Consider the following 144,179-nt stretch of genomic DNA (forward strand, 5'->3'; position numbering starts at 1 on the left):
TGAAATAAGAATGATGGAATAACAAATTGGAAGAAAAATATGAATTTTATTTCATTTAAATTTGAATGGTACAAATTACAAATACAATGATTGGATCATTGGATACTTGGATGAATGAAATATGAAAATGGAATAAATTAATAAAATATAAAAAATACAATATAGTTATAAATTGAAAATACAAAATTTCATTGTTAAAAATTTTAAAAATATCAAATAAATTAAATTAAATTAAAATTTTTACAATAATTTTAAAAAATAAAAAATTCTATACAAGTAGTCAAATTCATGAATCATGATTCATGACTTTCATCATCTGCTTCGGGTGAAATACTCGGTGTAGTATCATGCCCTCCTTTGTCTTATAATCTAATCTTCCGCATTTAGCTAATCTTTGAAACAGATGCACATCTCTATGCTTTTGGGGCTGTTTGGCATCGTTGCCATTTCCTAGAGCAATGGTGCCACATCAAAACCACATCGAAAAAAATGGTGCTCCAGGAAACGGGCATTTGTTTGGAACCATTTTTCCATAAAAAATGGTGCTTCAAACCACGCCTCAGAAATCGAGAAGCCATGGCTTGGAGCAATGGCTGATGTGGCACTGGATCATGGCTTGGAACCATTTTTCCTGGAGCTGCAGCTTGTTGCTGCTAACAGGGCAGTGATGTGGCACTGGATAATGGGTACTAATGCTGAAAATGTTTCCTGGAGCAATGGTACCAAATAGAAAAATTTGTTGTTGCTCCAAGAAATGTCCTACCTGGCAACAATGATTCCAAACAAAAATAAAGGCACCTGATGAATCAATTTTTTGTGATGTATCAATTTTTTGTGCTAAGTATCTCGTCATTTGGTTTGAGCTGGGGGCAGATTAGGTGTCGAGTTAACTAGGCCGAGTTGGGTAGGTTAGGTGCCGAACTGATTGGGCCGAGCTAGGCAGGTTAGGTGATGAGTTGACTGAGCCGAGCTAAGCAGGTTAGATGACGAGCAGACCAGAGTGTCGAGCTGCCTATTAGGTGCCAAGCCGACCAGGGTGTCGAGTTGCCTATTAGGTGACGAGCTGACCAGAGGGCCGAGCTGCCTGGTGGCGAGCTGGATTGATTGTTGAGCTTCGTCGTTCTTTAGAGACCTACAATGAATCAATGTTAGAGGACCCGGCGAGGTCGCTCCGATGCTTAAGTCAGTACTCTCATAATAGACTACGAGCTAAAAATCACAAAGTATGAGAGCTAGAATATGCTTACTTGCCCCCCTCATGTCATTGGGGTTGATGCCTTTATATAGGCATTGTTTGGCGTGGGCTTCACGCACCGCATCCGAGATTTCCTCGAGGTCGTCTAAGTGGTCTGAGATTCCCGGAGGTAACTGTTATGCACGTTGACCACCCTCCGAATCGTTTGGTACGTGGGCCAACTTCCAAGGATAGTGGGAGTGTTAGGATATGCATGCCTAATTTGTCGACGAGCACATCTCGTAGGCCGCCAGGTGGGACACCATCAACTTGGCTAAGGCAAGTTGTTGCCTAAGTGGTTCCGGGTGTCACCTAGTTGTTTCGAGGTGCCATGTGTCACAATATCATTGGAGGGCCAAATCCGCCCTCATCATTTGCCCCCCACTCCCGAGCTGAAAGTAACTCGGCGAAGGGAGTAGATTGCTCCTTTTGGCTTGAAATGACTAATTCGATGAGCTCGTAAGCATCGATTCGATTCCTTAGGCTCTGGGAGCGACTCATAGTCCACTCTCCTTGATCTTTGATTTTGCCCATGCCGAAGAGGTGACTGGGTCTTATGTGGTGCCGAAGTCTTTGCCAGTTCGACACTTTAGCCCTTAGGCTCTGGGAGCGACTCGTAGTCTACTCTCTTTGATCTTTGATTTTGCCTATACCGAAGAGGCGACTGGGTCTTATGTGGTGTCGAGGTCTTTCATCAGCTTGACACCTTAGAGCTACGACTGCGCTGCATCAGCCTCGTTAGTGACATCGGTTACCCACTCCTACAAGAAGCTACTAGGAGCTCGACCTATGGGGGCAGCACTACTGACTTTAGGTCACCAGATCACACGGGAGCCTTGGAAGGCTTGACCGGCAAGGGTGTCCATGCAGTCTGTTGATCGCCTACTCTTGCGGAAGCCACGAAGAGCTCATCTTTGTAGAGAGTACCTCGCGAAGAGGACTGATGAGGCTTTATCCGAGTTGAAACAAAGTTGGTAGAGATGCTTAGTCTATTGGCCATCAACTTCCTGCATAGTCTTTGAGTTCATAAAAAATGGAAACTAGAAAGTGAGAGCTTTTAGTTTTTAAAATGTGAGAACTTAGCTTTCTAGGAGAAGAGGACTAAGCCTTTCGGAGGATGAGAACTTAGCTTTCTAGAAGAAGACTTAGCCTTTTCGGAGGATGAGAACTTAGCTTTTTGTAGCGTTTCCCACAGACGACGCCAATTGATGAATCAATTTTTTGTGATGTATCAAATTTACCTCGTCATTTGGTCTGAGCTGGGGGCAAATTAGGTGTCAAGTTAACTGGGCCGAGCTGGGCATGTTAGGTGCCAAATTGACTGGGCCGAGCTATGCAGGTTAGGTGACGAGCTGACCACAGTGTCGAGCTGCCTATTAGGTGTTGAGCTGACCAGGGTGCCAAGCTGCCTATTAGGTGACGAGCTGACCAGGGTGTCGAGTTGCCTATTAGGTGACGAGCTGCCTGGTGGCGAGCTGGATTGATTGTTGAGCTTCGCCGTTCTTTAGAGACCTGCAAGGAATCAATGTCAGAGGACCCGGGGTGGCTAACCCGGCGAGGTCGCTCCGATGCTTAAGTCAGTACTCTCATAGTAGACTGTGAGCTAAAAATCACAAAGTATGAGAGCTAGAATATGCTTACTTGCCCCCCTCATGTCATTGGGGTTGGTGCCTTTATATAGGCATTGTTTGGCGTGGGCTTCACGCACCGCATCTGAGATTTCCGTAAGGTCGTCTAAGTGGTCCGAGATTCCCGGAGGTAACCGTCATGCACGTTGAGCACCCTTCGGATTGTTCGGCACGTGGGCCAACTTCCAAAGATCGTGGGAGTGTTAGGATATACATGTCGAATTCGTCAGCTAGCACGTCTCACAGGCCGCCAGGTCGGTGCCTGTGCTAGGCCACCAGTTCACGCCTGGGCCAAGCCGCCAGGTCGGTGCCCGGGCCAAGCTGCCAGGTCGGTGCCTGGGCCAGGCCGCCAGGTGGGACACCATCAACTTGGCTAAGGCAAGTTGTTGCCTAAGTGGTTCTGGGTGTCACCTAGTTGTTCCGAGGTGCCATGTGTCATAATATCATTAGAGGGCCAAATCCGCCCTCATTAGCACTGTTTTCTGAAAACGGTGCTCCAAGCCACACATCAACAAACCACAGCATCGATGCCAAACATATACTTCATCGTTCATGTAGTTTCTTTTGTCATCCAACACCCTGGTACCTACACTAAAACAAGACTCCGATGGAACTGTAGACATCGAAGGGGTTAGTAGATCACGTGCCATGGCAGTGAAAACTGAATAATTTTTCGAATGTTCACTCCACCAGGCTAAAATATCAAAATTATTTGATCCTTCACCTAAATTAGAAAATTTTGCTTGTAAATAAAAATTAAGTTTAGTAAATGAATTTGTTGTAGAAGTAGCAGATTTCCACCTTCTACTTATTAAATAAAAAGGTTTTTCTCTTCTACTATTTGGCTCAAGGTCAGAAGTAGAAGATGTTGTACAAATTGTATGAATATTTCGTATAACCTCAAATTCCTACAAATTGTACATTTCAAATAATAAATTATTAATTTCTTCTTTTTTTATTTCCTATATCAGTATTCATATTTTCACAATATGATTCAAGTAAAATATCTAAACCATCTTCCCTAATCCTAGGGTCTAATATTGTAGCTAAACAATAAAGAGGAGAAATGTTCTCCCAATATCTTTTAAATTTATTTTCCATTATTTCAACAATACATTGAAATTGTGGATTATTGCTATATTTTGCAAAACAATCACTAATTACCATTAATTAATAAGGTAAATTACAACTAGTTGGATAATAAACTCCAGATAATCCATTAGTTGCATCATAAAAATGTTTTAAAAAATCTCTTATACAGCCTGCCATTTCCCAGTCTTCCTCAAATATCATATCATTAGGCATTTTTGAATTATAAAAATCAATAAAAACTTGTTTATGAGAAATACAACTTTCTAACATAGCATATGTAGAATTCCACCTATGCTTTACATCTAATATAAAATGTTTATATTTTAAACCATAATTTTGACATAAATATTTAAATTCTTGTTTTTTTTCCCCTGAACTTTTTCATATATATAAAACAATTTCTAATTTTTGAAATATGAGTAGAAATAATATTCAAGGCATCTTGAATACATAAATTTAAGATGTGACATGCACATCTAATATGAAATAATTTTCCATTTAAGTATGATCTTAATTGAGATTTTAAAATATTTATTGCAAAATCATTATTACTGGCATTATCAAAACTAATAGAAAATAATTTATTTTTTATTCCATAAACATACAAAGTATTTAAAATACTTAAAGCAATAACTAGGTCAATATGTGGCCATTCAAGTCTAGTAAAACTTAAAATTATTTTATTCAAATGCTAATTTTCATCAATGAAATGGCCTGTAACACAAATATAACTTATACTAAATTTGGATGTCCAAACATCCAAAGTAATTGAAACTTTAGAATTAAGATTTGTTAACAAAGAAATTAAATTTTGTTTATATGAATAAAAACTTTTAAAGCATCTGACCTAATAGTATTCCTATAAACTTTTTTATATTGTGGGTTTACAAAATTATGCAATCATTTTTCAAGCTTTGGATTTTCAGCTAATATAAATGGTTGTTCTCTATGTACAATATACTTAGCAAGTTCTTATCTCATTTTTTCTTGTGAATATTTAAAAGTACCAAAACTACTCCTCCTCCCAATTTGTGTTTGAGTTGTTTCTCTCCCTTCATTTTCTTCTTTCTCATATGTGAGCATATGTCTGCTCAAATGACTCGTACCACCCTTGCTACAATAACTAAAGTCCTTCCTACATTTTTGGCAAACGACTATTTTCCCTTTCCACTCAATATCTTCTACTTTGAAAAATCTTCAAACCTTGCTACTCAACATAGAGGCCCTCCTTTTTTCCTTAGCATCAGTACCGGGGGTGAAAGTTCCACTTCCATCGACATCAATCACATTAGTGCTAACACTATCATGATGCGATTGAATATTACCAATGGTGAACATGTTGGGGAATCGGTTTTCAAAAGAGCGGCCATTTTTTTAATTCTAAAAAGATAAAAATTAATCTAATTCGACTTGCCCAGATTATCGGTTCAAAATTCCAACTTGATTTCAAAGGTTGAAGCTTTTCAATGTTCAAGCCTCCCAAATTGAGATACTTGAGCTGGTTGAGCAAGCCTTCTTCTTGTTGAAAGTTGAAACTTCAATAAAGTTGAGACTTGAGAATTGGAGAATGCAGAATCAGACAATTAGAATTACTTAGATTGTAGAGAATTGAGAATGTATAAGTATGAGAGAGAGAGAGAGAGAAGGGATTAAGAGAATTGTTGAATTGGTGTGATGAGAATGGTGGAGGATAGGGATATTTATAGGAATTGAACATAATTTAATTGCCCAAAATACCCAAAAAACTAGCTGTTATTTAGTTATTGGGAGGGGTATTTTGGTTATTGTAAAGTTATTTATAACTTTACCCAAAAAGGCCCCCTAAACTATTTGTTATATAGCTATTGGGGGCATTTATATCATTTTTTCAACCCTCCATAAGCAAAATACACAAATACCCCCCTAATATGGTTGTTTATAGTTGTTGGTGGGGTATTTTTGTAAAAAAAAATCCCAAAAACCTGAAACTACGGCTATATTTTGGGTGGGGAAGAGAGAGAGAAAGAGAGAAATGTGAAGGATCTGAGGTAGACGGGATTACCACCGCTGATGTTCGTGTATCATGAGGTCGGGGAAGATGAACAATGTTTTTCTCCCAATTGTCTAAATAGTTATTACAAGGGCAGTATGGGGGTTAAAAAATATTGTAACGGTGGATTTCAATGGAAAACTAATGGAAGGGGGTCTTTGTCTCATGGTCATAGTATAGGGGGGATCTTTGTCATAAAATAAAGTACAGGGGGCCTTTATAATTTACCCTTTAAAATACTTAGTTATTTAACTAAATATTTAAAATCTTAATCTATTTATTATAATTGAAAGTTATCCAATAACTATTTAAAATATATTATTAATTGATTTAAAATATTAATTTTAATATTTTGTTATTTAAGATATTTAGTTATTGAAATATTTAAATAATATTTTATTTTTAATGTTATATTTTCATTATTTGAATAACATTTAAATTGAATAGTCCAGAAAATCATAATTTATATTGTTTGTACATAATTTTGTGATGAATTTTGTAAAAATATATAATTATTAATAATATGAATATTATTAAATCAATTATAATTATTTTTTGTCTTTTTAATAAATATTTTAAAAGTTATTATATAATTTTGTTAGAATATTTAAATAATTATTTTTAATAAATATTTTTAATTTAATAAATATTTTAAAAGTTATTATATAATTTTGTTATTATATATAGATGTAGATAAAAAGTGGGGGAGAAGATAAATAAGAATTAGAGATAATTTGGGAGAGAAACTCTCTACTAAATTAAAGATAACTTAGGAGAAAGTTGGGGAGGTTGTTTTTGAGAAATTTTAGGATGTTAGACTATTTAGGTTATTGGAATGTGTGTGGGAGAGAGAGAGAGAGAGATTTTAGTAAGATTTTTTTGGGGAAAGTAGAGATTCTAATTGGTAGTTTCGAAAATGACATGGACTAAAAAAATTAAAAAATTCAAAAAAAAAAAATTTCTAGACTTCCTTGTTTTAATATATACTAGCGGGGACTCGTGCAATGTACAAGATTTATTAAGCAAAAACTAAATAATAGAAAGGATCATTTATTAAAATGCCCTTATAGTTTTATGGATTTACTAAAATCTACCCTATAGTAATATTTTTTATCCAATAGATTCCAAATTGTTTGAGTCAAGTACTTACCACGTGACCTTGTGTTGGTGGATCAATTGGAACCACTGTGGTGCATAAGAAACCTTATTGTGAAATGTAAAAGTCTATCTTATCTCATCGATTCACTAATTGCCCTTATGCTTATACATAGATCGTGCAATTTGGACAGGCTTGGTTGGGCTTTTGTCAAAATTTGAATGAGCCTAGATAAAGTAAAAGAACAATGCTGTCCATGCTTTGCCAAATTTGATACTTTCTATATCTATATAATATCTTGGTCTTCTATTCCTAAACTTGTTAGTAATATTATTAATGGGGAGATGTAATTTGGTGATTTATTGAAATGGAATCAGCCTTAAAGCTTAAAAAAAGTAGTCACCACATAATCACATATATATAGTTTATGCATAGAAAATTAAAGAAAGAGGTGAAAATGTTGCATTGGTTGTTTAAGCTAAATCGTTAGTGATGTAGCGCAATCCGGCTGCTCCCTCCTAGAGGTGACCTGGCTACCAACAACGACAAGATCGCTCCGATACTTAAGTTAGCACTTGGTTGCAAGCTAGAGAGCAGAGATTATGCGTACCCCTCCTCTCGCCCCTAGGGGGGGGGGTGAGGCCTTTATATACTGGAGTCCTCGTGGGTTTGGTGGAGTAGTTCCTGGATTTCCGTTGTGATAGGATCTGTTTTCGTGTTAGTTGGGGATAACGCCACCAACCGATAAGGTTGCCTATTTCTGCCTGAATCGGGGAGTGGGTGAGCTAATATAGCCGTTATAGGGTACGACCCCGTAAGACGCGGGGTACGATGGTGAGATCCTTGGAATTACCACGCGGCGGTCGGTCTGACTAGGAGGTGAGCTGCCTGTGAGGTGCCAAGCTGCTTGGTGACGAGTTGCCTGTGAAGTGTCAGGCTGCTTAGTGGCGAGTTGCTTGGTTGTCATGAGGTGCCACGTGTCATAATGTCATTAGAGGGCCAAATCCACCCCCATCAATTAGCTTTGTTGGTTAAACTTTCAACCTATTTATTTTTTTCTTTTTGAAATGGTTAACTTCAAGATAGCATATTAAACTTGCACTAAGATTAGAAAAGAGAAGGGGCATAAAAAAGTCACAACTTGCAATCCTTATTATTCCCTATGGCAACAACATCTAAAACAACTTTGTTAAGTTGTTGAAGTGAGAATCGAACATAAGTCTAGGGTACCAAATTATTCTCAAGGATTGCTACAGTGTAGTTCATCACTAGGTCTTCAATTATTCAACATTGATCAAATTGAACTGAGCTATAGGGCTCTATAAAACTTATTTGGATTTTGATAATTTATTGCCAAAAGAAGGAAAGGAAGAAATGAAGAACTACACATAAAGAACACATGATGAAATTTTTTAGTTTTATATTCTTCTTGTTACCAGGTATCAAGCTTGCCTACTCCTATAATGCCTTTGTTAATTTATTAGTAATATTTTCATGGAAAAGTTAGAAATTTGTAAGATTTTTTGTTAAATTTTATTGTTATATAGGGCTAAAGTTGTAAAATTGCATGTCCTAAATGAGTATAAATAGTTAAACATGGATTTAAAATTAATATTGGGTTTAGAATGATTATGGAAATCCTTTTTAAAACACGTAAGCTAATGTTGAATGAGTAAAGAGATGCCTATAAAAGTTGTTTATCAAGGTTGGAAACAAAAGTTATAATTTAGAAAATGAAAAGGTGATGGGAGGTGAGAGCGTATGATGAAAAATCAAGGCTGAAAACTTGAAATATAGAGGCTAGATTAAGAAGTAAGAAAATTGAAACTAAAATTTTGTGAAAACTACAATATTATAAAATTAAAGAGAGGAAAAAGAAAAGGAGATGAAATAATCAGAGCTTACAAGAAAATTAAGAATTGGCACTACACCTAAGGTTGAAGGAGTATAAAGATCACATGGATCCAATGTAACTTGAAACTGCCATCAAGTTATTAGTGGCTAGGTGATTGATAAAATAAGTGTAAAAGCTAAATATCAAAATGATTCCAACTAAAAACTCCCATAAACAAGGGGTAGTATTGGTAAATAACAAAAACTTGAGGGCTAAAATAAAGATCTTAGCATTATGATCCTTCCAAGATTTAGTTGTGATGAGGATAATGCTGAAAACCCAATTTTTATATTTGACTATTTTCAGTATTGAGCCCCTAGTTCAATAGTAACTAGGCCCAAGGATGACTTGGGAATGGGAGGAGAAAAATAAAACCCTCCACTCTTCAACATTTGTTTTCAAGAGTAATTGATCATAGCTTTTGTATAGCTCAATATCAAATGTGTAGTTGCATTCTATATTAATGGGTTGTTATTTTATCTTTGAATGTTGTAAAATAAATAGGAAAATGCTAATGGAACTCAGACTGCCTATTTAATCTTTTCTTGGGGGAATTTATGGTTTGAACTATTCCCAATTGTGTGAACTCATAAAACCCCGTTTCCGTCAATACATATATGGTAACAACAATATGTTAAGGCAATTTGGTCAATGCAAACACAAGTTCAATTATGGTGCATTCACGAATATTGGCTATACGTCACACCTAGGTCTCAACCAATCACGTTAAAGATGTCTTATTTTTCATTGATTTGTGTTTCACAATGTACTTTCATGTTTAGCACAAAACTCTTTGATGTTTGACAAACATGAACTAGAGATATCATTGGTTTATGTCTTTTTATGCATGGTGCAATGGATGCACCATAGACTTTGCCTAAAAACATTATTTTGAGATTTCCAACATGCTTTAGGCACATTCTTTTTCAATAAATGGAGGGGGGAAGAGCGGGTCATCCCATGGCAAATGAAGTTTTTTATGGGTTCATCTCCTAAGTGGGTAAGTAACTTTCCCACCTTTGAGGAAGGGGAGAAATATGCTAAAACAAGCTCAACAAAAGTAAACAAGCTTTAACAACAAGAAGCTACAAGGGTAAAAGTGGTAATACAAAAACTTATTTGGGCAAAAAATAGCATAGGTAAATGCGCTTACCTAGGAAACACTTAAGGTTGAGTTTGGAAGGAGTACAAATGCAAATATGTAGAGTGCAAAACCTTATATTTTGTATTATTTTGTATGTATTTTACGCTGTACATATTTGCATTTGTACTCTTTCCAAACTAAGCCTAAATGGATAAATGCATTTATCCAAGTAAATAGCTTGATAACAAACATGGCCTTTCAAAATTGTAACCCCATATCTTCCCTTGTAAGACACCGAAGAGCAAGTTGATCGATTTGGATTATGTTTTTATAATTTAGGATGTCTTTAATTTTTGTGATAGGTTATGTATCAAGAAGCGAATAATCTCAAACTAATGTATTGGAAAACTTCATTTTTAGGCAAAAGTGTTTCGGGAAGTGAATCAATTAGCTGATTGGTTAGCTCGTAAAGCTCTTAATAATCGAGAGGGCAGTAATGAGTTTAGGTCTTATGATTTTAATTTTATTTGTGAAGCAGATGTAAGGGGAAGAACTACCCCCAGGCTTGTGTAGCTCGCATTTTTTCCATAAAAAAAAGATTGGTAGAAGATAGATAAGCAATACCATAGCAAAAAAAGACATGAAAATAATATATTTCACTACCATGGCCAATTGGTTAAGTATGAACAATGACAAATTAAGAAAAAGACCTAAGGCCAATGAATGGGTATTTCAGTTGATCGCGGAGCATCCCTCCCTTTATGAAGGCACATGTTAAAAGCCATATAGTGTAAGCTATCTATTTAGTGAATGCCAATAGGCCTCCACATGTATCTTGCTACCACCAACCTATTAACCAACTAAGTTGGTTTAGTGTATAAACACTCTATCACTTTGGGGGAAAAAGCCACATCACATGCAAAAACAGGGTAAATTGTTGAAACCTTTCCCTAAAGTTTCTGATAAACCTCCCCTAAAGTTTGATAATTGCAATCACCTCTACTGAGTTTTTTGACATAGTTGCAAGTAGACCCCTTTGTTAGAATCTGCTAACAAGAGGCATGAAAATTCCCAAAATACCCATGCCTTCTTTTAGAGGATTTTGACAAAGGGGGTCTACTTGCAACTATGTTAGAAAGTTCGAGGAAGGTGATTGCAATTACCAAACTTTAGGAGGTTTTTTCAGCAACAACTAGAAACTTCAGGTTAGATTTCAGTAATTTACCAAAAGCAAATAAACGTTTTTTGAATAAAGCCCAATAAAATTGAATTTATGAAAGTCCATTATATGAAGTTAGATGCGGTTCAAGTTAAAGCTATCAATAGGCCTAGTGTGGTTAGCGACATGATAGATCAATAAGTAATGGGATATTGTCTATAACTCACCATGACTTTTTTACATTTCTCTTAGTCAAAACATCCACAACACCCCAATTCATTGAGTTTTATTGTCTAAAATCCACATTCAATTAAGATTTCCATTAAATGACCATTAGTGATTATTAATAAATAAAAGCTATCCATGAGAACATTTAAGTATTTTACAAGACTAAACTACCTCTAAAATAGTTAGTCAACCTTATTGAATATTTTTATGACAAAATTACCCCTAAAATGGCTAATCAACCTTATTAACTACGATAGACCTAAGCTAGGTTTGAAGTATTGGGCCCAAGTCTAACTTTAAAATTTGTGGGCCTAGTGTGGGTCAAAGCCTAGGACTAGGGTAATTTTGTCATAAAAATATTTAATAAGCTTGATTGGCCATTTAGAGATATTTTGGTCATGTAAAATACTTAAAACTCAATGACCGGGGGTTGTGTAGATGTTTTGAAAAGTAATTATGAATTTAAGAGAAGTGGAAAAAAGTCATGGTAAGTTTTAGATAATATTCTATTATTAATTAGTTTTATATGACAAACCCATAATTGAATCAATTATTAATTGGGATAATAATTTAAATTATATTATTGATAATATAGCCTTAATAAAAATGACAGTAAACTATTTATATGTTTTTTTAACCAAAATTAGATTACGTACTATTTACGAAAAATGCCAGGGAATCTTGGTATATAGTATGTGTTTGGTATACCTTTCATTTATTAAATAAACATTTGTACTTAATTTGTCTTCAAAACTGAGAAAAGTACTCAATAAACCGTTTATAGACAATTAGGTGCCATTATCTGCCACAACAATGGAATAGTGAATAGTTGCTCAACTGTAAGGGAAAATGTTAAAATGAAGCTTCCCATAACGATTGATGCAAATATAAATCAAAATTCACTTTTGTGAATGTCAATGCGTATAGATGAATATAATGAAAAAAAACGTTAATTTGATGACGATACAGCAACGTTTTGATAAACGTGTATCACGTAATATCCATAGAACAAAACACACACATAATCAATTCACATTAATGGAACAACAACAGATCCCGATCCAGTTATTAATTGGGTCAGATGGATCCGATCCATCGACAAATTTTTTAATAACAGATAAAAAGCTTTAAATGCTACCCCCGGTGTGTAGCCCCATAAAGCAAGAAAGAAGAAAAGAGCCATGTAAAGGGATATACTTCCTTCATTTAGAAGCTATCGAGGCCGGGTCATTGGGCATGGGCCTACGAGGCCCACACCTCGTCGCCTTTTCAACACCATAGGTTCATTCTCGTACCCAAAAAAAAAAAGAAATTTTAAAACTTTATGTCAAAATAAAAGCATCCCATCAAATAATTATGGTACAAACAATCATACGAACTCCAAAGTTCCAATCCAACGGCAACCACGGCTGTAAGTTGGTATCACGATCCCCTGTTCTCTATACGTATCAGCTTTTTTGGTCCGGATGACAATGATTTCTAGGGTTTCACTAATCGCATGGTTGGACCGTACACGTGTACCTTTCACAATGGCCTGTGGCTGTCCGACCCGACAGCTCGAAGCAGGCACCACTATTGGTCGAACTCGTTAGGCAACTGGCTCTTCTGCTACTTATTAATAAAGGAAAGAGTGGAAGACTTCCGCTTGACTTTCGTCTCAGCCAGAGCGCGTTTAGTTACCCGCCCACCACTCCATGAGACCAAGTCGTAAACCTTCAGAAACCCTAGAATGAAATCCTGAAGCCCCTTCCTCTTCTCTTCCTCCTCCCGAAACCCTAAACAATCTCCCGAAGCTCTCCATCTATTTATATCTCCGGAGGACCCACGGAGTTTCGTGATATCTGCCTCTCGTCGTTCGTCTGTTTCTTTGTTGCGCGTCTTTGTCCTCTCTCCGCACTTCTTTTCGAAACCCTAGAACAATTTCTCGTATTTATTGCCTTGGATCACGAAAGGTTGTAGCTTTAGAGTTTGAAAAATAAGGATTTTCAAGTTTTCGCCTTTCCCTCACTGTTCTTGGTGAGCTGCCGCTGCAGATCTTCTTCAGGTACTTGCTGTTATGTTGAATGATTGATAAATGCGGTATGAAGAGCTCAAAGTTGTTATTTTTTCTTTGGTTTTTCGTTTATAGCTTGTGACTTTGGTTTTGCGAGTTCGGCATTGTTCAATCTGGGATAAAGTTTTCTGTTGAGAGATTTAGGGTTTTGTTTGTTGAGGCAGCTGTTTTATTTTCAAATGGTGTTCATATGCGTGGTTATGAATGCAGAAGTTGGAACTTTTAGGTGACGATTTTCCTGTTTCTTTGGTGGTCTCATTTGGTAGGGTTTACGTCCGCCTGGGTTGGATTTTCACAACTTTCTATTTGCGCTTTTGATGAACTTAGCTTCTTTTCAAATATTTTCTTTTCGTTTTTTTTTTCTTTTGCCGTCTGCCTACCGCAACTTGCATTTTTCCCAATTTGTCATTTTTTTTTTCATTTGCAAGCTGTTTTTGACTGGATGTGACAAAATTTTATGACCTAACTTTTGTTTTGTTTGTTTTATCTTCTGGAACTCGTTTCTTATGACTTTATTGGGTATTTGGTCCAGGTTTTTTTGGCAGGTGCTGGTGTACTTACATTTTTGGCAAAAGGTTTACTGAATCTTCTAGTTCAATGGCAAATACTCTAGATATGGCACTGGATGACATTATAAAGAACAGGAATAATAGTGAGAGAGGTAGAGGACGAGGCAGGCCCCGGCGAGGCCGAGGGCAAGGAGGAGGGAGCTTTGGCCGTGGAAGAACAACAGGGACAGGGCCTCTCAGGGTCAATGCTCGGCCATCGTCTTACGCAATTGCCAAGGCAAGCTCAAAACTATTGCTGTTTTTTGCATATGTACAAGAACCTCACTTGCTTTAGGAACTGAAACACAAAAGAGAGGATTAAGGTGATTTTGTGTACATGGAGATTCTCAAATTTGAAGTACCCACTAAAGCAATCTTGGTCTCTGGTGCATCTATAGCATGCCTTCACAGATTATCCATATTTAGTGGGTTATTAAAGTGGGGATTGTGATAGATCCTCTTGATATATGTGGAACTGCGACACTGCGGGCCTTCAATAATAATGCTAGTTCATGGAGTTCAATGCGGAGGAGCTATCCTGGTTGAATTTCGGAACTGGAGCTCTCACCAGTAACATATCATCGGTTTATTTGTTGTGGGTGGAATTCTCTATGCCCATTTCCATCCGTATGCTTTAGTTATAATCATTTTAGGGACTGACTTTCTGGATTTTGTCAGAATTTCAATATTAGTGGCTACTACATTGTTAGCAGTTTCTCTTTCATTTTATGGAACTTTGCTGGTCTCCAATTGACTATTGACGAGGACCAGATTGTTCCATTTCTTGGTCATGTGCTGACACCTTCTTCTGCCAATCTGAATTGTTGTTCGCGTACTTTCATCAGTCTTACAGCAGAACCAAGGATTTTTCATGGAAGCATGATTTGTTTGAAGATAGCCTGATAGCTGCAGGGTTATCAGGAATTGACAATGGCACAAAGTTATATGTTTCCAACTTGGATTATGGAGTTACCAATGAAGATATCAAGGTACAATATGAGCATACCTATGCTGATTCAGTTGTTTTGGGTGTAGGAAATTTTCATCAAGACTTGGCTGAAATTTGACTTGTAATTCAGGAACTTTTCTCTGAGATTGGAGAGCTGAAGAGATATGCCCTGCATTATGACAGAAATGGTCACCCAAGCGTATGTGTTAATGTTCACTAGTTCCTCCGCCCGTTGTTTTTCTTCTACCATTCTGGTAGCTGTATCGTGTGGTTGAAGTTCTATCATTTTTATTATAACAATATTTTTTTGTTCATATATGCCATATTTAAAGCTTGTTAGTATGTATTTTAGAAAGTAAATAGATGTGGCGGCACTAGCTTTGGAAGTTCAATGATCAGCCTGATACTTTTGACTTCTTTAGTTGGTAAGAACTGTATTTAGTAATTAAAAGAAGTGTATGTATGTATACAAGTGTAATCCGTGTGCAATGAGATGCTACACAACAGTGATACCTCTGGTCATCCCATGTATCATACATTGCAGCACATTGTTTACAAAAATGAAGATGTTTTTTTTTCCCCACAAGTAAAGGTTTTGGTTCTGATTTCTGAACTAGATTTGACCTCACTCCAAAATTTGAGAAATTTTCTGGGAAAAAGTTATGAAGTCTAAGAAATAGCATTGATTTATAGAAGGAAAATCAATTATCTAAAAAGGGAGAAGGAAAATCTAATAAAGAAATTACATTTCAAAAACAGGAACAAATTAATGTTTTAATAAAACCATATGCATTCCTAGTATCTCTTTTTTTTTCCTTATTATTTTTTGGCTTAATATTCTATATTTATGCTATGTATTTCTGTTTTGCACTGAAAATGAAAAAGAAAAACTCTGTTTGAATTAATTGTAGTATCTCTAAAATCTTTCTGGAATTTCAATCCCTGGAATAATTGCTTTTTCCTGTATTTGGTGAGATTAGTCAAAGTGTTTATGTGAAACTTGTATACACTCCATGTAATAACTGGTGAATGCTTTGCATCATATGGGAGAAAGGCTCCATCATTGTAAAATGCCATTTTCTAGGGCCATCCTAGATGCTGCCAGTTGCAAATGATTGGAATTTGGAAGATAAATGTGGGGAAGGGATTCTATGTTTTCAGATTGAATCCCATAATTGAAAGGCAAATTTGGAATAGAATCCCGAGGTCCATTTTTTATTCAAGTTGGATGGTATGATCTGTATGTGGGTAAATACTCCAAGGATGATGAGTAAAGTTTCAATATCAAGATGCTTATAATTTGATTAAGTTGCTTTTGAACATGCTACTTGTGTTAGTAATGTAATACTATTTTAGTAATTGTATATGTAATATGTGTTTCAGAGGGAGGAGGGTGTATGGAGTGAGGGAGGTTGATATATGCAAGGCATGTAGAACATGTTGGGTATGTGTTTTGGAGTGGACAAGTATGTATGCATGTCTGAACATGGTATTTGAAAAAAAATTATTGAGGATTCTGTCTGATTATTTGTAGATTATACTGATTCACTACATCTTAGGTTCCTCACATTGGCCAACTACATACCTTTGAAGTTTGAACTTTTCTTTTTTTTGATGAATAAGTTTGAACTTTCCTTGGCATTGTTATAATGGAACTTGTCAATGTTGTAAGGTTAGCTCATTGATATACTGTGTAGTATGGATAAATTTGGTCTGTGGTTTTAAAAGATGGCACTCAATACTTGCTTACAGGGATCAGCAGAAGTGGTGTTTCTCAGAAGAAGTGATGCATTGGCTGCTCTTAAGCGATATAATAATGTTATACTGGATGGAAAACCTATGAAGATAGAAATTATAGGCACCAATTTAGAGCTGCCTGTTTCAGCTCGTGTCAATGTAATTGGAGGAGCAAATGGTCGAGGAAAGAGAACTGTTGTTATGACGTATGTGAATTAATTTTTACTCTCTTTGATGTTATCTAGCTTGTTGTTCTGATATTTATTTATTTTTTATTTGGATTTACTAGTCTTCAATCTGCTAAAATGACCTACCAATGTTGGAGTTATTTGCCCATCTAAGTATATATCTACTGATTAAGATTTTAACATTTCATTGATACTTTTGGCTATTTTTGTTTGTGCAAATTTAGAGGATAAAAAGGCCTCTGTTAGAGACCGATTTTTTTGCTGGATTTTAGGGGATGGTGAATGCTGGAAGTTCTTGCTCTTCATTAATTTCTTTTCTTTTCATCAGTAACAATTTTTTTCATTAATATTATGTTTAACAGTTACAATAAGATGATACGAAGGCCTCTGTTAGAGACCGACTTATAAATTAGATTGATTCATATCCATTCATTTCTTTTTCTATCCTTGTTTGTTAGAGATCTGGCTAGAAATTCAGGTATTCTAGGTGGTTGGTTACAGATCCTGAGATTTGTTTATGACGGTTGAATAGGAAGTTCTTGAAGGTGTAATACTTGAATAAATAAAATCCTCAGTTTTTTAATTTCTGCTTTAGTGCCCATTTATTAATTATAGAAATATTATCCCATTTGTTTTTTGGTTTATGAGATAAGTTTGTGTATATTCTTTCAAAGCGGTAGGGATATGGGGTGGTTAAAGAGGTGTTACTACAAGAGAGACTGCTTTGGGTGGATGTTAAAAAATTTAAGATGGCGAACTCTCAATTGTTTAAGATTTCAGACATTAAACATGGATTAATGTTTGTATTGAATCCAACTTTAGCTGGGAATGCAGGTTTGAAGCTTTGGGTCCCAATTTGGGATGGACAACTCCAATTAGAATCTAGTTAATCAATCTGGAATGATTGTTAATTTGGAATCCTATTTTCACTCCCTATCCACTTGCCTCTCCCTTAAAGAAAATGGATTGATGCCCCAATATGAACCTGCTGAGCCAATCATTAATTTAGTAGTGTTTGTTCTGCTTACTTGTATACTCCAAATTGTTAAAGTCCAACTGCTGGCTCCCATTTTGGTCTTAGACATTTTATTTCTCAGCTATAGCTAAGGTGATACATTTTATTTCTCAGCTATAGCTAAGGCGACCTGAGTGACCAGGGTTCAATTCTTGTAAACACCTTCTCTGTATGGGCAAGTGTAAGGCTGCATATATTGTCCTTCCCCAGACCCTGCATTGGTGGGAGCCTTGTGCACCGGGCTGCCCCTTTTGTTAGATCAGACCACCAACTGCCATAGTGTTTTGTTGCGAGGGGCTGTTATTTTGGCCAGCTACGCCCAAGAGGGTATGAGAAACCAACTTCCACATCAACTCTCAAATGCCCAATGGGGCTAGGGAGGGAGGGGCAGCAATTAATGATGCCTAACTAAGCAGGCATGCCCTCAGTCCGGGGGACTTGGGCACAACTTGCGTTCAAAGACTCAATGGTTCACAGGAATCTGCAATTCGCCCCAAGTTCACTGGGCTTCCCTTCTTGTAACTGGGGCAACACAAACTGCATGGACATGTCAAAATAAAACTACACAATCATAAACTTCATAGTTCATATTTTTATATAAAAAAACTTAATAGTTCATATCGATTTTCTAACAACTCAAAACAACATTTTATTAGCAGAATACAATGTTTCTCCAAGTTGAAATAACCAGTAAAATTACCATGTTTATATAATGATGGCGGACACAGATATAATCTTGAATGCTGAATGCTCTTAGTTCAAAGACTCAACCTTTCAGTCTAGCAACCTTTCAATCATAAACTTCATAGTTCATATTTTTATATATAAAAACTTAATAGTTCATATTGATTTTCTAACAACTCAAAACAACCTTTTATTAGCAGAATACAATGTTTCTCCAAGTTGAAATAACCAGTAAAATTACCATGTTTATATAATGATGGCGGACACAGATATAATCTTGAATGCTGAATGCTCTTAGTTCAAAGACTCAAAGACTCAACCTTTCAGTCTAGCAAACTTGATTAGGGCAATGCTGAATGCTCTTCAATATTTTTTTTTATGAGAGGGACTGATTGAGCTGCGTGGATAAACAGACTTTAGACAGAATTGTAATAGGTGGGCTATACCCAGGCTAATATAATCGCCTCCTTTTTTTTACAGTAGTTCCTGAAAAGTTACTTGAGTTCCTGAATCTATTTGGGCACTCCCTCGTTGCTGTGTCAAAGTGGGGATATTAAGGATACAGTGATATTGTAGAGATAATTTTTTTTATCTCTTTTTTAATTCCAAATGATCAGTAGTAACCAAGTCTGCAGTAGTTCAAAGCTAAGATACAGTGGAAGTTTCCATTGGTGTGCCCCTTCTATTTGAAGTTCAGTATTCAGTACAATGCTATATATAATGCTGGAAAGTGATATTGTTTCTTGCTATTCTTGTTTACAAAGTTTCGAGTATTTCCCCATATTTGAAAACTAACCCCATAGTCGGGACGGGGGGGGGGGGTAGTACACTTCCTGAACCATTTTGCTAGCAGGAAAGCTATTGTATAAAATAGAAACTTATTTGTTTAATATTTTTTAGTTCTTTGATTATTTATATTTTTTCTTTTGACCTTTGAGACTAATCTGACATTTGGAAGTTCTACAGGCCTGGTGTAGGTCGGGGCAGAGGTTCTATTGCAGGCAGTCGTGGTTCTGGGTAAGTTGCTTCATGCAGATGCTGCCATCTTATGGCTTAGAAACAATTTTGCTGTGAACTTTGTTTTCAGTTGAATTACTATCTTCTTGTCATTGATTGAAAAAATCTTGTATTCTGAATCCATTTAGAAGCCTGCCTGTGCTTTGAGTCTTTATGTTGTGTGATATTGTAGCATGTACCATACACGAGTTATTAATTCACATGAAATCTCATGAAATCATGTCAAGCTCGATTCCCATCATGTTTCAAATTTGTGGACCCAAATTAAGCCTAATTATAATTGGGTGCACAAGATGGAAAGGAATGCAGTGTTGACCAAGATGGAGAACTGAAGTTTTGTTTGCCAAGAACTATGGGAAGTGAAAAATAGGCATTGCTTTATTTCCATTTTATGATTGTTAGGTTTCATTTCCCCTTTCTTTTCTGAATGAAAAGAAATGTTAGCAATGATGATCAAGGTATATAAAACATTTCTAGTCTGGGGAATATGACTAAAATTTGAATTAATTTTAACTGGATCGGTCATTGGAGCCATAGTCAATCTGGTTTGACTGGCTGATCAATTTGGATGAGTCTGCAGTATTAATATAAAACTACCTTGCATGTGCATGCTGATCTACACATTGGCTTGACAAATTCTTTTTAACTGTTACTGAAATGGATTTGTGATGTCAGGTCAATCCAACTGTCTGGACATGAACTTTTCCTCTATGTGTACAAACACTTCCTCTCTTTTGCCACTACCATAAAAAATTAAGAAAATAACCATGTTGCGTATTTGCTATTTTGGTTGTCATAAGGATGGTTTCATATGAACTTTTCTAGTTAGCAGGGATTCTATGAAGTGATAAACAAGTTATTACGGTTTTATTGCATTCTCTGACTAGTTTTAGGGCCATTTTCCTGGTTTTTGTAACTAAAGTTGTAGTTCGAATTTCTGCATTTCCTTCTATTTTTTTACCAAGTGTTGATTAGTTGATTTCTCCATGCTGGTTTGTTTGTTCAAAGGAGTGTTTGTTTAGAATGGTATGGATTACTCCCAGGAATATAATTCCTTGTGCTCTTATAGAAGATCGTTAGTTTGCCTATTTATTTTGGATCTTTTATTCCATATCTTAAGTACTGATTGGGGGTTTTTGTTTAATGTGCATCAGTAATAACCTAAATGAACCTTTAGGCAATGAATGAGATATCCGAAACATGAAATAAACCATCACAAGTGAAACCATACCATCCAACAAGGTTCAAAATGTCTATTTTGCCTGACAGCCTCAAGTGGGTTTTGGTGTATATAGGGTGATACTCTTTCGTTTTTTTTTTTTTTTTTTTTAATTGTAAAAATTTTAGAGGGATGCTATTAAAATCCTCTTAACTATTTTTTTTGTTATCAATGTATCCATTTACAGGGTGTATTGTATTGATATTTTGATGATTTGATCCTTGCTATCCAATCTCCTGTGACCACAGATCCATTACTCTTTGAGATTGTTGAATATCTCATGACTCTTTGATCTGTATTGCCTGCTGTAGGAGCAATCCTTGCCATTACAGTGAACTAATGAATGCTTTTGTTTAACCATTATAGCAGGTGGAGCCGCCGCAGGGGAGCAGGCCGTGGTGGCCGTGGCCGTGGCCGTGGTCGTGGCCGTGGCCGGGGAAGGAAGCAAACTACAGAGAAATCTGCTGAGGAACTGGACAAAGAATTGGAGAACTATCATGCTGAAGCTATGCAGACATCCTAGTGATTTGCAGCTACTAGAGTTGAAGAATTTAGTGGTTGTTAAGGCTGGCTGATTTAGCTGTACAAAAGTGAAAAAGGGATCCAGCTGCAGTGGGATATTTTTGGTTCTTGGCTCTTGCTTTGCTCCCAGTAGACTAAAAGCTGTGATATCTAGAACTGCGAGTTTCTTTAGATAAATATTGGTGTATAATCCCTTAGATGTTGATTAGCTTTATTCTGAAATTTGACTCCTGCACCTGCCTTGGTCGTTCCTTGGGCATCGACTCCAGTGTTTTTGGTAGATATTTTGTTAATCCTTAAATCTGTTTTGTTAAGGAAAGAAAAAATTCAAAAAAATGTTTTTGGAGTCATCAATGTCTGATTAGTGTATAATAGATGAGGCAGACTCTCCCCCTGTTGCAGGCTGACCATGTGACCATGCACGACTGTGAATCTGATGCTGCCAATGGCATGCTATGATGTGGAGGCGCACTTGACATCACGATTCTACCTTTTGGTGATTGGTGAAAGCAATCAGGGGACGCAGGACTTGTTTGTGGGTCTAGATCCCCCCGGTATGGTCATGTTTGTTCATTGTTGACTATTTTCTTGTTACTTTGTGTATTTCCTTCTTTAAGTTGATTGCATCAAGAAAACATCCAGTTGGTAAGCGATTGTAGCCCCAAAACCATGTCTGCCGTCTGGTCTGTCTCGTTACAGAAACTCTGGTAGCATATTTCTGATGGACAGTGCCTAAACATTCTCCCGGAACTTGAATATATCCTAAAAGAAAAAATTACAGGTGTTGACTCCTGAGAACTATCGTTGTCTATTCAAAGGGAAGCTGTAAAACGGATACGCATTGCACATCGAAAGTAAAAAGCCTCCATCGGCCTTATCCCTTGGAAGAGAATGATTCGTTCTTTTGTTTTTCGTATGGCTTGGCATTTGCATTAAAACTTTAAAATAGGACGACGTGATGCTTTTAAAAAATAATCAATAGCGTCAAAGAGTTCGGTTAATTTTTAGGTTGAATTGTGCGCGTGTGCGATTATGGTCCATGAAAAAGCTGTTCTCCCATGGACCATAAACGTTCTTCCGGTTAGGAAGCACAGCGCCTCAGTATTTATACTCGGGGAACTTTGTCACAACACAAGCCAATTCAGTTGATGGTTGGTTTGGTACATAAAAGGTAATGTCAACAAGATTCTGTCGTCTGCTATTAGCTTTTGCAATTTCTATTTTCTAAGCGTTCATTCAACCCTGATTCCTAGTATTACCATCTCAGTGCTTAGAATTCCAAGATAATCTTGTTTCTAGGAAATATGGAAATCAAAATCTGAATGCATGGGTCTGCAATAACAGTCGTACAAGTAGGAATGCCGTTTTAACACAATGGTTGAGTATCTTCAAGACGTCAACAAGCGACAAATGTGACACCTAGAGGATAGTCTGAAGACTAGTAGTTCATTAATGATATGCAGTACTACTCTACTGGAATAAAAAAAGAAAAAGCCATCAAAATCTCTTGTTCTTTTACAAACCATGCATGCTACACAGATAAACTTGTTTTGTTACAGAACAATGCATATGCTACACAGAAATAATAACTGCAGCACTCCGACAGATTGAACATTGAAGGTACCCTTCCATTTTAGCAAATTCATTTATTAGATTCTCCTTTCTCTTGATCTTACTTTCTTGACAGTTCTATTTATATGAGAAGGTAGTTTACAAATTCCAGTATACAAAAAAAAAAAAACCTGTATGAACAGAGTGAAAAATGAAGCAGCAAGGCAAATTAAGTAGCCTGATGATGCATGTGACCACATGGAAAGAATTGGCTGTCATTTTGGGACATCATCTTTCTTCAGATGAAGTTCTCCTGATTCCTTCTTGCTGTAAAGCTTCTTGACCACTTCATTCCAGTTAGTTCTTCCTTCGTTGGATTTTGATGTCCCATTTGAGGTTTCTTCAGCTTGGTTCTGGGAAGCCCCCATATCTGGTTCCCCAGAGCCAATGGCTTCTTCCTCTGGTTTCACAGCATGAGGAACGTTCAAACTAACAGCTCTTTCCAGTGCATCTTTGTGTTCTTTTTGAATGGTTTGCAACCTCTCGAGCTTCTTCACTGTGGGAGGAGTTGTCATAGTTCCGGTACTGCTTTCCCTCGTTCTCTGTGTAAGTAAATAATATCATCAAATTTAAGGAGCAATTTATTCCCTCCAGGAGAAAAAGAACTGAAGGATTCTATGGCAGAGAATGAGAGAATAGAGGGACATAAAAATTAGGTCCCAGTAGGTCTAACCAGCAAATAGAAAGAAGGAAACAAATATAATCTGCAAGAGAATCTTCCAACATAAACAAAGCCATCATAAAATGCAATGGCAATATAAAAGAAGATCCTGTTCCTGTGGTTAAGCATGAAGCATTTAAATTTTCTTTTGAACCATGTAATGGACCTAGTCTGAAATGAAAGTTTTGCTGAAACTTATTGATTGAAATTTCAAAGAAAAAAATAAGATTACCAGTTATGAAAAATAACTTACCTTTTTATGTATTATTAAAAATGAATTACTTGTTCAAATTATTATTATTTCCTGCTTTTTCTGGTACTTCCTATTTCTTATCCATTTAGGTATCTCTTATTCTATTTTTTTTCTCTGCATGTGCTAGCCCTCCTATTTCTTTGTAATTTCATTCTTAAATTGTGGGAACTTATATTCCATATACATCTTATCACAACCTTCAAAACCAAAACGTAACATTGAAATTTCAAGCATTCTAACAAAATGTATATCCTTGCCTGGCACCCCAAAACAACTCGCCACTCCCCAGTGGGAGAATTAGCCAAACCTAGGAGGGGTCCCTTAGACTACTCATCCACCAAATTACAATCTGAAAGTCTCCCTCCACTTACAATCATATCCCAACTCAATGCACACATCAACCTCAGGCTTGTGCTAGTGCTATACGGTATTTGACAATTATTACATCCATAAAATACTATTCCTGCTGCAGTTCCATATTGTTCTTATTTACTTCTGTTAGCTTGTTTATTCCTTGCGATTACAAACTAAGACTGACATGTATGATTTGCTGTTGGGAGGGGGATGCTGGGCTTGCTGGAGAAGAACCATACAGAAGAAAGTTAACGAGGAAATCCATGCAAAGCTAATAGAAGTAGATTTAATGAAGATGATATAGTGCCATGAAGTAGTCTGTATCCCTGATATCTGATGTAATATTAACTTGTTATGTGCCACAAGGGGCACTTTTGCCTTTTCCCTTTATTTTATTATGTTCGGCTACCCTAGAATATAAATACAAAGCTGGCGCCACCAGCCAACACTTTTGCCTCTCTAATCTTCTTCTCTTTTCCTCTCTTCTTCTCCTTCTTCTCTGAAATCATGGTATCAGAGCAGGGTAAGGCTCTGTAAACCTATCTTCTTCTGGCCGAAGCTTCCTCACCACTTCACTGGACTGAGAATGGAAGAAACCTGGTTGGACTTGCACTGAGAACACATCGACTGCTTCCTCACTTACACAGGTTGATCAGAACCTTGAAGGACTGACTCCAGAAATCAGCGGATGGTGATTTGAATCTCCTCTAAGAGGGACTGGAGCCTCCAGAAACCTACTCGAACTGAACAAGAACAAGAACTAAGCCCTCCTTTTTGGTTCTTGGTCTGGTTACCAAGAACAGGCAGTGGACTGCCTTGGCCGAATGGTATAAGGGAAGTCCGAACCCTATTTTGTGGATCTGTAGATCCAGAACTGTGTGAGTGTTGAACCTCTGTAGGTCATGAATGACCTGGTTCAGTTTTCTGAAGTACTACAGCAGCCCTATTGATGCTTTGTGTCTTGTACTAGCATTGGTGAGTCTGGTAGACCTGTTAATGTGTGTAACAGAAAGTGTTGTGCTTTCTGGAACTCTTTTTTGATTCAAAAATTACTCTAAGAAGTGTGGGCTGCTGTCCTCTGTGTTTGGACTGTAATAACAGATTTGGGTTTCACTGATAAGTGATTACTTATAGCTTATGAAGACTCTGCAACTTCAGGAACCACCTCTAATCAGAGTGGTTTAAACAGTGATCATGATACAACAAACTCCCCAATGATTATTACCCCCTTAGATGGCAGAAATTACTTGGGGTGGTCCAAGGAGATGAGATTGTACATTACAGCCAGGGATAAAGCATGATATATAAATGGAAAAGTGAAAAAACCTAGGGCTGGTACTGCTGAATATGACAAATGGGACCAAGAAAAGTGCATGATTATGTCATGCCTTTTGACATCCATGTTACCTTCTGTTAAGCAGAACCTTATGTGGGCTGAAATAGCAAAAGAAATATGGGAACAAGAAAAGGCCACTTACTCAGAATAGAGACATTATGCTAGAATTTATCAGCTTCTGTCAGAGTCAAGTCGAATGTTTAGAAAGAGAAATAAAGAGACAACAGATTTGGTGGGTGTGACACAATGTGTAAGTTGACACCCTAAAAGTTATATTTATATTAAAAAGGTAAAAGGACAAATCTGCCCTTAGTGTACAAAAGAAAGAGAGCACAAAGAATAGTTGTACAACAAAGAAGAGTAAAAGTACAAAAATAGCCCTGTGGCTAGATCTTCTCACTGTCTCTACACTCCCCCTCAAACTGCTAGGAATAAACATCAGTTTGTCCATGAGAAATAGATGCCGAGCCTGAGTCATTGCTTTAGTTAACAAGTCTGCTAGTTGGAGCCTGGAGGAGACATGAGGAAGAGATATGGTACCCTCAAGAAGGAGGTCGCGGATGAAGTGGCAATCAACTTCTATGTTTTTGGTGCTCTCATGGAAGACGGGGTTGGAAGCAAATTTAATTGCACTGACATTGTCTACATAGAGAGAAACATACGATGATGGTTCGTTAAGTATTTCAAATAGAAGAAATCGAAGCCATATGATCTCACTACACGCGGAAGACATAGCCCTATATTCATCTTCAGTGGAAGATTTGGACACAGTGGGTTGTTTTTTTTTTATCAATAACAAAAACTTTATTAAGATTTATGAAACTTTAGGTACAATAAGGGGGAGATAAAAAGTCTTAGCTCCCCATCAACAAATTACAATGAAAGAAGATTAAAATTAGCCCAAAAAATAGCCTCCCTATTCACCCCTTGCTTGGCCAACCCATCTGCAAAAGAATTAGCAGTCCTTTTCACCCAGCTGTATTGTATCTCAATGCCCCTACATAGCCATAAAAATTTTTTCTTTTCATTATTGTAACTCCACAAGCCACTGTCCTCTTTCTTCAACCAGCTAATCACCACCTTTGAATCACCTTCCAAAATCAGCCAACTGATATTTAGTTCCCTTGCTCTTTGAACCCCTTCCATAGCTGCAAGGATCTCAGCCCTAAGAGAGTCTCCTCCAATAGGGCCTGAGAACAGAGCAATAACAATCCTTTCCTCATTCCTGAAAACTCCCCCAATTCCAGAGGGCCCTGGATTCCTTATGCTACTACCATCAAAATTCACTTTTATAAATCTGGAGGGAGGAGGGGACCACAAGGGACTAAGAATCCTCTTACACAGAGTAGAGGTTGCTATCTCTTTCCATTTTCTTAACAGGTCAGCTATAGGCAAGTTTGAGAATAGTTTCGTAGTTTTTAGCCAGTGGGCAGCCCTTAAAAGTATTAGGTCTAATAGGTCTTCCAGAGATCTTTCCTTTTTTGAAAATGTTCGAGAGTTTCTTTCCTCCCACAGTAACCAACACACGGCTGCCCTAATACTCCTCCACATCATCTTCCCTCGCTTCTTAGGCCATCTGAAAAACGAAGGGGAGAACAAACCTTGCCCCAAATCCATTTACACCACCTTTCTCCAAAGCCATAGCTTCTCAACACCTCCACTAAAAAAGACCAATCCACTAAGTGATAAGCCTTCTCCAAGTCCAATTTGCATACCACTCCCTTCTTAGATTTCCTGAAGCTCTCCAGACTCTCATTTGCAATGAGGATTTGATCAGTGATCTGTCTTCCCTCTACAAAAGGCTCCTTGGTTGAGTGCAAATAGAGGGGAGGACCTTCTTTATCCTGAGAGATAACAGTTTTTCAATTATTTTATACAAGCTATTCACCAAACTGATAGGTGTGAAATCCTTAGGTTGTGATACCTCTTTCTTCTTTGGGACCAAAGCAATGAAAGTTGAGTTCAGGCCCGGATTAATTATTCCCCTACTGTGAAACTCCTCGAAGATTGAACTAAGATCCTTCTCCACTATATCCCAACAATCCTGATAGAAAGCTATTGTGAAGCCATTTGGGCCTGGAGCTTTTGTCCTATCCATTGAGAATATTGCTGCCTTTATCTCTTCCGGATCAAACCTCTTTTCCAACAACTCTCTGTTCTTTGCACTTAGAGTCGGCCACTCCAAACCCTCCAACCACACCCTCTCATTCAAAGGCCTTCTGAATATAGATTTGAAATGAGTTACTAAGGCCTCTAGTGTTTCTATCTCCCTCCTTTAGCCACTTACACCTAGATTTTTGCCTCCAACTTATTTCCTCCTTAATCAGAATATCCTCCATCCGCCTCCTCAAATCCCATCTCATTTTCCTGTCTTCCTCTCCAAAGGATCCCCTCTCTTCCTTCATATCCAAATCCTCAATCTGCTCCAATAGGACTTGTTTCCTTTCCTCTATTTTTCCAAACTCTAACGTATTCCACTCCTTTAATTGTGATTTTAGAAATTGAAGTTTCTTGTGCAACCTCATTCCCTCCCTCTACTACCGGATTAGATTGTTCCCACCACTCCCTGATCTTCTCATTGAACCCCAGATGGGTCAACCACATATTTTCAAACTTGAATGGAGTGGGTCCATCACCTCTCAATTCCTCCTTACACATCACTATAGGCCAATGGTCTGAAGTAATTCTTGGGAGTGCCCTAGATACTAGGTTACCCCAATGTTCCTCCCAGTTTGTTGAGAACAAGAATCTGTCCAGCTTGGAGCATACTGGCCTCGATTGAAGGTTGGACCAAGTGAAATTATTATTTAGGAGTGGAATTTCTTTAAGCTCACAAGTATCCACAAAATGGTTGAACTTTCTCATACTAGTTGTCACTCTTTGTTCGGGGTTGTTGGTTTCCTCTGTAAACCGCACTACATTAAAATCCCCTCCCACACCACAGTCCCTCCCAAAGGCCCCTAACACCACTCAATTCCTCCTACAATTTCTTCCTCTACCTATAGTCATTGGGGCCATAAACGTTTGTTAGTACCCATTCGAAAAATCTTCCACCTGTCTGAACTTCAGGAAAACAGAGTAATCACCTATTAGCTCCTAAGCCGATTAATATATCTTCTTTCCACAATGTTACAATCCCGCCCGAGGATCCCCATTATGGAGCAGCCACCCACTTAATTCCCCTATCTCTCCACACACTCATTGCCCATCTGCAATCAAAATCCATTCTTTTAGACTCCTGGATCATTACCACATCCGGGTTAAACTTCTTAATCACCTCTTTAATTGTTGCTCTCTTCCTAACACTGCCCAAGCCCCTCACATTCCAACTTAGAATTCTCATTTTAACTTCTCAAGCTCAACTCCAACTCCTCCATCCTCTACTTAACCCCTTTCCTTCTATCCCCTCTCACCTCAAACTTCTTGTCCCCCTCAATATCTCTTTTCAACCTCTCTACTTCACTCAACTTTATTTTCTTTAACTTACTATCCTCTTTTTTATGCAGATAAACTTTTAGATCATTTGGATTCTTCAGTTTACACCCCAGCTTTTGCACAAATTTTGCAACTGATTCTTCCTTGCTAGTTTCCTCCTTATCTAATGTTCCTCTCTTCTCACTCCTAGGGATCTTCTCAATCCTTTCCTTATTTCCTCCATCATTTGTCCTTTCTACCCCTTTTGTAAACCCCCTTTGCATATCCTTCCTATCCACTTCACCCATTAGACCCTCAATGATTTCCCAAATCTTTGTCTCCCTACAAGTTTTCTCCACCACTTCCTCCCCTTCCTTATCCTTGTACCCTCACTATGGCTTTCTAACCATGGACCTTGGACACTTGGTTGAGAAAGGAATCTGGAACAAGGAACATAGAGCACTCATCAGTAGAAAAAACTGAATTGACAGAGTTAACAGAAATACCTGAGGTCAACTGAGGGTGGAGAGGGGTATTCAAACGAGGAAGATTGGTTGCCACTCCCTGCTCAAAGAATTTGGAGCTCTCTATCTCCTCAGAATGGAGGAAATTAATCCCCATCACTTGGTTTGCACAAAGACCTCTTCCTGTACCCAATTGTTTATTGAGACAGGGTGCCTCGCACATATCTAATGATCCGATGAACTGTAGATAAATGAGGTTGTCTTGGGGAAGACACAGACTAACTCACTATTTGAATTGCATAAGATATATCCGGCCGAGTCATGGTGAGATAGATTAAATTGCCCACTAGTTGACGATAAAGGGTACGACCTTCTAGAAGAGAACCATCATCTTTGTTGAGTTTTAAATTCAGTTCTAGTGGGGTGTCCACAATCTTAGAGTCACTTAGATTACCAGTTTAACGAGATCAACCACATACTTTTGTTGGTTAACAAAATAGCCCTAAGAGTTTCTGCTAACTTCAAGTCCCAAGAAATATGTCAGAGGCCCCAAGTCCTTCATCTTAAAGAACTCACTAAGTAACTGTTGTAGCCTAGCAATTCCTTCTGTATCATCCCATGTAATGAGCATATCATCAACATAGAGGAGTAAAATCGCTACTCCCTGCTTCCGCCTTAAGATGAATAAAGAATAATCAGAAGAACTCTAGATAAAGCCAACATCAGTGATGACAAATCTGAATTTCTCAAACCAAGCCCTAGGAGCTTGCTTCAGGCCATAAAGTGACTTCTTTAGACGGTAAATAAGGTGTGTCTGTACAATATCCAGGAGGGGGCTTCATATAGATTGTCTCTTTCAACTCCCCATGAAGAAAAGCATTATTGACATCTATTTGATAGATTGTCCATTGTTTGGCTACAGATACAACCATCAGAAATCGTACAGTGGTCATTTTAGCCACAGGAGCAAATGTCTCCTCATAGTCTATCCCATATTTTTCTTTGTAACCTTGTACAACCAACTTAGCCTTATATCTGTCTAGGCTTTCATCAAATTTCAATTTCACAAAGTAGACCCATTGACTTCCTATGAGAGATGTCTCAAGTGAAGCTTTGACCAAGTCCCAGGTGTCATTCTCAAGAAGGGTTCGAATCTCAAAATCCATGGCATCTTTCCAGTGTAGTTCTACTACAGCCTGCTGGTAAGATCTAGGAATGTCTGTGGTAGATAAAACAACAAAAAATGAGCTATGATTTGGTGAAAACATAATGGTCAGGTGGGCGAGAAATTCTAGAGGAACAATGTAAAGTGGGTGCAATAGGTTCAGGGTAAGGTCAGGTACACTTACTGAGGCAGCTGGAGTGACTGGATCAACAACTAATGGCGAAGCAGAGGGGGCATTGAAACTGAAGAAGGTCGCTGCTTCTTGAAGTAGGTTTGAAGTTGTTGTGGAAGTGACAATGGAATATTTGAGGTACCTATAGAATCAAAACTGTGCAACAAGGAAATGGAAGGAGTTGGGAATTTTATAATATGTTCAAAAAAGGACTTACTTTCAAGAAAAACTACATTATGAGAGATTCTAATACGACGAACCGAATGATCATAGCAAAGGAACCCTTTATGTTCAGAGTTGTATCCCATAAAGGCACACAAAGCTGCTTGTGTAGTAAATTTTGTGTGTTCATGAGGTGGAAGGTGGACAAAACAAGCACAACCAAAAACCCTGAGCATAGATAGATCTGGGGGTTTGTGAAAGAGAGACTGAAAAAGAAAAGAGTTATTCAAAACAGATGACGGAAGACGATTTATGAGATACACAACAGTGTTGGCCGCCTCCACCCAAAACCAAGAGGGTACATAAAAATCTTGTAGAAGTGTTTTGACTACACTCAAGATATGCCCATTCTTCCTTTTTGTTACCCCGTTTTGTTGTGGGGTACCTGGATAAGATTTTTGGGGTTGAACTCCATGTTGTTTTAAGTAAATTTGGAAGTCCCCATCAATGTACTCTCCCCCTGAATCTGATCATAACACACATCCGAGCATCAAATTGGGTAGTAACAAAGGTGTGAAAGTGTTTAAATACAATGTACACTTCAGATTTTTTTCGAAGAAAATAAACCCAAGTGAAATAGGTGCAGTCATCAATAAAAGTTGCAAAGTACTTATATCCCAACCGTGGGACAACTAGAGACGACCAAACATCACTATGTATTAAATAAAAAGGAACTGTTGCATGCTCATAGTGAGAAGGAAAAGGTAAAATATGACTCTTACATAAACCACAAGAAATGCAATCTTTATTCACATTCTTAAAGGAAACAGTATAAATAGGTAAACTACCAGAAGCAAATAACTGATCAAGTTTCTTAGAAAACGGATGGCCAAGGCGTTTATGCCACAAATGCTTAAAAGATTCAAAGGCAAAAATAGTAGAAAGCAAATAGTATTCTTCTCAAATTCCAAAGCAAATAGTCTTCCCAATCTATGCCCTTCCCCTTCACCTCCCCAGTTTGCCAGTCTTGTATTAAACAACCATCAGAAATGAATGAGACATTGTTTCCTTCTACAAGTTGGACAACAGAAATTAGATTGGTGGTAAGCTTAGGTACAAATATAGTTTTGGATAAATGAAACGGAGATGACTTAGAAGTAGATAAATATAAATCATCGCAGCCAAGTATATCCAGTTTTTTACCATTTGCAATGATAATATGTTTACTGGGAATATGGGGTTTGGGATATTGACCAAGAGTACCCCCTGTCATATGGTTAAAGGCTCTTGAGTCAATATAACAGAGGTGGTTCGGTGAAGGGCAATAGGTCAGTGAATTACCAGACAGACTAATAGCAGAGAAGGCTGAGGAGATGACCAAGGACATGAGCTGTCGAATCCATTCTTCAGACATGCCACCGGAGATGTTTGGGCCAGCTACAGAAATAATAGAGGAGGCATCTAAACCATCTACAGCAGTCTGATAGGCTTTGTGGCTTCCTTTCTTCTGATTTGATCCACTACCTTTTTGAGGCCGAGTAGGGCATTTAGTAATAATATGGCCGACTTGCTTGCAATATGTGCATGTGTTCTTACAATGGGAGACAACGTGCCCATACTCCTTACACTTATAACACTGTACAAGGTGCCCTTAGAGGCTCACCTCACCCAGTCGCCTAGCAGTTTTGTATGCTGTCTTATAAAATACTTTTATATTGTTACTTTTTTGAGATTATAATTATAAAATAGACATTATTAAACAAAAACATTCATCTTTTGTGTTTACAAACTAATTTCTTTTTATTATTTTCTTATTTGTTAGGGTTTAATCAACATAAACATTGCTAACTGCTGTATTGAACCCTCAAAGACTTCAGAATTTGAACCAATAAGGAGAAAACTTAAAGTTTTGTTAATCAACACATTTCTTCCTCCACATCTTCTTCTTCTTCTTCTTCCACCTTTTCTTTTCTTCTTTTCCTATAACAAAAATAGGGGTTCAATCCCCATATTTTTTGAAATTTCTTTTCTTTCTTCATTTTCTTCTCATAAATATGTTGATTTTCTAGACATAAACATGAAGTTTATAATTTCTTACGAAAATTATGGATAGTTATTAAGGAAATATGGTTATGGAACCTAGGAAACTACCTAGGATATGTATTTTTCACTTAAAAAAATCCATTGCCTAGTCAATGCCTAGGCACCCGCCTTGGCGACTAGGCGACAAGGCGCCCCCCTGTCGCCTAGCCTCGCCTTGGCTCCTTGAAAACTATGGTGTAGCCAATCTGGTTTCCGCTCTCAAAATTTCCCCAATGATAGTATCTAAATTAGGAAGTGTTCCTCGGCTAGGGATATTAGATCTGATGACTTCAAACTCAGGCTTTAAATGCATTAGGAAATGCATAATCTTCCTCCTGTCAAAGTGTTCATGTACTTCATAGTAGTCTGAAGGATCCATTCCCATGTGAACTAACTCATATTCTGTCTAGAAGTTGATGAATCCTACATAATATTCTTGGACCTTTGTGTCTCTCTAATAGTATGAGATGTCAACCTCTATCTGGCACTATCTAGAGGTGTTCAATTGCTGATAAACTTTCTTGAGATACTGGTACATCTCATAGGCTGTCCTATACCCTTTCATAGGAATAGCAATACCAGTTTCAACTGAACCTAGAATCCATGACGCAATTTTTGCGTTGTCGATCTTCCACTGATTAAGTCCCTTAATATCAAAGTCATCAGGTTTAGATACAGAGCCATCTAGATATCCCCAGAGACCCTTAGCTTCGATATGGAATTGAAAGTTAAACTTCCATAATGCGTAGTTTGTACCATTGAATTTAATAGGAAGAATCTCCATCCTTTTTTATGCCATTGGGAGATGAAAGGCAACAACACACACTTCCATAAAACCAATAGGAATCAAACCAGAGGAAGAAAAAGATAATACCTTTCAGCTGATGTCCAAAAAAGGTAACTGTAATGTTTTGCCGAATTGAAGAGTGGATCAAAACCCCTCAAAATCAAGACCAATCCAAACCAAACCAAAGGCATTCAGTAGATCTGCTTTGGGCGACACCAGATCTAAGATTTCAGGCTGATCCGATGTCTCTACAAGGAGATCTGAGAAGAAAGGTGAATCCGGTGGCGCAACAGTCCAGGAAAATGATATGTAAAGTTCAGATCTGTAGCTGATCTAGGAAGAGGAATAAAGGACACTCAAGAACCTCTCAAATACTGTTAGAGAGTTCTTGAACCAGTAGTAACAGAGATGATCAATGAGATGTTATGTGTAGATCAGGGCGTGCCTTGCTCTGATACCATGTCAGAGTCAACTCGAAAGCTTAGAAAGAGAGAAAGAAAGAGACAACAGATTTGGTGGGTGTGACACGATGTGTCAGTCGATACCCTAAAAGTTATATTTATACTAAAAAGGTAAAAGGAAAAATCTGCCCTTGGTGTACAAAATAAAGAGAGTACAAAGAATATATATATTTTTTTTATTATGAATGAGTACAAAGAATAGTTGTACAACAAAGAAGAGTAAAAGTACAAAAATAGCCATGCGGCTAGATCTTCTCACTGTTTCTACAACTTCAAGCAGAATCCTCAACATGTAAGCAAGGAGAATGGAGTTTATTAGCCTACTATTCTGTTCTTTCTTCAGTCTGGAAGGAATTAGATTAGCACCAAAGTATTGAATGGGAAAGTGAAAAAGATGCCAAAGCCTATAAACAGTTGGTCTCTCATCAACATGTTTTTGCTTTTCTACTAGGGCTTAATCCCATATACGAACCTATCAGAGTGCAGATTTTGGACAGTAAGGACTTCCCTTCTATCCAAGAGATGTATGCTCTAGTGCAATCTGAGGAAAGTAGAAAATCAACTAAGAATGCTCGAGGAGAGACTATTGCTCTAGCAGTGAAATAACACAAGTTCAACAAAAAGAGGGTGGGGGGGTTAGAAAAGAGTGGATGATAAAGTTGTGGTGTACCCATTGCTAGAAATACATGCATACTTGTAAGACTTGTTGGAAACTGACTAGAAAACCTAAGTGAGCTCAAAAACTGAGCAAGAAATCAACACAAGAACAGAAAAAAAAAACAAATAAGAAGTTTACCTTAGCTAACTTAGTATCCCAAGAGCCTCAAAATGGTTTTTCTACTATGAGTTCTACTCAAAGTTGCCCTCCTAGTTTAGATCTCAAGGAGGATATTATTAACTCCTTCTGTGACCATTTAGAGTAGTATGGTAGAGTACTCCGCCATGCAAAATTCTGGATCCACATCTTCGACTTCTTTTGCTTCCTCCTCAGGCAATTCATTACTCTCCATGTATCTACTGACACACTAGAATTCCCATGGATTATCAATTAGGTCTTCAAACTATATGACTGGTAAGTCAACCCTTTTCCAATCATACACCCTTCTCTCTAGTAGAGATAAAGTGAGATTGGTTGATGGCTTGTTTTCCTTCATTGCTGATCAAGGATCTATATCTCTACCGTTTGGCCTCTTTTTATCAAATGTCTTGCATGTCCTAAAGTTACCTATTAATTTGTTATCCATTAGTAGTATTACCCATTCCTTGAACTATTTAGTAACCTTTTTTTTCCACATTCTTGTGTTTTTCAGGATTTGGCCTCTAGGAGAACGATTGGTAGAGGAAACATGGTTGACGGTCACTATGCGCTGAAAATAAAGTCGGTCTTGTAGTTAGTCGGTCGAGTAAGAGTCAAGTTATTTTGTGGCACCACCGTTTGGGCCATGTCTTTTAAGTCCTTGAAATACTTATTTCTAGAATCATTCAAGTCTGTGTTAGTTGGTGATTTGATTTTCAGTGTCAAGTATGTCAGTTGAGTAAGCATTGTATAACTTCATTTCCTTTACATAATAAAAGATCTGATTTTCCCTTTTATCTTGTGTATTCTAATGTGTGGGGCCCTATTAATATTCCAACTAAGAGTGGCTACAAATGTTTCAGCTCTTTTATAGATGATGCCTCTGAGTACACTTGGGTTTATCCTATACACTCTTGAGAATAAGTCCCTAAACTTGTGAGAGATTTTCAGCTCATGGTCTATACACAATTTCAGACAGAATTTCAAGTGTTCCAAAAAGATGATGCAAAAGAATACTTCCGTGGTGATCTTACAGAATTTTTTTCATCCTGTGGCTTCCTCCATCAGAGCTCCTATGCTAAAACCTACAACAAAATGGGGTTGCAAAGAAAAAAATTGTCACCTTCTAGAAGTTGCTCGAGGATTACTTTTGCAGATAAATGTTCCAAAAAGATTTTGGGTGGATGCAATCTTGGTTGCTTCTTATGTTAATAACAAGTTGCCATCTTGGTTATTGGGATATAACTCCCCCCATCAACTCCTTTTCCCTAAGGCCCCATTATTTCTTATACCCATGCATGTCTTTAGTTGTCAGTGCTTTGTTCATGGTTTATCCCCTACTCGTGGTAAGCTTGACACTAAAGCTATTGTTTGTGTTCTTCTTGGTTATCCTCTTTCTCAGAAGGGCTATCGTTGCTTTGACCCTATTTCAGAAAAATATTGTGTCCATGGATGTTTCTTTCTTTAAGAAAATTCCATTTTTTTTCTTTCTCCTCAGGGGGAGAGTTCAGGTGAGAAGAAACAGAAACAAACACATGTTTTATTACCTTCTCCTCCTGATCCTCCTTCATTTCGTGTCTTCCACAAATAACGCTTCAAGAACCAAGGCCAACAGAGTTCAATAGCCATGGAGCAACCTGAAGCTATGCCACCAATGCCATCAAACTCTTAGAGGTTAGATCCATTACCCATCGAAGTATCATTGTTCCAGTTGATATTCCTAAACCTATTGATATTGACACTTCAGCTTGTGATCTGGACCTTCCTATTGCAAAAAGGAAGGGTGTTCGATCATGCACTACTCACCATCCTATGGATCATTTCTTATCTTTTGAAAACATCTCACCCTCATTTCGTGCTTTTCTTTCTACCGCTGATAGTGTCCCTCTTCCTAAGAGTGTTGTAGAGGCCTTATGTGTTCCTGAGTGGACAGATGCAATGAAGGAAGAAATTAATGCTCTACATAAAATGGCACGTGGGAGTTGGTAGATCTTCTTAAGGGAACGGAACCTGTGGGGTGAAAATGGGTGTTCTCTGTGAAACATAAGGCGGATGGAATAGTGAAGAGATACAAAGCTCGCTTGATGGCAAAGGATTTTACTCAAGTTTATGGAGTTGACTATGTAGAGACATTTGCTCCTATGGCAAAGATGAATTCTATCCAGATTCTTCTCTCTTTAGCAACAAATGTGGATTGGGAACTCCACCAATTAGACATCAAAAATGCCTTTTTGAATGGTATTTTGGAGGAGGTGTACATGATCCAACCTCCTGGGTTCTGTGCCAAGATCAGTGAACAGAAAGTAAGCAATCACCAAGGGCTTGGTTTAGCAAATTTCATCAAGAAGCTCAACAAATGAGTTCAAAACAATGTTAGACTGATCACACCCTCTTTGTGAAGAAAAAACAAGAAATAACAACAACCCTGATTGTTTATGTGGATGACATAGTCATCACTAGTGATTGGGTCTCAAAGATTCAGAGGGTAAAGAAGTTCTTGGTCACTCAATTTGAGGTGAAGGATCTAGGACCCCTACATTACTTGGAATTGAAGTTGCCCGCTCCCAACAGGGTATCTTCATCTCCCAGAGGAAGTATACTCTAGATCTCTTAAAAGATACAAGAGAACTTGGGGCCAACCGCCAAACGAGCTGACATTCCTATTGATGTAAATAATAGACTCGAGGACTGCAATGATGAGCCCATAAAAGATTCAAAGCAGTACTGAAGACTTGTGGGTAGACTCATATACTTATCTATGACCATGCCAGATATTGCATATGTTGTAGGAGTCCTCAGTCAGTTCATGCATGCTCCCAAAGCAGCCCACTTAGAAGCAGCAGATCAGGTTCTTAGGTACCTGAAGAAATTCCTAGGGACAGGCCTTTTCTTCAAGAAGCATGGACGTATGAAAGTTGAGATTTACATTGGTGATGATTGGGTAGGCTCTGTAGATGACAGAAAATCTATAAGTGGCTATTGTACCTTTGTGGGGGGAAATCTTGTTACTTGGAGAAGTAAGAAATGAAGCGTGGTGGCCAAATCTAGTGCAGAAAGTAGGGTACAAAGCCATGCCTCATGGAGTTGCTGAAGTATTGTGGATTAGAAACCTATTAGGTGAAATGGGGTTTCCTCTTGATGGTCCCATGTCACTCAACTGTGATAATAAGGCTGCTATCAACATTGCAGCCAATCCTGTTCTCCATGATAAAACCAAGCACATTGAGGTGGATAAACATTTTATTAGTGAGAAACTAGAGTATGGAGAAGTGTGCACTCGGTATATCAACTCCAAAGAGCAACTTGCAGATGTTCTCACCAAAGGATTGAACTTTCAGCACTATGATCTTTGTGACAAGTTGGGGATGATTGATACCTATGCCCCAACTTGAGGGGGAGTGGTGTAAAATTAAGTTGTTATGCGCCACAAGGGGCACTTTTGTCTTTTCCCTTTATTTTATTATGTTTGGCTACCCTAGAGTATAAATACAAGGCTAGCACCGCCAGCCAACACTTTTGCCTCTCTAATCTTTTTCTTCTCTTCGTATCTTCTCCTCTCCTCTTCCTCTCTTTTTCTCCTCTGAAATCAATATCTAGTTCCTAGTTAATTTGACCCAATCCTGAGAAAGTAGGAAAGAAACTAGAGTACATCCAAGCAAAAATCTTAATTTGTGGTACCCCCAAAGCTCCAAGGTTCTCACCTCAAGGACTAAGGAGGTTCAAAATTTCACATCTCTCCTTTCCAAAAGATTTTTCCAAGATGGATGGCAAATCCCAGATGGCGAGTTCAAAACCAATTAGAACTTAATTTCCAGAATTAGCAATGTGTTGATTGAAGTTTTTGAGGGTTCAAGACAGCATACAAAACGTGCATGTCAAGGAGAGGTTGTGACTATTTTATTTATAAAATAATAAAAAAAACTAGTATATAAACCCACAAAATGAATAATTTAATTTAACTAATAGTGTATATTTTATTTATTCCGATCTAAAAAATTAAAGAATATAAAATATTTCATAGCACCATGTACAAAACAGCTAGGCACTTAAGTTAGGTAACACTCCATGGGTGCCTTGTCACCTAGGCATCACCTTGACAACTATATCAACCAGTTAATGGAAGTGGTAGTGGTAGTGAGTCAAGGGGAGGTTGTGGCGAAGGATGTGGAGGTCAGTGGTAACCATTTATATGAGCTATTCACGTGTTAATTGGAGAACCTAGGAGTTTCTCCACTCATCCTAGGCTTGCCCTAGTTGCATCTATTCTACTTTTAGGCCTCATTCATTTTCTGGTACCCGGGTAACACGTTTCCCCAAGAAAGTGATTCCCGATGAAATGTTGGCCAGGTACTTTAAAAGACGGTGTTTGTTTGTGCGATAACTTGCCTAGGATGACGTGGACACTGTCAATTTGCTGTCCTTCAATGGAGCAGAGCTTTGTTGCCAGCGTAATAAGCAAGGCAGGAGCATTATTGAGTTTTTGGTGGGTGGGTATTACTTACCCTCTCTCCAAGAGAGTATCGTGTGCCTAGGTAATCAGTACTCTCCAGAAAATTTATTTTGTGGGCCCCATTACAGTGGCGGGTGAACACAGGTTTCCTTTTTCCATGGGACCCACCAACTTACCTACTTGTCTTTACTGAAAAATGAACGAGGCCTTAGTGACATGGTTTCTATCTCTCAAGATGAATATAAAGATTTCTCTAGGCCCATAATGCCATTCTTGCCCAATCAAGTGCAGCTTATTTTGTTACCAAGCCACCTAAGCCATCATCGTAGGTCATAGATTCTAGAGCTTTAGATCATATGACTGGGCCTCGAGATGTGTTCTCATCACTCTCCTATCTCACAATCTCTTTACCTAATGGAATTACATCTGAAGTGTTTGGAACTTGGATTTAATTAACTGTGTATATTTTATTTATTCCGATCTAAAAAAATTAAAGAATATAAAATATTTCATAGCACCATGTACAAAACAGCTAGGTACTTAAGTTAGGTAACACTCCATGGGTGCCTTGTCACCTAGGCATCACCTTGACAACTATATCAACTAGTTAATGGAAGTGGTAGTGGTAGTGAGTCAAGGGGAGGTTGTGGCAAAGGATGTGGAGGTCAGTGGTAACCATTTATATGAACTAATCATGTGTTAATTGGAGAACCTAGGAGTTTCTCCACTCATCCTAGGCTTGCCCTAGTTGCATCTACTTCTATTTTTAGGCCTCGTTCATTTTCTGGTACCTGGGTAACACGTTTCCCCGAGAAAGTGATTCCCGATGAAATGTTGGCCAGGTACTTTAAAAGACGATGTTTATTTGTGCGATAACTTGCCTAGGTAATGAGCAAGGAAGGAGCATTATTGAGTTTTTGGTGGGTGGGTATTACTTGCCCTCTCTCCAAGAGAGTATCGTGTGCCTAGGTAACCAATACTCTCCAGAAAATTTATTTTGTGGGCCCCATTACAGTGGCGGGTGAACACAGGTTTCGTTTTTCCATGGGACCCACCAACTTATCAGCTTGTCTTTACTGAAAAATGAACGAGGCCTTAGCGACATGGCTTCTATCTCTCAAGATGAATATAAAGATTTCTCTAGGCCCATAATGTCATTCTTGCCCATCAAGTGCAGCTTATTTTGTTATCAAGCCACCTAAGCCATCATCGTAGGTCATAGATTCTAGAGCTTTAGATCATATGACTGGGCCTCGAGATGTGTTCTCATCACTCTCCTATCTCACAATCTCTTCAGCTAATGGAATAACATCTGAAGTGTTTGGAACTTGGATTTAATTAATAGTGTATATTTTATTTATTCCGATCTAAAAAATTAAAGAATATAAAATATTTCATAGCACCATGTACAAAACAGCTAGGCACTTAAGTTAGGTAACACTCCATGGGTGCCTTGTCACCTAGGCATCACCTTGACAACTATATAAACCAGTTAGTGGAAGTGGTAGTGGTAGTGAGTCAAGTTGTGGCGAAGATGTGGAGGTCAATGGTAACCATTTATATGAGCTAATCATGTGTTAATTGGAGAACCTAGGAGTTTCTCCACTCATCCTAGGCTTGCCCTAGTTGCATCTACAACTACTTTTAGGCCTCGTTCATTTTCTAGTACCCGGGTAACACGTTTCCCCGGGAAAGTGATTCCCGATGAAATGTTGGCTAGGTACTTTAAAAGACAGTGTTTGTTTGTGTGATAACTTACCCAGGTAATGCGCAAGGCAAGAGCATTATTGAGATTTTGGTGGGTGGGTATTACTTACCCTCTCTCCAAGAGAGTATTGTGTACCTAGGTAACCAATACTATCCAGAAAATTTATTTTGTGGGCCCTATTACAGTGGCGGGTGAACACAGGTTTCCTTTTTCCATGGGACCCACCAACTTACCTGCTTGTCTTTACTGAAAAATGAATGAGGCCTTAGTGACATGGTTTCTATCTCTCAAGATGAATATAAAGATTTCTCTAGGCCCATAATGCCATTCTTGCCCAATCAAGTGCAGCTTATTTTGTTACCAAGTCACCTAAGCCATCATCATAGGTCATAGATTCTAGAGCTTTAGGTCATATGACTGGGCCTCGAGATGTGTTCTCATCACTCTCCTATCTCACAATCTCATCAGCTAATGGAATTACATCGTAGGCCATAGGTTAGTAAGCTTACCAAGTCTCTTATTTCTTGATTGATCACCTTTTATCCTTCAATAATTGTTTTATAGGTTTGGATGGTGGTGGAGAGAAAATTGTTCAGTACTTACTCCGCATCAGTGACATTCTTAACTAGGTTATCCTTCTTTTTGAGCTTTTAATTAGATGGAAAAAAATGAGAGAAACTATTGGTGTGAATTTGTGGGTTTAGTAGGTGAAAGGGGATTAGATATATGTGTTTAGAATCAATATCTTCAACGTTTTAATTTGATGCCTACAACATTTAAAGAATTATACATAAATTGTTGGCATGTGAGCTTGTTGGCTCAAGACATGTTTAGGAGGTGGGGTGAGTTATTGAACAAAAGAAAAAAAAAAGGTGGGGTGAGTTGAATTAATTTCCTAATCTAAATATTTCCATCGTAATTTTGTGCCTGCCATTCACTAAATCCAGATGTTTCATACTGTCCGGAATGATGAACATCCATGAACTCAAACAGGACTTGTGAGACTTCATACTTTTTTTTATGAACAATGGGTGATTTTATTAAGAATTAGAAATATAAAAGATACACAGAGAGTTCCCAAAACGAGGCATGAGATGCAGCCTCAGATCAAAACAAAAAATTACAGTTTAGCCCAAAACATCTGATTCCTATGCACCCCTTGTTTAGCTAGTGAGTCTGCTATAACCCATATGCAGATCTTTCCCATTGGATTAAAGAGTTGTGCCACAAGTACTATATATCAAAGCCCTATGTTTAGATTTGGAAATTACTCTAGCCTCTAGGATACAGAAGTATTTAGAATGAGCTCATGAACTATAAGGTGGCAAGACAAACTCATGGAAATAGAAGGACATCAAAGCTATATCTTACTTGTAAAGCCTTTTCTGCTTCTCTTTCAATCCAAAGAATTGCATGATCTGATGTGGCATTGGCTGATAGAACAATATGCTCAAATCTTCCATCAACTGGAATGGCAGTCCGCACTTCTGGAGGAAACCTCCCACATCTGTATGCCAAATATTCAGGAGCATGGTTTCACTAAAAGTAGAACCTTCGTGCATTAGCAAACCACTGAAGGCTTCTTCAGCACTCATCAGGGTTCACAATGGATAAATAACACATAACTATAGGAAAGCCATATGGAACTAATTTATGCTGATAATAGAAATAAACACTAAACTAAAAGATGAAAGTTTCCATGTCCACTTGTTTAGAAGATTAGATGGGTTGATTTTTCATGGTAAAACTATACATTAAGCCAATTATAAGATGGTCAGCATCTCTTGTAGGAACTAGGAAGATACTGTGAATATGACAAAACAGACAAGCAAAACCAATTTGACCAATATTTTGCACTATTATTATTAATTTTTTTTTTGAGAAGGAAAATGGGCTACACAATGGGGTAGCCCTCCCTGAACTCCAAGACACCCCCAACCTTGGTGAAGGCAGTATTTGATCCCATGTCTCTGCTATGACCAGCCAGAGACCTTACCGACCAAGCTAGTTGGCACCTTCTGACCAACATCTAGCACTTCTCCATGAGAAAGAGTTCTGTAAGGGAACAGAATTTTAATTTTCACTTGCGACCTCACACTTGTTTGAGTGGCAGTTTTATACCTCCACTACATGTACTGAGAATGGAAATTGATGGTAGATTGGCTGTTTATTTATTTACTTTTCGGGTAAATGGTTCTATAGATTGATTGCTCATTTTTGAGCTAATTCAAAGGATCAGGTAGGTAACCTTCTTCCTACTGACAATATGATAGAACAGTTAAACATATAATTATTACTTGGTAGTTGGTATTTGGTGAATTCTACTATTCTGGAAAGGAATGCTTTCCCTTTACATGGCAGCTATTTCTCCATAGATGCAAATGCAATACTCACTTTCACCCCTAAACTAAGAAATTGTAGAGAGATTGGGCCCAGTGAGCCTTAGTTTTGTTTATTTATTGTCTCTTTATTTCTACTGTAGTGGGCTTCCCTTATGGGCCTCAATACTTTTATTTTCTTATTTGCCTTGGGTTAGCTGCCGAACTAGGGGCACCCATGTAATTTTCCTTTCTTTTTTGTTTCAGCATATATAAGTGATTAAGAGATAGATAGAGAGAGAGAGAGGTTTGATTAAGCCCTCTTCTCCTCCCTTTTCTTCGTTTTTCTTCTTCTTTCTCTTGAACAACTTCTTATTCCTTCTTCCTTTCTTTATTTTCTATTTTACAATCAGGATACTGTTGGATTATATTTCTTCTTGGTATCAAAGCAGGTTTCCACTTCTTGATTTTCTCCTTTTAGGCCCATACACAATGTGTATGGAGAATTAAGTTGCTGATCAATTGAAAATTGATGTTACCTGGTTGGGGGAGATTTCTGGAGAAGATTTTAACACTTAGATTAGGGCCCAAGATAAGTTCTTGGAGATTTTTCCAAGAAACCCTAGCTGACTGGAGAATTAAGGGCTCTAAAGACAGTTTGAAGCTGGTGCTTGGGACTTAAAAGGGAGTTTACTAACTTATTTGGAGATCGACTCTGGATGAGAAGCTTCTGAGCCCGTGGTAGGAGCAGCCATAAGTTCTCTCCTTCTCCCATTCTTCTGGGTACTATGAAACCCTAGTTTTTGGCTACAGAGAAGCAAGTTTGACTTTAGGTTTTTGATTAGTAGTACCTTATTTTTGTTTCTTTTGCTTTCGTTTAATCAATGGAACAAACTGAAGTTGAGACAAAATATCTTACAGACTCTAGATGTAGTCAGGGGGTTTGTGGAGACTGTTTGGGGCAATGACTACTGTGAAGCTAGATGGGACAAACTATTTGGCATGGTCTCAATCAATAAAAATCCATGTCTGTAGCAGAGGGAAATGGGGGGATATCACTGGGAGTAAGGCAAAACCTAAGGATGATGATCCTACCTATGAAGAGTCGATACATGAAAATTATACTATTGCGCTGGTTAGCGAACTCTATGCAACCTCATATCAGTCAACACTACTTGTGGGTAGATATTGCTAAGGAGGTATGGGACAGTGTTAAAGATACCTATTCATAGAAGTTGAATGTTGCTAGGGCCTATAAATTAAAGAACGATGTGAATAATTTTGAGATAGGGGGAGAAGCTCTTAGTTGTGTATTTCTCAATGCTGAAGTCTCTTTGGCAGGAAATTGAATTGATGGAGACAGTTCAATGGGGGTGCACAGAAGATGATGAAACTCATAGGAAACTGGTGGAAAGGAATTGGATTTTTGAGTTTCTCACTTGACTCAATCCTGAATATGATATAGTTAGACAAAATGTCTTAGCTAAAGATGATGTGACCCTTTCTTAGGCTTATGCTATAGTCAGTAGTGAGGAAAGTAGGAGACAAGTTCAGATTGTGAAGGAAATGAGGTTTTGTATGAATACTGCAAGAAACAAAGCACACAAAAGACACATGTTGGAAGTTGCATCCAGAGCTCCTACCTCCCAGATTTAAGAATATTAATAATGACAAAAAAGTGGGAATGGGAAAGGAGGCTAGGCTATTGTAGCCACCTCCTCTAATAGTGAGAAGGGGCAATGTGATGAGAAGTCTGTAGGGGAACAACTTGCAGCCGCCAGGGCTGAATATGAGAAGTATGGCCATGTCATCAATCATCTGGAATCTACTTCTTTAGCTTCTGCTCCACCAAAAAATATCTCCACTTCTGTCTATACTCACTCAGGTATTCGTGCTATTGTGAACCATGCCCTCTACTTCAGGTAATCATAGGATCCTTTAGATAATAGATTCTAATAGATTCTGGTGCTTCTAACCATATGATTAGTGTTTCCACTTTATTCACCACTTACCAACTTTTATCTGGCAGCGAAAAATATCCCTTGTTGATGGTTCTCTTGCCCCTATCATAGGCAAGGGAGACATCAGAACCTCATGTTGGACAACCACAACTTTCACCTTAGACTCCCTTACTTTGACCTCCATACTTCATGTACCAGAACTTAATATTAATCTTCTTTCAGTTAGTAATTTGACCAAATCTTTGAACTACAGTGTAACCTTTTTTTGCTTCTTATTATGTTTTTTCTTTTATTTCTTTTGAAGGGCTACAATGGGGATAGCCCATCCCCCAACCCAGATGCAAGCGGGATTTGATCCCCAAGTCTCCGCTACAACCAGCAAGAGACCTTACCAACCAGCTGGTTGGAATCTTACCCCTTCTTATTGTGTTTTTCAAGACAAAATCTTGAAACGTGGTTGGGAGTGACCATGTGGCGAATGGGATATATGTTTTAGACATGCCTGAGTAGAGCCCAATACAGCCTTAGAAATCAGTTTTTGGATCTATAGTGGCATAGTTAGTTACTTGTGTCATGTTATGTCACTATCGTCTAGGTAATCTTTCTTTTTCTTCATTAAAGCTTTTATTTCCTAATTGTTTGAAGGAGTCAGTTTATCAAGTTTACATTGTGAGTCCTACAAGTTTTGAAAGCAATGTAGAAACTCTTATCTTGCAAGTAATAAAAGATATACTTTTCCTTTTAACATTGTTCACTCTAATGTATGGGGGCCTTACCATTTACCTTGTTAGGAGGCTATAATTATTTTATTCTATGCATTGATGATTTTTCTTGCTATACTTGGCTTATCTTATTCTATGCATTGATGATTTTTCTTGCTATACTTGTTCACTCTAATGTGTGGGGGCCCTACCATTTACCTTGTTAGGAGGCTATAAATATTTTATTCTATGCATTGATGATTTTTCTTGCTATACTTGATATCTCATTTGCTATCAGTGTGGTAAGACAATTTATGCAAAGCCCTTGAATTCCTCACTGGGACGTCGTTCTTAGAATTATGCAATATTTGAAGGGGGCTCCAACTCGTGGGTTACTGTACAAGCCAGGAGGTGGTCTTGAAATAATTGGTTATATAGATGCAGATTGGGCAGGCTCAGTATCGAACAAAAGATCCACTACAGGTTATTGCACCTTTCTTGGAGGAAATCTAATGACATGGAAGAGCAAGAAGCAGACTGTTGTAGCTAGGAGTAGTGCAAAAGCAGAATACAAGGCCATGGCGCACACTGCATGTGCACTAGTGTGGTTAAAAAATCTTTTGCAAGAAATCGGGTTTTCAATAAGCAAACCCATGAAGCTATACTATGACAACCAAACTGCAATTCACATCTCATTCAATCTAGTTTTTCATGAGAGAACTAAGCACATAGAGGTAGATTGCCATTTTGTAAGGGAAAAAGTCCTCATGGTGTCATAAGTACAGAGCATGTGAGAACAAGTGATTAGTGGGCAGACATGTTGACAAAAGGGTTGAGTTCGGGAAGAGTGAGCTATATATGTAACAAGATGGGACAATATGATATATACTCTAACTTGAGGGGGAGTGTTAGAGTCGGCTAAGGAAGGGTATTTCAGTCTTTTCTATTTAAATATTATGTTAATTACATGCCCCATACTTATGTAGGGGCATATTTGATTTTGTACACTGCTTTTGATAAATAAATATATGGTCAGCTAGGAGAGTCTCTTAGACTTCTCAGTTTGACACTTCTTTCTCTTTTCTTCTTCTTATTCTTCTTCTCCTTCTCTCTCTTTCTCTCTTCTCTATCTCTGAAACTAGTTCGACTAAACTATTCTTACATTATTAAAAGGAAAATACAAGAAAGATGACCAGAAATCACCTGAAAATCTAATCTGTAGATTTTATAGAGAGTTCACAATCACCACAACTTTACAACATATATCTAGGTTAAACCCACTGACCCACTAAGTGGTAGGTTTGAAGCATTGGTATGAAAAGCATGTTTGGCCTTGTTGTTAGTCATATGATAAGACCACTACACATTCTACCCAAGAGGAGCATTAGGAATTTTCTAATTACTTTATGATAATGTTCTTTTTATTTTTATGCTTTATTTGTATTTTTTGTGGTGATGTTGTTGCCATGATGGTCCTATAAGCATTATGGGGGTTTCTTATGACACTTACATGTCAAAATAAAAACAAATAATAGAATGTGAAATGATAGGTGCATCTTGATCATCTTAAAGTAAATTATTTATGAACTTGCATCTTTAGCTTCAAGAATTATAGGATCTAGTGCTGGGTTCCAGGCAAGGACATTTCCCGAGCATACAGGTAACTACATATAGAATTAACTCAAAAGCTTAGAAGTTATAGTACCTGCAAAATTTTCTTTCTACTATATGATACATCCTCCCAGGAGCATAAAGTCTTCTTGGATCTCTTAGCTTCCTACCTTCTGGTATGAAGGTATCTCTCATGCAAACAAAAAATAATAAGCAAGGCAAGCTGTCCAAAGCATTAAGACCTGGTTTAAGAGATAATAATACTTTACTCCTTTAAATGATGAAATGACAAGGATTTCCACTACCACAAGGAATGATGGAGGTAGGTAAGGTAAACAAACTAATCAAATCATTGATAGCTAGTGTCAGAAACAAGATCACTAACCAGAAGATTGATTTAAAAATGTCTTCTAATGGAGTTGGTGTTCTTGGTAAAAAGTCATCCTGGATTGACATCATGTTGATGTATAATGGTTAGTTTTATATCAAATGTTAACTTAAAAAAAAGGATGGTAAAATAAAGACTGCAACTAATTATAAGATGAATAAGTAGCCATAAGCATATTATTCTTCAACAGTAATGGATGGCACATAGAAATAGAATATACACTTACAGAATATTCTATACAAACTAAGAATCAAATCTATTGATTAAAAAAAAAAAACTAAGAATCAAATCAAGAAAAAACCTCAAGAAATGGAACCTTGTATCAGGAACAACGTATTTTTCACTTAAAAGTACATTAAGATGATTTTAGCTATTCAGGAGATGTACTCCGATGGTTGTTTTAGAAGATTTTCACATTGCTGAAAGGGAACAATAGCCTTAGCAGGTGAAATACTATAGTGCTGCCCTAGAAGGAATGTCTGAGATAGTTGACTGAATGCTATTTCCCTTCATATTACTTTTTATGGTAGATTTTTTTTGGTAAACCCTTTTATGGTTAGATTTAGCCTAGTATCAATCTGTGGAACATTGTAATCATAAATCTGAAAAATACAATATTTTTTGTCACATTCTTACTAGTGGTATTCCATTGATAAACAATGCTCATGTTTGGCTTTCATCTAGGTCTTTCCAATGCAGTGAGAGAAAAGGAAAATGTACCTTCAATGCAACTCTGCCCTCATCAGTGTGTGTGTGTGTATATATATATATATATTTGTAAATCCAATAAAAAAAGGCCATTGCCCAATGTTGGTCCCAGCTATCTGGGATCTTGGGAGGAGTAGCCAATGATGGACAGAACATAAACAATTATGTTGTATGGTAAATCTGCCTTTATTCCACTCATCATCATCATCATCTAAACCTTGTCCCAACCATATGGGGTAGGCTACATGAATCCTATTTCGCCATTCTGTTCTATTCAGTGCCATATCCATTGTTAAATTATGAGCACTTAAATCATTTCTTATTACTTCCACCCAAGTCCTACTATGCTCTCTTCCCTTCAACTCTTCTATTTTCAGTTCCTCCTTGGGTCTTTCACTATGCTTTGCTTTGTTCATATTGAGTTGGCAAATATTCTGACTGAGACAAAAGAGAAGTTTATGCTGAATGAAAAGACAAAAAATAAATCTAAAGATGCTAATGGGAGCATGAACTCCAACAGGTAACAATGAAAAATGAAACTCTTCCTCCTTTCTTCCCCTTCTTATACTTCACCTTCCTTGTCCCACTAGAAGACTTAATGGATTTTGCTTGACTTTTATGTTCAATCAAGATTAGAGTCCAGAAATATTTCTGAGTTTGTATATGGTCCAGATAAGAATCAAGAAAGAGATTAACTAGGGTTTTGGTATCGGAAGCAAGAGATGGAAAGTTGAGATTAGGGATAAATGGGTGGATAGTTGGATATTTGCAGCTAAATTAGGTTTCGGAATAAAAGACTTCAATATGACATTATATAATAGGGTTTATGGCTAAATATGTTTCTGCATAAAGGATATGGCTCTTTGAGAAATCGGGTACCTTCTTTGTGAAATCCTTTTTTAACAGATTGTCAAGATCAGGACTGTATCATCTAATCTAGCTTTTTTTGTCTGGTCTGTAGTGCTGGACAAGATCCTAACTAGGGACAGTTTAGTCAGAAGAGGTATAGAGCTGGCAATTGGAATGTGTTGATTTCCTTTTTTTTTTTTTTCGGGGGGGGTATTCGGGACTAGCTGTATTAGGCATACTGTTTTTCCTCTGCTGTACAGGACTACAGGAGTTCTATTCTATCTTGGCTTTTTTGGTTCTTGATGAATTACTTTACTTACCTTCAAACTAAAATGAAATTACCAAATTACCCTTTGAGATTCTATGACCTAACACCAATAATGACAAAAATTACAAAAAATACCCATTGTAAAGCAAAATTTGACAATTCACTAGCATTTCCATAGAGGGCGTGAGTCACTACCAGCCTTTGTTGAGAAAAGCGTGTGGAGTTAGTGCTTTAGAAAAATTAAGTTAAAAAGGACAAAACGATCTTAAAAATAACACAAGGGTAGGTTGGGGTTTTACAGATGTATAAACATGTACATGACAGTCACATGGGAATATTCCATGTAATTAACTGATGGAAATGGTAATAGCAGTGGGCAAGGTGCTGAATCCAGAAGTACAGGGGGTCTTTGTCACAAAACAAAGTTCAGGGGGCTATCACAACCCCCAAGTAAAGGTTCAGGGGGTATTTGTAATTTACCCTATATAATAAGCCCTGATTTACCACATTACATCTTTTTAAGCTAATATACTCATTATGTTAATGAGTTCACGAGTAATGAACTAATGATATAACAGAGGAGGGGCATTTCTGGATTAAAAATACATATTATAAATGTAAATACCTCTGTATATGTAAGTAGATCTACTCTTTAGTCTTTATTAGATCAGATCAGGTCACATGTGAATGTGATATGATCATAAGGATTCTAATATGGTGATTCAATTCAATTGCATGGATCTACAGCAGGACTGAAATTCATCCTGTTTGGACAAAATTTTGACCAGAACCCAATACATTGGTATCTCTTTTTTTCCCCTCTTTGATGAGTAACAATTGACAGCCGTAGTCTACAATTCATGAGTAATGCATTTTTAGTTATTCATTTGTAGCAAACCAATTGCTTATTTATTTATTTTCTTCCTTTTTTTTAATCAATAACAACAGATTTCATTAAAGAGTAGTAAACTTACAAAGAAGAGGAGCTAAGGTATCTTAACTCCCCAGAAGTTGGGAATGCACCCAAACTGATAAAAACAACAATTACAACTGAGCCCATAACCCAGAAACCCTATTAACCCCTTCCCTAGCTAATCCATCAGCAAAGGAGTTTGCATTTCTCTTTACCCAAGTACACTGAACTTCCATATTCTTGATCATCCATTTGAACTTTCTCTTTTCATTACTGTAGCTCCACTTTCTACGCATGTGTTAATTGATACATCTCTTCAGACATACTTCCTGGTACTTTAATTGATGTCAAAACTAACTTTGGCTATGACTAACAGAGTAAGGGAAAGTTTGTTTGATCACTTTGTGTTTGTCAGATGTTCAGAATAAATAGCAATTATATTTATTAGCTATGTTTATGATATTATTATCTCTAGTAATAACTTTGATGGAATCTATAATTTGGAGAAATTTCAAACAAAACTACAAGAACAAGGAACTTGCTTAGCTGAGATACTTAGATCCAAGGAAGTGATTCTCAATGAAGGTATAGGTTCTACAGAGAATGGAATGTTTAGTTATATGACAATGTCATTTTTTTTTTTTGATAATTGAAATATGACAATGTCATTATTATTGATGCTAAAAACAAATTGTTGATGCATCTTGATGATTTCTTTAAGTTCCCAAGACTTATGCTTCATATATGCAGGCGGAGCTAGGATTTTTTATTTAGGGGGGCCAAAAGCTAGCATGGCTCCCCTCTGCCACCCCCTGGCTCCGCCCTGTATATGCTTTTTATTGACATTGTGGTTAATTTAAAATTAAAAACCCACCAGTAACAAACATATCACAAACTATGAGAATGTTGAACTGAATCAAAAAGTGATTAGTCAATCATATCTTAAATAGTAAAGATCAATTTAATTCTTTGGAAATTTGTTAAAAACATCAAATGTAACTGTAAAAACAAATAGAAAAATGAGTCTATTCCATCTTCAATCTACATGTTTCATATAAATAATTGCACCATAAGTTTACCAAGAAACTTTTTTTTAATCATATTAAAAGAACATGTTAGAAATAAATGTGCCAGACACCCATATTATAATCAACTTCAACCATGAAGGCAATTGATCACACATAAAAGGTAGGTATAATTTCCTATGTGAGTATTACATTTCTTTTTATTTATCAAAAAAAAAAAAAAAGGTAGCTATAATTTCATTACCTTCCCCTAAGAATATCTAGCTAGACTGAGGAAATGATAGTTTTAAATGAGATTGAGCAACTCTGTTGATTGTATTCCCCTAATTCCTCTAAACCTCATTATGGTAAGCAAGAAGTTTGTATTGGATTCAGCTACATCCGAATATGATCCAATTATAGAATTTCTAAATCAGAACCTGATAATGTAGTCTGAAATATCAGACTCAACCAAATCTGGATTTAATCTGAAGCCACTCTATTGTCATTAAAATAAAGAAAAATAAAAAATTTATCTTTTTACTTATACGTATATAAAAAATGTTTATAAATATAGAATATCATATATAATATCTATATATATGCATTATTTTATTACATATAATTGGACACAAATTTTTATTAGATCGGATGGAGTCAAATCCACATTGATTCAATTACTAAAAGGATGCAGGTTTTAACATCCAAAGCCAAGTAATCGGATCGGATGTTGGACCAGATATCAGATTTTCTGAGTCCATTGACAGCCCTAACCATTACCCAATGTTGGTACCAACTATTCCTGGGTATAGGGAGGAGTGGACTGGATATGGGCCTAAATTCTGCATTTTTTTTAATTGTACAATGTGGATGCTCTCAGACTTCAATCTAAGCTTGTCAAGCTGTCAGCCCAAGATTTTTCCATTAAACCAAGCGTGGCCTCTAGCAAGGAGTTTGTAACGCGTTCTAAAAATTCAATGGAAATGAAGATTTTAACAACCCACTCGAAAAACTTTGCATTTCCCAGTTTATGTTTTGGAACTTTGGCCTGATAAGCTTGATGCAGTAGGGCTGGAACAAATTAACACAAGACAGAAAGAGAGAGGAAGAGAGAGTAGAAAGGGTAGAGAAAGAAAAAAGAGAGAAATCCCAAGGAATCACTCCAAGGGGTCCTAGAATCACTCTAGGGTTTGTAGGAATCCTCCATACAGCAAGATAGCTCTTAAGAAATCTTCATTCATTCATTCATTAGCCTCAAAAGGAAGAGAATACATCTATTTATAGAGTGGCTTGTGTGGCCCGGAACACTGTTCACCATAATTACAAAAAGTGCCACTCTTTGTCTTGTGCAACAAGAAACACAATAACTTTCTATCTACTAATGCAAATAAACTGAAAATTGAAAGACAAGCACTACTAAGCTATAGGAACAAGATGCTATAGCCCAAGTCCACATTGGGCTGGTCAAAATGACGAAACTACCCCTGACCAAATCAGTCTAAGTCCCAAGAGTCTTCTCCATGCCAAATCAGAACCTGTTTGTTGGCCTTCTTCTTACAAGAATAGGCCTTATAATGCATAGACCGATCCCCATCATCTCTCCCCAGCTTGAAAGAACTCGACCCTGGCGAGTTAAAGGCATGATATTGCTCATAAAGTTCTGGATTAAGATGATACAAATCTTCAGTTGTAATCCATGAACATTCTAAAAGAGGTAGATTCTTCCACTTTACAAGAAACTTTTGATAACCCCCACTTGCTGTAGAAATCAACTTCTCATCAAGGATTTCAGGCACATTAGTAGGTGGAACCAAAGGTAGCTTAGGCAATGGGACTATGAGACAATCACTATGGCCATGATATGCACTTAGGTCTTCAACATTGAAGATTGAGCTAATTCCCATTTCGCTTGGCAGCTCTAGGACATAAGCAATAGAACTGATTTTCTTAGTGATAATATATGAACCTGCACTCTTGGAGTGAAGCTTCTTATAAAAGCCATTAGGAAAGCATTCAGGATGTATACGCACCATAACCATTCACCCTCCTGAAAATCAGCTAGGCGCCTATGTAAATCAGCTTTGGCTTTGTATGCATCATTGCTAAGAGCAATCTTGTGCCTAACTTCATCATGGATTTCTCTCATGTGGCGAGCAAAGCCTTCAGCCTCTATGCTAGTCCTAGCTTCTTGTGGCAAAGACACTAAATAAATAGGCCTCTTAGTCTGAATTCCAGTAACTATCTCAAAGGGACTTCTTCCAGTTGACCTGTTAACTGAACTGTTGTAAGCAAATTCAGCCATAGGTAGGATGAGATCCCACCTGGAAGTATGGTCACCAACTAAGCAACGTAGCAAATCACCGAGGCTTCAATTAACTACCTCAGTTTGGCCATCGGTCTGAGGATGGAAAGAAGATGAGAACTTCAGCTTTGTATTGAGGAGTTCCCAAAGTGCCTTCCAAAAGTAATTCATAAACTTAGCATCACGATCAGAAACAATAGTAATAAGAACACCATGTAAACGAACAATTTCCCTAAAGAATACACTTGCCACATGTGAGGCATCTGATGTCTTACTGCAAGGAATAAAGTGGACCATTTTTGAGAACCTGTCTACCACAACATAAATTGAATCATGACCCCTTACTGTCTTGGGCAAACCTAGGACAAAATCCATAAGAGATCTTGCCAAGGCTCGTGTGGAATTGGTAAAGGGGTGTACAACCCTGTATTTTTCTTTCTCCCTTTTGCCAATTGACAAATTCTGCATTGTTTGATCACACGATCAACATCAACCTTAAGGCTAGGCCAATAAAAGCGACCTTCTACCATAGCAATGGTCTTGTCCTGACCAAAATGCCCAACAATTCCACCTGCATGTAACTCCCATATAACATAATCACGTAGTGAAGTGTTAGGAACACACAAGCAAGTTCCCTTGAACATATAACCATCATGGATAGAAAAGCCAGGATATTCAGATTGTTGTCTAGCTTGTAAAAAACTATAAATGATGCTGAAATCCTTGCAACCATCATAATCTTTCTTCAAATGATTGAACCCCACAACCTGTATAGACATAGAATGAAGTATGTACACCACTCGGCTCAATGCATCGGCTACTCAGTTCTCGGCACCAGCTGTATGCTTAATGACAAAGTTATATTCTGCTAAAAATTCAACCGATTTCTGATGTCGACTACTAAGATGCTTCTGAGATTTGAGATATTTGAGTGCCTCATGATTTGAATACAAAACAAACTCTTGAGAAATTAAATAATGACGCCGATGTCGAAGACATTGCACAACAGCATAGAATTCTTTGTCATATGTAAAGTACTTTTGTCTAGCTTCATTAAGTTTTTCACTGTGAAAAGCTATAGGATGTCCTTTGCATAAGCACACCACCTATTCCAACTTGGGAAGCATCGCAAAACACCTCATAGATTTTTGAAAAGTTGGACAAATGTAACACTGGGGTTGCAGTCATCCTTTGCTTGATAGTCTCAAAGGCTTTAGTTGCAGCCTTAGACCAAACAAATTCCCCCTTTTTTATAGCTTCTGTAATTGGTGCCATAATAATACTGAAATTCCTTATGAAACACCTATAAAAAGTAGCCAATCCATGAAAGCTTCTCACTTCATGGATGTTAGTGGGAGTGGGCCAATCAAATATAGCTTTCACCTTGTCAGGATCAGCCTTGACACCTTCAAAGGATATAACAAATCCTAAAAAGATAACAGTAGGTGTCATGAAAGAGCACTTATTTAAGTTGATGTAGAGCTTTTCCTGGCGTAAAACTCTCATCACTTGACGTAAATGGTCAAGATGATCATCAGGAGTATGACTATATAAGAATGTCATCAAAGTAAACAACCAAGAAACGACCAATAAAATGACGAAGTACCTGAGTCATAACTCTCATGAAAGTGCTAGGAGCATTAGTTAAGCCAAAAGGCATAACCAGCCACTCATAGAGATCATCCTTTGTCTTAAAAGCGGTTTTCCATTCATCTCCAAGTCGAATCCTAATTTGGTGATATCCGCTTCTAAGATCAATCTTAGAGAAAATTGTAGCTCCACTCATCATATCTAGCATGTCATCTAAGCGTGGAATAGGGAACCAGTACTTGATTGTAATCTTGTTGATCACTCTGCTATCAACTTACATCCTCCATGAGCCATCCTTCTTAGGAGTGAGTAGGGTCAGTACAACACATGGGTTGAGACTCTCTCTAATGAAGCCCTTCTTCAATAGATCATCCACTTGCCTCTTCAACTCAGCATGTTCTATGGGATTCATCCGATGTGCAGGCAAATTAGGTAGTTGAGACCCGGGAATCAAGTCTATTGCATGTTGGACATCACATAGAGGCGGTAATTCATCAGGCAACTCTTCTGGGATCAAATCTGAAAAATCAGTCAGCAATTCAACCTCTTTTGGCACCTTTGAAATAGGAGCATGTGTTGGTTTATTCACTTCTTTCACTATTAGGGCATAAACAAGGCCCGATTCTTTGCTTTCCTCCTCAAATTGCTTCTTGGACAGCAAGAGAGGTTGCTTCTTTTATTCAACTACTTGTTTTGGGGCTGGAGCTGTCTTTTGAGGGGTCTTAGTTCGCTTCTTGATCTCATCAGGTGACATAGGTTTCATAACAATTCTCTTCCCATTAAATAGAAAGTAATATGTATTCTCTTTCCCACAATGATATACATCCCTATCGTAAAGCCATGGTCGGCCTAATAGAATATGTGTAGCATTCATAGGAATAACATCACACCAAATATCATCAACATAAGACCCATAGGAAATAGAAACAAGAGCTATTTGTTCTATTTGAAGTGTCATCTTGTTTAACCAAGCAATCTTGTATGGTTGAGGATGAGGTTGTGCAACTAGATTGAGCCTTTCAACAGTTGCTGCAAAAACCACATTCATGCTACTACCACCATCAATTATTAGCTTGCAAAGCTTGTCTCCGCTCTTGACAAAGGTGAGGAAGATCGCTGTACAAAGCCAAATTTCTTTCTTTTCTTCTTTAGAGGATGCTAAAACGTGTCTAACAACTCCAACAAGATTGCTGTCATCTTCTTCTTCATGTTCAAACCCAATGTACTCCTCTTCACCAAGGCCTCCTTCATCATCTTCCACTTGTCCTTCCTTCTCACACCTTATGTGTAGATTTCTATTAGGGCATTGAAATGCATAGTAGCTCTTTCCACCACACTTAAAACAAGTATTTTCTGTTGTTCCCCTTTTATTAGCATTGTTGAAGATCGGCCTGCCCTAGAAGTCTATTTGTCCGTTAGCAGTCAAGTAAAGCAAGCAAGCAAGTAGAAGGAAGAAAGAGGAAGAAAGAGAGAAAAAGGTCTAGTTCGAATTAGGGAAAAATTCAACCCTACTTTCGGCCATACTTGTTATTATATTATTAATGTGATAGGGAAAGACACCAGTGCCCTTATTTAAGTAAGAGGCACTCGAACTAACATAATAGAACAACTCAGCAATCTCAATAGGTACAAAGACCGAAATACCCTTCACTAACAAGCATCAATCATGATGTTCTTCAATCATGATGTTCTTCCCCTTGTTATCAGCTCCCTGATACTTGGAACCATTAGACCTTACTGAAACCACATTATGAGATGTAGGTCTAGTGACTCTACCCTCATCTAAACTTTTACGTGCTGCTGCCTCCCCAGCTTGAATACCAAACCTCCTATTATTCACTTACTTCAAGCTCTTCTCTATTTTAAGAGCCATCTGAAAAGCATCATCTACATCATAAACTCGTGCAGTCATCATTTCCTTTCGAATATCAACCGTTAAACCATTCCGAAATTGGGCTAATTTTTGCTTCTCACTTTCTGTAGACTGATATCTAATAGTAAGTTCATCAAACTTCTAAATGTACTCAGACACAGATAAGCTGCCTTGCCTCAATGTCATCATCTCATCATGAGGAGCATCTTGGAAGACATTAGGCAAATATTTCTCCTCCAAGTAATGCTTCATATCTTCCCAACAGGTGATAGGACGCTTACCCATATTCTGTAATCTATTCTCCACACTCCTCCACCATACTTTTGCATGGTCTACAAGTTTAAGTTTAGCAAATCTAACCCGTCTTTCATCTGACATATCGAACCATTCAAAGTATTCCTCTAGTTCTGCCAACCAATTGGAGAAAACTCATGGATTGATGTCACCTCTAAAACTAGGAACTTCTATCTTCACTTTACTAGTAATATCATCCCGATAGTCATCTATACTAGTCTTAGAATGCTCCACCAACTCATCATATAAATCATTTGAAGTACCTTGAGTTTGATGGCATTCCTTAGTAGGTGGTTCACATGTGGACCAGTAGGGTTATTAGTGTTAGAACCCTATGCTTCAGCTCCTCCATGTGGAACACTAGTGTTGTTTTTCTCTTGTTCTTCCATCAACACTTTAACTTGAGCTTCTAGGGTGTCCACTCGATTAATAAGTGCAAGCAACAGCTCTTCTTTAGCTTGTTCAGTTAATCTTCCTCTCATGTTTCTACCATGGTAATGAGCCATTTGAAACCTTATGCTCTGCTACCAAAACTGATGTAGTAGGGCTGGAACAAACTAACACAAGACAGAAAAAGAGAGGAAGAGAGAGTAGAAAGGGTAGAGAGAAAAAAAAGAGAGAAATCCCAAGGGGTCCTAGAATCACTCTAGGGTTTGTAGGAATCACTCCATACAGCAAGATAGGAACAAGATGCTATAGACCAAGTCCACATTGGGCTGGTCAAAATGACGAAAATACCCTTGACCAGATCAGTCTAAGTCCCAAGAGTCTTCTCCATGCCAAATCAGAACCTGTTTGTTGGCCTTCTTCTTACGAGAATAGGCCTTATAATGCATAGACCAATCCCCATCAAAGCTGGTTTCCCCTGTAATCTGTGTTGTACAGAAAGTGTAACGACATTCAAAATGGGAATTCACCTCCGATAACTGACCGCTGATCTCCAATCCAAAAAAAAAAAAAAGCCGGATGAGCAGATAAATTAATTTCCAAACTCATCAAATTAACATGGTAGAGAAATCCAGCACCTCCAAGTTAGAATTATGAAAAAAAAAAACAATCGGACCAATCACAGAAGCAACAAAAATTAATAATGACACCCAGAAAACATTCAGACAATTCAGCAAACGCAAAAGTTAAAAAAAAAAAAAAAAAAAAAAAAAATCAGAAAGATTAGACCGAACAGGCCTCTTTTTACCTGCAATATGATAGAGTATATCACATCGGCATACTTGACCGCCAAGTTAAGCGACATACACCTAGCCGGCGCAATCGCAAAACACCGCAAATTACTCCTGGGGATCCCACCGAGCCGGTCCCGGTGGTTGACCACCACCACCGTCAATAACGCGGCAACGCCGGAGCCCAACGAATGCCCAGCGAAGACCATCTTATACGATGACCCATTATCAACCCACAACTTCTTTAACATCTCAGATTCCTGATTCAACAACCAAATCGCCGATTTCAACAACCCATGGTGAACATACCCGCCATCGAACATCTGCATTCCCAATTTATTATCAAGCAAGAGCTTGTAATCACTCTCCTTGACGAGATTCAGACCTCTAATGGCGAGAATGATTTCACAATAGTTGTGGTCAACGTATATGAGGTAAGGCGGAGCATGGCCCTGGGTTTGCTCGTATGTGACGCGCTTCACGACCCAGTCCGGGTTCATACGGCATCTATCCCTGGGAAGGACTTTGGGATTGCGGAGGTCTTCCTCGTAGACGGCGAGGATGCTGTGGCACATACGAGGGACGGGTTCGAATTCTTCCGGGGTGGCCAGCGGCCAGGTGGAGCTGTCGTCGGAGCCGACGTAGGTGCAGCGTTTCCATACCCAGCGAGAGACGCCTATGCAGACGACACACTCAGCTCCACACCATAAAGACATATTCCTCCTCTGTTAGGGAAGGAGAGAAGCTTCTATCCTGGTCTCTGACGAACCACAAACAAACCAAAGTAAGGCCCAACAGAAGAAAAGTGTGCCCGGGTGTTCTAGAGAGAGCAGGTGAGAGAGAAAGAGGGCCAGAGAGGTTGTCTTGCCTGTCAATCACATGGGCTGCTCCATGGGCACACGTTGTTTGGATCGATTCTGGTTCCTTTCTGCATACCGGAACTCTCTTTTTTTCAGTGGGTTCTTCCTGAACGCGTCCCGCACGCGGATTGCTTTATGGGGATGGAGAGGATGAGCTCAGCTGAGCTTGGGAATGTCTGGGAGCTTCTCATCACTTTAGAGAACAGATGAGCTGTGGATTTGAGTTTGGATATAACTTTAATGGGGTCGGCGGGACGGAGAACACTAGCCGTCGGGCCCGGAGCAGCTGTGATGAATAATTGTGATCAGTTCCTTACTCAGCACACCTCACACCGACCTCACAGGCACATCTCCCCGTGTACTAAGAACATCTCTTATGAATAATAACGGAGATGTTCCGATAAAAGGTGAGATATGCCTGTGAGATCGCTCTATAAGAAGCAGATCCGGTCTCTGTAGGATTTCCGGGTCGGATCGGGTCATGTCAAAAAATCCCAACAACCCACTGCATTGTATAAGCCTACAGCTGTCAATTGGTCGGATCTGGTACAGAGACAGAGTGGAACCGGCCCCCGGTCTCCATTCAATTATAATTGGGAGACAATATAGTATCAGAACCAAACCAATAATTAGTTGGGACAATTGAGTCTGACTTAGTTGGAACTTCAATTTTGATAATAACAATAAAACCTTAATAAATATGGAAGTAAATAGTAAACTGTTTATGTTGATAAAATAATTTTTTAGAGTTTCAAAATATATCAGAAAATTTTGTAATCAATCAACTGTCATCATAAAAGTGATAATCAATCAAGTAGATTTTATTAAAATTTACGGAGGATTTTGATTGATGAGAGTCCTTTTGATGTCATCTATTTTAGATATCATAGATTTTTCTTTTTTTACTAAAATTATGAAATGTACAATAAAAAATTTACCGGTGTAGGCATAAAATATAACAAAATTACAAAAAAAAAAGAAACTAAAAAACCTTTATATATTATTAATTATATAATTGTTTAAGTTTTAATTAATTAAGAATAACAAAAATCTGTCCCAACTCACATAATTGAAATACAAAATTTATTGTCATTATCATCCATGTCTTATCCATTTTGCAAATCCGTTTTATTAGGAGTTTAGGGCACAAAACTCAAAATCAAATTCGACATAATCGGTTTGATTCAACCTATCGGATAGATCCGACCCATTGACGTATGTAACTTAATTCACTTTTTAATTTAAAAAGGGGTAGAGGGAAGAGGAGAGACTTGTGACTTGTGAGATGAGCAAACTTAAAATTAAAAAGCAGTTGGAGTATTCGAGGAGTATAATTCTTTTGATATATCATATAATATTCTTTTGGTGGGTGGATAAAAAATTCTTTTCCTTCTCTCCTTCCCATCCTATTTCTCTCTTTTGTTTATTCCTTGGTAAACGTTTGGAATATCAAGCTTACCCATTGATCCGGTTATTACCAAACTAGGGAGTGGCCCATCAACTTAACGGCTGAGATTGTTGAATTAGTTCGGCTAATAATTAGGGAGTGGCCCATCAACTTAACGGCTGAGATTGTTGAATTAGATCGGCTAATAATTAGGGAGTGGCCCATCAACTAAATGGCTGAGATTGTTGAATTGGTCGATTCATTAATAAATTTGTTCATGAGCCGGGTTTAGGTTTGGCTTTAGCTCCCAGCCTTCCACTCCCACAATATATCCATTTTCTTGTAGGAGTCGACAGATACTCCAACCCAATATTACAAATGGACCGTATATGGTTCTATTTTATTTTCTCCAATGATATCAAGTATGATCTAAACCCATATCTGAATCCTTTTTTATCAATCGGATATAGACAAAATTTGAGAGGATCCTCTCTCATTCCCACCAATTTCGTGCCCCGGCAGCAACATCACTACATCAATGGTAGTTCAATTAGGGTTCTTTCCTTGCATTTGAGGAGCTCAGATTGGCTGTTGGCACCACTGTGTATTGTGGGTTATTTAACCAATCACGAGTGAACATGTCAGTATTTCATAGATTGGTAATTTGGTATACACTCCGTATCTCCCACTCGACAAACTTGTTTAGGAACCTCTATACATGACACATTAATTAATTATTTCTCTTTTCAACTAAAAAAAGTATTGAGGGTAAATAATATTTTACCACATTCATTATGAGATGTCATTCAAAGTATGCTCCTAAAACAGCCTTTAAGTGTGTGTTTTGTTATGTGGGCTTTTCGTAGTAGGTTTTTATCAAAGTGTTGCTATGTCATCACCAAATCAGTATTTAGCTCATCATGGTGATCCGTACTCATAAATACTCACAAAAATTGGCCTTGAAGCTCAAGCTCAGCTCGGCTCGGTTTCAACCGAGCTCGAGCCCAATTCAGTGGCTCGATTATTAAACGAGCCAAGCTCGAGCCTATTAGAACTCGGCTCATGAAGCTCGCGAGCCGGCTTGAATTATAATAAAAATATTATAATTCTTAATTTTTTAAATATAAAATAAAAAAATTAATATATAATTTGTATTTTTATAAAATATCTTTTCTAAATATTTTTATAATAAACATTTATAAAATATTTTTATAAAATATAAAACGAGCCGAAACGAACTCGAGCTTATGAACTTTTGATTCAAGCCGAGCTCAAGCCTGGTACTATTCGACTCGACTTGTCTCGAATCCACCTCTACTCATAGATACTATTCTGCTTATGTAGCACTTAATGGCACCTAGTGGTGTCTACTTGTCATAAACGGTTGGCATTATTACTTTTCTCGGTTTTGAAGACAAATAAAATACAAACTTAATAAACAAAAGCTCTACCAAACACATTAAAACAACCAAAGATTTTGGAATGGGATATGCTCCTCACGCTTGGATGCCTCACATGCACATCCGCCATGCATTGGGAACATCTCCTTTGAATAATAACTTATAACTACAGGAGATGTGCGTCTAAAGCGCCTTATGTGATGAGCAAGCAAATCCGATCTCAAAGATTTTGGGAATTGGCCTCATGTGAACAGAACATTGTCATATATATTTACTCATGATTCGTTATGTAGCCCATAAAATACAAAGCGATGGCGATAGCAAATTGGAGTGACATGTGAGACGTTGACATGGAGGGCTGATTTGGTCAATTCAGACCATCCCGAAACCCTCTGAACTGGCCACGTTATCTAATATCTATCCCCCTATAAAAAAGATTGTCTCCCATGTTGCATAGGCGAAAAAGTCTCCCCGATTGCCATCCACTATTTTTTTTAAGGGTAAACTCCAAAGGAACCCCCATAGCTTGGGGGTTTGGGTTGGTACTAATTCCCTAATTTTTTTAGGAAGATTCTCGATTCCTCAAGTTTTGCATACTGAATGGGTGACGGGATCTGCTCCTCACAAATGGGTGCCTTATGCGTACATCACCATGTATTGAGGACATCTCCCATAAATATTTATTAATAAGTACTGGAGATGTTCTTAATGCATGATAGGATGTGCGTGTGAGGCCCCAGTGAGGCACCAGCTGTGAAGAATAGATCCGATCTCTTGAATAAATAATTATATTTGTAAGTGAGGTTGCAACCAATCTGGATCATTCAAATAATTTTTTAAACATGGAAAATATTTCCAATGCATGGTTGGAATATGCTGCAAGATACATTCTTTGATGTGCATTAACTCTCATGATAAATACTGAAGATATTCCCTATACACGGTTGAGGCCTGCTGTGAGGCGCGCTGTGGGGAGTCATTGTGAATTCATCCAAATGATGTATCTAGATTTCATATGATCTACTCCCCCCCAACTGATGCATTCAATCAACTATTTTGTTAGCCAACCCAAAAATATAAAACTGAAAAAACCACAGATGTTTAAACTATTGAAGTGGTCTCCTAGCTAAGATTAGAGAATTAATATCAATCAAACATCAGCCAACCAAGTAAAATATATCAAGATTTCAATTAATCAATGCCAAGCAACCTACTGGATCAATTGATTAATTTCTTGCACCCATCCAAGAAACGATAGGATTTTAACTGCAACCTAACATTATTTGGATAGAAGAATTTTGTTTTTTTAAGCCTTATTTGGATAGGAGATCAATTATACTGAATGAGGGGCTATTTTGATGGTTTAAAATTTTCATTTAATTATAGCAAATTCATTTTATTACATAGAGCATAACATTTATTACACTAAAGTATTAGATGTAGTTAAAATGAATCCTAAAAAGAAAGTATCTATTAGGCTTAGAAAAGATTAAAAAAAGAAAGAAAAGCATGTTAATAGTGCTCTTATAACTAACACTACTTCAACCTTCACAAAGACAACTAGGACCGGGTGGAGTCCTATGATTGGTCCACCTCCCCTTGTTTATCCTTATCATGTCTTCTTAATCTCTATCAAGATTTTTTTTTTTTGGTAAACGAAATGTCATTGAAAGAATAAATAAATAAATAAATAATAATAACTAGAATTAGGGGTGAGCATGGGTTGGTTCAGTTTGGTCTATGGCAGAACCTAGAACCTACCCCGTAGGGGTGTTCTAAGTTTTTGGAACCAGAACCTACCCTATGAAGATTAGTTCCAGGTCGGTTATGGCCTTGATAGTTCTGGGGTCGGTTCGAGAGTCTACCCGCGGAACTTGTTCTTTATTTACTCTTCCTAAAAAAATGAAATGTGTCCTTTAAAAAGTTGATTTTCAATACTGATAATATATAACTTAAAACATATATTATGTTTGTTAATTAAGTTGAGTAAATATGTAGATTATTATGATATAATAGCATATGTTTCAAAATTTGTCATATTATAATTTAAATTTTGTAAACATTACCTTGTACATTATTTATTATACACATCCAAATTTTAAAATGGAAACAAATGATCAAGTTACTTAAGTAACTCCAATGGTCAAGTGAGACCATGGATTTTGTGACAATAAGTGTTTTGGGTTGAAATATTTATATTCTTAAAAATATTTTTGAGTTTATTTCAAGGCAAGCTTGGTTATGTGGCCAGTTCCACCAAGGCTAACCAAGGCTAGTTTGTCGAGTCAGTTTGGTTAGGATAAACCCCCTAGACCCTATAAATGACTTGAGTAGGGGTTGGTTTCAAAAATTTAAAACCAAATCTTACCCTATAACAAATTAGATAAGGTCGATTCAAGACCAATTCAAGGTCGATTCCATTCAATCAAGATAAAATCTATCCATCTCCTCACCCCTAATTAGAATACAAGATAGACCAAACGCCCCAACTAACCAACTAGGACATTGAACAGCTACTCAAAAAAAGTAAGGCTTTTCTAATTCCAAGTTCCAACCAACCAAAAGGGGTAGAAACAAGTTTCCAAAACGAAAATAACCGCGAAATGAAAAAAAGTCACATATATTACTCCTCTATCTAAACATCGTACGTCTGAATATAGTGGGGTGGTGGCGCAGTTGGCTAGCGCGTAGGTCTCATAGCTTCTGAGTTATCCTGAGGTCGAGAGTTCGAGCCTCTCTCACCCCATTAATTGTTTTTTGTTCTGATCATGTCTTTCTAAGACTTCTATACCCTCCTCCATAAAAGAATAACATGGACAAACTTAAGATTTAGGCCCAAACACAACTAAAAAAAATATTTTTATGCCATGGTTAGAAGCACTAATACACTTATTAACATGCACATCTAATATGATATGATACACCCAATATATTTATATTTTGTTTAATATGAGAGGTTTGGAAAAAGCCTATGGTATATATATACCATCCGCCGAGATGATATGATACATCTGATATAGAGCATTTAGTACTGTTTGAGCTGTGTGTGAATGGATTGGATCATAATCCAATCTTATTTGGTTGATGTTGAATTACTTTCTATTCAGATTTTCGAATAAAAAAATAGGATCCGGTTAGAAACTGGATTGGATTCGAATCACCCCTATTCAATCCAATATATTATATATTTATAAATATAAATATATATAATATATATATATATGTGTGTTATTTATTTATTTACAAATATATTTTTTTAATTTGTTATATTATTTATTTTTTATAAAAAACATATATATATATGATGAAAATAATTAAAAAAATACTTGTATTTTTTGTTCTTACTTTATTTAAATTAATATATTTTATTTTTCTTTTAACAATTTATCAAATTTTAAAGAAAACAAGTTAAATTGAATCATATTCGAGGATCCGACTCACTGATAGGATTCGAATTAGTTATAAGAATTTTTCCAGCATGCTCTGAGTCTTGTATCTATATATATCTTTCTAACTAATCAATAAAACATGATTATCTTCTTTGTCACTGAATACCAATTTACATGGTATCAGAGCGGTGATATGCAACCATCGCTTCCCCAGTTTTTTTTTTCCTTCACCTCCTCTATTTTTTTAAACCGTCGACCTTTTCACCGGAAATTCATTTGTCAGTCACCATGGAAAGAGAGAATTCTCCTTACTACTTACCTTCGTCTGATACTCTAGGAACGGTTCTTGTTTCTTGTTCATGGGTCGGGCTCGGGCCGGGCTTTCACTTGTCACTAATGAAAATATACTAGGCCCGAGCCCGAGCTCGGCCCGACCAACAGGTATATAACTTGGGCCCGAGCCCGGCCTTGGTAAAAAGCCCGAAACCCGACCTAATTGAAAAAAAAAACAATTTTCCCTATTCAAATTAGAATTAAAAATTCATATAGTATTTTCTTTCTATTTAAATGAACAATGGGCCTACAAAATGGTATTTTTCCCTTTCTTTTATATTTTAAAACATAATTTTACATTCTTAAATAAAAAAAATATTCAAATGGACATAATCACATAACTAATTTTAAGTTTAATATTAGGTTGGGCCGGGCTTTTTGGCCCGAATTTAAGCCCGCGGGCCTATAAGCATGTTCAAGCCTGTCCGGGGGTCGGGCCAGGTCGGGTCGGCCCGTCGGGCCACCCGACCCATGAACAGGTCTAATGGAGACAATTTTCCAATGTGGCAACGAGCTATGACCAATGCACTACAGGCAAAGAACAAGTTTTCTTTCGTCAATGGCTCGCTACCCAAACTAGTAGCTGGTTCTCTAGATCTTAATTCATGGATCAAATGCAATTCGATAATGGTTGCATGGATCTTCAATTCACTAACGAGAGAGATCTATGACAGTGTAGCCTTCATTGGATCAATCGCAAAAATTTGGAGAGAGCTTCAAGAATGATTTTCGTAGGGAAACATCCCCCAAATAGATCAACTAAAACGAGATTTAGCCTTGTTGCAACAAGGTGATCTTTTAGTAAGCAACTACTTTACAAAGCTAAAGATATTATGGGATGAACTCAGCACCATTACAATATGTCCTGGATGCACTTGTGGAGTGGCGAAGGTTTTCTTGGCAGAACGAGACAGAGAGAAGTTGCATCAGTTTCTGATGGGCTTGAATGAATCCTTCAACATAATCCGTTCAAGCATCCTTGGATCGAAGCCCTCCTGTCCCTAAACAAAGTGTATGCTCTCATCATACAAGAAGAACGTCAGCAACAACTCTCAACTGTTTCGACCTTTGCAACTTGAAGCGACAGCGTTAGCAACAGATGCATCCAAGGACAAAGGCACTGGAGCTCCTAGATCCAAACTTTGATGTGATCACTGCAAGTGCACATGCCACACAAAAGATAGGTGCTACACCCTTGTAGAATATCCACTTAACTGGAATCATTGCCGGAATAACAAAGGTCCAACCTCTATTGGTGACTCTTCAAAGTATATGGTAGCAGCTTCTTGTGTTTCCATAGACACCAAGGAAACTGCATCTTTCACCGATCACAATTCTCTAGTGGCAGGCCTCACTATGCACCGATATACTCAATTGGTCTCTCTCCTAAGCTATGAACCTACTAAATTTGCAGCCACCGTCTCGGCTGGTAAGCCTTCTTCCTCTGATTCTATAGAATGGATCATTAACAGTGGCGCTTCAGACCATATGGTGTCAAATAGTTCCCTAATAAGTGCACCCATCACTGTCACAACCACATCCATTCGACTCTCGAATGGATCCCTTACCTGCACCAATCATAGAGGCACTGTCATCGTTGGATCTCACATTCTTGATAATGTTCTACATGTTCCTTCATTTAACTGCAATCTTTTATCAGTCAGCAAGATTACTCAACAACTGAATTGCCTGGCAATTTTTTTCCAACCTTTCGCATTCTCTAGGACCCACACTCCAAGATCGTGATTGGGACGGGTGAGCTCCAAAATGGATTGTATTATTTCACTTTCCATTCCAACACCAACCACTCACAAACTACTTATCATTCCACCTATGTCATCAATTCCACACTTTGGCATATATGCTTGGGCCACACCTCACAAGGTCGTCTTGCTCTCATTTTGGAGTCAATATGGCTGACTGGGAAAACTATTGTGATATTTGTCACAAAGATAAACAAGATCGCCTACCATTTCAAATCAACAATACTCGCAGTAACTCACATTTTTCCTTGACACATTGTGGCATATGGGGCGGTTACAAGACCCCCTCTCATTCAAGGGCAAGATACTTCTTAACTATAGTAGATGACCACACGAGATGTGCGTGGGTCTACCTCTTAAGAAATAAATCTGAGGCTGGTCATTTTCTTATATCTTTTCGTGCTATGGTGAACAGGCAATTCAATACCAATGTAAAGCAAATTCATTCTGATAATGGTTTGGAGTTTTTTTCTGGGCCTCATGTGTACAAACACCCCAACAAAATGGAGTGGCAGAACGGAAACACCGCCATTTACTAGAAGTGGCCTAGGCCTTGAGATTTCAAGCTCCCCTCCCTCTTCACTTTTGGGGGGAATGCAAACTTACAACCACGTAAATAATAAACTTACTACCCACTCCCTCACTTTCTAACATTTCCCCTTATGAAGCCCTTTTCCATCAACCACCCTCCTACCATCACTTAAGAGCCTTTGGATGCCTGTGTTACGCTCAAATTCATCCTCGGCCTCATGACAAATTTGCAGCTCGGGTTACACCTTGCATTTTTGTGGGTTATTCACATGGCCAAAAAGGCACTAGGTTTACTCTCTTGACACACAAAATATTTACAAGTCATAACATCATCTTTTATGAGGACCGCTTCCCCTTCTAGCATGGCCTCTCAACCTTCTTCCCACATCACCAATCCGTTCTTCCTTTATCCACTTCTGATGACTGTGACTATCCTAGCCCACTCCAACCACCCACTTAGCACAATAACCCACTCGCTAATACTAGTACGCCCATAATCACCAATCCTAACATCATAACTGAGCCCACTCAAGGTCAACTCCCATTGTTGTCGATACACCTAAACCCATTAGTTAGCCCAACACTTTGCTTCCCACCAGTTCTCGGCCAAAAAGACATACCACTATTCCCACACACCTTCAAGACTACATTTTCCAACTTCCCCCTTCCACCTCCCGATCAAACCAAGCATCCATTGAAGTTGAGCCCAAATCCTATTCTCAAGCTGCCCAGGACCCACATTGGCGTCAAGCTATGGCAGATGAAATCGCAACACTTGACTGCAATAATAGTTGGATCATCACCCCTCTACCTCTTGGCAAACAACCCATAGGAGAAAAATGGGTTTACCACATGTAAGGCTGATGGAACCATAGAGCGCTTTAAAGTGCAACTTGTTGCAAAAGGCATCACCCAGGTTGAAGGCCTCGATTACCATGATAATTTCGTCCTATGACCAAACTTTCCACTGTTCATTGCTTACTTGTTGTAGCTGCCATTAAGGGCTAGGATCTACATCAGCTAGACGTGAATAATGCCTTTCTTCATGATGATCTCCATGAAGAAGTATATATGAGTATTCCTCAAGGTTTTGAATCAGCAAATCCCACTCATTTTGCAAACTACAAAAGTTACTCTATGGCCTCAAACAAGTCTCCTGCATGTGGTTCGAAAAATTTACTCAAGCACTCCTTTCTTTGGGGTATTGTCAATCTTCTCTGGATTATTCCCTATTCACATGCAGTTATGGGAAATTCTTTTGTTGTTGTGCTTGTATATGCTGATGATGTCATCCTAATAGGAAATGGCAATATGTGCATTCTCTCTCTCAAGAAACACCTTGATGATCATTTTGGCATAAAGGATTTGGGTCCACTCAAAATTTTTCTTGGATTAGAGGTATCTCGATCAACTTCTGGGATTTTCCTAAATTAGCATAAATATGCGCTTGATATTCTTCGAGAGACCGGTATGACTGAATGCAAACTTTGCTCTACACTTATGGAACAACATAATCATTTTGTTGATAGTTCTAGTGCTCCATTATCCGATCCAACTCAATATCGAAGACTTGTTGGACAACTTGTGTACTTAACAACCACTCATCCAGACCTTGGCTTTGTTGTCAATTACTTGAGTCAATTTATGCATGCTCCCAAGCAAGAGCATTACAATGCTTCCCTTCGAGTGGTGTGTTACATCAAAGGCATAATATCTCATGGCATCTTCTTCTCAGCTTCTAGTATACTGCAACTCCATGGCTTCTACAACTCTGATTGGGCGAGTTGCCCCCTCACTCGTCGCTCCACCATGGGTTACTTAACATTACTAGGAGACTCCCCCATTGCTTGAAAAATCAAGAAACAACATACAGTCTCCCGTTCATCTGTTGAAGCTGAATATCGAGCCATGACCGTCCCAACATCTGAACTCATTTGATTAAAACGTCTCCTTACTGAATTGACAATTACTTTGTCTGAAGCCCTAACACTCCATTGTGACAGTAAGGCAGCTTTGCACATAGCAGCCAACCCCGTGTTCCACAAGCGGACAAAGCACATTGAAATTGATTGTCACTTTGTTCGTAACTACATACAATGAGGTGATCTCATGACTGCTCATATCTCCAGTGCCTCTCAACTAGTAGACCTCTTCACTAAGGCTGTCTCCATAGATTGCCTTTTATGCCACTTACCCAAGTTGGGCATCCAAGATGATCCAACTTGAAGGGGGTGTTAGAGGATTCATGAACATTCAAGAGAGTTCATTGACAATTGGGTTTGGTTACTTCAACATCCGGATTAGTTACAAGAATTTCTTCCATGTGCTCTAAGTCTTGTATCTATATATATCTTTCTAATTAATCAATGAAACATGATTGCCTTCTTTGTCACCAAATACCAATCTACATAACTAGTTCTATTTCACTCTAAAACCACTCTTAGACCAAAAATTGTTGACTTAATTAGTGATCCATTGACTCGGGCAACCGAATTGTCGATCCAAATAATAGTTTTTTGTCGTTTTTTAGTTTAACTATTTTTTAATTTTTTTTTTTTAAATCAGAATGGGTCATTCCTTCAAACCAGATAGTTGGACCATTCAACCCAAAAATTGGTGGTTAAAATGGTTGTATGTCTGGTCTAGTTTTCAAAACCTTGATTAAAAGACTTAAATTTGGATTATTATCATTAGAATCAATGTTTTAAAAACAGACCTGAAATTAAAACCACTTTGGCCACCAATTTCCAAGTCAATAGTTTGAATGTATAGTTCAAAGGGATGACCCATTGCAATTTAAAAAAATAAAAAAACTAGTCAAACACATTGTTTGGGTTGAATGGGTCAACATGTCACTAACCAAATAAATGGTTTTTGCCAAGAAATAAAGTTAAGGGTGAAAAAAAACTTGTCATTTGGACAGTTTTCAGGTCCAACGATTCGACCGTCCAGGTCTATGATGGTTTGGAAACCATGATTAGAATAGTACTCATTACTAACTATATATAAAGATTCCAAATTTTCATTAATATTATTGATACCAATTTTACTATAAATAAGGTCAATCTTGAGAATTGTCTCGGCTCCTCTTGTAGGACCCATTTGATCTCAACCCTCACCAAATTTTAATTAACAATGATGATTACATTAAAATACCTCGAAACAATTTAATTTTAGGTTGTATTTTTCCATGTCAAAATTTTCTCCATTTTTGTTTTATTTTGAGAATGTCAACCCTCCTTTTATATGAGTATAAGGGAGAAACATTCTTATCTGAAATACCCTCCTTGGAGATTAACCACCATTTTTGGAAAATGTAGAAGTTAACCTCTTCCTTTGAGTTGTGCAATTTCTCTAGGACTTCTAGAGTTTGTAATAGAGTAGCTTATGGCCAGACTTGCACAACAAGCTTGTCACATTTGAAACATGTGAATATGTTCTCTTTGTGCATGAACTCATTGTGTCCCGTATTCCTTGATGTCAATTAGTTGAGTGGCATGTGCTATGCATGTGAACAAGTATTAACCATATATATATGGTATATAGTCTTTGTTTCTAATTTTTAGGGTAAAATACAAAAATCTCCCCTGAAGTTTCTGACAATCATAAAAACCTCCCATACAGTTTCACTTTAGCAAAAACCTCCCCTCAAAATTTAAAAAATTCAACAAATACCTCCCTTCCAGCAGTGACCAAGATGAAAAACGTTAAAGAGATGATCATTTTTTCAAAATACCTATTTTAGCCTTTTACGAATGAATGTGCATCTTGTTTTTACTAAAATAGCCCTGTCTCAGCAACTCCATAATCCACTCGAACATTGTTCATCTTCTTCCTCATGATGGACAATGGAAAAATGGCGGTGCACTCCCTCCAACCTTCCCAGTTTTTACTAAAATAGCCCTCTCTCCTTTCTCAATCCTTTACTACTTCTTTTGGGGGGTAGCCGGGGCTCCAGCTAGCCGGTTGTAGCTAAGATCAATCGTCCAAATTTTAACCTAGTTCCACGGTCAAACAGGGTCGCTGAATAGGTTCCTCTATAGCCCTACCTTTGTTTAATTGGCAGTCGCGCTACCTAGTTGACCGTTATCGAGTTCATAAGATAATGGCACATCGATTATATTGGGTCATCCAAATAGATTCTCATCATCTTTACTGATACACCACCATAGGATCATCACAACTATGTATCATCCCAAACTTTCATACAACGATAATCTCGATTTTGTGTTTATCTACAAACCAATAAGCATTTGGGTAGCTTTTCCCTTTTTTTCATTTGGAAAATTTGGGTGTCTTTGTCATAGAGGATGAGAAAGAAATGAAGCACCTAGAAACCTTAGAAGGAGCAGAGTTTCGTCTCCGCCTCTTCCAGATTGATCTCCTCGACTACGATTCTCTTATGGCTACGATTAATGGAACCGTCAGTATATTCCACCTTGCTTCCCCCTACATTGTGGATAAAGTCAAAGACCCTAAGGTCCATTCTCAGAGGCTCTGAGGCAGAACAGATGAAAATTAATTTTATTTAATTAATTGTTGTAATTACGTTGTGTTCATTTCTTCCTTTTCTTTTAATATTACAATAATAGAGAGAGCTTTTGGATCCGGTGATCAAAAGGACGATTAATGTGCTGAAAGCGGCGAAGGAGTGCGAGGTGAGATGGGTGGTGGTAACATCATCAATCTTCGCCATCATACCAAGTCGGTACTGGCCTGCAGATGTTGTCAAAGGGGAGAATTGCTGGACGGATGTTGACTATTGCAAGCATACCGGAGTGAGTTTTCTGATTACCTTTCTTGTTGTTTCTAGTTGAGGTCCGAATATCCGATTAGTCAATTAGCTTTTTTTTTATCCAGCTAATTTGTCTTCTATAATAGCTTTGGCCTAATTTACTATGAGGCTCAACCTTTAGCTACAAAGGAATTCAGCGGCCTTGTTCGACCGTGGAACCAAGTCAGAATCCGGACGATTGATCTTAGCTACAACCGGCTAGCCAGAGCCCCGGCTACCCCCTAAAAGAAGCAATAAAGGATTGAGAAAGGAGAGAGCTATTTTAGTAAAAATTGTGAAGGCTGGAGGGAGGAGTGCACTGCCATTTTGTCACCATGCCTCGTGAGGAAGAAGATGAACAGTGTTCGAGCGGATTATGGAGTTGCTGAGATAGAGCTATTTTAGTAAAAATAGATGCACATTAATTCGTAAAAGGGTAAAATAGGTATTTTGAAAAAATGGTCATCTCTTTAATGCTTTTCATCTTGGTCATTAGGTATTTGTTGAACTTTTCAAAAATAAAGGGGAGGTTTTTGTTAAAATAAAACTATAGGGGATGTTTTTATGATTGTCAAAAACTTTAGGGAAGGTTTTTATATTTTACCCTAATTTTTATGATTTACATCGAAATCAAGACAAGTATCCACTTGATATGATAGAGGTTATGTTTGGTTCTGTGGATGTTTATTGGAAAAATGTTGTCACATCAATGCCACTTAGGCATTGTTGTTTATTGTGTGTGCATAAAGCCTTTGTTTGGTTTCAATAATTATTAAATTAATATAAAAAAACAAAAATGCTAGGATTTATGTGCATGAGGCATTGAGAGAAACTTCATACTCTGACTTCTCCTAATGCCCCAATGTTTATTGAAATGAAATGCTTACCTAGAGCATTGTAAGTTGAGGTGGAAGAAAGCTTTATGGGGTGTTACTCGAAACATCTAACCAAACAACAAAAACAATAAACATTTAAAGTAATGCTTTTCAATTAGACTTTTATTTGAGAAACACCCCATCTATAAATGTCTACGGAACTCAACACATACATAATATAGATATAAATAAGATGATTTTGACTTGTGTCAAAAAAACAAGAAAAGATTCTATCATGAAATCCAACTTAGGCCTTGTTTATTTTTCAGGGAGCCATTTACTTGGGTAACATTTCTTAGGAACATTTACCTAGGTAAGTATACTTACCAATGTTGTTTTGTTTCCCAAGTAAAGTTAGGGCCCGTTTGGCAAGTCTTTTTGAGAAGATCTTCTTATAGTTCTGACAGTCAATAGACATACTAAGTTTTTGACATAAGATCTGGGCAGCTCAAAGACTGTTTGGCAGATGCATGTCTTTCCGTGCATCATTTCGGGTCTTTTCGTGCAAGATTAAAATGTGAAAGACACGGGAAGCTTCATTTGGAGCTTCCCGAGATCAGCCCAAAATGGGCTTCGCACGTCTTTTTGGTGCTGTGTCTTTTGGCGGGTAGATCTTCCACATGCCAAACAGGAATAGACCGATTTTTTGTCTTCCCGGCTTGTAAACAGTCGAAAGACCACGCAAAAAGATGCGCCAAATAGCACCTTAAACTATGATTGTTTTTATCCATAAGAGTGTCCTTTGCGTAGAAAAGTTATTTATGCAAGTAGACGTAACGTAATACTTACCCAAGTAACTATCACACTAATATGGAAAATGAATACAAATAAAATGGTCCCATGTCTCCTATTTCAAAACATAGAAAATTTCACTTCAAAACTATGACAATTAGTTTAAGTTTTTGGGTCTGTAGCACACCAATAAGCACTTATTTGAGAAGTTCAAATTTTAGGCTTATTTTTAAGTGCTTATTTTCTTTTTTGTCTGTCTGGGCCTACTATATCATTTTGAAAATACTTATAGTATCCCTGTTTAAAATAACTGCTTTTTTCATCAAACACTCATGAGCATTTATTAAAATAAATATTTATTTTTCAAATAAACACTCCCAAACTCCGCCTTAATTAGTTATATCTGATGTGTCCAAACATAGCCGCTTGATGTTCCAAACCCAAACCTCTCATATCATCGTTATTGATAAACACCAGAATAAGCGATATTCACTGGGCCGAGAGCACCCCCTCGAGTAAAGGCTTCCACAGCCGGTTGACCAAAATGAGGATCCCAAATTGCATGAGCAATAGCAACATCGCAAGCTCAACCCCCTTTCTGCTCATCTCATCTGTGGTTATATTTCATAATATTGACTTCCTAGAAGAAAGAAAAGACGTTTGAAGTCCAGTTTGGGATGCATTAGAGAAGAAATCCACAAACCCATTTCTTTACTATAAAAAACGAATACAGTTTAGATGCCAATGCTGACTTCATTTCAACCAAAGAGAAAGGGTCAATCTAGTGTGTTCATAATGTGCTCTAATTAGCTATTGGGTTAAACGCAGCCCCGTCCATGGAATTGTTCATATTAGAAGGGCCTAGTAGTCCATCCAGAAAAGTCCTTCCATCGCTCTTGTCCTTTTGTTTTAGACAAGAAATATCAAATAAGATAAATGTCGATTCAAGTTTTTGAATAGAAAGCGTACGAGAAGAGGAAAAATATTGTTGTTCGTGAGGTGTCTCAAATTGAGGTTACAGTCCCACACACTGAGGTCTACAATTATAGGAATAATCAGAGGCCTGAGTAATTATTTTTCGGATAGACACTCTGACACTTAAGTTAGTGAGTAGCAAAGAGATCGATTCAAGACGAACCAAGGTATGTGGGTTGGTCAAAATCGAGGTAAATGTAAGAAGGGTGCTTGATTGAGTTCTAAGTTCAAAAGTCCCTTTACCTTGAGCGTGGCGTACCTATTTATAGTCGGACATCTATGTTCTACTCGGATAGGGTTTCCGGGGTTGTTGAGATGAGATTGTCCGCTGAGATTTTCGGGGGATTCTCTCTTCCTCGGTGGAATTTGCTTCCTTATCTGTGTGGAACACTACTTCTTGGCCGTGCCCGTCTTTCACGTGGTTTTGGGTAATGATGTTGATGTGGTCCTAAGAGGGAGGTCATGGAGTCAACCACGTGGCACCCTTGGCCAACTTAGCAACCACCTAAACAAATACTAACATTTTGATTGTTCTTTATTTTATGGTCTCTTTGGTTTGCTGGAATAGGGGTTTAGAATCGAGACCGGCCCATTCCAATTCCAACCATTTGGTTGAGCAAAATGGGATTTCAATTCCCATTCCTGATGGAATGACATTGCCCGGCCTCCCCCTTGGGAATCAGAATCTCATTCTAGTCGACAAAATAAAAAACAAGTGACTTCAAACCCCTAAACCCTATTTCTCTTTTATCAATGTTAATCCTCCTTGAAGAGTCATGCATATCTTATGGAATCCAATTCAGATTTCTGTTTGAACTTGCAAATGGGTGGGGGAATAGACGATTTCAAGGGTACTTCAATTCTGATTCTACCAAACATACCCTTAGTATTTGAGAAGAAATCTTTAGATGGAAGATCAATTACTCTAAAGGAGGTTATTTTGATGGTTTGAATCTTTGATTTTAGAAAATTCATTTGGTCACAAAGAGCACAACATTAATTATACTAAAGGTAGCTAAAATGAATCATGAAATGACTATTAATATATGCTAGTTTCATTAGTAAAAAGATCACATATAGCATAGTTTAGCAAACATAATAGTATGCCTATTAGACTTAGCAAATATTAAAAAAGAAAGATCAACCAACCAAAAAGAAAGGTATGCTATGGAACTCTTATAACTAAAATGCTTAAAATGCTAGATTTTAGCCTTCAAAAGGATAACTAGGCATAGGTGGAGTTCTATGATTGGTGCACCTCTCCTTGTTCATCCTGATCATATCCTCTCTTAATCTCTATCAAGATTTTTTTTGGTAAATGAAATGTCATTGAAAGAAAAACAAATAAGAACTCAGAATAGAGTGCAGCAGAGATGATACATCCAGGCCAACACCCAGCTCACCAACTATAAAAAGGACAAAGAACAAACAAATATGAACACAATATAGACCCAACTCCTAACTATCTAACTAGAACAAGGACAAAAAATAAAGCATTAAAATTCTTCCAACCAACACACACTAGAAACAATTTTCCCAAAACCAAGATGACCATGAAATATAGCAATTAGCATGAATTATCCCTTCACCTAAACAATAAGCACATCATGGGGTGGTGGCGCAGTTGGCTAGCGCGTAGGTCTCATAGCTTCTGAGTTATCCTGAGGTCGAGAGTTCGAGCCTCTCTCACCCCATTAATTGTTTTTTGTTCTGATCATGTCTTTCTAAGACATGATATGATACATCTGATATAGAGCATATAGTACTGTTTGAGCTGTGTGTGAATGGATCGATCATAATCCAATCTTATTTGGTTGAATTCGGATTACTTCCTCTTCGGATTTTTGAATCAAATAATAGGATCCGGTTAGAAACTGGATTGGATTCAAATCACCCCTATTTGATCCAATATATTATATATTTATAAATATAAATATATAATACATATATATGTTATTTATTTATTTACAAATATATTTTTTTAATTTGTTATATTATTATTTTTTTTTATAAAAAACATGTATATATATGATGAAAATAATTAAAAAATACTTGTATTTATTGTTCTTACTTTATTTAAATTAATATATTTTATTTTTCTTTTAACAATTTATTAATTTTTAAAGAAAACAAGTTAAATCGGATCAGATTCGAGGATCCGACTCACTGATAGGATTCAAATTCAAATCTAGTCCTATCAAATTCCATTGGATTTTTGGATTGGACCGGATCCAACATGAACAATATTGGATATTGGATTCGAATATACCTTGATTCAAATCCGATCCGTTTATGTCCCTAGTTTGAGTCTTGTTTGAAGTAAAAATTATTGCTAATATACATCTGATATATAAGCCTTAAAAAATTATTGTTGATTTTAAACTCATCATCTCACATATCTTCATTGCTTGATACTATGGGTCTCTTGTAATTGTCACAAAGTTGCACACCAGTTGGCCAAACATGCTTTTAGTATTGCTCATTTGTACGTGGTTGATTTTTCCTGATTTTTTTCTTGAGACTTTGTTATCTGGTTGTAAGTTTGAGCAGATTAGTTAATGAATTGCCTCCAATACCTTGTTGGATGGACTTCAGATCTATGACCCGCAAGAGGGCGCCCCACAACATCCCATAGCACATCCCTGTCGTGTATTGGTAACATCTCCTCTCCTAATGATGACATCATCATTTCTGGTACTTCAGGTGGAGGGGTAGCCACCTCAAAATGTTATCAAACATTATCAAATGGAAATTAAATAACAGTAACAGGAAGGACATAGCCCACCTTGCCCCAAAAACCCAAAAAATACAAATCTTTCTCTCATACACTAAACCCCACCCAAATACAACAAATACATATACTACTTTAAAAAGCATGACTGACCTTAATAGTATTTTTGGAATTTTTTGAGGGCACAATTTACTCCTCCGTATTTAAATTTATTGATAAAAAATAAGGGCAAATAGGGTAATCGGTTATTGATATTAAATGAGTTAAAAAGAGGTAATTTTAAGATATTAAATGCATTCAATTCCCTATCATTAAATTTAACATTTAAGATATTAACTTGCATTCAACTTCATTAAATCATATATTTAAGACATTTTCGTTTCTTTTCATCATTAAATTCTATTAATTAAATCCATGCATAATAAATTAATAATTCCAATAACATAAAAACTTATACTTTCAAAATAAATCTAGAAAAAATAGTGTTTTCATCTAGGTGGTGGTAAGAAATTAAACCATTTTGGGTCAAATGGGCCAATCCATATTGCCACAATTAAATAATAAAATTCAAAAATAGATAAAATGCAAAAACAATGTAGAAATTAAAAAAATGGAAACATTTTTAGCATTGTATATTCAACATATTAAACAATAATAAGTATGATAAATAAGAAATGCTTTTATTAATGATGAAAATTGAATGTAAAATTTAAAACCAACTGGAAATAAAACTATTTTCCTATTCTCTCTCATTAAATATTATATCTAAAGTATATTCTCTCATTAAATCGTGTATTTAAGATATATTCTTATCATCATTAAATTCTACTAAATAAATCTATAATTTTAATTTTAATAGTACAAAAATAAATATTTTGAAAAATAATTTAAAAACAAAACAATTTTCTTCCCTCTCAATGGTGGGTAAGAAATTTAACCATTTGGGGTCAAATGGGTTAATAAATAATGCCATAGTTAAATAATAAAAAATTAAAATAAATAAAATATAGAATACAAAAAAAGAAAAATAATTGAGATACCTTTAATATTGTATATTCATTATACAAAACGACAATAAGTAGGTAATTTAAGAAGTATTTTTATTAACAATGAAAATGGAATCCCAAATTCAAAATCAACCTAGAAATGAAATGATGTCATAGTCAAATAATAAAATTTTTAAAATAGAAAATACAAAGAATCAAAAAAATAAAAAAATAAAAATTTTGGGCACATATTTAATGTTATATATTTATAAAAATAAAATATTGGGTATATCTCTAATATTATAAATTCATTATATTGAATAAAAATAAGTATTATACATAAGAAATAATTTTATCAATGATGGAAATGTAATACAAAATATAATGTCAACCTAGAAAACAAAATATTTTCTGTTTTGGGTGGTGGGTTAGTGGTTTGGGTCAAATAGACTAATCAATGATATGATAGTTAAATACTAAATCTTTAAAAAATAAAAAAAGTACAAGCAATCAAAAGAATATATAAAATTATATTTTAATTATGTCAAACAAAAATTGAGTGTGATAAGTAAAAATTATTTATATAATGTAGATGGAATATATAATTTAAATTTGAATCGAAAGCAAAGCTATTTTCTTATCTATATGGCAAGTCAATGATCCCACTTTTTAAAAAACTCATGATGTCATAATTGAATAATAAATATTTAAAAAAAGATGGAACACAAAAAATGAAAAAATAAAAAATTTTGTTGAAAACATTTGGGGACATTTCTAATGTTATATAGTCATCATATTAAATAAAAATAATTGTTAAAATAAAAATTATTTTTATTTATGATAGAAATGGAATAAAAAATTTAATAATAATAATAATAATAATAATAAATAAAAAAAAATAATAATTGTTATTATAATTTAAAATTTCCACATACAATGCATGTGCACATTTACTACAAGCATTTAAGTTTACTTTTAATCATAGTGTTACTTTTATAAATTTTCAATTTCTATCTTAACTATGATATATATAAAATTCAAGTAATTAATATGAAGATAAATTTCTCATGTGCAATGCATGTGCATAAAATAATAGAAAACAACAGAAAATCAATCAAAATGTAAGGAAGGAATTCTCATGTAGTATTGTCTTAATAGATTTATGAGGTTTTCGGGAAGATGGGATTTTTCTTCAGCAACCTAAAAACGGCTTTCATCAATACCGAATTTGGGTAAGTAATCACTGCACTTATTACTTGCATATATTCATACACAATATTGAAAATCTTCCTGGAGACATAAATTGTTGGAAGAAAGATGAAGAGATGTTCCAGCCATGATATTTTGATTCCCTTATCCTCTTGGGATCTACAACTACAAGGTTCATTCTCCGCCAAGAATTAGAAGCCAGAGTTGCCTACCAAAAAAAAATCAGAGTCTTCCATTAAAGTTCTTGGCTTCTTGAGCAGTTGAGAACAGAGAGTGATAGAGATTGATATTTGTTAGTGGCCACAAATCAAGAGGCAGGGTAGCTTTCTACTTACTAGCTCATATGGAACGGAAGGGTATAAGTGAACTGGCCGGGGTTCCTGGCGAGTTTAAACATGGAGGATCTAAATTGCAACCCCTCTACATGATCAATGGTTGGGCTTGGTTGTGTTATTGGGTACTTTTTAGGTCCAATCCAAGCCAAATCCTGTCAGTAAATGGCAAAGCCAAATTCAACATCAAGCTTGGGCTAGGTTACACATTTCAAAACCTTAGCACAATTGAAGCTCAAGGAGATATAATCGGGCTTTGGCCCATTTACTCTTTCATTAATATAACTTGGGCTAGACCTCTTAATCCTTTTTTAGCTATTCATAGCGGATTGATGGTGGCTCGATTGATAAGTTTTATTGTTACTTGTAACGAGATAGGATTAGCTGAACGTTTTAGCTGCTTAACAGGCCGTGGAACCAATAAGAACACTCCACACCAGTCATAAAATACATTGGACCCACAACCATTCAACCTCTCAGTATGGGCCCCATGTATTTTATCACTGGCGTAGAACATTATTATAAGTTCCACAGCCTGCTGAACTGCTAAAGCGTTCAGCTAATCCTAATTCGTGCAGACTTGGGATCAAATCCCATTACTTCATGAAATCCAATTCAGAATAGATCCAAGATCTCCTGTATATTTATGTTAAATTCATAGACAGATGTTCCCAATTTGCAACTGGATGCCCGTTTTTCCAATCCAGCTCTACAAACTTAAGGTTCAGAATGAGACTGGGCTCTAAGCCTCTAATCCAGCAGAAATGCAGAACCCGAATTTAGCGTAACATTAACAATATCCATATAGTTTGTGAGGTAGTTGTAGGTTATTGTTCTGCTTTGGTCTGGTTTTAGTTTATTTTTCTGTTCTGTTCCTGTATGTAGGCTTTGTATGAGTGGGTATATTGTTATTTTTGTTTGAGTAATGGAAATATATTAAATGTGAGCATATGTGAAAGTCAGGCCAGGGAAAAGTCAAACCTAGCCCAGCCAAAACTCCATTTCAAGCCCACATTTAGCCCAGGCCCGTCATTTTATCAGTCCCACATCCTTGAATCTTGTTCAAAGTTTATAGTTGCAGGGAGGCCTCCATTGGCAGATGACCTGTTCAGTTAGTATTAGTAAGCAGATTTGCAAAACAATTTACACAGAAGCCTCTCGGGATTTTCTTCATAGCCTCAACCATTTGTTAAGGGAATAAGTCAGGAAGAGTTGGGACCCAAGTATTATTGAACTAGAAAACCTTTCTAGCATTCAGCCCCTAGTTTTGTAAATCTCAAAGCAAGCTTTGCACGAAAAGGGCTGCACATAAAAATTCAATCTTTGAAATGGGAGGACGAGAAAAATCTGAATCTTCCCACCGATTAGAAGATCATTACAAGCATGGGTTGAGAGAAGAAAGATGTTGGGTTCACTTTGATGATCCTATAGATGGGGATAAGAGGACAAATGAATCGGGCTGGTTAAGGGACATGGTCATGAGACTTCAGTTCTGATGTTTCTTTTTTATGAAGTTAATCTAATGGCTACATTGGTTCCAGTTTTTATAAAATACATAAAGAATTTAAAAAAGTGATTTCAGTTTGGCTTTTTTTTCAACACTTAATTCTTCAAAAAAAAGGGACGAACCAGTTCCTAATATTTTCTTGTAATACCTAAAATACCCCCACACTCATTCTCTCATTTTTCTCTCCCTATCTCTCCTTGTCTCTATCTCTCCGCCAACACGTGAACTCGATACACCACTGTGCACCTTCTTTGTGACATGGTGGCCCCCTTCTCTGAAGAAGCTGTTTGATAACGTCTTCTTTACAGCTCCCTACGAGAAGGTGATCCATACCTAAAAGCTGATCACATCTTTTGTAAACCAAGAGGTGATGTACCAGCTCGTGGAGAGGTTCGACAGGACGTGCAGAGAGTGCTTCAGAGATGATTGGATAGGGAAGAAGGAGGTGAAGGCCTTCCCGTTGATCAAGTACACTTTCACCATCGCCTGCGATGTGTTTGTGAGCATGGATGACCCCAGTTGGCAATCCCACCTCCTGGAAGAGTTCAACGTGTTGCCTAGAGGCGTGTTTCAGTTTCCCATCTATTTTCCGAGCACAAGGCACTACAAGGCGATGAAGTTTGTGGCTAATTTACACTGAGAGCTGATCAAGGTGATTGAAAGCAAGCGGAGGAGCGGGACGATGAGCGAGTCATCGTCGAAAGATCTGATCTCGCATTTGATGAAGGAGAGAGGTGAGAACGGGAAGACATTGAGCAACAAGGAGATTGCAGACAACGTTATACTGGTCATGGATGCCGGGCATGACACCAACAGTTCTACCATGATGATGCTGATCAAATACTTGGCTGAGATGCCCGACTGCTACTAGTGAGTCCTCGTGGGTATGTTCTTCTTCTGTAATTTGTCTCTTAGTAGATTGGATTTTTTAGGTATCTGTATTGGGTCTAACATTGAATTGTTGTTCGGCAGAACAAAGGGAAATAGAGTTGAAAAGGAGACCCAGAGAACCACTGAACAAGGATGACATCCAGAAGATGACATATTCTTGGAACGTGGTGAATGAAGAACTCAGACTTACACCTTCGATTCAAGGAAATTTCAGGAAGGCCATAGTAGACTTCACGTATGCTGGATTTTCAATCCCCAAAGATTGGAAGGTAAGTTCTAAGAATAGATGGATGAGAGAATCACAAACAACTGGTATATGAATTATTTGTAAATTGTAATCACTTGGATTCTTTAGGTTTGGTGGATTACAACTTCAACACACAAGGAAGTAGAATGTGCCCTGGTAGAGAGTTTGCTTGAGTTGAGATTCTGGTTTTCTTATACAATCTAGTACGAGAGTTTAGATGGGAGCTTATTATTATTATTATTATTATTATTATTATTATTATTATTATTATTATTATTAATTGGGTCCACATGGCGATTCATGTGTGGGTCCACATGGGCTCTCAGTTGTCATGAAGTGGAGTCCACGTGGACTCTCGGTTAAAATGTATAGCATAACATGTAAAAAGCATTCTATATATATGTACGAGTGAAGTGAGGGCTAAAATTGTCATTTGTGTCAATATAAGCATTTATGGGGAAAGTTGCTTACCAAACATCCCCACCCTAATAAGTACTTAAAAACATAATAAGTGATTTAGAAAGTGGATTACCAAACAACTTTAAGTGATTGTTAAAATAAGTACTTGTAACAACCACTTAATCATCAAACAGGGCCTAAGTGGTCTAGTATATGATCCTTGTTGCCCCCATTATAGTTAATTAAATTTCAGCACAAGATATGAATGGGCCTATGCTTGTCCATGCTTCAAGCCCAACAGAATTTCATGTGAAGGGCCATGTTAGGGAACAAAAACCTATTAATAATCTCAGTAATAGTTTAAGTTTTTAGGTTGGACGGTTCTTTGAGACTGATAACTCTCTTTTCTTCCTTCTCTAGTTACTTTCAAGCTAAAGCCATCATTGGATAGGATTGGGATTAGTAGCAACGTGGTGACCTAGCCAATTGGGTCCAACAATTCAACCTGGTCAATGGGTGATGGGTTATACGTCAAACCTCTTTTTTAATTATAAAATATTCTTTGTTTTAAAGGACTTTCATCCAAGTTCTAAAAAGGTGATATCTAATGTTTTATAAACTTAATATCCATCCGAGTTCTTTCTTTTATTTCCTATATTTTTAGCCATTTTCTTCATTAATAACATTAATCCTCAAGCAATGTTTGGGAGTGCTTAAAAATAAGTGCTTATTTGGGCCACTAAGCACTTATTGGTATTTGGGAAATAAGCCCGAAATAAGTGCTTATTTTAAAAATAAGGGCTTATTTTTTAAGCCCAAAATTCCAGCTTTTTTTTAAGTATTTATACAATAAGTACTTATTCAATTTTTTCTTCCAAAATTATCCCTAGTTGAATTTTAAAATACCACTTATAAAATTATTCCTAGTTGAACTTTATAAAAGTACTTTTGTGAAAGTACTTTTGTAAAAACACTTTTATAGAATTACTTTTATGAAAGCACTTTTAAGAAATTACTTTTATAAAAGCACTTTTATGAAAGTACTTTTACGAAAGCACTTTATAAAGTACTTTTACAAAAGTGATTTCATAAAAGTACTTTTATAAAAGTGCTTTCAAAGGGTATATTTTGAAAATTTTAAAGAAAATGAAGGGCAAAATAGTCACAAATGCTTATTAGAAAAAAAGACTACCAAAGACCCAATATAAAATAAGTGCTTATTTTAAAAAATAAACACTTGAAAAAGTAGGGTGCCAAATGCAAATAAATGCTTATTCAAATAAGCACTTATTTTTAACTTAAGCACTCCCAAACATGGCCTTAGAGTTTCACTATGTTAGAAAAAAGTATGATACCTAAAAGACTAATAATCAATCATTGGTAACTAATCAACTGGTACTCAATCAAATTCACATAGGTTTCTAATTGGTCAAAGTTTTCAAGGTAATGTATCTTTTTGGCACTACAGATTGGCTGTTTGTAATTTGTTACACTTATTTTTGTTAAATTTGATGAATATATAATATTAGAGACATCAAATGTTTTCAAAAGTTTCTATAATTTTTTTTTTTATTTTTTTTGTATTTTTCTACAATTTATCTATTTTTTATAATTTTATTATACAATTTATAATATCACAGGTTGATAAATATGACTTAGATAGTAGACTACCTGAATAGGGATGACAATTTCTACCCTACCTGGTGGGTACCCACTACCCACCTCTATCCACCTTGACGGGGTGGGTTTTTTTTTTGCTTGAAGGACGGATTTTGGGATTCTACAACCCGTATGGGAATAGGTAGTATACGATATAAGGCTAACCTAACCCTCTCTGACTCACATATTGTTGGAAAGCATATAAACTTTATATATTAGGTGTTGAATTTAATAAGAATTTAAATTTTATATGAAAGACAATTGATAGTTTATGTATTTATTACATGTCTTAATCAAATAATTGAAACTTTTAGTATTTATTTATGTTATTTTACTTATTTATTGCTTATTTATAACAAGACATAGGGTAAAATACTTATACCTCCCTGACATTTACTTAAACCTCCCCTCCTCTTTAAATGTTGCGAAGACCTCCCCTAACCTTTGGTGTAAAATACGCTTATTGACTCCTTCCATTAATTCTAGTGGATGGAGTGCAAAAGTTTCCCAAATTACCCTTGTTTGTCTACCAAAAAAGTTAAAGTTTTTAACTTTATTAATCATTCATGCTTAGTTTCTTATTCTCCAAGTTTCGCCCAACTCACTCTTCTCAAGGATTTTGCAAAAAACCTACTTGCAAACAACAAAGAAGACTACCCTAAACCTGTATATTTGGTAAAAAAAAGCAAAAGCATGGTTCATGGGTAGTTTGGGCATTCCAAAAAAATTAGAGCAATAGATTTATATTTCTGTTAAGTTTCTAATGTGCAATTAAAGGATGGGGTAAGTAAACATATTCTATAGCAAAGGTTAGGGAAGGTCTTTGCAACGTTAAAAGGTCAAGGGAAGTTTAAGTATTTATAAAAAACATAAGAAGACTACATTTGGCATTTCTTATTTTAAATGCAGCCTAAATCCAATCCACATGTGAGAAGGATATAGGAATGGCAACCGGGTGGGTTTAGGGCAGGGATTATATTTCCCATCCCCGACCTTGACCCCCAAATCACCCTCCATTCCTGTCCTCAATCCCTGTTAGGGAAAGGAATTCTCTTCCATCCCCGACCCTGATAGGGATGAATTTCCCGTCGGAGACCTGAATCCCCGATGTGACCATTTGGGGACAGGGATGGCCGATGGGGGACCCCAATATTGATGAGAGAAAGAGAGATTGAGATTGTGTGTGTGTGTGTGTGAGAGAGAGAGAGAGAGGTGACGCCGACGTCAGTCGGCGACGATAGACGAAGGAAGATTGAAGCACTGGGTTTTACTTTTCAGTTCTTTCTTCTTTGAGTCTCTTTGTCCTCTATTGAGTGGTAGTTGGCGACGATAGACGTCCGACGTCCGATGTTCGACGGAAGAGTGGCGACAGCAATGGCGGTCAGCGAATCGGTGATGAAGACAAAAGAAGAAGAAGTGAATAACTAGGGTTCAGGGTTCTCTATTTGTAGAGTGTTTTTTAGAATGAATAGTATTAGTTTTTGTTTTTAAGTTTTAATCTTTTACAAAAAGAATGAATAATATATAATATTATATATATATTAATCGGGGCCAATGCGAGGCGGGAATTGCATTTTCCATCCTCGTCCCTGAACCCGATAAGAGATTCGGAGATAGTCCTATCGTTGACCCCGACCCCATGAAAATACCCCATACCCAACCCCATTGGGTCGAGGAGCCCGAATACCCGTTGGGGACGGAGAAAATTGCCACCCCTATAAGGATAGGATGAACGAGGGTTTTACATTTTTATTTTCAAGTATTAAGAGAGTTTGGATTCTCAGAATCCAAATCACTGCAGGTTACATGATTTTATCTCCAAAGACCAGATATTTGAAATATCAAGGTGGGACCCACAAATGGGGGACTCATCTGGACCAGCAAAATGTTGAGGAATCATGGTAGTTCACTTCACTACGGAAATTGATGAATATGAAGCCCATACGACCATTAAAAGTTTATAACCATACCATTACCAAAGTCAATACCCTGGAAGCGAAGTCATTCTCTTAGCCAAATTTGAGAATGAAATCATGTTTTGCACCGAAATTTCCATGTGCCATGGCCCCTGCACCAAGGGAAAGTGGGGCCCACCACAGGCTCTACACGTCATCCCCTCCTCCCAAAACAGATCTAGATCATGAATCCTTCTCTTCCAGCAACAGGGGTGGTCGCTTAACTTCTAAGGATAATTATGTCATTTTCTCAGACATCTTCTGATCTCAGAAGCTGAAGTATATCCTTCATGGTGTCGTCAATTTGCCACCTGTTCCTTGCCCAAGTCCCTAACTACAGTGAACTAATAATGTCCCTCGTCGTCAATGTACCCTAGCCTATCAACAACAAACCCAGCTTGGTCAAACAATGTTAATAAAGATCCAGTCTGATGCTAGGCCCCACACCATTCAATAGATTGTAGATGCCCATCGTCTGATCAAAGGAGTTGATTTCCATGGTGATGTTTCATAAAGCTCGCCCACAGCGTATATAACACCACTATATCTTTTCTACTTTGCAGTCTTTGTCAGTCAATATGAGGGAACTCCAGGGGTATAATTGTCTTTGAATGCTATGCAACAATCACTCGCCATCTCCTCTTATCTCTCCTCTCCCTCGTACAAAATAATAAATGTGGAAAGGATTAAAGCTCGTTGAAGAGAAGCGCTCTCTCTCTGTCTCTCTCTGGTTTGGTCTGGTCTGGTGTCTGTGTCTGTGCAGAGTGCAGAGAAGAGTAAGGAGAAGCTGCCGCTATGTTGGATCCAGGAAATGATTTAGTTCCTTCGTCTCCGTCAATCTCCGACGTCTCTTCGTCCGATCTAGATACAGAGGTCAGCCTCTTCTATCTCAGTCAAATCTGCTTTTTTTTCTTGGTCTAATGTGAAATATGTAATCTGGGTTCAATTATATTTTTCTTTGGGTGCAGTCGACGGGGTCGTTCTTCCATGATAGGAGCACGACCTTAGGGACATTGATGGGAGTGAGCTTCCGGTCTGGCTCATTCAGGGTATCTTCTCAGAGAGAAAACAGCGTCGTATCCGCCTCCTCCGCCGTCACCGGTGGTGCTTCCGCCAACACAGGAGGTGGCGGTAACGGCGGTGGGAGGAAGAGCAGTAGTACTAAGAAGGGGAAGAATAAGCCGAAGAAGAAAAAAGTGATGGTGGTGGCACCAACAGCCACGGAGAGGCGGGGGAGATGGTGGAGGCTATGCAGGGACGACTCGACGCGACCTTCTTCGTTGGGCGACTTCCTGGAAGTTGAGCGAAGATTCGGGGATGGGGCATTCTACGGAGCGGCGGAGGAGCTGGAAGAAGGTGTGGTGGCTCCGTCGGGCAACGGGCGGGTCTTGTTTGCTGACGGGAGAGTCCTTCCTCCGACTCAGGCTGTCGCGACTCCTCCGACGGCGGGAACCAATTGTAGATTCCCGGTACTCCTCAGCGGGATCTGCAGCGGTGGTGGAGGATAGAATTTGGATCGAATCTGGTCCTTCTTTTCGTCCTAAATCTTCTGTAATGTTGATTTTGAGAGGATGAGTGTATAAAAATGGATTTTTCTGATTTTAAGTTTTATTTAAATTGATTTAGTTTTTAGTGGGCTGTTTGGCAAAAAAAAATAAATAATGAACGTAAAATTCTGCGTAAAACGTGGCGTCTTTTCTACGGCACACGTGCTGTGAACTCTGTAAAGGCTCAGACGTTGCTGGCTGGGTCTTTGGATTCTCGCTGTAAATGCATTGAAAGAGAGGGATGAGAATTCTGAAAAAGCAAAGGTGAAGGCAAGATTCAAAAGGAGGATGAAAAGGAAAGAGCATTGGAGCGATTCAGGATGAGTGTCGAGCTGTCAACCGTAGGATCGGAATCCGAGGTGCTGCAGTGGAGATGCATCCGTCCGGGTGTCAGGTGGATGGGTTCCAGATTCCAGTCTGACGGTTGACCGTGCTCTCCTCCAGTGCTCCTCGTGTTACAAGAGTGAAGTAGACTTGGCGTTGGAGAGAGAGAGAGAGAGAGAGAGAGGGAGAGATGGAGGGAATTTTGAATTCACTGTTGCAAGGAATCTATATTCCATTCTCTCCATACTCTTTTGAGGCCCTGGCTAACTGGCTTATTAAAACACTGGATTAGGCTAAAGAGAAAAGGGTTGGTGGTTTAGCTTGTCTTAATCTAAATCCTATGTTAGGTGGAGATTTTGATAATTGGAAATGGAATTTAAAAAAGACCCCATAGTTGATAATTGGTTTTATTGTCAAAATTTCAGGGCTAAAAGCTGTAAATAATCACTCCAATCCAATGCCAATGCTTCAGTAGGCAGCAATTAAGTAGGTGGCGAGTTACTGAAATCCTAAATCTAGTTGATTCTTCCCTAATAAGTCACTCTGTTAATCTGTGTTTGGTTTTGTATGGAATCCCTGGATGCAAATGGAATCAAATCATGTCCTAGGCCTATTGCCAAATTCTATGGAGTTCAAGTCACATCTCCTTTCAAGGATTTGCTTGTGCAATAGCTTGGAATTTGAATTGAGGGTAGGACCTAATTCCATTCCCCCTCAATGATCCAAACACACTTTGGTTATTTGGGCTTTATTTGACTTCTACTGTACTTATACAACTCTTTCATATTTTTTTTTTTAATTTTTTGGAGTACCATTAAAGCATCCATTGGACGCAATGTTTTAATTTTTAAAAGCTGGATTGGGTTGGAGAATAGTCACCTTAGCCCTAGATTAGATGGGGTTAATGTGCAGTCTGTTGGGAGGGTCAAATCTAAATTATTTGAAACCTTATCTAGTGATTGAAGTAACAATTGCTTGATTGGATGAAGGAACTCTATCTCAAATCAATATTAGGTGAATCATGCAGTAAATAAGCCCACCCTGAATACTGTTAGGGTTCCCTGATGAATCCCCCATTGACTCCTTAATTAATTTGGCATTTTACAGCTTAGCTTGGCAGTTTGACAGCCGAACTGCAGAAGCTATCAATAAATTTTGTCTTTTTATCCCTGCTCATATTTCTCAACTCTTTTACTTATTTTTAATTAGCTGCAACTTTTTACTCATTGGAGAGCCAAATTGGCACTCATGTTCCTCTCCCCACCTTGCATTTCTAAGTAAATAAATAACAATAATAATAAAAAAAAACGAATAAAATCTATAGTGCATCAATCGCGCTGCAAAAGACGTCAACTAGTGATAAAACGACACATCATTATTGATACATTTAACATTGTTAAAATGCTGGTGTTTTTTCTTGAAGCCGACAAAAAAATTATCTTGATGTTGAAAATACATTTTTGTAAAACATGAACCAATAAAAATGTATAAATAGACTAAAGAATTTCCTTGATTTCGCCGAAGGTTGGATTAAAAATATTTTCGATTCAGTTTTGCATATATTGGGATGAAGTGGAATTTTAGATGTAAATAAAATATAAATATTACATTAATAAAATCAATGTAAAACTCTGCTTTTTTTTTTTTTTTATCATACTTTTCGATTGAACGGTCACATGCCAACAGTTCGATGTAAAACGCCATTGATATACTTTTACATCGGTTAAATGCAGTCTTTTAATTGTACGAAATTCAGGGTAATAATAAGCTTCATGGAGTCCTAAGAACGTCGGGAATCATAAATATAGTGAGATAAAACACCCTTGAGGCTCCAGGATTGTATACTGAAGAAGATAAAACCGGTTTCTAAGCTACAAACTGTAGAATGCTTCATCCATGGGGATCAAAGACGACCCAGATAGCTTTAGAAGCCAGAAATTAAAGGACCCACCGTCAGCAACATATCCATTCTATAGTTTGTCTTTCAGAGGTTTGTTTGTGCCGACATTTTTATATTTTTTGTTAGGCAAACGGGCTAGGGCAGCTCTTCCCTAATCCTTTAAACCCGGTAATCCTGCTCTGAAGAAGATGGGACTCGATCTCATGTCTTCCCTACAACCACCTAGAGACTTTATCAGTAAATTTGCGGGCACCGACATTATTATCAGATAAATGTTAAACATGCTCTTCCAAGTAGGATCAAAGATCTACCCTCACCATTGCATTCACACATAATGATACAGATCATGCCAAGGGTTTTTGTGTCTTTTCACGTTCCGATGCTTTGCTAATTATACCACCTTACATGGACATGTGCACAAGCAATGGTGACGGTAGATCATGATCAATATTCTTGTTCTTCTTGTTATTATCATTATGATCATCACTTTATACTTTTGTAATTTCTCTTTCCTTCGAATTTTTTAGAAAAATGTAGCCAAACAGTCCTCATGTAATTTCATTTTACATTTGCTCTAATGATCCCTTACGTCCTAAATCCTAATTATTGATGAAAAAAAAAAAAATCTGAAAACTACACCACTAAAACGCTTGGGGTACTCTCCGTGCTGTAAATGGAAATGGAGTAGATTCCCACGTGAGAGCAACCCATTTCCTTTTAATTATATAAATATATTACAGTTATTATATATATTATTATTATAAATATCTAATTATATAAATATATAATAGTTATTATAAATATTGTTAATAACTAGATATCGAATCGTTTGAACGGTTTTGACCATTTTTTTAGAATAGGTCGACTGTTTGATTTGAATGGTCGGACTGTTCAACCCGGTAACCGGACCCTGACCAATTCGGTCTTTGGGTTGGTTTTAAAAACCATGATGTTATATCATTCGAGCATGTGACTCATACAACTCGAAAATGGAACCGTTTTGGTCATTAATTTTTGGGTTGATGGTTCGGTTGTCCGGTTCGAATGGATGGCCCGTTTTGACAAACAAAATTAAAAAAAAAATGACCAAAACCATTGAATGGGTCAACGGGTTAACGGTTCGACCACTAAAGTCAATGGGTCGTTGATCGATTCAATGGTTTTTGGCCAAGGACCGGGATTGGGGTAAAACATAATTGGTTGCCTGGGCGGTTTCCAATTAAAAAAAATAAAAAAATAGACAATCCGTTCTGACAACAAAAATTACATGCAAAAAATTGAGTGTGTGAGGTCCATTAAATAGTACCATATGTGTTATATCATTCAAGCGTGTGACTCATACGACTTGAAAATGGAATTGTTCTGGCCACCAGTTTTCGGGTTGATGGTTCGACTGTTCAGTTCGAATGGATAGTCCGTTTTAACAATAAAAATTAAAAAAATAAAAAAAACAACAAAAACCATTGAACAAGTTAATGGTTTGACCGCCCAAGTCAATGGATCATTGACTGATTCAATGATTTTTGACTAGAGACCGAGATTAGGATAAAATGGAACCGATTGACTAGATGGTTTTCAATTAAAAAATAAAAAATAACTAAAAACCATTTTACAAATCAACAGGTCAATGATTTAACTATTCAGATCAATGGATCATTGACCAATTCAATAGTTTTTGACCAGAATATCGAATCAACAGGTCAACGGTTCTATTCCAGCGCCTGCGAAGTAGAGCCCTCGCCCTCCGCTAGTTATACATTATACTGTTATCTCGATAACCAAATTGTGCACATCTAAAACAAAAAGCAGATAAAAGTCAATGTTGCATTTCGATAAGTTTCAGGATTTGTGTTTTTGGGACATAAAACTAAAAGTGTTTATTTAAATTATTGTATTTTAAAAAATAACTAATACAAAGGCTCAAAATACTTTTTTTTGCTCATTTTTTGTTTTCCAACGGCCCAATCTCAAAAGCTAAAGCTTATCCAAACGGAGCGTTTGGATATGTCCAAGAGTCAAAGGGAGTAGCAAATCAGAATTGTTAATTGTTGGGATATGTACATTTTTATTGTCGAAGTACTTGTTGGGTCTCAATGTGTCCCACATACCGTAATACAACACCAAAACATGATTGAGCCGTTTCCTTTCAAAGAAAGCCGCAGAAGACAAAACAACACCAAACACGTTTTTGGCCTAAATGTACATATACTTTACTAGTTTTTTTTTTTTTTTTAATTAATTTTGTATCTTTCTACTAAATTGCATATTTACATCCACTTTTGGGATTGGGGAATAGTTCCAAAAATTGCTCAAGCAATTTGGTTAGTTGGATTGTCACAGACCAAGACAAGGGTTTTGTGAGTCTATATTGGTACAATGGACTTGTTATATCTAAATTAGGGGCTTTTTTATGACAACTGAACTTCTGAACTGAATGTCTTATTGTTTTTGTCTTTTAGTGAATTAAATAATTAAAATTAATAAAATATTTAAGGCTATTATAATTTAACCAATTTCTGCTTCATCCATTAAGGAGCACACAATCTCCTTGAAAACTTGTTCATTCACTAAAAGAGAAGTAAAAATAGCTTCTCAGTTTTGCCACTTCAGCTGTTATCAAATGGCCCTTAAAAGGCTTCAATAGTTATATATTTAAGCTCATTTTGAAGTTTAAAGAAGAAAACAAAAATCATTTTCTCCTGTAACACACCCACGATTAGCATCTCTTTTGCATCATTCCTAACCATGAAAATCCCAATAAAATCTCATTACTGTTTACACTTCCAGTTCAGAAGCTAACTAATAATGTTAAATTTGATATATATGAAAAAGTGATTGAACCTAAACAGAAAAAACCATTATTCAATGATGGTCTCAGCTCTTAGGCTCAAACTTGCATTCTCATGCTTGTCAGCCCAGAGTCTCTCCGGTCCACTTGGTGGTTCGAAGTGGCAACATTGTTGATCCACGTGGCAAGAATAAGTGTGATGGTCTACACTCTGCAGGGAAGAAGTCTAATCTAATTGACCCAATTATTAAACTATATATTCTTCCCATTGCCTTTATATTATTTGTTGGTATTTAGTTAACAAGATGAGAGGCGGTACATCTATCTACAGTCCAAAGCAGTGTTTGTCCAGAAAAGGAGGAGCATGAAGCCATTCAACCAGAAGTACTACTCTGCAAAACTTAACAAAAGGGTCTGCCAGAATCTTCAGAAGAAGACCAATATCCCCAGCCACAGTTTTGGAACTGTCCAAAACAATGGGATTCCACAGTGAAGGGTCTACTAAGTAGACCTGGCAAAAAATTGATCCTACCCGTTAACCCATCCGGGTTGGGTCAGGTGAAATCATATATTTTCAAACCGGTGTTGATGATTGAATCATTCAAATCATTTGAGCACGACGGTTCAATCCATATTTCTGGTAAGAGGGGTTTTTATAGTTCAGTCCATTCTTAGGGTGGAGTTAAAATTTTTAGGGGTGGATTGATGTCAAATTCATGGACATGGACAGGATGCAGTTTATAAGGGGGTTACTAGTAGACTAGGAGGGGTGCAATTTCAGATTTCTGAGATGGATTGCAGTCCACTTTTCCCTTGATAAAAATCATTAATTTGGTCAAAGACCAACTGATTTAAACAGTTAAAATATTGACCCATTGACAGGTGGGTCAACACTCAACACTGACATGAATATTTTGGGTTAGGGTAGCCTTTACCGACCCAACCCGAAAGGCATTGCGACCCATTTTGGCCCAATAATGCCATAACCTGACCCGCCCCGCCCCGACCGACCCACCGTTTATAGACGTGGCATTATAAAATTTCAATTAAAAAAAAGTTTATCCACTCACAAAAAAGTGATAACTCCACTATCTTAAAATTCACACAGGTAACTTCCTAATCCCTAAAAAGTGGTCACTTCGAATGTTATGGTAGTAACTGAATTTTATTCAAACATAACCATTTCAAAAGTAACGACTAAACAAATAATTTAACTTAAAAAATATTTAAAATATTAAATGAATAAAAATAAAAAGGAAAAATTCCTGATCAGTACCCTCTATTTTGGTTCAAGTGGCAATTTAGTCCCCGAACTTTAGAATGCGACAATCCAATACCCGAACTTTCAAAGTGATCCAATACCAAGACTTTCAAAATGTGACAATCCAATACCTGCCGTTAATCAGTCGTTAAGTGACATTTGAAAAGTCAAAAATGCCATTCAAAAGCCATGTAATTCTCTTTATCAACTATCTAAACGTTGACAAAAAACTGAACAGTCCTAAATCCCAGCCTCTTCTATTCAAAAAACGTTGGTGACTGTTTAGAAGAATCTAGAATTTGGAACTGTTCATTTTATTGTCAATGTTTGGATGGTTGATAAAGAGAATTAAATGACATTCTTAGGGAATTTTTGACTTTTCAAATGTCACTTAACAACTGATTAACAGACTAGTTAACGATAGGTATTGGATTGTCACACCTTGAAAGTTCGAGTACTGAATTGTCACATTCTGAAGGTTCAGATATTGAATTATCGCATTTTAAAGTTCAGGGACCAAATTGTCACTCGAGCCGAAGTACAGGGTATTGATAAGGAATTTTCCCAAATAAAATAAATAAATTCATAAAAGTGACTAAACAATTAATACGAATGGTGTGAGTTTCATTCTTTTAGATGAAATAGTTTATTAATTGCAAACTAGATTTAATTCTTTTTGGAAGCGTAACCTGATTTAGCTTTTAAAACTAAATTTATCAAACAAATAGTAAATACCAATTAAAGTGGGTTACTATTTACAAATAAGACCTCAGTGAATCTCTTAAATCATATTAAAAACAACATAAATTAATAGTGATTTTCAAATAAAATAGGTCAGAATAGATTGTTAATTACAAAGATGTAAGATCCATGTTAGTTTTTCTAATTTAATTTTTATAGTTAAATAGTAAATTTCAAATTAAATGATATTATAATTACACCATAGTTTAGAATGATTCTCTAAATAAAACATGGTAAATCTCTTAAATCAAATAAAAAGCTTAATCTAAATGTCTAATATAAAAAATTTAAAAATTGAAATAATTCTTAGTAAGGGGGTATTCCTCGTAATTATTCAAGCATGACTAGCTCGTGGGCCATTTTAATTGTTACAGTACTTGTGGTGTTTCACATGTGTCCCAAGTTGGCACGTGAAACAACATGGAAACATAATTGAGTTGTCTCTCCCAACTCAAGGACAAAGTCATGACCATAAAGTTGCATTTGAACTCGAATGATGTCTCATACTGCACATTCCCCTTTGCATTCACTCACTTGTCATGTGAACCTTTTTTGCTTCCTCCAAATCACTATTCCCTTCACGCGCAATGCCCCTATTGAAAGGAGTGGGATTTGCTCACAACAAAAAATGGTGCCAACACTTTATCCATATATCTCACCATGAAAGTGGGACCCACCTGTTCGGATATTCTGTCTATCAATTGTTCCAACATCACTACCTACGGGACATTACGGATACGCATTGGGGATATCTCACTTATTGTTATTCATGGGAGATGTTACTAATACAAGGGGGTGGTACTCCATGGGTATAAATGTGGATACCAGATCTGGAGTGAGAATCCACCATGTCTGCGATGTGTGGACATAGGTCATATTAAAATGTGTTGGAACAATTTTTTGTTGCAAGAAAGATCTAACCTCCTGATAAACACCTTTCATTCGCAGTAAAGCAATTGCGTTTTTTAGGTAGAACAGTTTGATGAAATGCCAAAAACAAAATGGATAAATACAAGTAGTCATATCTCAATCTTCTTGAAGTGATGACAACTTTGAAATTTCTAACTTGAGAGTTTTGTTCATTACGTTAATGTTGGCCCAGTATTTTTTTTTAGATAAACAAAACAACACTGCAGAGGATTTGGACAGAGAGTCTTGGGTTGGTAAAACATTTTCATTTGTTAGGAGAATAGTTCATCAAATGCGAAAACCAAGGGGATATGAATACAAATAGTGTAAAATAAAAAAAAAAATAAATAATATATATATATATATATATATATATATATATATATATTTATATGAAACACGAGTTCTAAGACCATTTTTTAATAAAGACCCATTAATTATATCTTTTATTGGTTATGCAATGATTAGTTGGATTTAATTTGCACAAATGAAGATTTAATCAGTCGTATCATTGAAAGAACAGACTTCTTCTTCCTTGGACGAATGTAACACAGTAATACCATCGATCAGAACTGAATATGAGAGAGATGAGTTCCTCAGCTTCAACTAAGGGTGGCAGGGGAAAGCCAAAGGCTTCCAAATCGGTTTCTCAAAGGCCAGTCTGCAGTTCCCTGTGGGGAGGATCGCCAGGTTTCTCAAATCCGGCAAATATATTGAGAGTGTTGGTGCTGGAGAGTCTATTCTCTCTGTTGTTATTGAAAACTAGCTTGTCTTCATCCGTCGGAGCCCAGGTTCCAATCGTGTAATGATTAACGAGTTAATTTGTCAAAACCCAGAGACCAAAAGAACAAATTTTCAAGCTTTGGTGGAGATTGATTACATAAGCCATACTGAGAAATGCGAATGAACAATAACGGAGAAGAAGGGAGGGAGCAACGAGGGACAGGGGATATAAAATCTGGTTTGGAAGGGAGAGAGGGCATTTCGTTCCATCAGATTGTGGAGAGGGAAACAAAAAAAAAAAAAAAAGAAAAGAAAAATAAGAGGAATTGGATGCTAAAATGGTGAAATTCTTCTGTTCTTAAACGATTAGGAGTTATTTCTTCCAAGTTTTTGTCATTAATTTATGTTTTCCTGGAGTTTTGTGCCAAGATACTAAGAGAGAAAAATGAATAAAATTGAAGCATCGTTATTCGTCGATTTTGTCGTTCTTTGATGATTTTCAAAGAAAAGGGGAAGAATCCAATTACATTTTGAGGAGTTTGGAGAGGTTGTGGAGAGAAATTTGAGGTTTTTCACTGAAAACAGAGTATGGTACCTTGCAGGATTGCTAGTTCTGAAGATTCCTTATATGAGATTATGGGATATATGGTCCGCCTGGCAGGCTCTCCAATGTTGTAGTTTTTTAGATTTCTAGTTTTGATCTCGGTTTTACAGAGTTGGGAGACTAAGAACTGAGAAGAGATTGTATTCAATTGCAATTTTTTAGTAATGAATCTGAGACTTCTCTAGAACGATAGAAGAAATTGAAGCTTAAACGTATATTGATTTGTGGTGGAGTTACGATTTTTTGTAGCGCTGAAGATCAACACAAGGAATATTGCGGCCTCCTCTTTCTCCTTCTCTGGGTCTGTCAAAGACTAAAAATCTAGTTCGTTATTTCCCCTTTCTCCTTCATACTTTCAGGTAATGTTGTTTCTTTAATTTGTTCATTATTTGTTCTTTCTGTAGTGCAAGTTTTGGAGATTTTCATGTAGAAGATCTGTTTTACCAAATGTCTCAAATCCTTCTTAGTTCTTTTATAAGCTCACCCTTGCTTGCATTTGAGGGACTCCCGTTTTGGAAAGCCGTTGATTTTTTTTTTTTTTTCAACTAAAATTGAAGATATTGGAAAAAGAAACTTTTGAATTAGAGTTTTGATTAGTATCCTCCGTCCCCATTTTTCTTCAGAAAGAGCATTTTTGTTTTTTTACATGTCATTTAAGTACTAACTTGACACTACTCCTACAGAACAAGTACAAATATGAAATTTTCTCTAATATAGAAGGAAGGTTTTAATATATAATTACCAAAATTGGCTTAAATGGATCTAATGAAGTGTACTTACTAATATTATGGGTTCAGATGTGCTACCCACAAGTTATTCCCACATCCCTATCCACGGAAGAATAACAGTTGTGTATTGAGAATATCTCCCTTTTCATTTTCATTTATAGGGAGATGTTCCCAAATCCCAATACACAGTAATGGTGTTGTGTGAATAAAAATTATTTATATGAATTGGATGCATTTTATATTGACTTGTAGCATCACCTCTTTCAAGGGGCAATGTTGTCATTATTCACTAGCCTAAATGTGAGACCTGCTCAAGAGTCAAGATGGTTTTTGAAGCCAAACACCTCAACATAATGATTGATTAGGGTTCGCTACTTGTTACCCTCTATATCTTGAGAAACGTAAAAGGGTCCTTATGTCATTGCCAAGGACAATGAGTTGAAAGGCCCCTGTCAATAAAGGGCCTATTTGGGGAGGTTTAATTTTGGTTCAGTTGCTTTGAAGAGGTTATTAGAAGAGGCTTGTACAAGTATAAAGAACCATCTAAATGTCTGTATAATGATACCAAGTATTGTTTGAAGGCTTTTCGGGTTGGCCCCACTTTGCAAAGCTAAAAGCACTTCCAAATAGACATAAAGTATTTTTTTGGTATTCTCTAAATTAATGACATAAAGAAAAGGCTTTGATGGCTAAAATTAGTACAAAATGTAGTTTTACAAAAGCAAACACACACAATAAAAAATTGAAAGCAGAGGAGAGGACTGACAAGGATTGAGGGAGCATATATGTCCCCTTCCAAAGACTTCGAAGGGAAGGTGCCAGCTGGGTCACTGATAAAGTCTCTCTTGGTTGTAGCAGAAGCAGAGACCTGGAATGATGATTTACCATGCCAGCCTGATATACATGTGGGACCCGTGTGTACTGAGCTGACGTGGTGTATAGTGATTGACCCATTTATATGATGACTGGAACTGTAGACTAATTGAACTACAATCCAAAGGGCAAAGGGCAAAGGGCCCCCTTGCAATGGATGGTTATAATTGGTCACATGATTCTCCATGTGATGATCCTGTATGGAGTCTGTCTGACCCCTTTGAGCTACCTTTGCTTCCTTCCTAAATCCTAATAATTGTTTTCTTTTTCATAACAAGAATATTTTGATTAAAGGTGCAAGTCAGGCGGGCTGGGCTGGGCTTTAACTTAACCCTGGTCCAATCCTAAGAAACTCGAACCATTTAGCCCAAGCTCAGTTCATACTAAAATTTGATGTATTTAAGTTGGGTTTGGGCTTAGGCCGGGCTCAAGTTGGTCTATTAGTCTACATTAAAACTGAATATACATATGTATATATGTATTCATATATGCATACATGTATAGTTTATTAAAAATATATGAATATATGCATGCAAATATATGTTTACTGTTTATATATACACAAATACATGCATGTAATTGAGTCTGGCTCGGATTAGGATAAAGTCAGGCTGGGTTTGGACTTCTTAAGGGCTAAGCTTGAGCCCAACCAAAAAATTTAAAAGCTCAAACTTTTCGGCCCAAGCCTAACCCATGTAAAATTGCGGGCTGGGTCAGTTCAGGCTCGGATTGAGCTCACCTAAGTTGCACCCCTAATTCTGATACATAGACAAGAAGCATGAAGCCATTCAAATTTTGATTCACTGCTAAATTTGTGAACTTGTTGGCAGATTGTTGTAGAATAGTCAAATTTTGAATCAATAGGTTGATTCACGGCTAAATTTGTGACCAGTCCTAAACCAGATTGTTCTTTATCGGTTCTATGATATAAACCCAGAACCAAACCAATTAATAATCAGGAAAATCAGATCTGACCAGATCATACTTGACATCTATGGTGGCGTTTTATAATATGAATGTTTTTGTTTTCATTTGTTTTTAGAATTGTCAAATTAGCAAAAGACAAAAACATGTTTTTGTTTAAAAAAACAATACATGTTTTTGGAACCAATAAATTAATGGGTTTTAAAACAAAAAAAAAAGTACTTTCTAGCATTAGAAATTATATGATTTGTAGACTATGTTGTTAAATAATCAAATGAAAACATGCTTTTAAAATTATATTCAAAAACATGTTTTTGGCTTCAGTTTTGAAAACAAAAACGCACATACACAACCAAGAACATGGTTTTTGTGTTTTTATTTTAAGAAATAATTTGTTTTTAAGCCGAATGGTTTTGATTTGTTTTTAGAACTGACAAAAAGAAAAACAATTCAGGTTGTAGACCTATAATTACCTATGATAATGAAAACTGGAACTTCATTTTTTATAATATAACCTTTTTATGGTAAATGGTAAACTAGTTTATATGTTGATAAAACAAGTGTTTTAACCAAAATTATCTTATATACTATCTAAAAATTTATCCTTTTAGACATAAAACATAACAAAAATTACATGAACACCAGGACATGTCTATATATTATTAACTATGGGTCTGTTTGGCAAGTCATTTTGGGAAGATCTTTTGGTATCTCTGACAAAGTGATAATCAAAACATGCATTGAGCTTTTGCATGAAGATCTGAATAGGTCGAAGCTAGTTTGGCTACTGTGCATCTTTCCATGTCTTTCCATGTGAGAATAAAGCAAGAAAAATGTGAAAAGCTTCATTAGAGATCTTCCCAAAATGGGTTTTAAACGTCTTTTCGACGCACTGATTTTTAATGGCTAGATCTGTTATGAAATAAATGAAAAAAGACTGCAACACGGGACCTATATAATTGATTTAGGCCTTAATTGATTGGGATCAACAAAGAATCGGTCCCAAACTAGATATTAATCGGAATACAAACCATAGATTGTTGGGATTATGCACAGAGACCCTCGAGAATTTTTAATGTAGGTCTATAAATCTATAGTCTATTAGAAGCTTTAGCTATATCTTATTTAGTCTTGGTTTCAGAAGAAGACCAATGGAAGGTACTCTCTAAGTTTGGATCCGGTGGGCACGACATCGTAAGCATATTAAATAAGTACTTTCAATTTCTTTTGACACCTGTGTCCCTTGAAATACCCCTAATCTACCCTTGAAAGAGATTAAAGACAACTTTTTAGTAGTTGTCAAAATATTTATAAGTGTTAACTGAATGTGTTTCATATGTTGTACCTACTGGATTCAGTCCCGTACTCTCTAACACCAGCTGAAGCTAATGTTTTCAATCCACAACTGACTTAGACGGTCAAATCGTTTGAACTATGGGCTCCTTTTTTGTGTTCAATTTTTTAAAATTCCAAAAATTTATAAATAATTGTTGACTTGATGAAAACTTGTCCAACCAGGGCAACTGAATTGTTCAAGCCAATGTTTTCGATCCGCACTTGATCTAGATGGTCAAACCATTTGAACCATCATTCAACACCTTTTCTATATTTTTTAAATCTAAAAATTGATGATAGCTGTTGATTAGGGCTGTTCACGGATTGGGTTAGGTCGGTTTATTGTGATTTTTTCAACCAACCTGACCTAGTCGGGTTACCTGACATAGAAACAGAAAGCGACCCAGTGTTAAGCAAAACTGACCTGGTCGGTTTGAGTCAGGTTGGGTCGGTTTCGGTTCTAACTTCATCCCTGTGATAAAATCTTGCTAATTTTAAAAACAATCATAAATTGAACATCATTTCAACCATCTCCTATGATAAAATTTAAATGAAAAGTTAATCACAAAAGTTGTTCATTAATCACTATTCACTAATCCAAAGTTTTTGCAACCATTCAAAAACTAGGTGGCCTAATGGGCTTTGAAATTTCATGTTTGAACTAGGAAATAAGTTGGTTTGGTTTGGGTCAGTTTCGGTTTTCTTATGTGAAAACCGAAACCGACCCAAATCATCGGTTTAGGAATTTGTACAACCCAAAACCGACCCATGCTGATAAAAACCCGGCCGACTCGGGTTGGTCGATTTGGTCGGTTTGGTCGGGTTGGGCCTTGTTATGAACAACCTTACTGTTGACTTAGCCAAAAATCTGTGCAGTTGAATGTTGATTCATTCAACTAAGTCACTAGATCATAGGTTGTACACTATATATATATATATATAAACTTTTAGAGATTATAACTTTGAGTTTGGTTGTCCAATTGGGATGATCTTTATTTTGATTTTAGATAAGTTCTCAAGATTTGAATGTTCTAAGGGGCCAAAGGCACCTTGCCCCTGCTATTTTTTTGCCAAAAATACCCCTTTTTGGCCTTAAATCTCCATTTTAGCCTTTTTATTTATAAAACATTAAATGCTGAAAAAATATAAATTGGGCCTAAAATAAAATAATTGAGGAAACAAGGTCCAGAGGTATAATAAAGTTACTGCACCTCCAAAAAACTGAAATAAAATAATTGAGGAATCTCCATCCGAAATAAAGACAAGCCAACAAAATTTTGTTAAAGCTGGCATATATATAAACATGTGAATGGAGCAACATTTCTCAAGTGTTCAATCGAAAGACATCACATAGAAGGCACTTCATTTGTTGTCACTTTCAAATTTCCCTTTGTTTCTTCTAGTTTTATAGGAACTTGTACCTCCATTGAATCTATTTCATTTTTTTCATATTATCTCTGTCAAATTTCATGCATAAATTTGGAGCATAAAAAATAATGAAGATAAATTCAAAGAAATTTAATTATATATTTTTTTGAGAAATATAATTGGGGTACAAACTCTTTTTTTTTTTTAAGAACACCCTCTAATTCTTTTGTCACGGGTATGTTGTAGCTTGTCACGGATACGACTCGTAAAACTTGACGAGTTTAGTTGTAGGAGGTCCCTTAGTTGTAATGATTCAATGAATATCTTGGTTGCAGCAATTGGGTAAAAGATTTCTTGTTTGCAATAATTAGATAGGAGCTTTCTTTGATTACAATGACTCAAAGGACTAAATCCTTTGGTTCACATGACACGGGGCTGCAGCAGTTTTAAAGCTTAAACGGTTGAGTAACCGAAGTTCTAATTCTTTGTTCTTGAGCATGATTTCAGTTGAGCATGTCTCTCAACATGCACATGGCTAACAACATCTAATTTGAAACTTCAACAACTGCACACCAGCTAGACTTCTTTCAAATTCTTCTATCTTCTCCTTTCAAATTCTTCTGTTTTCTTTTTTGCAATAAAAGCTCCTCCTTTCCTCTTTCTCCCGGTTACCTCTTAGAGAGGGTGTCTCGTTGCTCTCCTCTCCATTTTATAGTGGATGGTTATGTTTAAGGAGCCCGCCCCATTTCAATTTTGAAATCCATGTTATAAAAGGGAATGCCATTAATGATCTTCAATAGATTTGTTGGCCAACCTTAATTTTCTCTTACCTGATGGTCAATTAGGTATTATTGCACATCAATCTCCATTAAATGGGTCCCACTTGATCCTCCAATGTGATTCCCTTTTATCTCAAAGTTATCCCTATCAAACCTACGTAACCTTCAGTCTCTCCATGGAAAAGGTTGGTGGACTTCACGTGCACCCTGCTCTGTCCCCATCCCGTAGAAGTAGAATCCAATCCTAGTTCCATCCCTAAAACAGAATTGCAACCTTTATTGACAAAAAACCACTCAAGGGGTTGGATAATTGATAAGCCTAACCATCCAATTGGACCCTTTGGTTTTGTTGCTTAAGCTGTGTCCCATAAAGGATTTTGGATCAGTATAATCTAATCAAACTGAACTAGTTGTTCTAATCAGAATTACCAAATGACGTTTTGGGTATTGTAGGAATGAACACAACCCTTTAGTTGCTTAGCCAATAGTTGGGGTAGTGGTGGTTCAGAGGCTTATAGTATTATTTCTTTCAATTAATACTGTCAAAGCATGTCTGCTCCAATCAAGAGATGGACCCATAGCAGCTAGTTCAGAGCGAGGTGATTGAATTTAGCTACTATCATCTATTTTTAGTTTTATCTATTTGAATGCTTGGACATGTATGGGCTTTGTAGGCTGTAGCTATGTTTTGACCCTCTTTGCCACTCATGATCTATTCCCTTAAGTGTGAGGATGTGAGATCTTAAAATCCAGAACAAACACTAGTCTATGATTCAGTAGAGCTGGAGCAGAGTACCGCCATGGTTTGCTTGCTTTCCAATTGGTGCTATGAAAACCAATCTTGCCTGTTAATTGCCACTTTCTTATTCATCACACAAGTTTTGAAAATATACCATTAAGGTTATGTTTGCTTTTTGGTAAGTTATTAATGCATTTATCTAGGTACTGGGTAAGTACATTTACCCATATTCTTTTATTTCCCAGATAAATATTCTAATGACCATTTTAGCCATAAAAAACTATTATTAAAAGATGCATTTTTGTTCCATCCAAGTGTTGGCAACTTTCCCCAGGTGGAAGAGTTACTTATCCACAGAGATGGGTATCACTTACCCGAATGAGTGATACAAAGGAAAATAAACTTTCCCTGGTCCCACCTAAGTTTGAAAAAGAACATGAGTTTCTTGGTCAATTCCATTGACCAACTTTCCCCCCTCTCAAAATCCAAAAAAATTAACATCCCCTAAATAAAAGTGTACATGTGGTTTGGCTTTGATTTATGAGAGGTGTAGACTTTTTATCCAGTATGAAAGAAAGAGAGAGGAGATTGATACAAGACTTCTTTGTAGTTTTTAATTCAAAAATCAACCCTTAACTCTTGTAATCTTTCTTTCCTTTTTTTTTTTCTAAATCTTCCCCAAATCCAAGACCATTTTGGCAAAACACTTATTTACCTCCTTTATGTGTTTGGTTGCAATGCAAGTTTTTTGTACTAATGCAAAATTATAGTAGTGCAAATGCTCAGATATTATCTTATTATGTTTGAATTCAATACAAATGAAGTAAAATAAGACCTGAAGCAGAATAAGGTAAACCCCAAAGCAAAATTAAACCAGAATTTGCATTCTTTTCATTTGTACTCCCATGCATTCGTACTAGTGCAAATAAAATTGCACTGCAACCAAATATTTTTGGATCCAACATGCCACAACTTCTATTTTGAGAGCTCCACAAAACAAGACACGCTCTAATTGCACCTCAAGTTGGCAAAGAAACTATAGAGTCCAGTTTTGGTTTGAACACAAGTATGTGAACCTGGCCGAATAACCAATCACAATTCCCAAAACTGTTATCTTGATGTTTATTAGGAAGAATGATTGTTCAGCCCACCCCAGAATTTTAGCCCCACCGTACAGGTGGGATTAATCTCGACCGTGGATCGATGCCAAATTCACGGGCATGATGTAGTTTATAGGGGGCTACTTGTAGACTATGGGGGCTGTAATTTCAGATTTCCGCGGTGGAGTGCATTGTACTTCACCATATTCATTATGATCTAAAACCAAGTTCAGATTTGGTTCTGACATGTGTGTGAACCTTTTACCATTAGGCCTTACAGTTAGGGGTGTAATTGTGTAAATGGTTTAAATTATAACCGAATAAGAAAATATTTGAATTTGAATTCGATTAAATATTTGAATATTCGGTTTGATTGATTATTTATTTTAGATTATCTATAAATATATAAAATCAATATTTTATTTATATGAAGTATATAAATATATGAATTGTTTACGTAAGTTAATTATTATATATATTAATTATATAAAATATTTAAATATTTTATATATTATATATAAGAATTAAATAATCGGCCAATTCTGACATTTATCGAATTTAATAAGGTCATATCCAAATTCAATTCAATTACTTAAACAATATGAATAGGATATCTGAATTTGACCAATAATAATATTCAAAGTATCCGAATTTGACTCTATTATGTCGAAGAAATTGAATTTTAGAATATGATTGGCGCCCCTACTTACAGTCTCATGAATAAGAGGAGCATGAAACCTTGCAATCATCACCAAATTTTGTAAACCTGAGGGCAGATTGTTTGGATCCTTTGTTCATTTATAAATGTATGAGTAACCAAATAAACAATATACTAATCCATAAAAAATAATGAACACTATACTAAGCTTTAAATTTGTAACGGGGTGGATTAGGTGTGAGGAATCTCAAAAATTTGCTATCCCAAAAAATGGGGTGGATTAGGTGTGAGGAATCTCAAATGGATGAATAAGGCCCTTCTTGCTAAGTTGGGGTGGAAAATTTTAAATTTCCATGATAACCTTTGGGTCAAGGTTGTGACTAATAAATACCTTAATAACAACAATTTCTAAGATGCAAAAAAAAAAAAAAAAGAAAAAAGAAAAAAGAAAAGAATAGCTCTTCTTGGGCTTGGAGAGGCCTTTTGACTTCAAGAGAGCTTATTGAAAGGGGTTCTATGTTGAGAATTGACAATGGAAAAAATGTAAATTTCTGGTTGGATTCATGGACTGGTAATGGTCCTTTGATTGAATTTAAAAATATGAGAGATTTGATTGATATGGATTTGACGGTTAATGGGGTAATGGACTTTGACATGAGAGTGTGGAAAGAGGATCTTATTAAGTCTATTACAACTTACCAAGCTTGGAAGTGTATCCAGCCTATATTAATTCCCTATGGGGACTATGAAGATGAAAGAGTTTGGAAATTCACCCCGAATGGTAACTTCTCGATTAAAAAAGCTTATGAAGAGGAGTGTAGGTTTAATAGTGGTGAGAGTCTTACTGCCAACTATCAAATTAATTTTTGGAAGCTCATGCTCCCCCCAAAAATTAAAATTTTTCTCTATCTCTTATTAAATAATAGACTTTTCACAAAAAAAAAAAATCTTATAGCTAGGGGTCTAGGAATTGATCCAACTTGTGTCTTTTGTGGGGAGGTAGAGGACTTTGATCACTTGTTTATTAGATGTGAAAAATCTAAACAAATCTGGAGTAGATGTGATGAGGAATTTCCAATTCTCGGGAACTCTTTCTCGTCGGTCAAGTAGTGGTGGTCTTTACTTAACAAGCCAAATGGTTATTCTAGGGATAATTTCCCAAGAGAAAATTTTGATTGTGTTTCTTGGTTCATTTGGAAGAATAAAAATAATAAATGTTTTAATGGAGGTTTCAGTAATGCAGAGAATATCATTGGCAAAGCTTTTGCTTACTGGATTGAAATTAAAGAAGTTTCTTCTTGCATGGGTAACACAAACAGTAAAAGTTTAAATCTTGTTAAGTGGTATAAGTCCAAAACTGATTGCATCAAAATCAACTTTGATACTTCTTGTTCGATTAACGACAACTGTACCATTGGGTGTGTTGATAGGAACCATCAAGGTTATGTCCTCGGGACCAAAGCGATAGGGATTGGTATCACGACAATCAACCTTTCGGAAGCGTGGGCTACATGGGAGGCTATCAACATTGCAATTAACTTCAGGGACCAGCAATCTCCATCGAAGGAGACTATAAACTGGTTATAGATTGTCTCAATGGTATAGTCTCACCCCCGTGGAGATGGACTAGTATGATTAGGGAATGTCGAAACCTTGTTGAGTATTTTAACCTTAATATCAGATTCAACCATATGTATCGGGAAGTAAATCAATTGGCTGATTGGTTACCTAATCTTAATAATGGAGAGGGTAGTAATGAGTTTAGGACATGTGATTTTAATTTTATTTGTGAAGCGGATGTAAGGGGAAGAGCTACCCCCAGTCTTGTGTAGCTCACCTTTTTCCATAAAAAAAAATTGTAATGGGAATTGCACTAGTTGAGACTTGAGACATTTCACTATTCTTGCGAGACAACTGTGTTTGGTTGCGCTTCATTACGTTCGGCACCATTTGCAGCATGGTTTTGAAAATTGGACCGGACTGGACGATCAGATGGATTGACCCAGGAACTGTTCATGCAACTGGTTCTGTTCCACCCAAAAACTATTCATTGATCAAAATTATTGGCTTTGTCATTGATCTGGGCAGTCAAACCATCGACCCATTGGCACAGACAGTAATTTTTAACCATTTTTATTTTTTAAATCAGAACAGGCCATCCATTAAAATCAAATGATTAGACTGTTTGACCTAAAAACTGGTGGCCAAAACAGTTTCATATCTGATTCGATTTTTAAAACTCTCACAAGAAGTTCTCTCCCGATGTATGACCGTTCTTGTTAAATGGGTATAACCGTTCTTGCAGAAGCCTCACAAGAAGTTATCTCCAGCAGTATGTTTTAGCTTTGCTTTACATTCACTCATGATTTTGTGTATGACCGTTCTTGTTAAATGGGTCTCATATTTGTATTATAATTAAGCATTATCTTAATGCTGAATCCCTTCCTAACAGGCACCTTTTGATTTGGTATAAATAGTCATACAATTCAGCTAGGGGGAGTTCGTCTCCTGCCAATAATCTCAAAAAGTATTCTTCTATCTGTTTCGATAAAGACATTTTTATGAGATTGGATTCAGTTCTCACAAAATGATGCTACATATTCATAGCCAATTACATTTGTGCATTAAGAATATTTCTTAATGAATAAAAATATATAAATACAAAAATAGTTTCAATACAAGATTACAAGTGACCATGAATAAGGTGGTGAGCACGAGCACCATTTTGTGAGGACTGAATGAGTTCCATTTTTACCTTGATAGTTGATATCCTCTCCGGCCTTGAAGACCAGCACCCTCATTTCTTTCTTGGGGATGCGTGGGATGATTATGTTTATCTCATTTCCTATCGCTATAATCCAAGTGTTGTATATAAACTTTGATGGATATTATTTTAACCATTTAATAAAAAATTTAGCGCTAGATCATACTGCTATGATCAAGAGTAATAGCCTAATTATACTTTTAATCAGAAATTCAGTCTCAAGAGCTCTGTTTGGGAAGAGTGTACATACAAGATTTAGAAATATAAATGGAGGCTAAAGGAGTGGGATCGGATTTTGTAGGTACAAAAAATAAGCACGTTAAATGAGAACTTGATAAATATTTTGATAACTGTTAAAAGTGGGTATTAATCTTTTTCAATGATAGACTGAGAGTATTTTAAAGGGCAGGCGTTAAAAAAATTTCTAAGTACTTATTTACCGTGCTTCTGATTCAAACTGCAAAGGAGTTGGATTTTGCTTGCTTTTTATAAAACTTTTTTTCTTGAGGTGGGAGAGTTGAAGATGAAAAGAGTGTGCATCCACCAACCAAAATTGGTGAAGAACCCACCATTTGCTTGACACTGTTGTTCAAATACAAAGAAAGGAGCAAGACTCAAACACTTCAGAGTTTCCAAATTTGGGTATTGGTGCATATATCCATATCATCAATACTCTATTTTTTTTTTAATTTTTAGTTTTACTTTTTTTCATCTTATAATTATTAGAGGGTTGGGGCTCACAATTACGAAGTTTTTTTTTTTTTTTTATAAAATACTTTTATATTGGTGTATTCATGTATATCTGGATGCGCTGATAGAGATATATAGAGAATGCGTTGTGTTGATATTTGAAAGAATGAGAGAAAAAAAATTCACTAAAGACCGACAAAGTTCTCACTTTCAGTTGTCGATATTCTTTGTATTTTATCTTCACTGATAGCTCTAGATTCCTACTACCAAAAAGCAAATTTTGTCCTTTAACTGCAATTGTTTAATCATGTTATTCTGCTATAAGGAGCTTTTGATGCCATTCCAACCATTTTCTTGATCTTGTTACAGAAATAATAACACTCTCACTATCTAATCTTTTAGGGTATAAAATAATTGCATAATAGGGTATGTTTGGTTTGAAGGAAAATATAGGAAAGGGGAAAGGTAAGGAAAATATAAGGTATAAAATAATTGCATAATCTAGGTTGGTGAACTGAACTTGGGCTTTGTTAAGGCCTTCACTTGTGAATTACAATCCGGCCCGAGCCTGGTCAAATGCAAGTGCATAATCAGGAGATGGGCCCATTCAGATTCTGGAAAAATAATTAATTACACTTTTTTCCCTTTTACATTTCAAATGTATTTTCATGATAAAGTTTGAACTTTTGTGTTTCTCTTCCAGGAATTTGTCGATATATATGTAGAGGCGTAGCACTGATACCAAGAAAAAAACTGGTAAATTTCAGCAAAACAACAAGGCAAAAGTTTGGGTCTCAGTACAAGGCCCATGATCTGTCGGGGGCCCAATAGCTTGCTATCGTCCCAGATATGAGATAACGATGATAAGGATCTACAATTTCTAAAACAATATTCTGACAATGGTCAAAAGTTCTATTTGAACTCTTTCAGTAATTAAACTTTGACAGTGATGCATGTATTGCTGTAGGCCCACCCCACTCTTGGGTGGGGTCCATCCAGTGATGGATCTAATCTTCTGAAAAGTTGCCAGCTGTTTAGTTATGGGGGCCCCAGACTGCAACTTTTCTCTGACACAGAAGAGAGCAAGGGCTCACAAAAACAAAACATATAGCCAGACACAAGAGATGCTCAGAGATGGGTTGTAAAACTAACTAAGGGATTTCTGCACCACAAAATGAAGTTATCAGCACGAAATTGACTAAGCTTGGCATACATACATTCATTTGCTTAGAGATTTAATTCATCGATTCTGGGTAGAGAATGTCTCCATTGGCTGTGAGATTCAGCTTTGCTTCTTTTTAGAAACTTGTCCGAACCCAGCAAATTTTGTTGCCCAATTCATGCTCTGGTATTCATCTTGGAGTGAAAATCAAGAACATATCTGACACTCAGGAGAGGACTCGGGACTTTTGTCCATTTAGATGGATTTTATTAACACAAAGCCAATGCCAGATGCCAAGTACTGAGTACGTTTCTCAGATTGATTGTGGCCTTTTACCCCTTTTCATGGCGCTCTGTCGCATAGTTCAGATTTGGAAGAGATTGTTGGAGTGATTTGAGGGGAGGCTTTGCCAGTTGCCGCTACTACTAACAAATGATAGAACAGAGTAGTTTAATGGTGGTGGGTTTTGGCCCAATCTGTCGTGGGTTTTGTATTGGACCTATAGATATGCGAGACAAGTATAATCGATCTTGGAATATGTGTTGGCATATATTTAAACTTATACATTTTGTGTATACATATGTATATATGTTATTTTACAATTTATTATATATTTTTTATATAAATATTATAATATGATATGTATAATTTATATTATATGTAATATTTTATATTATATAATGTATAAAATAAGTTTATGCATATATTATGTCATTTAATATATAGATAGGTAATATTTTATATATGAGTGACATTGGCCCGGAATCAGGCCCTACCCGGCCCAGCCCGGGCCCGTATAGACATGAGCTAAGGCATATGTTTCAGTCCCAGAACCCCGGGCCGGGCTGGGCGTGGGCCTAAAACCCGGCCTGGCCCATGATCACCCCTAAGGCCAACCCGTTTTGGTGTTCGCTGTGGAGTGGGTGGGGGTTTTATGGAAAAGTATTTGTTTGTGGCTCAAGCCCAAACTGTTTTGTTAGTGGGCTAAGCCATAAACACATTCGGGAGTAGGGCTTGCCAAGAACAGCTGGAACCTATTTCATTTTGAGGTCCATGGGCCATGTCATAGAACGATTAAGTTGGTGACTGGTAAGATAACCTTTCAAGTGAACTGTTCTGTTGTTTTAGGGAGCAGATGATAACAAATTGGAAGATGTTTGCAAGGCCGTATTTGGTTGCAATGCAAATAAATTTGCACTGATGTAAAACCATGGCAGTGCAAATGTTTTGACTGTAAATTCTGACTTATTTTTGTTTTCAATTTTAGCTCATTTTGTTTGATTGTAGTACAAATGAAGTAAATTACGACATGAAGTAAAATAAAGTAAAATCTAAAACAAAATTAAACAAGAATTTGCATTTTTTACATTTGCACTCTCATGCATTTGTACTAGTACAACTAAAATTGCACTGCAACCAAATACAATCTAAGGCTCAGCTCAGAAGGAGTACGAATAAAAATATGTAGAGTGCAAAACCTTGTATTTTGTATGTAATTTTACTGTACATATTTGTATTTGTATTCCTTCTAAACTAAGCATAAGGTTATTTTCGATTGCATTACAAATTTTATTTGCACTAGTATAAATGCATGGGAGTGCAAATAGACTGTAAATTCTGGTTTGCTTCTGCTTGGGATTTGACTTTGTTTTATTTGTTTGTAAGACGTAAAACAAGAAGAAAATGATATTGTTCCCACCTTATATTCAAGGTGGTGCAAGTTTCACATTAGTTTTTTATGTAAAATTTGCACTGCCAGTGAGTGCACATTAGACAAAAAGTACAAAATTTGTATCAAATAAAAGTGCAAATTATAGTGCAAACAAATACAGGCAAAACTGAACAGCCAGCCAACCAGGAGTAGGATCCAAGGTGCCAAATGACTGAGCCCAGGCCTACCTTCTTTCGTCGTTTGGGTCTTTAGACTGGGAGAACGGGTGATAGTTTCTATTTTTCTAGCCCAGCCTAGCCCGAAATGCATTTATATAATATAATATATTATGTCATATAATATAATATGAAGTATTTATATATTAAATATTAATGCATTTAATGACATGGGCCCAAATCCCGGCCTGGCCCATGATCACCCCATGGGAAAATGGTTAATAATGGGCTGGATCGAGACACGCCAGGCTTATGCTAATTTTTCCTGAAACCTATTTATGCCAAGACATTACAGCCCTGGTTTACCAGGTTTGTTAATCTACCGAATTATTCACTTTGGTTGATCTATAGCTTCATTTCGGTGTTCACTTTGGCTGAACTTCAAGGAGCACCATTTTCCTACTACTTACTTTTTGGAAACAGTTTGTTTTCAGTGGCCAGTTTTTTTTATTTATTTATTTTTTTTCTGAGAAACCTTTGCTATACTTCATTCTATATGCAACACATTGAAGCATATGTTTTCAATTTTATTTTTATCCATCTATACTTTTTTTTAACTCATTTATTGTTATAATATTTCGTATTTACTAATTAACTATGCGATTTCAATGATTATTTTGATAATAAGATAGAAAATTTTTAAATTATTAAAAGTACATGACTTATATTTTCTTGAATAGAATATAGAAACAATATCTGTTTTCATTGGTAAATTGGGCCCATCAATGGCTGTGTTATCCATAGATACTATTGGGTTAGGGTCTGGTCAGCCTTAATTAGGTTCTGGGTTGGATTGGGTTGAGTCGAGTTGAGTTAACGTTGGCCCTTAAATAAATCCGGGCCTATTGATATAGTAGCATTGCAACATTCGTAAAAATAACATTGGCTGAATATAAGGATACTGTTCATGGGTTAGGACGGGTTGGGTTGGATCACTCCACTTAGTCGGGTCACAGTGAGTTATGTTCGGGGTTGGAGTGGCTTTGGAGCAATTTCAGGTTGAGCCAAATGATTATGGAAATTGACCCATTGGCATCCCTAACTAGGAGATAAGTTCAAAATTAGGTGCCAACCAGCTGGTTGGTAAGGTCTTCTGTTGGTCGTAATAAAGACTTGGGATCAAATCCCACTGGCACTTGAGTTGGGGAATAGGCTATTCCCCATTGTGTAGCACTTCAAAAGAATAAAAAAGAATAATATGTGTTTTTATCATATACCCTTAAATGATTTAGGGAAAATTTTCTAAAACAATTTTTTTTTCTCATTCCATATATTATTTATAGGCATTTCTTGGATCTGCCCACTGATATTCTGAATGGAATTTATTCCTCACAGAGTGCACTTCACACCGACCTCACTGAGCATCTCACTGTATATTGGGAACATCTACCCATGAATAACAATACACAAGTACGGGAGATCTTCCAAATGTGTGGCTGGGATATAGTGAGATTGGCGTGAGGAGCATTCTGTGTGAAGCGGATTTGGTTTCTTCAATTCTTGGGCTGGCAAGCACGAAATTGCGGACGAACGGATCGAATTTGAGATAAGTCACTTTATGTCAGAAAAATGCGAAAGGTTAGAACTTCGAGCCAATAGGGGTGTAACTCGGATTGGCCTGAGTCAACATTATACTTCTTTGAGATAGAACTTCGAGCCAGGCCGTTTGAAATTTTGGTGAAAACCAAATCCAAGTCCACCCAAATTGCACCTAGTACCCTCCTTTGATTTTTCTAGAGATAGAGAAACAAATGACACTAGTATGAAATTAGGGATCAAACCAGGTTAACCAAAGAACGAGGAAGAGGAGTAAATACTCATATGGTTTTATTTTGCTAAATTTAATTTTCTTTTTTCTTTTTCATCACCAAGGCATACACATCACTAGTACTACTTCCACTTCGTTTTTTTTTTTTTCTTCAATTAATCTACACAATGGCATTCTGTCACAATAAGATATATTGAATTCCGAATGGTGGTCCAGATGGAGAAGTATTCCGGGCATCCACAATAATATTGTTGGTAGGCTCAAAGATTGGTGTGCATGTCGGTAGGTACTGCTTTATTGAATTAATCCCTGATAGAATTGGAGCATACAAAACCGTAAACAAATTATTTAATATACATATTGGATGCATGGTTTCATTTTAAGGTTATAGGGTTATCAATGTATTCATCCTTAGGACTCAGAGAAATTCAGATTTGGCAAGCACATTCAATGTGGGGGTGGGGGGGGGGCATATATAGATAGTTTTTGGGAGATCATCAATTAGGATTGGTTGACCCAATTTCATTTTGGGGTTGGGTTTTCATTTCCATCAAGTGGGTTAGGGTATTAGATATATACTAATTTGGTTTTACTTCAACAATCTAGTGGTAAATACAGGGTTCAAGTTTAGGTTGGAGACTGGGGATTGAGCCCTGTGGGCCTGAACAAGGTTGGTCCCCACCTGACCCATGTGGCTTGCACCCTTGATAGAATGGGGCTAGATATGAAAACGAAACGCACTCAGGGATTCTCACAAAGCACAAATTAATGTCAAATCCTCGATACATATTACATGGAAATATAAATACCCTACAGCCTGGCTATCCACATGGGAAGAAACACTATGAATAGAGGAAAATGAAGGTTTACTAGGGACCATTATCTGATGGTCCTAGCTATTTGGGGTTTGTGAGGGGAGAGCCTCTGTTGCTTGCACCGCTGTGCATCACTTGCTACGTAACCAAAGTGAACACATCAGTGTTCCTTACATTGATATATGGCTCTCATGTGTACTAAACACTTGCGTGTTCACCTGTAATTGGGTACTTAAAAAGTGATACACAGTGGTGTGAGTAGCAGATCCCGAGTGTCGTGAGGGGTTGATTTTAGACTGGTTACCAACCAAAAGGCTTTGCCATGGCTGGACACTCTCCATACATGACACTCTGGTCAATATAAATTGTACGCTACCAATAGGAATCAGGATTTGCCCCTTACAGAGCGCATCTCACACCAACCTCACAGTCCTATCTCACCATGTATTAGTAACATCTCCCTATGAATATATAACAATACAATATTAATATGGGAGATGATCCGAGCTCGATTTCAGTTAAGGCAAGGCCTGTTCAATTCGGTTAACTTTTTCTGTCTTGTATTGAGAATATCTCCATATTTGTATGTTCTTATTTCATGGGGAGATATTCTTAATGCAAGGTTGAAAAAGATTGTTAGAACGATATAGGCACAGATTTGCCCTGATAGAAGCCGATTTCAGATGATCCCGATATAAGGCTGAAAGGGGTTATGAGGTTTGTGTGAGGAACAGATCCGGACTCCTATAGTAATACTGCTGAAGACATGCGTGTATAGCCCAAGGTGTTATGCCGTTATTACAAAAAAAAAAAAAGGTGTTATCTCTATGGTAGATAAAACAAAGGAAAAAAGGAAAAACACTATTACTCAATACCGCTCAAAGAGAGCAGCATTTTCTTGGACAAAAGTGTACCTGACTGCCCTCTAACTCCAAGTCTCCAATATATGATCTTATCATGGCACTAGGCAATGAACCCTTCTCCCAACCACAGCCACTCACCATAATAATGGTTATAATGTACCTTTTGACCATGTTGTCAGACTTGGACCGGAAAGAAAACCGAGAAGTTTACTGGGTCACTGCTGGTTCACAGTTCAACCATAGAGTCCGGTCCAAGTCTGCTGATTCACTGATTCAACATGGCCATCTCCATACTGCAATCTTTACACTGAAAATCTGTACTAACTTGTAGTGTATAGTTATTAGTTGGTTTATCAAAATATTGTTTAATATTTACGAGGACAGAAGAAAAGAGACACAAGCTCTACGATCCTTGCATTTTACAGTTGGATTGGGAGTCAATATTGGTCGTCAGATTTGGCCATGCACCATTATTCACAACCTTGCATTATTTTACTGTTTTATATTCATTTATAAATTCTACGGACCGCAGAATCCAAGGTCTATTTCAATTTATCGTATCCCTTAACCACAGAGACGATGATCATCCTTCATCAACCTGGAGTTCTATTGCTGTTAAACAATAATAGAAAAAAAAGAATATTAATTATCTTTTATTTTTCTTCAGTATCGAGAGATAACAAATGATGAACAGGAAGAGTTTTATTGGCAATCGAAAAAAGTGAAACACTAGCTACCAGAGTCTGAGTCTCCTCTGGAACAGTTGGCTTTCCCACAGTCAATTCTCACTTCCATCTATGCTTCGCCATGATCATTCCAAGCGGTCTCATCAGAGGTGAGAACTCAAAGCAGAGAGGCACGTAAAACAGTAAAAGGCTAGTTGTTATATTGCATGCCTGATGTACACTTTGTACTCAAAAGCCTTGCACCCCAGATGAGTACTGGCACCATCGTCGGTGACTCTTGCTTAATTGTGAGATACTGAGATGGGTTTAACCGTTTAATTAAGGAAGGTGTGCCATACAATTCACCAGCCATGAAACCTCTGGTTGCTTTGATGAAAGTTAGACCTGTTTGTTGGATTTTAGCAAGAAGAGAGCTCAGTGTCTCAAATCATTTGGGACCCATTTGATTTGAATTATTGAAATCAGTTCACGAGCTCAATGTTCGAAAAGCTAGCCCTTTAGCTTTTTTCTTGTGAGAAAGAGTTGGACCATGACAGAAAAAGGGAGAGACATCTCACACATTTGGGACCCATCTGTATTCGTGGGTTCACGAGTTCAGTATATGGGCGGCGCTTGTCAGCCGCAGGATTTTTCATGCCAGCCATTTTAACCCACGTCATTTTCTCCCATTTGTTCCATTTCTTTATCTGCCAAAATCCCACCTCTCTTTAACGTTCTTCTTGCTCCAGGTTCAAGTTTTTTCTCACAGGACAAGAGCTAGAGTTCAGATTCTGAATTTTTAGAGATTCTATGGGGATGGAGCAATCAATATCGATCTGGTCCCGCATAGCCGGACACATTACACAGCTTCTCTTTACGTGGCCAATGGCGACTACTACCAGTCTACCAGTGCAGCCGTTCTTGAATGGAGAAAACACCATGCATATATGTTTCACTCACACAGGTGTTTGATATTTACCGCAATGAAACTAGAGCCACTCTTGGAAGAATTTCTTACATTTTCCACAAACCCCAGAAAAAGAAGAAGCCTAGACAAAATATGGAGGACTACCCTATATTCTAGATGCAAACTTCTGGAGGTTAAACTTCATGGGCTCACTCACTGACTTACACAGGTGTTTGATATTTACCGCAGTGGAACTAGAGTTAACCTTGGAAGGATTTCTTATATTCACCACAAATCCCAGAAGAAGAAGACCAGAATGGATATTATATATTGAAACGAACTTCTCGAGGTTAAGCTTCATCGTCTCACTCACACAGGTGTTTGACTTTGATATTTACTGCAATGAAACTAGAGCTAATCTTGGAAGAATTTCATAAACTTACCACAAAGCCCAGAAGAAGAAGAAGAAGAAGAGAATGGAGGACAATGTATTCACTATTGAAACTTCTGGAGGTTGAGCTTCATGGCCTCACCATCTACGTAAGCTTTTGGCTTTAAATGAAAATGTAAATTTGTTTTCATTTGGACGACAACTTTTAAGCAACTTCTTGTCCCGAATCGGACGCTTTACGTTGACGTGCCAGTTTGCTATGATTGGATTCTTTTGCACACTTTTTTCTAATTATATAGAACGTTTAGTTGGGTTGTGTACTCTTCCTTCTGTGTTACCAGCCTATGTGTTTGCACAGATTCCAGTTGTCTAATTGGTGGCCCACAACCCAAATAATTCACTCTCGGCCGTCCAACAAGCTGGATGCATGTGACTCTCTGGCTCGTGCCGCGCCTGGTGCCACATGTGATGATTTAATTAATCTCTGTTTGGACTTTGGACATCACCTCAGATTAACTAGTTATTCTGCTCTGGTGATTTGGATTTTGAACACACTCCATGCTTAAGCTTGTAGATGGGTCTCTCTCTCTCTGTGCAACCCAAACGATGCATAAGCTGTCATGTACTCTTTATATACTTTAAGGAACCTCTTAACCAGAGACAAGGAAACTATTATCATTAATTCAATCAGTATACATTCTGGGACCAACAAACACGAACAAAATAGAAGGTAAACAGTTACAACACAACATACAAAATAGAAGCCCCTAATGTATTAAACTTTTTGGTTGAGTTGTTGAGACCTGGGGGACCCGGAGGCAAGGCATCTTGTGATCTGCCATTAAAGCTGTCGACTCATGAATAGAAGTCTCGTGTTTTTTTTTTCCCTTCAACGTCACTCAACGTGGCTGCCTTAACTATTCTTTTCAAGTGCCATTTCCTGTATCATATATTTTTATTACAAGTGCCAAAATCTGTAAATAATCAAATCACCCTACCCAAACAATCCCTCACCTAGCTCCTCCTTAGAGACAATACATACATATATATATATATATTCAAAGGACCTCACCAACATCTTAAGCTTTTAACTTAAATGGTTCTTTGAAATGACATCCGAGCATGTTTGACTTGGGACTGGATTTTGTAGGTACATCAAAGAAAGCATATTAAATGAGCACTTGATAAATATTTTGACAACTGTCAAAAGTGGGTATTAATCTTTTTTAACGGTGGGGAGAGGGTATTTTGTGCCTACCTCATCTGAATCTGCTTGACTTAGTGGTCTAGTGTTTCATCTGATTGCCATCACTATATTTAATTAAAATTTCAATACAAGATATAAATATGCCTGTGCTTGTCCATGTTTCAAGCCCAATAGGATTTAGTATGAGAAGGTCTATATTAGATTAAAAACCTAATCAAGAACCTCATCTAAATACTTAAGCTTTTAAGTTAAACAATTCTTCAGACTCCCCGTCATTCCATCTCCTCTTACACAATATGTTGCAGAGCCATGTGAATTGCCAATGAGACAACGAATAACCCTAACCAATATTTTTCATTCGTGAAAGGTGGGAAATTGAAGACTAACTAGATGATAATAGTTATATACCGACCAATATGTCAGAAGCCTGAGATGATTGATGGAATGCATCAGGCAAGCTGTTTAACCTTTGGACCAATAACATAATTCACAAGGATCCTTATCTATAAATGCATGGATCGGTTTCGACCAACCATTAATTGGTCTCACAGAAGAAATTCACATGACTCAAATAAATGTGATTGATGACAACTATGTACTTGGGTGTGGTTGGAATTCTCTTTTTTATTTTCGAGGGGTTATGGGTATTTGGAAACTGTATGAGAGTTTTAGGAGGGATTTGAGGTATGATTTTGATTTTCAAAAAACCAGACACCCCCCTCATTTCAAAATTTGCTTTCTAAAGGATTTTCGAGGGGTATTCTCCAATGACAATATCATGCATATGGGCGAGAACCCACAGAACTGGTCAGTCATTTGAATTCTGTGGATGAATTGGTGAGGCAATGGATTCGATTCCATTTTCACCCAATAATCCAAATCCACACAATTGATGTTGCAGGTAATGAGTAAGAAAGAGGAAAACCCTACTAAATTTGTGTTCATTTTCTTTCACACACATAGGGACACTTTGGAGGGACCCATTACCCTTTTGGAAGTGGTCCTGTTCTGTAGTGTTAACGTTTGAGACAAATGGCTATCTATGGGAAATGCTTTGAAATTATAATTGTATATTATATTAATTGGCTGAGAAATTAAAGAGCCATTTATTTGTATTTGGTACTAAGGAATCATCCAAGCTGTGCTCGTGCAACAATAATAGAGGTTAAACTCAGCCACAGTCCACAGAAGAAATTGGCAACAGACAAATCCATGGCCATCAGTAGCTAGTTGCAAACCATATTTTGACACCATGCCAAACTCCTTCCTTTGCTCATGTGATAGATGATCCAAGCAATTGCTCCCTTGTTTTATATGGCTGCACATGCTCATCTATCTGATTCATCAAATAATTTATGCCTGTTTCCTTCATTGATTTGTTTAATCAATGTTAAATTACATTATTCATGTCTATTACTACTCATTGCATAATTGAAAATCCGTAGTTTGGATGGCACATGGAATTTAATTGTTTTAGTTTAGTGCTGTCAATACCTAATTGAACCAACCCACCTTCTTTACTTAAATACAAATTCATGGGTATGAATCCGATTTAATAAGGTTGTGTTTGGTACCATTTGCTGTTTCAATTTAAAACGGTTTTAGATTGATTAATACAAATTGATATACTACTATTATTTGAGGCTCTTTATGGTTGAAATAAGCTAAACTTAAAAATTCATATAAGGGAGGCTGCGTAGAGTATAATCTAATCATTCAACTAAAAAGTTCTATCGATCAACCCAAAACGTTTCATACAGAAACATCAATTGCATCAAACATAACCCAAATCAATCCTTTTTTATGTGTTAGCTTCAAAGAATTAATTAAAGCAGGAAATTTGGAGATAAAGCTCATCAAAACACAACAGTGGGCAGCACTATCAGGGTGTAAAATAATATCACGGCCGTCCAATTAGACCAACCCACCAAGAAATCTTGGTGATTGTTGATTGGGCCCCATCATCAACATTGCTGTTATGTTGTGAAGTGTGAACTCGGCGAGTCATGCCAAATATTGAAATATATTAATAAAAAAAGAAAATCATGAAACAGTTGTTCTTGTTAAGCTTCTGGTGGTGGGTCGGCAAGCTAATTGAGCAGAGAGAGGGATGGACCCACCATTTAAACGGCCAGATGAAGCATCTCTGTGTCACTGGACTGGTTTACCGTTAATGCAACTGGTGGTGTTGCAGCAATCCTCAAATCCCAACTCGGCCGAGTCGACTCAACAACTCACGTCATCACAATCACGCTTGAAATTTGAGAAACTGACGTCTTTCCGTGTTCATTTCCGTCACCGGAATAAAGAAAAGAAAACAAGCACGCTCGTTCTTTACAAAATTACATAACAACCCAGAAAAATATACAATTTACTCGTCAATCCATAATTTAATTCCTTCCTTCTATTTGTGATTTCGCCTTCGCCTTACATAGCAACTGTAGCATATAACCTACCTATATAGTATATACTTCACAAAATCAAACGGTCAGAAACCGTCAATCATGGACTCCCCGTCGCATTTGTTACCGAATTAACGTACGTATTCACCAATGCAAGCGCATTGCTCGTGAACTTCCTGACGTTGCCGACGCGATCGCAGACGTCGGTTTTCGTGGGCCCGTCGGGTACATCGTCGAATTCCTCCGTACACGTGTCCTCGTTGGTCAGAGCGGCACTCATCCACGTCTGCACGTTGTTCATCTGGAATTTGAACGTTTCCTGCGAGTTGATGTGCCGCATCTCGTTGATCGAACGGCGCATCTGGTCGACCGCATCTCCGAAGGTGGTGAAGCAGTCCTGCAGCACGGCCGCGGCTCCCTGGTCGGCGCCGGTTTCGGCTTCGCGCGAGAGGTTTGACAGGTAGGTGGCCGTGCGGTGGGCGTTGGAGAGGCTGACGGCGATGGCTAGGCGCGCCAGCTGGCCGGGGTCCTGCTGGACGGCGCTGCCGTAGCGGGAGAGCGAGGTGTAGCAGACGTCAGGATATAATGTTGTGCTGCAGCTTGAGCGGATGAAATCGGTGGCATTGCTGCTTGGATCAGTCGGATCGACGGCTGAGATTCCTGGGAGGAGGAAAAAAGCTGTCGCGAGCAGAGGGGAGAGAAGGCGGAGGAGAGGAGTTGTCGCTGCCATTCCTTCTCGGTTTGGAGTTTCGAGGAGTTGGATGGAGTGTGAAGCCGTGGAGGGCTTTATGTAGGCTCGTTTCTCTGGACTACTACATTCACTAAATTACCCTTAGTTTATTCATAAAAGAAAATGATTGGGTAGGGGTGTTTTCGTCAGTAAAAAAAGTAGTGGCCATTTAAGTAGTTGATTCTAAAGTGGGGGTAATTTTAACAGGCGCACGTTTCGGTAACATTTAATAGAACCGCGCGTGCCGTGGGGAAAGCTAAAAAGTGGAAGAGGAGGCTCCTTTTAATTGCGGCGAGTGCGGTGGCCGGTGAGGCGTGCAAGCGGGGAGTAATGGCGGTCGACACAGTCCACGTAATCAATGGTCGTCGGTAATCACTTCATCAGTAATTATCCACTACGATTAGGAAGCTGGTTAATCTGGTATGACCTTCTAATTGTTGTTAGTTAAAATGATGATGGTTAATCTGACGGCTAATAGACATGACGGGGTGGGATCCACATCCGTCCACCTAGCTAGCAATGTTGTTGACTTGTTGCCTGGTGGAGGAAGTAGCCGACCACCTTTGTCTTAAGTTGTTTAGGTGTATAGCCACAGCACTATCAATTTGGGAAGGCCTAATATGATTTACCACGTCAGCTCTATAACGTGGGGCCCAAGCATCTTGTTGCGAGTGTTGGATCCCCCCAAATAACCGTCTGATCAAGATCCGGAAACGATTTTTGGTCCGTTGATCCACATTATCACTTTCTCTTCGAATTGCAGTGCTCCTGGGTGGATGAGGCATCGGTTCTCCAACGAGCCTATCGGGTGGAGTGGATATGGGCCGGATCAATATTGTGAATGAACCGGACCCGGTTTGCAGTAAGCAGCAGGTACCTTAGCCAATCTGGACACCTTGAACAGATGGATGGCTATATGGGTCCCTCAACCCAGCAAAACTATGAAGAACGGTCATAATTAACTCGCGTCGGATCTATCATGTGTTGGAAGGCTGTCAACTGTGATGTGCCTAGCGTTGCTTGTTACTTGCAGATCCGGACTCCTGACAAACATTGCAGTAGATTGGGCTTTTGAAATGGGTGCATCTTATACTTTACTTATCTGCAGAGATAAGAATGATGGTTCCGTTGTTGCTGTTACGTGAACTGAAATGTATGACCTTTTATAAAGCTGTGAGAGGAGGGAAACCCGGCTGCGGATTTCTTGGCCCGGAATATAATTTTATGCCCCGATTAACAAGGAATTAACAAATTTAGCGTCAACGGAACAAAAGCATACATATATGTTTGGCTTGCATGGCGGAGGCCAGAGGGTTCCATTGTTCAACATCATCTTCCAAATCTTCTTTCCATACTCAACCTCCAAAACTCTAATTTGTTGGGCTTTCACAATTTTCAGTTGTTTGGTTGCAACGAAAATTTAATTTTGGAGGGATACAGAAATTCTCCAATTGAGTTCCTTTTTTTCTATTTTTTTATAATCAACCTCCAAAACCCTAATTTATGGGGTTTTTACAATTTTAAGTTGTTTGGGTGCAAAGAAAATTTAATTTTAGAGAGATTGAGAAATTCTCCAATTGAAGCTTTTCTTTTTTTTTTAATATTTTCATAACATTTTTTGTTGGTATTAATGTTTTTAACCGTTATTGATCTAAATGGTTAGACCATTTGGCCCAAAAACTGTTCAGGCAACCGGTAGAGTGCACATGAGGCCCATTAACCATATTGCAAAGAACCTACAATTACATGGATTTTGATCCTGCACCTTCATATTCCGAATTGGAGGGACGACTATATCAATTTCATTCGCCAAATATTACCTAGATGTGGTTCCATGGTTCATGGTTGTGGTAGTTGCCTGTTTTGTCTCAATAGGTGTGATGTGTGATATATGAAATAGTGGTCCTGTTGGTGGCTATATCAATCCTCGTGATTTATAGATATGGCTATACTTATACCTTGTTCATGACAATGAAGGGTGTCCTTTTATTGACAAGCATCCTTCCTACAAATAAGGTCTTTTGTCGAGACAAATGTCATCTTAATATAAGTTGCACTTTAGGCCGTGTTCACTTTTCGGGAGGTTAATTATCGGGGTAAATGCATTTATCTCAATAAATATTTTCCAGGAAACACTTACTCAGGTACGTGTATTTATTCATATTATTTATTTCCTAGGTAAATGAGACAATGGTCTTTTTAGTCATAAAAATCCATTATTAAAAGGGGTAATTTTGTCCCATTGAAATGTTGACAACTTTTCCCCTGGTGAGCAAATTACTTATCCACCTAAGAGATGTGTATAAGTGATGCCAAAGGAAAATAAATTTTCTATGGATCCTACATAAATCTGACAAAAGAACATGGGTGTATTTTGGTTAATGGGAACCAAAATTCCTTTGACTGACTTTCCCCCCTCTCAAAATCCAAAAAACTAATGGGCCCTTAGAACAACCAATAATCGGTATAAGGGATTGTCTTATAATAGCTGAAGTGGCCAGACTGAATTATTCATCATTTAGCCCTATAATAGGCAAAAAATTAAAAAATTAATATTCAGCGTCTAACAATAAACCCAACTTCACAACCTCTTTGATAATTCATTCATTAAGGATTCATTTGTTTGTAGTGCAGTTTCAATTGCACTGGTGCAATAAAATGGGAGTGTAAATTTTGTTTTACTTTTATTCAGTTTAGTTTATTTCCAGTTTGCAACAAACAAAGCAACAACAAGTCATTTAATTCAATCACTTCAAGTTTTATTGAAAATGACCCCTTACTTTGGAGTTTGGCACATCTATGCTATTATTAAACATATATTTACATTTTTGTTGCAAATCATAAAAGTTAAAATTGATTATATAATGCCAACTTAAATCTTTACCCTTGCACATGGGCATAACACATGCCCTTTTATGATAAAAACAATGCTTGACAATTAAAGTGTGGGACACCTCTATAGATGTGTCGGTTGTTACGAACAACATGTCGTATTTCCAAGTGTTGACATATTCCAATATACTTGGAGGAACAAATATACGTGGGAAAGGTTGGATTGGGCTTTTTATAATAATGTTTGGGGTCTGGAATACTTTGATACAATTCTTGAAGATCTCCCCTTTCTTTCTTCAGACCACTCCCCTATCCTCCTTAACATTGACCATAAGGTTCCTAAAAGGCTAAAAGGTTCGAAGCTATGTGGTGTGAAGATCCAAAATTTTCAGTAGTTGTGGCCAATTCATGGAATAATAATGTTTTTGGATTTAGAGCAATCCGGTTTTTCTTTTTAAAAAAAGGTGTTCGTCCAAAATATTAAGAGATGGAATAGAGAGCATTTTGGGCATATCAATAAAAAGAAAAAAGACTCAATGGCCAGACCGGTTAAAACCCAAAAGAGAATTTTAGACAATCCAAGTGATAGAGCTCAGTTAAATTTGGAGAAAGCCCTCCAAATCCAGTTGGATAAAATTCTATATAGGGAAGAGATCCTTTGGCACTAAAAATCCAGAATTGATTGGCTGAAGTTAGGGATAAAATTAACAAACTTTTTTCAAACTATGGTCTCCATTAGGAGGAATAGGAATAAAATTTTCAGAATCCGAAAAGATGATGGTGTTTGGATTACTAATCAGATGGAAATAGTTGACTATTTTGTTAAATGTTTTGAAGAAAGATTTTGCTATGAGGGTACTTCAAGAGTGGACGAGTTCATTAATAATATTCCCCTAGTATTTCCGAGGAGCAAAACAACATAATCGGAAATGAAGTTTCAAACTCAGAGATCTAAGAGGCTCTGGTTTTGATGAAAGTCCTTAAGTCTCTAGGACCTGATGGCCCAAATGCTCTGTTCTTCATAAAGTATTGGCATATTGTTGTGGAATTCATTAGTAACGCCATTAAGGCATTCTTTCATTCTGGGAGATTAAATAGGACTTTTAATGAAACATTTATCACTCTAATCCCTAAGTCAATGAATCCAGAAACCGTAAGCAATTATAGGCCTTAAGCCTTTGTAATGTAATTTACAAAATTGTTACCAAAATTCTGGTAAACAGAGTTAAACCTTTCCTTGATTCTATAGTCTCTCCTTTCCAAAGTACTTTCGTTCCAAATAGACAAATAAATGATAATATTCTCATAGAACATGAAATGATGCACACTATGAAAAAGAAAAAAGGTAAATTTGGCATAATGGCCTACAAGGTAGACATGGAGAAGGCCTATGATAGGTTAGAATGGGACTTCATTGAAAAGGTTCTTAACAAATTTGGATTGCAGAAAAAAAATGGATCGGTTGAGTCATGACCTATATCAAATCTGTGACATTTTAGATCCTTATAAATGGGACTCCCACAAAAAAGTTTGAGCCCTCTAGAAGAATTAGACAGGGGGATCCAATCTCTCCTTATATTTTTGTTTTATGTGCTAAAGCCCTTACTAGAAACTTGATCAAGGAAGCTGAAAGTCCTAAGAGCCCTATTGGTTGTAAGGTCTTGAGGGGGGGGCCTTGCATTCCAATTCTTCAATCTGCTAATGATTGCTTAATTTTCACAAAATCTCCAATTTCTGCTTGTGTCAAAATTAGAGAGGTTCTATAAAATTTTGCATAAGCCTCGGGGCAAAGCCTAAAATTTAACAAGTCGATTTTATCATTTTCAAAGAACATCCCTCCAAGACTTCAAAAGATTTTGTCTAGAATTCTAAGGATCCCTAGTAAGGCTTTAAAAGAAATTTAAATATTACCTCGGAGCTCCAATTTTAAATGGCCGAACCACTAGTAAGGCTTTCAATGTGATTCTAGATAAAATAAATAGTAATTTGGTGGGGCGGAAGAAGAAGACTGTCAGTTGCTGGTAGAGTAACTCTCTTGAATTCAACAATTAGTTCCATGCCTCGGTTTATCATGAGGTCTTTCAAGATCCCACCTACTGTTATAAAGAATATCGATAAGAGTCAAAGGGATTTTTTGTGGTTAAAGAATAATGGCAAAAAACCATTCCATTTAATGAGATGGGATAAAATATGCTTACCCAAAAGTTGGGGTGGGCTTGGCCTAAAAAATATATTGTGGGTGAATGAAGCTTGTCTTGCTAAGCTCGGATGGAAAATCCTAAAAGATCAAAATAATTTGTGGGTTAAAGTGGTTACTCATAAATATTTGAGAAATGGAGACCTTTGGAATACCCTGGGGAGGATTTTTAATGCTAAAAACTTGCTTAAGAGGGGTATTGGTTGGGTCATTGGTAATGGGCAGAAAGTGCTTTTTTGGAAAGATAAATGGATCAACCCTGTCTTTATTGAGAAGATAGTAAGTAGTGATTTTCCTAATTTTGGTAATGATATCAAAGTTGAGGAATTTATAGATCATGAGAGAAAGGTGTGGAAGGAAGATAGGATCCGTAGTATTGTTTCAAATCATGTTCAAAACAGTATCAGGCTTATTTTGATTCCTTCGGAGTCAAAGGATGATACCATTATTTGGTGAGGTGATCCCAAAGGAAATTTCACCATTAAGTCAGCTTATAAGCTTGTTGCATGGCAAGAGGTAGTGGGGGTGTAAATCATGTTCTCAATAAGGTATGGGGCCTTAGGATTCCCCCAAAACAGAAAATATTTATATATTTTTTCTTAATTAATCACCTTCCGACAAAGGCTATGCTCATATCTAAGGGCCTACTCATTAATGAATCTCATTGTTTTTGCGGTGAAATCAAGAATTCTGAGTATATCTTTCTCAAGTGAACCTTTGCTCTACAAGTGTGGAAAATGTTCAACCCCTCTGTGGTGGGGCAATCTTTCAGTGGAGCTTCAATGATGGACTGGTGGTGCAATTTAAGTAATAATCCAAATATTGGGGACCATGTGCCCTATGAGAAAATTTGTTTTATTCTATGGTTTTTGTGGAATAATAAAAATGAAAGAATGTTCAATAATAGGTCCTCCCCCCCCCCCCAGGCTATTTTTGAAAACGCTCATCAAGCTTTCAAGAAATCTCATCGGGATCTTCCTTTGATGTTAAATCAGATAATCCAAGAATTTGAAAAAGCAATCATGTGGAAAGGGCCAAAGGAGGGTATGATTAAGATAAATTTCGATGCTTCAAGAAAGAATGATGGTTCTTGTGCTATTGCTTGTGTTGCTAGAAATTTTCACAGGGAAGTTTTGGATTACGAAGCGTACTTGGTGGGTTGTGCTACAATCAACATGGCTGAAGCTTGAGCTGCATGGGAAGCCCAAAACTTCAAGTCTTTTCCTATCGGCTTTGAAGGAGATTCCCTTTTAGTAGTGTGGGAGATTAGCAAACAAGCTAGATCATGGAGTTACGCATTCCCATTCCTTCAAAGAAGTGAATCAAGCAGTAGATTGATTAGCAAATCAAGCACTTGTTTTTGTGGATCCTATTTTCTTCTATTTTTTTTTCAATTCCATTGGAGTTAATGAACATTTGTAAAAGTGATTCTTGGGGCCGAACTAGCCCCTGCCTTGTATAGCTCCTCTTATTTTTCTTTCCAAAAAAAAGTGTTGACATGTTCCTGTTACTGTTAGCCTTGGGCTTTGTCAACAAGGTTATGACCAAATTCTAGCACAATAATCACTTTGATTTGTCTATAGTTTTACTGATTAAAATCATTTTTACAAATTTAATTTGGATTTGGTAACCACAAAATGTTGGGCACATCCTATGCACAAAACACCATAACTGCACATTGGGAACACCTTCCATGAATAACAACAAATAGAAGAAGATATGATCCTGGCTATAGGGTGTTGTACAAAACATTTCTTGATCAACAAAATTTAACTTTTTCTATAATGTAGTTTTAGTATTGGGCCAAATTGCCAATCATGATCTTTGATATACATTGTTGTGGCCCTGCCTTGACGTCACTTCATCTAATTTAAGGAGGGCCACAACAATACTTCAAAGGTCATGAATTCACATTGTATAATTAATGGATTGCTACAACAATGTAACCATGTGTTTAAGGACATGATATGTTGATGTGTTGTAAGGGGTAACTAATCAGAGATAGGTCGGTATGGTTCAACCAAGAGAGTTATTCTTACATCTAATGATCTAAAAGCTACTTTAGCCTTAAGTGGTTTCCTCCTTTGTAATCCACATAAAGAAAAATGTTGATAATGTCCCTTAGCTCTATTTAGCCATTGGGAGAGACATATTCTAATTACAATCTAGTCAAGGTGCAACTACAACTTTAGAGAAATCTAATCTAAGGTCCCTCTCTTTTCTCAGTCTCTATTCTAGCATGATGTAAAGTTCAATTATATATTTATTTATTTTGTAAACAAAAGGATGAGCTATACAAGATGGGGGTAGCTCAGCCCCATAAGTCATACCAACGAATAGCACCTAAAGTCAAAGGAAGGTTGTTATTACAATAGCTCAGCCCCATAACTCAAACCAATAATAATAATAATAATAGATAGTTTAAACTAGAAAGAACTTCCCTGGCTAGTTCACCACCTAGCCTATAGCTTGAATAGCCTCCAAATATATGTGACGATACATAACCCTACATCTCAGCAACTCATAAGCCTTCCAACATTCGTCCAATAGTAGAGAGTCCCCTTCGATAATGACTGGATGTAGTTTAAAGCCATGTTGTGGGCTTCTCAAGAAACCCAAGCTTCCGCCATGTTGATGGAAATACAACAAAAAATAAGCTTTGATGCATTTGTAAGTTGCACATACTATAGCACAAGAGTCACCATCAGCTCTAGAAGCATCAGAATATATTTTAATTTCATTATCCCTTGGAAACTTTCAAATAACAAGCTTCCAATTCTTCCTATTTCCCATTTTTCCTTACGAGATAAAACTCCTTTGTCTATCTAAAAATAAATTTTGAGCATAGTCCAGAATAAGGGAGTGGGGCACTAGTGTTATTGAAGGTTTTTTTTTTTCATTTCTATTTTTCCAAAGAAATCATAGAGTTCAATTATGATGTATAATGTATTCGCTATATTGGTTGCATATTAAATCCATATCTCAAGTTTTCAACCAAACACCTTAAAGTCTATATATTCAACGATATCGGTTGCAGGTTAAATCCATATCTCAAGTTTTCAATCAATCATGTTAAAGTCTATTTAATGTGATTGGTTGTATTACTTTATTGCAACTCAAGTGATCAGGGTTCAAATCTTGGAAACAACCTCTTAGTATGTGCAGTGATAAGGCTGTATAAATTTGTCCTTCTCCAAACCCAGCATTGATAGGGCCCTGTTCGCTTTTTGGAAAGTCACTTAGTTTACTTACCCATGTTCTTTTGTTTCTTATATAAATAAGAAAATGACCATTTTATCCCATTCGGACAAGCCTCCATAAATCTTAAAAAAGAACATGGGTATCATAGTCAATGGGAAACAAAATCCCATTTACCAACTTTCCTCTCAAAATTCAAAGAGAGAATCGACCCTTAAAATCTATTTACTTTTCATGAATTCTCATTTCACAAAGCGTACTCTTATTGTACTTACCATTATCTTCAACAAATTGCATATTTTGCTTCATGCGGATGCCCCATATATTTTCCCCATAATATATAAATATGCTAAGGCCCCATTTGGTTCACAGGATAGGGGTTTGGAATCGGAATCGGAATGGCCAATTGTTTGGTTGGGCAGAATCGAAATCCCATTTCCATTCCTGCTTGAATGGCATTTCCCCATTTGAGGGAATGATTTCATTCCTGCTGATTTTAATTCCCATTCCCATTCTTGCCTAAACCAAACAGATTATGAGAATGGGCCATTCCGATTTCAATTCCGACTGTAAACCAAACGGACCCTAAAAGTTAAAATTTTCTTTAAGGCACGAGCTATAATTGCTAAACCAACTTTGTGCCACAATTTGAATTTACAATAGAATGTAATAAGAGCTTACTTTTCTCTTGATTGATAAGTAATAATAAGCTATGCATTGAGTTACATCGGCTTTTAAGGCATAAACCAATTAATATTGTGATGGGTAGAGAAATAACATTATGGGTCCCACTTTAGCTTAGGGCCTAACTTTGTAGCTATTTAGGACTGGGAGACACCTTTTCCGCCTTTCTCCTAATTCAGGAATTAATTGGGGAAAGGCAGGAAAAAACAAAGAATTGTTCTAACAATTAAATAGTCTAACAACTAGCTGGTTGGTAAGGTCTCCTGCTGGTCGTAGTGGAGACTTGTGATTGAATTCTGCCTTTACCTTGGTTGGGGATGGGTTATTTTCATTGTGTAGCTCACCCTTCAGAAGATATAATAGTAGTAGTAGTAGTCTGGCAACTCTAAGTCTCTAACTCTAGTTCTGGGTCTTAAATACTTGACAGAGAGGAGATACTTGGCTTGGAAATTAGAGATTGTTACCCTTATTCTTGGAAATGAATAAAGAAACCTATCTCTTAGTCAGCTTGGCCAATACTTGGCATAGAAGAGGTCTATACGCATCCTCAACTTAGAGATTCTCAGCATTCTTCTTGAAAATAATTTGAAGAAATCTATTTTTTGTTAACTTAAATCAACTATGAAGAAAAGGTCTAATTCCTAGATCTCCTTCAAATTGTTTATATACAAGTTGGTGGAATAATTTCTTTAAGAAATATTTGACTTTCCCTGAAAAGAATATCAAACCAAGGTAATTATGAAGAGAAAAAAAGAAAATAAACATCTCAGTAAATTTCCCAAATTTTCATCTATTCATTAATATTTTAATCATATTTTTGGGTAATAAGTAAATATTCCTAAAAGTACAACTATACCTTGTTATGGTGCAATGGTGATGGACAATAACCATTATAAACCAATGGTTGTAATTCTTTTGACTTTGACTACTTATGCTATGTTTGGTTCGATAGAAAAAGTAGGGAAAGGAAGGGAAAGATACTCCCTTCCTTTCCTTACTTTTTTCCTTCAAACCAAACACAACTTTAACTCATTTTCCTTTTTGGAAAAACAGTTTGAGGAGATTGTTTTATCCAAACTGAGAACCTTACCTCTCTCTCTCTCTCTCAAATGTAAGAAATGTTTTTTTTTTTTTTTTGGTAAATATTTGGTTTGGGAGATTACATTCTATGGGCTTGAAGATCAGATGTTTAGATAAGCATGGATGGTGGGCAACGAATCACAACCATAAATAGACTAATAAATGTGAACACGAAAAATTAAAAAAAGGTAGCCTTCACTAAACTAGACATGGTGCATGTGCATCAGTGAGACATGTGGGCTCAATTTGGGCTTGCCTTTGGGTCTACTCAACCAAAAGTATGGAAGTTAACTAATTTTAGATGGGCCGAAAGTGGAGTCCAATTCATTTGGACGAGACTCAAGACCCAAGAGTCAAACTTAAGCTTATTGGGTGGAAGCATTTGTGCCGAGGTGGAGAAAGATGGATTCATCATTCTAGTGTTTACAAAGTGAGAGAGGGAACCAAAGGACTAGGTAATGGGTCTGGCTCTGGCACCCATAACTAGCCTCCTGTCCTATGTTCAGACATGGAAATGTGCTGCACACTTCCACCAAAGATATGTGCTCATTGCAGCAGTCTTGATATGATAGAGTTTGCACCATTACTGGGGAGCTATTTGAGCTATAATAGAGCTTCTTTTTTTCTCTTTCCACTTGAACATCACTTAGTTGAGGTACATCTGTTCAATCTGGTTCTCTTTATTTTAATTATATCCTTTATTAATTGTGTAGTGGTCAATTGCCCACACCATTTTTCTAGCCCTGCCTCCCTAGACCCAACATTATGCCTCAGTACGCATAAAGATATAAAGCTTCATTTGCTTTTCTTTTGCCCATCTTTTCAGAGTTCAAACTTAACAGCCTCTAATAGTTGATGAGGCTTTTGTTTTCTTATCCTACATATGGCTGGTGAAAAGGCCAAAAAAGAACCTATGTTTCAGGCCAATAAATGTTAAGCTTTTATTGATTTTTTTAATCTTTTATTTTTGTGATTTTGGTAATAAACTAATAATGGATGGGTCACACCTAAGAGATCCTCTGAAAAGAAAAGAAAGAAAAATAAGCAGATGGTTTTCATCCATTTGATCTATTAGGACCCACCCAAATCACAATCTAAGAGCAAGCTAGAGATGAAGGATTAATAGGCAAGACCTGGAAACAAGCTTATTTCAGGTTAATCTTTTTTTAGTATGCCTCTCTCATGCCATCTCACATGCTAGCCACGTGGCAAGATTCTTGGAACTTAGACAATGACAAGAGCACTGTGGACATGGTTATACCAAGAATAGTTTATGCTTTCTAGTTAAGGGGTGTTTTTGAGTTTGTTGGGATGCCTCTGTCGTCATGCAAAGTTGCTTCTGCTTTTGTTGATGCCCAGTTTGTTCTCATGCAACAGTTGTAAAGAAGTACAATGTGGTGTGATAACGAGGGTAAAATATGAAAAACATTGAAACAAACTTGCAAAGATGAATAATATGTTGATGGTGGCAAGGATGGTAAATTTGCCACCCGTTTCTATGCAATTGCCAATTGGATAAGGCTGTAACTGGCCGAGCCCAGTTACAGTGGGCCCATTTTGTTTGGTTCCTTTCCAGGCCCTCCTGCAAGTCACAATAGGATCCAATCGTGCAATGCATTATGCTTGGTTGATCGGACAATGGACCAGCCCATTATCCCATTACGAATATAAACAGAACTTTGAAGTACCCCATTCTCTTCAAATTCATCCTTTTTGGTTTGATTGACAATAAGAGAGAAACAAAAAGTTAGAGGAAAAGTTAACGTTCTGTTTGTTTGTAATGCAAATCTGAACCAGATTCAAAATTTGCATCTAATTCAACTATGCATGCATTTATTTGTAACTATGATTTGCACCCTAACCTGATGTAAACATTTGCACTTTTTTTTTATCTCATTTGCACTTAGTGGCAGTTCTAATTTTGTCTCTGAAAAACCTATGCAATATTTTGCACACCTTCTTCTTACCTACATTCTATCTCATTAAATTAGGGACAACATCATTTTTCTTTCTATCATACCCCTCCTAAATGAATAACCTTCCTCTTCTTTCATATAAAGTAGGGATCACATCACTACACTCCTATGCATTTATACCAATGCAATTGAAATTGTACATGGAAAAAAAATGGAGTTACGTATTTTACAAAATATGTGAAGAATTTCCCCTCAATTTTCTGTTTTCTCTTAGGTCTTGTTCATTTTTTTCTTAGGTAAGTGTACTTATCCATGCTTCTTTTTTGTTTAATTTATGTGGGTAAATGTATCTTGTGGGGGCATTTTTGACCATTTTTTCATTTACTCTCTACTTGGGAAATTCAATTTACCCAAGTCTGTGAAGGGTATCAATTTTACTATGGCTCCCACATATTTCTGAAATAAAAACATAGGTAAATTGATCAATGGTAACTACAACTCCATTGACCAACTTATAAATCCTCCTGTTGCAGGTGAGGGTTCTCTCTTTCTCCTTAGCACAGAATGAGGAAGCCCAACACATGTCTTACTTGGACATGTTATTGAGAATTATCCCTTGACAATTTGGGCCAAGACAAGTTTAGTCCAATTATTAATACAAGTTTTTTGGGCTTATCAGAGGTTAAACTTATCAAACCAAATTATCAGAGATGAAGTATTTAGTAGCTTATTTCAATTAATTTATTGATTAAAAGCCCTCTAGAATCCAGACACAAACTAGACTAATAGAACTCTACCACTCTCATGTTAGCTAATGGGCCTAATGGCCGTGGCGATATGGACCCTAATGTGTGCGTGTGTGTGTGGTGGGGGTGGGGGGGGTGCAAGTTATATACCCAATTTTAAGATTTTACACAGCATTTGACCTTTAGGCTGTGTTTTGGTTGCAATGCGAATAAATTTGTACTGATGCAAAACTATGGCAGTGCAAATGATTTGAGTGTAAATTCTAATCTATTTTTGTTTTAAATTTGAACTTATTTTGTGTGATTGCAATATAAATAAAGTAAATTAAGACAAAAAGTATTTGATTATTTAGTATACCTTCCATTTTTTAAATTAATGTTTGTACTTCATTTGTCTTCAAAATTAAGAAAAGTATTTGATAAACTGTTTATGGACAATTAGGCGCCATTAGGCACCACATCAGCGGAATAGTGAATAAACGCTCAACCATTGGGAGAAGCGTTAAAATGAAGCTTCCCCCAATGGTTGGTGTGCATATAAATCGAAACCCACTTTTGTAAATATCAATACGCATACGTACAAATAAATATGATGGGAAAATGCTGATTTGCTGATGACATGACAGTGTTTTAATAAATGACTATCACGAAACAAAACACACGCTTTGTATTTTTTTTTTTTATTTGCACTCTCATGAATTTGTACTAATGCAAATTAAATTGCACTGCAACCAAATGCAGCCTTAGAGTCTTTGGTTGGACTCATTCAAATTTTGACATAACCCCAACCCAAACTTGCCTAAGTTGCACCACTACCCTGAGATAAACCCGGATCCCTGAAAATAAAAACTCTGCTTACATAGCATTCAACTATACTTTCTCGTCAGAAATATCTCCTAAATATCTCCTGTAGATACATGTTAAGCTCTTGGAAAGATGTTCTCAATTTATTATTGGATTCCCATACTTTCGCAGTGTATACAAAGATTTTACTTGCAACAAATCAGTCGGCCCTGGAGGGTCATCTGTCAATGTGCACTTTCGATTGGCCACGATGTACTTTCTCGTGAATCGAAGAAGGGGGGTTGGTTCAAATTGTTAATGCTCCCGTCGGCGTGGTTATTGGGTGGGGGAGCTTCCAAATTTATATGGGGCTGGACCAATTGTTTGCTACTTTTGCTATGCTTCCAAAATGACGTAAAGCTTACTTTAAACTGCGAGATGCTGCAAAGCAAGGAGAGTTCTACCAAATAAATTGCTCGAAACGACCTCGTTACTGTTTGATGAAATGTCGCTGTTATATAAGCACCCTTACATCACATTATTAAGTTTAGGGATGTCAATGGATCGAGTTAAATGTTAAATCCAGCTTGTCGGGTTAGGGTCAAATATATTTGGTTTAAGATGAGATTTGGGTTTTAATTCTTTGGTTCGAGTTGGGTTTGGGTTTTGGCTGACCCTTCCACTGGGTCATGATACCTTGCATATATACTAAGTATTTTTGTAAATTTTCGACTTCTAACTTTATAGGTTTAAAGTTTATAATTTATTTATATGTTGATTTTGATTTTGTTCTTTTTTAAATGGAAAAAATAATACCTTACAGTCTATAAAACAATTTTCTTATTTAAATTAATATATTTTAGGTCTTCAAAATATGTTAAAAAACATTTAAAATTATACGAGTCAAATCGGGTTAAACCTATGGGGTCATGTCGGGTTTGGGAATCATGTATTTTTAAGCCGAATCAATTTGGGTTCGTGTTAAAGTGCTGGAGGGTCAGTTTAAGATTAAGACAAATCCGTGCCGAACCCGACCCATTGACATCCCTAAGTTGATTTGGTTCTGATTTTAAGCGAGACATGATGTTTTTGTCTAGTTTATGTTCAGACAAATTGACAAATCGTTCGTTCTGAGGCTCCAACAATCCAGTCTTACATTTTTCAGGCCTTGAACTGGGCTCGTTGCTCCCAATCATAGCCCTTTTAGTGCCCGTTTCGGAGGGCTTTCCACGCAGCGGCTTCTGGCTTTCAAGATTGACCCATACAAAATGCTTAGAAGTTATGTTTGGTGTAAAACTCGGAAAGATGGAATACATTTCAATTCAGTTAATAAATTGCCTTTCTGATGAATCTAATTTTGGTAGAAAGCAGCTCAATCAAGTCGAAACCCCTACCCAATGGGCTCTTAATCCAAATGAAGCCCTCCTAAGTCCTAAATGTTTGTAATATATATGGACCTCCTTCCATTTTTGCTGGACAAATGGGCCTTTTCTATTTTGCTAGACAAAGGGCCAAATTGGGGTGGGGGAGGGGGGGTATTATTTGATGGACTTCTACATAGAAAACCATTGATCCAGTCCAGACTCCAGATTGCGGCCTAGGTTGTATCAGGTTTTATCTCAAAAGTGTGGTATGTGGTTTTGGGCCGGACCTTCAGCTAAGCAGTCTAACTTAGAAGAGTTGGGCTTGGTTCTACTGCTAATTTTCTTAGCTTATTTATTAAGGATGTATACTAGGAAAAGTCGCATCAAATTTAAAGCAACAGATGATTTTTAATGCTTTTTTTTTTTCTGTATTAAATGCTTCCCATACCATAGTTTGATCTCATTTCTCCTTTTTTCTTAACAAAAAGTTGTTTTTCGTTACTCAAAATAACGTGATAACTGATAGCTGAAAGCTGGTAGCTAATGCCCAACCTCGGGTCCAATAATTCTCTTGCCTGTGTATTTCCTTTTCCATTAATGATTTTCATTTCCCCTTTCTTCTGCATTTCCACGGGCTTCTTGCCTCTTCCCCAATACCCATTTCAAGTCTTTTCCTTTTCTACCAATAACTTCCGCAACCGAAAAAAATCAGTTGGGACGATACTAAACCAATAACAATACGCCACGTGAGGCTAATTCATGGGATCCACGTCTAATTTGTTGTGGGTATAAGTGTAGAACTGTAGGCAATTGAGTCTCACTACTCACTAGGGTCTCTATTTCCAAGTCCGCAAGTCGAGGATGTGGCAGACCGCAGTGAAGCAGACCCAAGGTCCCCTATTCTACTAGTCTGACCGCAGAAGCCCAGTCCTAAGTTGTTTAACGGTCATTCCCCCTGCCTACATGCCAACTGTCGTTTACCATAACGACCGTTACTTTCTTTTCTAACGACGGTCAAGATGTGAATATAACGGTCACCGCCGTTTATAACGGTCGTTACATATCTGGCAGCGGCGAAGGCGTATATCTCTCATTGACTCCTGACCAAGTGTGACCATGACTGTGAGTCTACACTCTACGTAAAGTACCTTACCTACTGTCAAAACCAGAACTCCCAACTGAACCCAATCCCTGTTCCCAACGGTCACATGGACCCAATCCGGTTGGACCCCTTCTGAACCGCCACCAGTCTCAGACCGTTTGCTTAAGCCGGTCAAGCACGTTTTGCATCGGTGTTCGAGTCCAAAAGCCATCCGTACGAATCCACGTGGAAATCCCCCATTGGCTGACTGGAGAGAATCCAAGGACTCTCTTATATAAGAAGTAAAGAAGGCGAACAACCACCTCCACCGTTCCACACTTCCACGACGGATTTCTCTGCAGCTTGTATTCGCTTTCCTCATTTCCTTGCCTTGTTCAGCAGGAAATGGCGCCAAGAACCCGCCGTCCATCCGGATGTTTCCTGGCGAGTTCTCCGGCGCTTCATCTCTTCTTCCTCCTCTTACTGGGGTTGCAACGTCCTGCCTCCGCCTCCAGCCATGATTACCACGATGCACTACGGAAGAGCATTCTCTTCTTCGAAGGCCAACGCTCAGGAAAGCTCCCTCCAGATCAGCGACTCAAGTGGCGCCATGATTCTGCATTGAAAGATGGCGCCTCCGCTGGTGTACGTTCCCACTCTAGAACTCGTATCCACCTGTCTTTCTCCCTTTTTGCAGTAAAACTAACTAATGGCGCTTTTTGCTGCAATGCAGGTGGACTTGACTGGAGGTTACTACGACGCTGGAGACAACGTGAAGTTCGGCTTCCCAATGGCGTTCACGACGACGTTGTTGTCTTGGAGCATTATCGATTTCGGGAAGAATATGGGATCGGAGCTGAATAACGCCATTAAGGCCGTGAAGTGGGCGACGGATTACCTCCTGAAAGCAACGTCCGTGCCGGACACCGTTTTCGTGCAGGTCGGCGACGCCTTCTCTGATCACAACTGCTGGGAACGGCCGGAGGACATGGACACGCTCCGCACGGTTTACAAGGTCGATCGGGCCCACCCTGGCTCTGACGTGGCTGGCGAGACTGCGGCAGCTTTAGCAGCCGCTTCCATTGTGTTCCGATCATGTGACCCTGCGTACTCCAGTCTCCTCCTCGATAGAGCCGTTAAAGTACGTCATTGTCACACTGAATCTCTCTCTACTCTCTAAAATCTCGCGAGAATTTCAGTTACTCTGCTTCATTGCTTGGTCTAACCTGAACGGAGCTTGCTTGCTGTGTTGAAGGTGTTCGAGTTCGCTGACAAATACCGAGGAGCGTACAGTAACAGCCTGAGATCTGCCGTTTGCCCGTTCTACTGCGACGTGAACGGGTATCAGGTGAGAAAAACAGGCCGTTGGATTGTCCAAGAAGTCTACTCGTCCATCCATTGGATCTGATTGTATTGCATTATAATAGGATGAGTTGCTTTGGGGAGCGGCGTGGCTGCACAAGGCATCAAGGAAGCGCGAATACAGAGAGTACATATTGAGGAACGAGGAGGTGTTAGGAGCCGGAGACACCATTAATGAGTTCGGTTGGGATAATAAGCACGCTGGAATTAACGTCCTAATTTCCAAGGTAATCATATCCAATACTCCAATTAATAATTAATCCTGGGATTAAATAAAATAATTCCCATTTTCTGTTTGTCTCTTCTTTCATTCTTGTCCTGTCTTGTTGTTCTGTTTGGAAACTAGGGAACCGTTGCCTTCCTTGTATAGGTTTACGTAGGCCAGCGCCTATATTACATAGGAGGGGGGTCAGATGATCTGACGGTGCAGATCAATTGAGGAAAAAAGTCGTGGAATCTAGTGATTAGTCTCACGTGATTGGATCAGATTATTCGACTTAGGGGGGTCACATAAAGCGGTGGGACCCACGACTACTACCAGAGCTAACTCCCCTTACTGAAGCCTGCATGTGCGGAAGGGCCAGTTCCCAGTTTTCCAAATCCCACCTTCATGCCATGGTTTCTTTTAAGCTTTTTCGGGAAAGTTGACTATTGTGCTCCTTCTGACTCTTTCTCCGAGGGCACAGCCATTGATCTCCTAATCCAACGGTGTAGGATCCCGTACTAACGTAGTATACTATTAATGGTTGTACTAGATGAATCTCCATTTCTTGATTACATCTCTCTGCTTCACACTTTACAGGAGGTGTTGATGGGGAAGGCTGATTATCTAAAATCATTCCAACTAAACGCGGACCGCTTCATATGTTCTCTTTTGCCTGGAGTATCTCATCCTCAAATTCAATATTCTCCAGGTAACTTTTCTGACGTCAGATTGGAATCTGTTTTACAACTCTAAACCCACCTTGCTTTGTTGTTACATCGCCATTCCCATCTGACGCCCAACTACCAGTGAAAAGTGGCCTTCATGCGAGCCTCCCTTTTAATATTCCTTCTTTTTTGGATTTTTTTTAAATCTTTTTTGTTTCTTTAAAATTTAATTAGAATATTTATCATTCCATTTTAATGGAAAAACAGGTGGGTTGATATTCAAAGCCGGGGGGAGTAACATGCAGCACGTAACGTCGCTGTCCTTTCTACTTCTGGCTTACTCTAACTACCTGAGCCACGCCAATAAAGCGGTGCCATGTGGCGGGCCCTCCGCTACCGCTGATCATCTCAGAAATTTAGCCAAAAGACAGGTGAGCTTAAAAAACGTGGCCCCACCACCCTCCATTCAGCATTTAACGGTTGGATTGGGTGGTAGACGGTTGTATAAATACGAGTACTGTTCATGCGTCGGAAAGGTGGGCCCAAGAGTTATTATACGGCCCTGATTGATGATGAGTAGTCAGTCAGTGGTACTTTTGTAGTTAGGCCGCAGGTTAGGGGATTTTATTGCCAAAAGATTACTTTAATAACTACACTTTTTGAGTTTTTCCTTTTCTGATTTGGAGATTCTTTTTTTGTCACTTATGGGCCCAACAGGTAGACTACATTCTCGGGGATAATCCGTTGAGGATGTCGTACATGGTAGGATACGGCCCACGTTATCCACAACGCATACATCATCGGGCCAGCTCGCTTCCGTCGGTTAGGGCCCATCCCGCCCGCATTGGGTGCAAGGCGGGTTCGCGCTACTTCCTGAGCCCAAACCCTAATCCTAACGTGCTGGTTGGAGCCGTCGTCGGTGGGCCAAACAGCTCGGACGCTTTTCCGGACTCAAGGCCATTCTTCCAGGAGTCGGAGCCCACGACGTACATTAACGCGCCATTGGTGGGCCTCTTGGCATACTTCTCAGCCCATACTTGATTTTAATGTATTTGTTGGCATTTGATAAAGAAAGAGAAAGGAAGAAACTGTAGGGTTGATTATATATAATATTAGTTTGATTGCTTCTAGTGTTTATATAATATAATATATATATATATATATATATATATATATGTGTATACTAGGGTTTCTGACAAAATGGGCCAAGCCTTGTTCAGTCAGTGTTCAGTGTTGTAGTGGCAATTCTTATGATGATACCTGAAAAACTTTAAACAATCAGAAGTCCATGTGAATTTTAATCAATACTAGGTGATTGGTGATCATTTATGTATTAGACTGGTGGCATCCACTTTCAAAATAATGAACCACATGGTAACCAGTATTCTCTTTCTTCTTTTTTTTTCATTTTTTTATAAAATAATGAACCACATTGCCAATGATCATCTAAGCCTCTGAGGTGGTTATTTCTTATTTCTATTCTCTTAAAAAGAATTCACTTCAAATAATATAGGACCCACATTAGCAATAAACCAAAACACATTCTTCCAAAGTACTATGAATTTCTGGTGAGATGTTCCTATGCGTGGATGCAATATTTTGTTGGAAGCATTTGTTGGTAGTAGATTCAAAAATCAGATTTGGTACTCACAAGACTGTTCTCACATTTTCCTCAGTCCCTTGCAGCCATGCATTGAGAATATTTCCTCTTGAAAAAAGCATACAAGTATAGAGATGACCAAATCCGAATTCACTAGAATGACACAATATTGAAAAAACTTGCAACAAATTAACTGGTATCATAAAAGAGGTTAACAATCAGGTGGTATTAATCACAATTCACAGGGGTGCATTGATTGATCAAAACTATTCCGGTCTCATAGATTCCCCAAAAGTAAAAGGAGACGATATTGAGATTTTTGAATTTTTTTCCTTGTACCTTTTAAATGACTAAAATCATTATTTAGTTTTTCTAATATTTGCTCATTAATTTGATTTAAAGATTGAAATATTTAAACAACTGAGAATTTATATAACAATTGATAATTTCCAACCTAACTCAAATCAAAGACAGACCAAAAAAGCTATTAATATCTTAAATTGAGGTGGGTCTCCTCATTATACTAGAGGGTTGTTACTTATAATTAAAACCTGATTCGACCTCTTCAGTAAAAAAAAAAAAAAATCAACCAATAAATTTACCATGTAAACAATGGGTCCCAAAGAAATTAATAGAATTAATTGCCCTTTACTCATTTAGGTCATTAACTAGTAAACACTAAAGCAGGCATTTACAAATGTTGTCAAGCAACAATTAAAAACCTTACATGGCTATTGAAGTTTAGTCAAAGATTCAACTGCCGTAGCTC

The 144,179-nt window shown here is 37.3% G+C and overlaps 5 protein-coding genes, 2 non-coding genes and 2 pseudogenes across 9 annotated transcripts; 7 read left to right on the forward strand and 2 right to left on the reverse strand.

The window, feature by feature from the left end:
• Nucleotides 1–13,075: 13,075 nt before the first annotated feature.
• Nucleotides 13,076–21,633, forward strand: ALY4 (ALWAYS EARLY 4). The gene is made up of 7 exons (XM_088886400.1): nt 13,076–13,488; nt 14,030–14,283; nt 14,891–15,034; nt 15,125–15,193; nt 16,747–16,937; nt 19,585–19,635; nt 21,221–21,633. Exons 2-7 carry the CDS (start codon nt 14,095–14,097, stop codon nt 21,375–21,377), a joined length of 801 nt encoding a protein of 266 aa, XP_088742526.1. The 5' UTR covers nt 13,076–13,488; nt 14,030–14,094; the 3' UTR covers nt 21,378–21,633.
• Nucleotides 21,634–23,007: 1,374 nt separating this feature from the next.
• On the reverse strand, nt 23,008–60,396 carry LOC104607350 (uncharacterized). Of its 3 annotated transcripts, none has more exons than XM_088886399.1 (6): nt 60,079–60,396; nt 59,228–59,963; nt 48,229–48,287; nt 47,938–48,066; nt 42,624–42,759; nt 23,008–23,529 (listed from the first exon to the last, which is right to left on the reverse strand). In XM_088886399.1, exons 2-6 carry the CDS (start codon nt 59,924–59,926, stop codon nt 23,203–23,205), a joined length of 1,350 nt encoding a protein of 449 aa, XP_088742525.1. In that variant the 5' UTR covers nt 59,927–59,963; nt 60,079–60,396; the 3' UTR covers nt 23,008–23,202. The 3 variants fall into 3 exon arrangements, with proteins under 3 accessions (XP_088742525.1, XP_010271272.1, XP_088742524.1); XM_010272970.3 differs by having other exon boundaries at nt 59,228–59,970; XM_088886398.1 differs by having other exon boundaries at nt 59,228–60,395.
• Nucleotides 60,397–65,518: 5,122 nt separating this feature from the next.
• TRNAM-CAU (transfer RNA methionine (anticodon CAU)) lies at nt 65,519–65,603 on the forward strand. The gene is given in 2 exon segments: nt 65,519–65,556; nt 65,568–65,603. It is a non-coding gene; the product is annotated as a tRNA-Met (tRNA).
• Nucleotides 65,604–73,194: 7,591 nt separating this feature from the next.
• On the forward strand, nt 73,195–73,690 carry LOC109115423 (cinnamoyl-CoA reductase 1 pseudogene; annotated as a pseudogene).
• Nucleotides 73,691–77,838: 4,148 nt separating this feature from the next.
• On the forward strand, nt 77,839–77,923 carry TRNAM-CAU (transfer RNA methionine (anticodon CAU)). The gene is given in 2 exon segments: nt 77,839–77,876; nt 77,888–77,923. It is a non-coding gene; the product is annotated as a tRNA-Met (tRNA).
• A 5,282-nt stretch (nt 77,924–83,205) lies between these two features.
• On the forward strand, nt 83,206–84,467 carry LOC148792154 (beta-amyrin 28-monooxygenase pseudogene; annotated as a pseudogene).
• A 4,344-nt stretch (nt 84,468–88,811) lies between these two features.
• Nucleotides 88,812–89,804, forward strand: LOC104607351 (uncharacterized protein At3g17950). The gene is made up of 2 exons (XM_010272972.3): nt 88,812–89,018; nt 89,114–89,804. The coding sequence occupies exons 1-2, from the start codon at nt 88,941–88,943 to the stop codon at nt 89,651–89,653; spliced, it is 618 nt and encodes a 205-aa protein (XP_010271274.1). The 5' UTR covers nt 88,812–88,940; the 3' UTR covers nt 89,654–89,804.
• A 32,768-nt stretch (nt 89,805–122,572) lies between these two features.
• LOC104607352 (21 kDa protein-like) lies at nt 122,573–123,739 on the reverse strand. The gene has a single exon (XM_010272974.3). It carries the CDS (start codon nt 123,695–123,697, stop codon nt 123,068–123,070), a length of 630 nt encoding a protein of 209 aa, XP_010271276.1. The 5' UTR covers nt 123,698–123,739; the 3' UTR covers nt 122,573–123,067.
• Nucleotides 123,740–139,895: 16,156 nt separating this feature from the next.
• On the forward strand, nt 139,896–143,112 carry LOC104607353 (endoglucanase 8-like). Its single transcript, XM_010272975.3, has 7 exons — nt 139,896–140,223; nt 140,312–140,719; nt 140,834–140,926; nt 141,006–141,167; nt 141,743–141,854; nt 142,078–142,241; nt 142,528–143,112. The coding sequence occupies exons 1-7, from the start codon at nt 139,984–139,986 to the stop codon at nt 142,849–142,851; spliced, it is 1,503 nt and encodes a 500-aa protein (XP_010271277.1). The 5' UTR covers nt 139,896–139,983; the 3' UTR covers nt 142,852–143,112.
• The last annotated feature ends 1,067 nt before the right edge of the window (nt 143,113–144,179 follow it).

Source organism: Nelumbo nucifera, chromosome 4 (genome assembly GCF_055504915.1).
Source record: "Nelumbo nucifera cultivar China Antique chromosome 4, China Antique-T2T, whole genome shotgun sequence".
Lineage (NCBI taxonomy): Eukaryota > Viridiplantae > Streptophyta > Magnoliopsida > Proteales > Nelumbonaceae > Nelumbo > Nelumbo nucifera.

Coding starts and splice junctions, on each gene's coding strand:
- ALY4 (XM_088886400.1), top strand. CDS start 14,095: ATGGCAAATACTCTAGATATGGCACTGGATGACATTATAAAGAACAGG. Junction 15,035..15,124: donor TTACCAATGAAGATATCAAG/GTACAATATGAG, acceptor CTTGTAATTCAG/GAACTTTTCTCTGAGATTGG. Junction 15,194..16,746: donor ACAGAAATGGTCACCCAAGC/GTATGTGTTAAT, acceptor ACTTGCTTACAG/GGATCAGCAGAAGTGGTGTT.
- LOC104607350 (XM_088886399.1), bottom strand. CDS start 59,926: ATGTCTTTATGGTGTGGAGCTGAGTGTGTCGTCTGCATAGGCGTCTCT. Junction 48,288..59,227: donor TATACTCTATCATATTGCAG/GTAAAAAGAGGC, acceptor ATGTCAATCCAG/GATGACTTTTTACCAAGAAC. Junction 42,760..47,937: donor GTAGAAAGAAAATTTTGCAG/GTACTATAACTT, acceptor TTTGGCATACAG/ATGTGGGAGGTTTCCTCCAG.
- LOC104607351 (XM_010272972.3), top strand. CDS start 88,941: ATGTTGGATCCAGGAAATGATTTAGTTCCTTCGTCTCCGTCAATCTCC. Junction 89,019..89,113: donor CGTCCGATCTAGATACAGAG/GTCAGCCTCTTC, acceptor CTTTGGGTGCAG/TCGACGGGGTCGTTCTTCCA.
- LOC104607352 (XM_010272974.3), bottom strand. CDS start 123,697: ATGGCAGCGACAACTCCTCTCCTCCGCCTTCTCTCCCCTCTGCTCGCG.
- LOC104607353 (XM_010272975.3), top strand. CDS start 139,984: ATGGCGCCAAGAACCCGCCGTCCATCCGGATGTTTCCTGGCGAGTTCT. Junction 140,927..141,005: donor GCGACGTGAACGGGTATCAG/GTGAGAAAAACA, acceptor GCATTATAATAG/GATGAGTTGCTTTGGGGAGC. Junction 141,168..141,742: donor TTAACGTCCTAATTTCCAAG/GTAATCATATCC, acceptor CACACTTTACAG/GAGGTGTTGATGGGGAAGGC.